This window comes from Miniopterus natalensis, chromosome 12, assembly GCF_054644295.1.
Source record: "Miniopterus natalensis isolate mMinNat1 chromosome 12, mMinNat1.hap1, whole genome shotgun sequence".
Taxonomy (NCBI): Eukaryota; Metazoa; Chordata; class Mammalia; order Chiroptera; family Miniopteridae; genus Miniopterus; species Miniopterus natalensis.
Genome location: NC_142092.1, coordinates 57134305 through 57262835, shown reverse-complemented (window position 1 = coordinate 57262835; position 128531 = coordinate 57134305). Strand labels below are relative to the sequence as shown.

The window sequence follows — 128531 nt, the reverse complement described above, 5'->3', positions numbered from 1 at the left end:
GCCCCTCGCCACGTGGAGAGGCCATGGGGAGATGTTCTGGCTGACAGCCCCAGGTGAGTCCCAGAGCTCAGCAGCATCAGCTACGGGACATGAGGCGACTCCGCCCTGCTGCTCTCTGATGACCAACCCAGGAGAGATCCCTAGCTGAACTGAGAGATAACAGCAACAACAGTAAATCATTGTTTCGTTTTAAGCTACTTGGTCTGGGAGATTGGTTAGGCCACAGTGGAGCCCAGGACAGTACGCTGTCCTAGAAACATTGGTGGACCTCTCTCCTCTGCAGCCTCGCTCATCAGGGAGTGGCCAGCAGACCAGCAGCATCGGACAACCTGGGGGCAGAACCGTGGGCCGCACCCCAGACCTACTGAACCCAAACCTGCATTTTAACGAGAGGGACAGACGTTTCACGTACACGTTCAAGTTTCAGAAGCACTGTTCTGCAGTATTTTTTAAGTACATTATTTTAATGCAATGCTTAAAAAATTCAAATAAACATAATGAAAAGGGTATAAACTTCCAGTTATAGAATAAATGTCACGGGGATGTAACGCACAGCTGGGCCACTATAGTTAATAATACTGTACTGTATATTTGAAATTTGCTAAGAGTAAATAAAGTTTTCATCACAAGAAAAAATTTGTAAAGATGTGTGGTGACAGATGTTAACTAGACTTAACTGTGGTGATCATTTGGCAATATATACATATATCGAATTGTTATGTTGCATACATAACATTGAAACGAATACAGTGTTGTTTGCCAATAAATAAAATAGGACATAAAAATACAAAGTCTGACCATACCAAGAGTCAGAGAGGATTAAAAAAAAAAAGTAACAGGCCTTAATCCTAACATACCTACCACCCAGATTTAACAGATCAAGTAGGAAGCTTATATTCTGTGCTGAACACTGTTTTAATTACTTTATAAATATTAACTCACTGAACCTTCGTTGCGGCCTCGTATGAGAGGTGCTACTGTATCATTCATCCGTGAGTTACAGATGAGGAATTCAGGGACAGAAAGATTAGGAAATTTACTCAAGGTCACAATTCATAAGCAACAGAGATGGTGTCTGAACGCAGGGCGCTGGGCTCGGGGCTAAGCGGTGCTTTTTGTAGACAAACAACACTCAGCCGCCTCCTCCTGCCCCTCCCCACCCTTCCCGGATCTTGAGCCCATCGAGTCTTCTTTGAAATCCATCCCCAGTTCCTCTGGTCCCCTCTTTTGCAGGGCACCATCCCAGCTGCTCTGGGACCCCAGCAGGCGGCTGGCCTTCAGCGTCGCGGGCTCCGCTCCTGTCCCTCCCACCGGCCCAGGCAGACCTTTCTGCAAACACTGCTCCTCCCCCGTCGCTGTCCAAACACCCCAGCGCCTGGGCTCTGCCTGGCGTCTAACCACGTCGACTTGGGCCCCAGGGCCCTTGAACTGGCCCCACCTCTGGCCTCCAACAGAACACTGATCGGGACACCATGTCACCACCCGACGGCCCGCAGCAGCCCAGTTTGCTGCCGGCTCCTCCCGCCTGGCCTGGCCCCCCGGCCGCCCGGCTCGTCCTACAGACCGCATCTCAAATCCCACCTGGCTGGGAAGCTCCCTGGACTGCGTTTAGAGTCTGAACTCCCACTCCTGAACTCAATGAACACTTAGCAGCATCCTAACATCTGCTTTCAGCTCTCTCTTTCTTCTTTTTTTTGGAGTATCTTTAATGGCCAATTACTGAATGAGGCATCTATTTTTTATCATGCTACAATGCCCATACCATAAAATTTACCATTTTAATCATGTTTAAGTACACAGTTCAGCGGCATTCACAGTGCTGTGCAACCATCACCACCATCCATTTCCAGGACTTTCTGATCTTCCCGGACTGAACCTCTGTACCCGTTAAACACGAGCTCCCCATGCCCCCTTCCTCCTGCTCCTGGGAACCTCCATGCTCCTTTCTGTCTATGAGTTTGGCCAGCCTTGCTCCCTCATGGGAGTGCGATCATACAACATTTATCCTTCTTGGTCTGGCTTAACTGAGTGTGAAGCTTTCATGGTGGCGTGTACCAGAATTTCCTTCCTTCTTGGGGATGAATAACATCCCACTGCAGGGATGGACCACGTTTTGTTAATGTGTCATCTGTGGATGGCCACGTGGGTTGTGGGCACCGCTTGGCTATTGGGAAAAGTGCTGCCATGAACATAGGTGTGCAAGTACCTGAGTCCCTGCTTTCAGTTCTTTTGTGCATGAAGCATTTAAAATTTTTCCCTCAAAGCAAATCTATGGTAAGGATTGTTAGTTCCAATGCAGAGATGAGGGAAGCAAGGGCTCAGAGAAGTGAAGTCACTTGTCCTAGGCCACATGTCTAGGGCTCTAAATGTTGTTTTTCCCAAGGGTTCTAATTTTACGAATGAACACTTTTCCTAGAACAGATGGGGATCTAACTCAGCTGGGATTCCACAATTCAATGTTCCATGTGTGATCTCTGTTAATGCTGGGAGACACGCTCTCTACCAGCATGAATCTGGATGTGAGGCCTCCGGATGAGTTAATTAGGTCTGAGCACACCCTTGCCTTGAAGAACTGAATCTGCAGCCCCTGGGAGAAACCTCTGTGGCCTAAGAGTCATTTGCCCTAGGCAGGAGGAGTTTTTGATGTAGGGTAAGTACCATGCTAGACTTAACTGGAGAAAATCAAGAAAGAATAGGCCTGGTCCCTGGGAGTATGTCTTGGTTACTGGAATTAATGCCTGTAAAACTGGCTGTTGTGCTTGACATACTACAGCAAATTCAATGTAGGTGCAATGCCCTGTTTATAGTGTAAGTTTCTCTCACTCAGGAGACAGTGGGACATGAAGATGTCAGGTGTTAGCCCCCAATAAGGCCAGCCTCTATATTTTTTTAAAGGGAATCCAAACTCGTATTTTCATGCATGGCGAACTATAAGTCTTGGTAAGTTGGGTGTCCCCCACTGAACCTCATACACAGGAAAATGGCCACTGGGTTTCCATTGGGCTTAGGAAGACCCTGTGTTAGTAAGACAGGGTGAGCAAGGTTAGTGAGACCCTGGAGCAAGGCGCTGATGGGGATTTGCTCAGGGAGTCCTCAGGGCCAGGCCAGAGGACCTGTGTGTTGGCTTTAAAAGGCCAGAGATTTCCCTTTTGGGGGCGAAAAAAAAACAGCCCTCAATTTGATGTATTTCTTTTCTTTCTTTCTTTTTTTTTAATTATAGAAAAACATTCTTGATGATGATGTCCACCTAGAATGTCACCAGAATCACCTTAATGGTCATCTAGTAAAGTTATTCATTTTATATATAAGAAAGTGGGTGCCAAAGAAGAAAAGGGACTTCTTCGAAATCACACAATTAATAGCACCCCTAGGACAGAGTCCAGGCCATGGGTCCCTTCCCACTAAAACATGGTAATTCTACAATCTCATGTTTTGCTGTTTTCAAAACCATACCCAAGAACCTAAGAGTTCAGTGATTTGGTTGATAAAGTAGTATTATGTTCTACATTTTACAAACCAAACTGTCCAAACAAAAGAGAGAGAGAAATAAACATTCTGAAATCTATGCTAGACTGAGTCCTCTGGTCTCATCCTGTCTTTCTCTTGATCTGATTTCTCTCTCTTTTTTTTTTTATGCTGCATTTTTTTTCTATAAAATGCCCCCAACACTTTTCTTTTGTCAGGAGAAAGAAAGGAGAAGGGAAAGCAGAGAGGACAGTCTTTAAAACATTCCTATTAGAAACGCTACACGATAAGTGTGAGTCTTATTATGCAGAAGAGGAAACTGAGGTTTGGTGAATTGAAAGCAATTGCCCAAGATTACCCAGCTGGCCAATGGCAGACTTGGAATTTGACTTTGGTCCTGGCTCCAAAGCCTACCTTTTTCTTGTCTGTTTGCAGAGTTGAGACAAAGATTCAAGCCTGGGCTTCTCCTCTGGACCATGTCTGCCTACTCTAGGCTCTTCCCTGCTGTCGTTTCCAATCCTAGCTGCCCATTAGAATCACTTGGAGCCACTTAATAAATGCCCCAGGCTCACCCACACCAATGAAATCAGAATCTCTGGGGTGGGGCCCGAGTATAATTATGTTTTTAAGGAAATGTCCCAAATTTTAATGTGAGGCAAGCAAGAAATGAGAACCAGAGAGCTAGAGCATGGTGCTTCCTAGGAGAATTCACAGGCTTTTTGAGAAGTTCAACTCATCCTGTAAGTGTGAGTGTATCTCAGTGAAAAATAGGCTCATTCACAGAAAAGAGAAGAGAAGAAGGGAAGAATGAAGAGAAGCTGAGATGTCCCTGAGTAACCGGTTCTTTCCCCATTAGGTTCTGTTTATTTTCTAGTGCTGGTCCAGTTTTACAACTTGCACTGACCAAACCTGGACTCTGCAATAGTTAACCAAGAGGCCTTCTGGGTAGGACTCAGCTTGCTGGAGCCCCGAAGATGCACTGGCGCTGGAGGCAGAGTGCTTTCCAGGGGACAGCCAGAGCCCACCAGGGGCTTGCGTATTGTGTCACTTCCCCCCTCTATCTGGAAACTCATGTCTGATCGGGTAATTTCACATCTGATCGCGTAATTAAGTTCCCTCAAGCAAGGAGGGGGCCCAGTTAGGCCTGGCCTCCATCGGTGAAAAGTGCTCCCACCAGAGGCAGCCCTCACTGGAACAGCCGTCCCTTCTGCTTGTTTACTTCATGGAGATCTTTACCGGACAGTTTAAGTTTGCTGCTAATGCAGTCAGTCCACTCCTTACAACAGGGACAGTGTGACAGGCACCTGGTGTAACAGAAACAATCCCAAGTCACCCCGACCTGGGTTGAATCCCAGCTCTGCGCTTCTGCTCATAGTTCCTGTCGCTCTGAGCAAGTCACTTGGTGTATCTCACCCTAATCTTCAAAGGGAGGAATCGGGGTTTTTAAGGGAATATATAATGAGCCAGGGCAGAGCTCCCCAAATGTGAGGGGCAAGTGAGCATGGCATTACGCAGCACTGAGTCACAGAGTGAGAAAGTTACTCCCATTCCGATGCTCTTTCACTCCACCTGACTATATTCGAGAGGGAGGTATATTTCTGACATCGCTCTAACCCTGCTCTTTCCTCTTTGAACGAGAGAGCTGGTTTGCCTAATTACATGTATTCTTAGGCAACTGCATACAGCTGGAAATTAATAATAATGTTGATTTATACTTATTTTGACAGTGACTTCTACGGTGCGTGCTACCTATTTAAGATAGTATTACAAAGTAATTTTTATTTTTAAGTAAATCTGAGTCAAAGAGTGGTTAAAGTAGCAAATAATGGCCCACAGGTGGTATACACACAGGACAAAACGAATGAAGGTGGTGCCCAAAAGTCAACGTTTAGGGCAAATAGAGTAGAGGTAAGGGACAGAATCTCACACTGAGTCTCTGAGTATAGTCAGGATGTAGCCGGAATTCAGGGAAACAAGAACCATACTTGTCTGTGTACTCTGGTTTGAAATAAGCTCTTCAAGAAAGGAAACTTGAGACGCACTCTGATAGTAGGGATGGTTCACACAGCCAGCAGAATTTATGTCCTGTTCAGGTTGTCCCTAAGCTGACCTAGGACCCCTGGCTTGAAAATAGGAAGTTTACTGCCCCTGTCTTTAATACTCAGGTACTTGGAAAAGAAAAAAAAAAAAGATGATACAATTATCTTAAATTTGATGAGTTTAGTTAGCATTTTTGAAAAACACACACACTAGAAACACTAGATCCCCTTGGTTGTAGATGACAAGCCTCAGGGAGAAAGATTCCTGTTCTATCAATTCTTTGAATTGTCCAACTTCCTGCAGATCATTACTCTTAGTAAGACAAGGAAGTGAACGTTAGAGAATATTACTATTCTATGACCACACGGCCTCAGGAGACTGATAAAAGACTCAGGCTTGGGAGGGGAGAGAAGACCACATTTAAATTTAAGTACACATGGGATTTGCCTTTTGTGTTTTTCCTAAGAAGAAATGTGAAACCCCCAGAACTATTCAACTGTTGATTACAAAGTTTTTGTTTATTTTTTCAAGAAGCACATGATACCACAAAGTTCTAAAAACATTACATTGGTCATTTTACCTAAGAAACATAGAGTAGAATAATCTACACATTGTGCATTATTGTGGAAAAAGGATTTTTTCCTCTTGTGTTTTAAGTGATCTCACCGGCCTGTGATAATCTATCATTATACAAGTTATGTGGGTTCTTCTGTTAAAAAGCAAAAGCACCAGATTCTGATATTGGCTTTCTGCTTGCAACTTGTTTGAAATTTAAAATGCTTCTTTCATCTTCACACCCAAACACAGTGCCAAGCTTAATTCCTCCAAGGGAGTTGAGGAGCCCTCATCTCTGGTTCTGGCTCCACTATTATCTTGTTATGGATAAGTCTCATCTCCACCTTGGACTCCTTTAACCCCGCCATAAAATGAGTGGATTATGGTAGGTTAGGGGTAACACACTCAAATGCAAACAGGGGCCAGGCAGGTGATATAAACACAGGAAGCTGGCCAGGAGTAAGACAACAGGAACTGGTGGTGGCGAATGCAGAATATGCTCCTCTCAAGGGGCAGCCACCATCAGCTCCAGGCACTTAGCCAGGAAAGCAGGCCCATTGTTGACAGAACCTCTGAAATGTCAAGAGAAGCTAGAAATCCACACTTTTAGCATGAGCATTCTCTTAATTTATTATTATTGACAACAAATTAAACATGATTTTTGAAACACTATACAGGAAAACGTAGCATAACCGCAGGCCAGACTCAGCCTGTAGATAATTGTTTTGTGACCTCTGCACTAACGATCTCTGAGATCTTGTAGCCTTACTTCTAAAGAGCAAATATTTGCTTTTGTGTGTTGCCCACTGAGAAAAGCAGGAGAGGAGCTGGGCTATTGGGGGGGGGGGGGGGGGGGGGGGCAGAATGTGGTCTGTTGGTGGCTGCAGAAAGGTGATATAGCCTAAATTAAAAGACCCTTGCACAATGCCATAGGGCACTGTCCCTCTTAGCTGTGATGACAGGGGCAAAATAATACTACTATTAACAACAATAGCAACCAAGCCACTTTTGCTCATTCAGAGATGGGTGTGCCACTCCCAGGCTTAACAGAGCTGCTTGGGCAATTTTGTTAAGTCTTTTTTGTGAATGAGGAAGGAAACACTATCAAGCAGAAAAACAGGATTCCTAAACAACAGATAAGAGAACAAAGGGTGAGTTCACCCTCTGCTTCTCCTTTGGGAAGTGCTGCAGAGACACCTCCCACCCTCCAGAGGGCAGTGTTATTACAGAACATTTGCTTGAGCAGGAAAAGATGCAAAATAAGAACTAGTGTATTTTGTCTTTTTTTTGCACAGATGGTTCCATTACCCAACTCTTTCTGTATCCAGTCTAAGTTGCATCCCCACACCACTTTCATGACACAGAGCCTTCTGTGTGGAAGGAAGTAAAGAAAGCTGAGCTGGAAACTTGTTCCCCAATTTTTAGCTTTGCTACATTGGGCAAGGTACTATTTCTATAACTGAGTTTCCTCATGTATAAAGAAGAAGAATAGCAACGTCAACCTCATAGGGTTGCTGCAGGATGAAAGGAAATCCTACCCACCCAGTTCTGCATTGGTAGGCCTGAACTATATGCCCTTCCAAAGTTCTTATTTTCTCATCTAAATTCCTCCTGCTAGAATTAGATTTCATCTGGTAAGCTTTTGCCTTCCGTGATGGCAAATGAAACCTGGAATTGAATTATTAGGTTGAATTATATGAAACTGTCAACACTATTGGGCTATATTAAGGCAATTTCATATGATTCAATATAATACAAAAGCAGTTGCCAACCCAAGGGAGGAAAAAGCAGCCTCCCTCTTTATACTGGTTCTGAAACACACCCGAACAATCTATAATCTTTACATTTGGGAAAGTTGACACCTTTGGTAGAGGGGCAGACACTTTCTCATCACAAGTAAACTAACATTTGCTACCCACCCACTTCCAGCTTACACAGTGCTTTGCATAAATATAATTTCCTTGAACTCCACAACAACACTGGGGATGGATGTGAGCACAGGACTTTGTATAGGCTACTTGATGTGTTACTGTTGGTACACCCTAGAGTTGTGGGATGTGTAATGCGCTAACCTAGTTCTAGTCTACATGTCCACACAATGAAGAATATTTCAGTTAACAAAGAGAATAATTAAAGAAAGCTCTGCCACTCACTGTATAGGATGGGTCAGACAAAGCCTAGCTCCACAAACACTTGGACTAGATGCTTAGAAGCCTAGAGACTGCCAGTCTGGTACCCCCAGCACTTCTGACAAAGACAAGATGCCCTTGCGCTTCCTCAGCTTTCTAATGGTTGAAACTCTTGCTAATATCAGCTTGGTAGTTTGAGCAGTCCATAAGGCACCATTCAAGTTTCAACCATTAAAGTTCCCTTCCATGCATAAAGACATTAAAAAAAAAAATCCACCATGGAGCCCGAACACATAAGAACTCCCCAAATGATTTCATTTACTACATATCCTCAGAGGCAACAACTTTCTGTGACATTTTTACAGGTATTTCACATCTGCCCTTTGTCCATTCTTTCATGCAATAACTTTTATTTTAATTTATTTTTAAAAAATATATCTTTATTGATTTCAGAGAGAGGAAGGAAGAGGGAGAGAGAGATAGAAACATCAATGATGAGAGAGTCATTGATCGGCTGCCTCCTGCACTCCCCCGACTGGGGATGGAGCCCGCAACCCGGGCATGTGGCCTGACCAGGAATCAAACCACGATCTCCTGGATCCTAGGCCAACATGCAACCACTGAGCCATGCCCAGCTGGGCTGCAATAACTTTTAAACTTTTTATTGACTACCTACAATGTGCCAGGCCCCGTTGGAGGCCAGGGGTGAGCAAACTACAAGCCTAAAGGCCAAATCCAGCCCAAAGGCTGTTGTAGTAAATACATTTTATTGGAACACAGCCACAGTCATTCATGTACGCATAGTGCATGGCTCCTTTCTGGCAGAGCCGAGTAGCTGTGACAGAAATCTGGCCCACGAAGCCTCAAATCTGTACTATCTGGCCATTCACAGAAAACCTTTGCTGACCCTCTTCTAGGTAAAGAAGCAATGAAGTCCCAGGTGTGTTCAGATGCCCGTTTAGAAAACCGCGCTGGATGGACGCTCACCACGTAAGCTAAGTGGCAGCCTGCGTTTCACCCATGGGACACCTGAGGGCTTGCAAGGAATAAGAAAAGAGACGACAGGTGTGGAGAGAGATGTGTAAGAGCAGGTGAGAGAGAGGAGGTGCTGGGGATGGGATTAGTTAGTGTGGAAACCAGCGGGAACAGGCAGGCCACAGGGACTCCCACTGGGGAACACCCAAGCCCATGGACCGACCAGGTTCCGCATGGATCAGAATCACCTGGAGACATTATTAAAAATGCTGGTTACCGGGCCTCAACCTAGGAATCTGCATCTGAGTTTCCCCATCCTCAGCAGCACCCCCAGGTGATTCTGAAGCGCGGTCAAGTTTATCAGTGTTTAGTGTCAGTGAGCAGTGGAAGGCGCTCCCCGGGGCCTGGCGCCCACTCGTGGCAGGTGAGAAGGCAAAGAACCGGGGCACAGACACAGAGGTCGATGCAGTGAAAGGCAGTTTATTGTCTATTAACACTGTACAGAGGAACAGAGAGAAGCTACAAGTATAGCATCGGCTGTTGCTGGCAGTGTTATTTCTAACGTCGGTGGTTGTTGTGTTTTCCATCCGAAGGAAACAGAACAGTCAAAGTACACTTCAGGTTACAAAGTACAGCAGCTAGCCCGGCAAGTCTAACTCAGAGAAAGCACGACAGGCCCCACCCCGCCCCCCAGCCAACCACAGAATGGATGTATTTACAGAGACATCGCTCGCCCCAAGTGAGCCGCTACGCTGCAAATTCCAACAACCTACATTCGCGGAGGAGCTGCATCACACACAACATTTTCTCGAACCCCTGTATGATTTCAACTCGGCTAAGTCAGGAGATGGAGAGGGGGAAAGAATGTTCCAGTATCCCACAAAGGATAGGACTCTTTCCACTTGCAGGGTAGGACATCACCAAATTGGAGTTGGAGCCACACACAGCATAGTTCAGATCGGGCATTGCCAGGTGGCCTCGTCATAGATAAAGATCTGTCATTGCAAACCCAAGGGGCTGGATGGCTCCCTGCTCTGCCCACCTCATCTTGGAACCGAGAGGTCCCCGGAGTAATAAGAAACTAGAGTAAACTGGCTCTCCCGTAGCACCTGCAGGCAGTTGCATAGTTTTTGCATTTTTGGAAATTGTCTCCATGACACATGTTCACAGCTGGGCTTCAGTGGAGCCCGTTGGAGGGATTCTAGTGATGAAGGAATGAAAATGATTTGCGTGGGAATCGGAGAGGTTATTTTTCTTGAAACGGAAAGTGTTTATGACCTTGCCTTGTTGGAAAAGGATCTTGGTCTTTTAGGGGAGTAAAAAGAGGGCCCATCCCGGGAAAGGACGCCGCCTGGGAAGAGAGTCCTACAGGAGTGCTGAGCAGATTGAGGCTTGTCCCGCCCTGTCAGCCAGAGGAACAGGCGTGGGGGAAGATCTTCATGAAGCTGAGTGTGATTATGATGGGAACTCAGGAATTTGGCAGAAAATTGGGGAGGTATCCAAGAACTCTAAAAATTCAGAATCCTCTTTATGGATGGATAAAGACAGTTCTTTCTCATCTCTACTTAACTCTGAAAATATGATGCAGCCCCATTAATATTTACAAGGCCAATAATGCCTGGTAGGCTTTATATTGTTATATTATACACATTTATGTATAGACTAAGAGCCAGGTGCTTCTGACTCACCTTTCACACATATCAATCAAATGCACCGTCAAGAGTGGTCCCTTAACCTCAAGTGTAGCAACTACTCCTTAAATATGTGAAAGAGCTAGACTTTGATAATTGCTGGGTTTGGCTTACATTTAAAATAAATATCTCCTTCCAAAAGATCATTATATATTATTATTAAAGATGGAGCCCAGATGGCTCTGTGAAGCCATACAATAGTTTCTCTAATGACAGTTATAGAAAGTTTGGTCTTACAACCTAGGCCTGTTTGGAAAAACTGGACTTTGTGCAGTGGTGGTGCAAGGGCAGGTCACAGGCCTTTGCTCATGTTCCCCAAGGTCTGGGCTAGTGCTACAGAACTCACCAGAAAGTTACCTAAATGGAATGGAGAAATAACTCAGTCAATCAAGGGTGTCTTCAAACTCAAGCTTCAGAATGCTTACGGGTTTCATTATAAAAATATTTTTCCTTAAAAAAATACATAAATGTAAAATATTCCATTTCTATAGCCACTCCTTACTCCCACCCGTATCAGGCTGCTTGTCTCAGACTAAAATGAATGGGCACACCCCTCAGTAACGACCCAATCACACTACTGGAGTCCACCTCTTCTGCTTTTTCAAAGCTGTGCCAATTATGCTGAAAAATATGCTCCCAGACCCAGAGGGGGGGTCCACAGGTACACCCCCTTCCAAGCGGGAAGGACCGCAGGTCATGTGGCTCGCCCCAGGAATGTGAGAGTGAAATGGCAGGCCCAGCTGAGAACACAGAACGGGTTTGGTGGGTAGACGGGCCAAGGCAATGCCCAAGCTATGCCCACTTTATTTCCCCGGGTCAGACCTGCAAGGTTCTGCCTCAAGGCTCCTGGGATGAAATTCACGGCCCTGAAGAGGGCTGGGCAGGGGTGGCAAGAGAATGTTGTGTTCACACAGCTTTGGAATACACCTGTGTTTTTCAAAAGGACAGAAAAGAGGAACATAAACCGCGATGCTAAGGCAAACTTTCCAATGGCACATCAGAACTCTCTCTCTCTTTTTTTTGTCATTCATTTTGTTAACAGCACAAGGCAGGTACATTCTGTAAACATATATACCATACAGTACATGAACCATAGGACAATACAGAGAAAGCCACCCTGTAATTCTTTTCTTTCTGTATTTCTGCTCTTTCACTCTGGGAGGACTGCCTGAAGTCTAGGGAGAATTTTGCGGCTAGTGAGATAGATTTTTCTTTTGATAGGAATGCAGTGACTTGCAAAAAAGAGCCCCAGGTGATCAGTAAGAGGCAGTATGGGGAGAAGATGACCATTCACACCTCAACCTGTAGAAACTTAGAAAACAGTCACAAATATAAAAAAGTCATTAATTTCAGAAAACATGTTTTCCTTCTTTGTAAAAGAGAGCGTTGAAAAATTGTTGGTTTTTTTTTTTTTTTTTTACAAAAGTTAAGGCTGTCCAGATCTTAGCTGCAGAAAGTCTGTGGTCCCCCAAAATTACGCGTTTATATTTTCACATTGAAAGCAGGTTTTTTTGCGCTACAGTTCTGGCCTTCTTAAGTTAGACGAGTGGAGAGGGAAGCGGAGGCCTATTTAAGTCATATAAAAATTAAGGGTGGGGGGCAAGGCCGGCCTACGGGTTCCCCAGTGAAACTGCCCTTTGAAACTTTCTGGATGTAATCTTTATTCTACCCCTTTCTACAATCAAATCATCAGTGTTTTGGTTTTTGTTAGATTGGGAACTCTATTACAGAGTTTGCTGAAGCTATGAAAATACAGACACATAGCTGCATTGTGCTCCTCAGGAAAGACTAATTTTTCTTTTTCCCTAGAAAATGCGGGAAAACTTTCTTGGTAAGACCAGAAGAGGGCTACACAATGGTCAGCTGGCAGCAGGACTCAAAGACCCCGTCTCGCTCATGACTTCGAGCTGTTCTGTGCTCCAGGCGGTGACTCCACGCACCTGCCGGTGGCATCGCCCAGCAGGACACAGGGCCCTTCTGGTTCTATCCTAGTCAGTGGGCTTCTACACACCTGGCTCAGTAAATTGAGGGGCTCCTAAAAGATTGCATATTTGCAATGTTTCTGATACTTATGTCTTAGCGATGCTGAGAATTTGTGGTTTCAATAACAAATGTGCATATTGCAAAAATACAACATAAAATTGCTCGCCTCGGAGTGTGTTGTCAACAAAGCAACATCGAGGGAGATGAGACTATTCCCACAAGGAATGGGGTCTTCAGTGACTAAACTCCACAGGGATCTAGTGACAAAGAGAGGCAGCTGGGCTTCTAGATTTAAGTAAGAACAAAAAATGTCCTCTGGATATATTTTGTCTACGTTCATCTGTGGTGTTTTTTGTTTTGTTTTTTAAATAAAGTATATATATTACTTTTTGTTATCATTTTTTTTTGGAATATATCTATTGATTTCAGAGAGAGAAAGGGAGAGGGGGAAAAAGAGGGAGAATAACATCAATGATGACAGAGTCATTGATCGGCTGCCTCCTGCACACCCCCTGCCAGGGATCGAGCCCGCAACCGCGGCATGCGTCCCAACCGGGAATCGAACCGCGATCTCCCGGATCACAGGTCGATGCTCAACCGCGGAGCCATGCCGGCCGGGCTCTGGTGTATTTTTTTAATTGAATTTATTGGGGTGACACTGGTTAATAAAATTATATAGGTTTCAGGTGTACAATTCTATACTCCGTCACCTGTATGTTGTATTGTGTGTTCACAACCCCAAGTCAAGTCTCCTAGTGTTCATCTGTGTTTTCAATTCACAGGGTTAATGCTTTATAAAAAGGAAGCACTGGGCCCGGCCAGGAGGGGCTCCGTGGTTGAGTGTTGACCCATGAACCATGAGGTCATGGTTCGGTTCCCGGCCAGGGCATGTGCTTGATCCCCGGTAGGGGGCCTGTTGATGACTCTCTCTCATCATTGATGTTTCTCTCTCTCCCTCTCCCTTCCTCTCTCTGAAATCAATAAAAACATGTTTTTTTAAAAAATGAAGTACTGGTTTAGTGGTTCAGTGTTTGCCTCTATCACCATAACCCTCCTCCCCTTCTGCTACTTGTTCGTTCTTTGGAATTAAATAAATGGTCATTGCCAAGGGTGTTCTGTGGCTCTTTGAAATGAAATTCCACAGAAGTGAAGAGAAACAAGCTGTTTTCACACTTGGCCTCAATGTTTTGCCCCAGAGATATTATAACTCTAGACATATAGTTTCTCTCTTTTTATAAAAACTCGACCCTACCCAAAGTAAAATATTCTACTTGCATGTAGGAAAAACACATGTATTACCAGGAGTAAGATGGAATAAGTGGGGTTTGAAGCAGATACATGTCTATCAACATTTCAGAAAGAAGTCGAATGAAATAAACACTAGAAGTTGTTTTGAGTTTCCTGAAAGTCTTTGACTAAGTGTAGGTTGCTCCGGACACTGAAGGAAACTATGTTTTGGGTTTGGCCAGAAGGGAATTCCCTAGCCCCTTGTCTTCTCTACTCCCAGCATTAAGTGACATCACTGGGCATTGTCAAATCACTGTTAGAGCCGACTAATTTTTGCTTATATCAAGAATTAATATACTGATGAGTAAAAGAGGTACAAGTTAAAAAAAAAAATCCCCGTAGTTTGTCCTATTACACATCAAACCAAAAAAAAAAAGAAAAAGTCAAGGATATACAAGTCATCAAGATTTTTCAGGCTATATAAGGCTAAGCTTACCATTTTAACCCTTAAAGGGTCTTCAAGCCACCGAAAACCTATTTATAAACAAATAAAATATCCTTTCTCTCTCTCTTGCTTGTCTTTCCATTTAAAAGGGAACTAATTATATGATTTTAAGAGAAAGTCCAACCAACCATTAGTTCAAAAAAGACTATGGTTTTGCAGCTTCATTACTGATGCTCTGATTAGTCTGCTGATGTAAGTCTGCACACACGGCACGCCAGTAACAGCAGGGGAGGCAGGTGTTCACACGCACAGCTCGACATTTTCATCACGAAGGGGAGCTACTTGCTGCCGGTGGGACTGTAGGTCTCCTCCCGTAAAAGTACCAGCTGAGCCCGACTCCCCCATTGTAGCAGGGACATGACACAAAGGGTGCAAAGACAGGTGCCGTGTCCGAACGCACCTGCATTCACTGTGGCCACAAATCATCGTACTAAAAGCACATCTTACTTTAGAAACCATTAGATGATCAGCTTTATAGTAAAAGTATAGAGAGCACGCTAATTCGTATGAACGGCTAATCCCTATAGTAACAATTGGTGAGTGAGAGTGCAGGTTATCACTGGTCGCTCAGGTCTTCGGTACAGTGCTGGAGTGGGGGCCGCAGGTCAGCTTCCTCGTGAGAAACGGGTTCACTTCTGGGAGGAAGGGCGGGCCCCACAGGGAGGTCTGTCCTAGGAGACCCATTCAGGTTATCAGCCAGCAAGCCCAAGGCTTCTGAGTTCCACCCTTCCACTCATTAACTGTGCTTGGAAAAAACTCATAGTGACTGGTTTTAATCCCCAAGGGAATAAAAAGAAAAGAAAAGAAAGATAAGCTATGGTAAACTTTCAGTGTTTTCTTTCTTAAATAAATTATTAAAATAACAGATTGTCCCAAACATTGAAACTGGTTTTTTTTTCTTCTCTATGTAAATAGGTTTATCTGGCATGTCATTTTATTCAACATTTAAATAATGCTGTAGTGGCCATTTACTGAGGAGCAGGAAAACCAGGTATTAGTTCTAGGTAACAGAACAGGTTTATTCAATTGCAGCTGCTTTAGTGAACCTGAGATTTAGAGATAATTCCCTCAACTGCTCAAAACCAAGCCATGGATGAAATCGTCTTAGAAAGCAAACTTAGCTCCTTTATGTTTCCCTTCTTTCACTTATTATGTTTACATATTGGTGATAAAATGCCTCACTCTGTGCTCATTAAAGTGTAATTATCAGAGAAAAATTAACCTTGAACAATAAAAAGTATTTTTTCTTTTTGATTAGAATACATATAATTTCAAGCCACGAAATTAAAAATACTAATAGATTTAGCACTGAGAAAGCTATTTAGGGCAAATTTAGTTGGTTCTGCAGTCAAATTCTCTCAAGGCTACCTTATTTTTTTTCTCATCTACTTTTTACAGAAGTTAGACTTGATACGGTATGTCTTACTGTGTGTTTTTAGAAACTATGTTCTATAAAACACAGACAATTTTGCCAGTGAGTTGCAACAATGCTATTAACATTCGGGCAAGTAACTTAAAGTTAAGTTATCTCTGTTACTAAAATCAGTTAAAATGTTACATCTTTATTTCATTACTATATGATTATGCTATTAAATTGCTTCCCTTTGGTTTTACTCTGTGTGTGGCTATTTGCTTTGGGGGAGTGTTAAGAATTTATTTAAAGAATTGCTCACTGTGTTCTAGATAAAAACTATTCTTTGATGTTCTGAAATCTCCAGAAGGTTAAGAAACGTGCTTTAAGAAGCTCAGCTATGTGCCACTCAATCCAATCAGTGTTTGTGGAATGAACTTAAGCACCTACTGTTGAGAATCTCAGACAGGTCTTTCTTAACCTTTTACTTTTTTTTCTTTTTCTTTTTACATTTTAAAATTTATTTTGAGAGGTGGATAAACCTACATGCTGACGTTATGGGAAACATTCTCTTTCTCGTGGGGACAGAAAGAAAAGAGTCCAGAAGTAAGGCTCTGTAATCAACTGGGCAGGTGAGATGAATAGGAAATTCAGTTACAGCACCATCCACAATGTAGTGGGAGAACCAGAGCCCCCACTGTAGGTCAGAAATACTGTTCTAGAAATATGGTCACTGCAGAGATACGCCCCAAAATGATCCCTTCGTTGAAAAGAGATGAACATGATCAGAAAATATCCGTGAAAAAGAAAACAATATAAAAATTTACGCTGTTTCGAGAGAACAGAAGCAAGGCTCGTGGACTTGCCTAAGTTTGGAGATCACTACCAATGCTGAAAACAAGGTTTGTTTCACGTCCTTAGAAAATTAAAAAAAATGGTGCTTCTTATATAAAGGGTCCACCAGTTAAGCCATGAATGAGGGACAGCTGCTGCTGGGCAGGTTGGGGAAATCAGTCCCTACGTTCCTGCTGTGACAAGCCCTGGGTCCTTTCCTTTTACATCAGCTTCGTTTCAGGTGTAACAGAAGGAAAGCCAGAGATGCACAATACTGAAATCTGGAAGCTTACGTAAGGCAGCAGAAAGCATCACCCTAGATGGCACAGACTAAGGAAGGTCCACTTTGGGCTACGCTAGCAACCGGCTAGAGCCAACAGCGCTTTGCCACACATGATATAATAAAAGCAAAGATCCACAGCAAGGGAGGCGAGGGAGACACCAGCGACGTGGCGACGTGTGAGTACAGCATAGGAACACGCTACGAAACGAGAGCCCGGGGCCACTGCGTTCGGTTCCAGGCAAGTGGATTAAGGCTACTAGAGAACTCGCTGCCGTGGAGAGTCCGTTCCGATCGAGCAGTAAGGAACCGGTTCACTCTTGAAGACACAAGGAAAGGTTGAGAGGAAGAGCAAGTTCTTGGAAAGAATGGAGCACACACATGCACGTTGTCTCTGAGGGGAGGGAACTGGAGAAAAATGAAAGCGGGGGGCGGGGGTGGGGGGGTAAGAGAGATCAGAGCAATCCCACTGCAAGGCAGGCAGGTGCTGGCTTCCAGTTCACAGTATTGCAGCTAGTGGTACAGTGAGGTCTACGGAAGTGGTGGGGGGCCCAGAGGCCGCCCGAAGAAAGGGGGAGAAAGGAGTGGTCACATGACAACACAGCATTGACAGCGCTTTTTCTTTTGGGTACCTGGGGCTGGCTCTGTGGCCAGGCTCTCTTCCTTCCCTTCTGGGGACGAGGGCTCTGTGGTGTCTGAGATCGGCCTCCCAGACACGAGCTCGGCTGCGTTCCCGTCAATAGTGGATACGTCCGTCACGGTCTTCTCCCTCAAGGACTTCTCGTCGTCTTCGTCAATGAGGACCAGTTCGGCCTTGATGGTTTCGTCATAGCCTAGCACCTTTTTAGTCTCCTCTTCGTCCTCGATGTTTTGGTAGCCCATGAAAATCATGGTGACGGGCTGATCCAGGTTTGCCTGCGGCCCTTCAGTGCTGGGCGCTTGGGCCCGCTGCCCTGGGTTCCCGGGAGAGGGATCTTTCCTAGACTTATGGACCATTTCTAACTTGGCCTCTTTGCAGAGCACGTGGTCCTTAGGGTGGCTGAGGCTCCCATCTGCAAGCACAATCCTTTCTGCCACGGGCCCTCCTCTTAGGCTTGATTGTCCAGCCTTCTGAATAAGCTCTTCTACATCCTTGGAGCTTAATCTGTGCACTCCGTTTTCTACTATGGTGCCTCCCGAGCGCACCTCATACACTACTTTGGTACCATCCTCATAGACTTTGACTCCTCTCTGGTGGACCCCCTCTGGGCCAATGGTGGATGTAGAGAGAATCTTGGTCTCTCCTGTTTGTTTGTCTTTCTCCACATTAATTTCCATGGCGTACACAGCTTGAATGAAAACAAGAGAAAGGAAGTGCATGTTACAACAAAAAAAGCCAGTGAATGGTTAATTGCCAAACAGACAAAAAAAAGGTTTGGTGCCCTGTCTAGTCTAACTGCCAAGCATCTCGAGTGTTAGAGTGAGTGCACAGTGTGGACAGAGGGGTTACGTATGTGTTTAACACAGCAGCTTAATGCACTGGGAAGGCAGGTGTGCAGTTACTGTATCTCATTGGCTCTTACACTTACTTCTAAGGAAGATCTGCTGCTATACTGCCACAAGCAACTGTTTGGATCCAATGTAGCGAATTGCAGGGAGGCCGGCAACATGCAAGTTTACCCTGATTGACAGCTTACCCTAGCTTATAGACAGTTTTAAAGCCCTTGGTTAAGATGTATCCTAGTTCCAAAATCTTGTATCGTTTTAAACTCTTTCCTCAAGTGTTCTACTCCTTCTGAATTTCCCTTCACTGTTAAGGGAGAATACGTAAAGGTTTTTGCAGGTGGGACATGGCTGTCCTCCACTACACTATAAAGTAGGATTATTTGCAAAACTGAAAACTACCAAAGTAGTCAGACGATACACTCTGTGAGTACTTCAGACGCTTAGCTAGGTTTCTCAAACAAGAATCAGAAAGAGAACAGGATGGAGGCCGCGTCATCCCACGACACTGGAATTCGAGGTAGGGGATCACAGAAGGCGCCTCTTTCTTCTTGCATGTGCCCAGAGCCAAGTCCTCGGGATTCTGCCCCACGCCACCTTTCTCATCTGTCACCTCTTTTTGTTCCACTGCCACTACTCAATCTGAGACACGATTTCCTCTTCCCCAGGTTATTGCAAGAACTTCCTCTCTGGTCTTCCTGCTCTGGTCTCACCTTCTCCAACTCATCCCAAATCCACCACGGCCAGTTCAGGGTTCCTAAGGACCAGCTCTTTCCTGTCCTATAGTGTCTTGTGATATTCCATCCTTTCAAATCTGTTATCTCCGAAGCACACGTTCCAAATGTGAGGAAACTGGGCAGTAGACCCATAGAGACAGTTCTCCCCAGGTACCCTTTCCCTGGATGACCCATGGATACATCAACTTCTCTGCACCTTCTCTCCAAGCTCCTCTAGAGTCTCGGTGATAAATGATACCAGTACCACCTAGTCTCTCAAGCAAGAAGGCTCAGAATTGCACCCAATTTTTTTGCCCTTCTCTTCCTAATTATCTATTAGCCAAACAATTGTTGAGAGTAACTAATTGCATTTCAGATGTATTCCCCTGCATCTCCTCACCACTGCCTGCACCACCACTGCCCTAGGCCAGACCCTCCTCTGCTCTCTGCACAATTGCTTTGTTTCCCACCTTACCTGCCACTTATCTCTTCTCATGGCCAGAGGGCCAGAGGTAGCCTGAGGCTTGTTTGTGTGGCCAGAGGAGCATGGAAGAGTTTTTATATTTTTAGAAGATGGTAAAAAGGAAAAAAAAGGAAGGAAGGAAGGAAGGGAGGGAGGGAGGGAGGGAGGGAGGGAGGGAGGGAGGGAGGGAGGGAGGAAGGAAGGAAGGAAGGAAGGAAGGAAGGAAGGAAGGAAGGAAGGAAGGAAGGAAGGAAGGAAGGAAGGAAGGAAGGAAGGGGGGAAGGGGGGGAAGGAAGGGGGAAGGAAAAAATATCAAAGAACATGTGATAGAGATCATATGTAGTCCACAAAGTCTGAAATATTTGCGATCTGGCCATTTACAGAAAAAGCCTGCTGACTCCTGCTAGCCTATGCTTCATCCTGCCCACAGTTACCTTACTCATAAACCCTCTGTTGGTTTCTATGTCTGTATAGGATAAACACCAAACTCCTTAACTAGGCACACAATTCCCTGAGAAATTTGTCTGCAACCTTCCTTTCTAGGCTTGACCTGCAGCCCCTCTCACTCCAAGAACACTCTGGCCATAACAGACTCCTTCCCATTCCCAGGACACTCCACATCATTCCATGACCGCTGTCCTCTGCCTGGACTGCCTTTTCACTCTCATGTTCTATTGTTCTCTTTCCCTCTAGCACAACCAAATAACACCACCTCACACCTAAACATGTCCTGCTTTTGTTAAGAGTCCCTTCTCTGGAAATGTTCTTCTTTTGAGTTTCTGTGCATCCAAATGGGACTTGTCCATCCATGTCCAGGTCAATGGCCCCCTCTTCCATAAGCTGTCTTAGATCTTCCCATCCCTAAGTCATCCCTCTCTTAAGATTCTTTGAACACATCTTCTAAACCTCTCTGAAGGCACACTTTCATTACACTTCCACGCAGGAGTATAATTATTTGTGGGAATGTTTGATTAGCTCCACAGGCTTTTAAGATCTTTGAAGGCCAGTTTTTTGCCTGACCTCTTTCTATGACTGCCCCCCCCCCCCAGCACCTACCTTACAGTCTTTTGTACAGAAGGGACCCGAGGTACATACCTGCGAAGCAAATGCTGCTAATTGAAAAGCCTAATTTGCTTGTCTTAATCTAGCCACAGGTACTTGGTATAATATGACACCAATGAAAAGGTACACACAGTAATTAATGTTTGAACTGGTTTAAAAAAACCAGCAATGGTATTGTTCCATCTGCTTGTGTGATAAGATACAATCTGTTCATGGTTGACACCTAACTAAAAAGATTCTGAAGCGAAATCCAACGCTTGATTTTCATCGTGTCCATTTTGAAAGTTTCACAGTTCAGCACAAACATCTCGGAGTTTCCTTAAGTGATATAATGGGAGGCCAACCAATATTTGTCGTGGAGGTTACACAGGCTCACACAATGACGGTGACATGAGGAGAAATATTTGTGTTATTTCCTGATTTTCCACAAAATGTGTCATCAGAAAAACAGGATGAGCATTAATATTTTGCATGGGCTCCAAAAAGTCAGTTCTTTAAATATCACGTTTATATTAAAAACCACACTTTTGTGTTAAAATATTATATCTTATCACTATAAACACACTCATGGGACAGATTTATAAATAAGAAAGGTAATAATGATTATTAGTTGTAGGTACAATGTTTAATTATCTCCCACACATCCAGCAATATTCGAACACAATGACACCTTTACCTGCAATCGATACAGAGTATGGAATAGAATATTTCTGTTTTATGGGCATTATGATATCAGATGGATATTATATGGATATATAAATGATTAACATGGGAATCTTTATTAGAGATGCCCCTCTCCCTCTGCCCGCCAATGAGAATGCTGTTATTGTTGGTCCACCTTCCCCTTCACCACCCTAACCCTCAACCTCATTTTGTCTTTGCCTGTTCCTAGAATTTGAGACTGGACAGAAAGGAGGGACGATGAGATGTTCTTTGCTAGAAGGATTAAGTAGATCCACACAATGAAGAGTTGAGAAAGCCTGGCTGGGCATGGCTCAGCGGTTGAGCATCGACCTAGGATCCAGGTGATCGGGGTTTGATTCCTGGTCAGGGCACATGCCCGGGTTGTGGGCTCACTCAATGACTCTTTCATCATTGATGTTTCTATCTCTCTCTCCCTCTCCTTTCCTCTCTCTGAAATCAATAAAGATATATTTAAAAAAAAAAAAAAAGTTGAGAAAGCAGGAGTTCTGTGGGAGACAGAACCAAAGCTGTGTGGGATACAGATAGAGAAGGAATATTGTGTGGTGTTAGGTGGTACTTTGGAGACAGTGATAAGTGGAGGGAAGAAAAGGAAATATGAGAAATATGTCTGGGTGGAGATAGGCATTGGATTCCTTTTAATATCCTTCCAGAAAAACAGGTAAAGAACAGAGTTCCTGTTTGTTTGTTTGTTTATTTGTTTGTTTTTATGCTTGTGATTTTAAGCTGTAATCTGTTAAATGTGATGTGGCTCTGGACCTGAACCCCATGCCACATGGTTTCATTAGGGTTACACATGACTATTTATATTTACACGTTGTACTCTGTTCTTCCAATATTTCTAGAATATGAGGGCAGAACATTTTAAGACATTTTTTGTTATTATACAATAAACCTAGATAGATTATGCCAGCAAATACAACATCATCTGTATCCCCCCCCCCCGCCCCCGCTCCAGCTAAAACATAAAGGCCTCAAAGCATCCACAGATGTGTAGCAGGTTTCTCCGGGGTTAGAACTCACATTCCGTTCTACGTTCCTTCTGTTGCTAGTAAGGTGAACACTGAGATGCTCTGGCTTAACACAGGGCAACACTGAGACTTCAGAGGGACACACAGGAGAATGTTATCAGACATTCAGAAACCACACAGGAGGCACCGACTTTACGTTGTTTATGAATAAGCAGTTATATTTTGCTCCAGTTCTTGGCCGATAATAATATTTCCAATGTGAACTAGGGTGGGTATGAAGCAGGAGGAAAACAAGTTTTAAGTTCAGCACGTTGTCTCTGACGCACGCCCACAACTGTAAAACTCGCCTTTTACTGCTGCGCAGGAGTGCACACCAAGGACCTCTCGCTTACCGGGCCCTCATCTCTAACCGCAAAGGAGACTCTCCACCCACCCTTCTCTCCCCGGCCACAGGGACACTGCAGGCTGCGCAGTCACGAGGCTCCCGTGCTCATCTCATCGAAGACTAATGAGGAGCGGGTGCTGCTCAGGGAAGAAGACTTTCTGGGGAGCCCCTAAAAGAGATTTTGAAAGAGCCCCATGGACATAAAGGTATTTGAAGAAAAGCTGTCTGAAAATTCCTGGAGGAAGGATCTGGAGATAGAGCAGAAATAAAGGATACGGTGAGATGGGGGTTTCAGAGACAAGATGCTGAGGTCTAGAAGTGTGTTCTTATAAATGAAAATCTAATGATTGATTTCCAAACATGGCATACTGATGACAAGATTGGAGTATATGAAGCATTTTTGCTACTCCTTCCAATAACCCCATAAGACGGGAGTAACATGTTCATTTTGTTCACGAAAACGTATGAACAGAAGTAGCTCGTTTCGGCAGCGGGATGTGAATGAATGACCGAGCTGGCGCTTTGACTCGGGCCTGGCGGTTAGGTTCTTACTCCCCCATAGCGCTCTGGTCAATGAGGAGAAGCACTTGGAGGAAGCAGAAACGCTGGAAAGGGGGGTGACAGTCCCAGTCTCAGGGCCCTGAAAGCAGCCCGGTGTGGGCTGGAGCAGGAGGCCCCTGGGGAAGACACCTGCCTCAAAACCAGGGTGTCTTTAGGGAGAGGTGAGGAGCTATCGTGCCTGGCGTGCTGCAGCACCCAAAAATATGTTCTGAGGAGCGGAGAATGCTTGTTTCCAGTTCAGACTTATTCCCCTGCTCTGTGACTGTCTCAGGCCGTTACTTTCAGCTTCAGCAAAAAGAGGGCAGCTGTAAGGGCTATAAGGAGCCCAGGGAGAGGAAACAAGGCCAGGTGACCCGGCAAGGGGAAGGGGAACCTGATTCCTATTCAGAACCAAGCCAAGAGCACACAGAGCAAGGCGCCGCATTCGGTAGGGGCGGGCAGGTCAGTCGCTGCTGAAGCCTTGGACTCGGGCCCCCTCGGTTCCCTTCCTCTGACTCACTGCGCACAGTGGGAGGAGGTACAGGCTCAGCGTCCGCGTGTGAAGTCCAAAATGACACCCCCACTGTGGTTAGTCAGTAAGATGGGGGTGTCACTTTTTGTGTTTTCACGGTGAAGGTATTCAGCTTTGATATTCTGTGGTGCCGTGAACAGCCTCATGCCTGTGAGTCAGTGATGCGTCAAGCAGACAGTCAGAGCATGGCCGTCGCCCAGGAGTGAGGTCACCCCAATACGATGAACACACAGTAGCTCGCGTCATGTCGGGAATGCGAAAGGAAGCAACGCACATGCTTGGCTTATTGAATGAACATACATATACATGCAGTTGTGTCCCTTGGGGCATATACATATATGTTCACACCTTCTCTTGAGGCTGGGAATATAAAATGGACTATTGTGATATGTCAGTAACAATGAAAAGGAGGAAATTAACTCCAAGTAGATTCTCCCTCTCACCCCAGAGAGCAATCCCTAACTTCAAAAGCCAGTAATTAACGATTTCTTTGAATAATTGTTTTCCCAGGGCACCTTAGTATTTGCAAAAAGAAGTCGGCAAATATGTGATGTTGATGGATAACAAAAGCAAAAGCCTCTTTCTCATATCTGATTTTGGTTCCTTTTTTTTTTTTGTCAAGAAGGGTAGTTCTCAGTGTGAAAAGTGCTGGCAGGAATATTGTTAAGGGAGACGTGGAGACTGGAAAATAAGGGAGCGCCCAGGATTATAAACGCTCTCACTGCTAGGCCCCAGTTCCCCTACTGATGAATTTGTCTCAAGGAGCTTATACACCCCAAAGGTGCTAGAGGCAGACACTCAAAGTTCTGGTTTGCAAAAATGAGGAGGGAATTCCATAAACTACATAGAAGTGAGCTTGACATCCTGGGGGCTAAACTCAAAGAGTAGAGACCCCCACGAGCCAGCACAGTCCACCAGGCAGACGCTCTGCAGATGAATCTCATTTTCATTTTGTTCAAGGTCCCTGGACAGATTTGGCAAGTGCGAGAGATGCAGCACATCTGGATCATCAAGTCCCTTATATTCATGTGGACAAGACAGAAACATGTGCCTTGGGTGTTAGGACACGTGCAGGGACTGGTTACTTGTTGAACGATCCGGCCTCACAGGTGCCGACTTAGGGTTCCCACGGGCCAGGGAACCCCTAACGGTGAGCTTGCAGGCCTCTGACTTCGGGTCCAACTCCGCAACGTTTTTATCAGAGAAATGATGAAACACAATGAAGGCTTGCCTTTCAGATTTGAGTTCAGAAGGAAAGTGAGGCTAGGAGGTGCCACAATCACAAGCCATAAAGATGTCGACACGGCCTTACATCGCTCCCCTCCTGCCTCATGAGGGCCGATCTAACTGGAAGGAATTTAACAGTCACGTCTAATCCACAAAGGTGCATAGCTCATCCTTACTTTTGCCTTTTGAGATTAAGAAACAAAGACTTTGGCAGGTTCTTCTGCGCGTGAGCAGGCGAAGCAGTGTGTGCACCACGGTGGGGAAGAAACGTGTGTTTCACCTGAGATGATTCTGGAACAGTGGCCACGTCGGGGAAAGGAAAAGAGGCTGAGAGGCGGCACATGCGAAATGACTCTGAGGCTGAGCTTTAGAGCCTGGAGCGGAGCCAAAGGGTCTGCGGGCCCAGGCCCTGCCCTGCGGGGCGGCCGCGCCCTCCCAGAGCATGCGGGCAGCTCCGAGCACCTCAGCCAGGTGAGGGACAGGGCTGGTGGGGGGGTCTCCGGGCAATCTCATCACCTCGGGACCAGCTAAAGAGACTGGGGCTGTGGGCATAAGGGGGTGTAAAGTAAGGATTTGGGAAAGACAGGAAGTGATGGTCATTTTCAAGTCCTTGCAGGGAAATCAGAACTTAGGTTTGTTCTGAGTGGCTGCTGGGGCAGGATAAGAACCAGTGTGGGGGAGAAGAGGGCAGACAAATGACAGCTCCATCAGACGAAGGACTTTCCCACAGTCAGAACCAATTACAGACAGAAGGGGCCACCGGAGGGACACGGGGCTCCAGCCACAGTGCAGTGTGACCACAGTCTGAGGACCTCTTCGTGGGGCTACTATGCCCCGGCTTCCACGTTTGAGTAAGACTGGAATAGATGCCTCTTAATTCTGAAAAGCGATGATGCCAAATATATTCTTATTTATTCAGCATCCTAAACCTGCCAAACTGCAACCGACCAGAACGTTTGACATAATACTGAGTAATGACAAATGACATTTACAAAAATGGCCCTAAGTTTGTGCCCATCTCCAAAAGGACGTTCCTAAAGCAAGATGGAAGATACCTAGGAAAGTTCTAGTGGTGAGTGCCATTCGTTGGCACGCCATCCACGCTCTGTGTAGGCATCACCAAAGACAATGAACCTGACCACTCCACTCCCAAGCCAGTCTGGACAAAGGAGCTCACCACGGCCAATGCGAGTCCTCCCACAACTCGGCTCACACACATTTCCACAGCAGACGCATTTTAATAATCAGTCCTTTAATAAACAAAAGTGCATGTAAACGTATTTTTTAAAAGACTCTGATCACATAATACTTTTTAAAAAGTGCATTTGCTCTTTGGGTCACTATGGGTTTTTTGTGTTTTGTTTTTGTTTTCTGTATGTGTGTCTTTTCTGCCTCCCCCACCCTCACTCAGGGCCCTGGGTCACTATTTTATGTAGTACCTGTAAATGTGAAGGATGCTAGGCTGTGACGGTGTGTGTACTCCTACACACACAGCACTACAATCACACCAACACACCACTCTTGAATTGAATACTCCTTGACCAACATGATGCAAATCTTGTTTATGTCTCTTAAAGATTAGTTTTTACTGCCCCCACCCCCTCCACGAGCTGATCCTTTTAGTTGGATCCCACTGCACATCCTGTGAGGTGCAGGAACCCGTGGAAAGGGGCTGGAGAGCTTTTTACCCACAACTTGGAAACTATCAACACCCAAGTCTCCAATAACAAGCAGGAAGGAATGTGACTTTTGAACAGTAATTTCCTGAGTTGATCTCAGAAGGGCACCTTGGAGCTTAAGACACGGCCAGTGAGTCCCTTGTAGCACAGCTACGGGCTGCAAGTTCTGGTTTATCCACCCTGTAGCTGCCCCGGGAAACGTGGGCCGGACCTGGGCTTCACCAGACACCAACCACTTCTGGTGCCACCCAGCCCTGGAACTCTGCGCTTCTGTACACAATGTGCTGAGATGTTTACAGACAAATCCAGTAGGCATTTAAACTTAATCAGTGCATAGGACAAATAGATCAATACTTATTTGCTGGTTCCTTTTACTTCTGAATTAAAACAAGGAGGAATTATTTGCTTCATAAAATATTCAGGTTGGTCCATATAAAAGATTTCCTCTGGCTTAAAAGTCCATGATTGTTTTGTTTCATATCAGGTGTCATTACGTGATTTATTTTCAACATAAACATACCTAGATCATGGAAAGCATAATCTGACATCATATTTGAATTCACCCACATTGTCACTAACTGTGAACCCTGGCAACGCACTTTTTCATTTAACCCCTGACACTCGGGGTATTTTCTGCACAGAGCAAACAGATTGATAGAGAGGGTCATTGTCAAGCCCTTCCATTTTGATTTCTGAGGCCCATTCGTACCGAACAGAGCAAAGCGTGGCTCTCTCTACACTCATACTCATGAATGTATTAGTCCCCAAAATCCAAGACGGAAACAAACATTAACAAGAAACATAAGTTCTTTAAATTGCTACATTTCCCTGTAAATATACCACAGTAGCTAAGAAATAACTCTAGAAATGGGAAGACTTGGGGATATAAGTTCACAATACACAAACAGCTCCTTCCCAAAGGAATCCGGCAACATACTCGTATGCTTCGAAAATACTTTCCACCCAGCTCCCACCACAGCTCCTGTGAGTCTGTGTATCCCAATGTGGAAACTAAAAACCCCAGCTGTGGAGGCAGAGCAGATTCCTGTTGAGAATGACAGATATAAAGACCACAAACACAAGAGACAGACACCTCTGATGCGGGGGGGAAACACTCTAACCTCACTACTGTCTCCCGCTCGCCCTCAGTCAGTGACCGGGGCCCAGGCCCTGCCCAGCGCCCCACTGTCAATTCTGTCTGAGGCCGGGCTGAGGCAGGGCCCTCTACGTAAGAATACCTGGGCAACCCTCATTAGCAAGGTGCGGAGAAACGCAAGCCCCGTGGCCGGTCCTGGCATCGAAACCAAGCAGCTCCCAGGACTTACCAGCGGCTCTGCTGGTCCCGTCCTGCCCGGGTGGCGGCTCTGCTGTTCGAGAATAGAGGATTGGCAGGTCGGGGAGCTGGGAGGAAATGCAGTTTACTGCATCTGGTAGCAGAGAACAGGGAATACAATTAGGCACAGTGTCGGGAGGCCCAGGGGGTGCACTGCCGAGGCAGCAGCTTGTCTGCCCTACATAGTGGAGCCCCGAGGCGGGCCTGGGCGAGGGTCAGGGTGAACAAAGGGAAGCGCTTGCCCGGCGGCAGGCATTCAGCAGAGTAGCTGAGGCAGGAGGGATCCTGGCCAGGGAGCTCACGCCCAGGACTGCTCATGTATTAAGAGATTCATCGGAAAGCTCTAGATTCTAAGAGAACAAAGAGTTCAGAACAGGGAATGAGATGAGCCAGGGAGAGCCATTATCAGCTTGGAGGGATCAAGCAAATATGGGGCATCAAAGTAGAAATGTGCATTAAACAGTACTGGAAAATAGGTTTGGGGCTCATTTCCTGACCTGAAAACACAGTTTTATGTGACTGATTCATTCAGAAGACCCATTTTGTACACATTTTAAAAAAATTCTAGAATTGATTCCATGATTTCAAGATTTCAATTGGTGTTTCAGCAAGAAAATCCTAAGATTTCAAATAGCAGCACCTAGTGAGCTCACCATTAGCTCAGTTGCAGACAGTGGTGCAGAAGGGGGAGACCAGCTCAGTTTGGGAAAAGACCTTGGTGAGCCCATTCAGGGAGGTGAGAACCTGGAGGGCATGAGCCTCAGCAGGGTGCCCAAGTGTCAGAGGAGAGGAGGAAGCCACTGGGGTGGGACAAGGAGGAGAATCTGTGTGTGTCCCAGAGAGAAATGGAAAAGCCAAGACATGGAACATTCTAGAAAGGTGGGCTCTATGTGATGTGATTTCTTCCTGTGTCATAACCATGTCCCAGACCCTGGAATATCAATCACTTAACAATAATTACATCTAACTGCTTATTGCATATCTCTACTGAACATCCCACGATCACCTCGAACTCAACATGTCCAAAATGAACTCTTATCTTCATGCATCTGCCGCTTCCCCCGGATTCTGTATCTCGACTCACTGGAACCACAATTTAACTGGGGTTCTGGGCAGCACCCTTCACTTCCCCTCCCAGTGTCCAACCAGTGCCCTAGCCTCTACCACCTCCACATCTCTGACGTCTGTCCCATCCTCTGTGTCCCTGCCGATACTACCTTAGTGCTTATTTCTCAGCTTCCCCAGGAGGCAGCTCCCTGCCAGATGTGAGTGGGTGATGGAGTTATCTTTGCCCAGTGGTCACTGGCTGTAAGCTGAGGCCTACAGCTCTTAGAGGGCTGAGGCTACATGGCTTCCACTAAGAGAGAAGGGAGTGGCAAGAAGTGGGGCATAAGAAGGAAATAGGGCAGACCCCTCAATCTATCATTAAGTAGTAAACCCTAAGGTTATGCAGCCGTAAGGTGTCTATAGACCAACACAAGGAATAGCACGCGGGGCCTCCAAAGCACGCGTGGGAAAATGTCTTCATGTGGCCTGTCAGCACACCGCCCTCTTCCTGCCCCAGTCGGGGTGGTCCATCATTACTCTTCCCATGGTCGGAGCAAGTGGTGAGTTATCAGAGAGCAGAGATTTAAGATGAGTGCTTCTCACTGATTCCAGCATTGCTAAGGTAGTTAACGTGGCTACAAAGAACATACACAGCCAAAGCTAGAGAAACAAAGTTGATGAAAAGTCTCCTGAAAATGTGAATTCTGGGCAACCTGAAGACACACTGAGTTTTCCCAACAACTGGTATGGAAGTTTTGATGTGGGGATGGCCCCAGGCCACCAAGGACTGGGATGGGATGGAGACCTGAGATCAGTGTCATACAGGGTTTCACACCAGCCCCTCTGTGGGTAAAGAACAGAACTAGCACTAGAAACATATTGTACATAATTTATAGTGACCCAAGACACCGCCCCTATTTAAGGCAGTAAAAACCACCCACCCAATTGATGAAGATGCCGCCATATAACAGGTGTGCAGATGAGGGGAGGGAGGAAGTGAGCGGGGTTCAGAATGTGTATGCCAGGAAATTCTACTCATGATTGGAATACATTGCTCTTGGCTGCCAGGGCCACCACGTGATCAGAAGCCACTGGTGGTCCAGCAGAACAAGACCTTCATCTCCTCTGATGCACATAGAGTGACAGGCACAGGGTACCTGAAGTGGGGTCATGACCCACATGCACACCAGCAGCCGTCTCCTTGGCACCTCATTCAGCTCAGGCTGCTTTTGCTAATTCTCTGCGGCCTCTCGTACTGTTAGTTACATAGTCCTAGTCGGCCCTGGATTCTGTAACCAGTGTGTTTCAGAGGTTGGCTATTTTTATTAAGGTATTATTAGTCTATAATAACTTGGTGCTAGTTCTTAAGTAACACGGTGGATTGACTCTAAGAGGGTCTTGGCAACTCTGAAGTCCAAGGGGCAATGGAAATTAAGGAGTGAAAAAAGAATCAGGCATTTCAGTTGCTTTGCTGGACAGGCCCCAGTTTTTACCCTCAGGCCATGGAGTGACCGAAACACTGACCACATTCTTGGAAGGATGTGTTTCCCCCTTCAGACTTCCTTCTTCACAAGTAGACGTGATGTGATGAAAAAACTTCCCCCGCCACCCCCCTAACCAAGGTATAACCAGAGATGGCGAGTTAATAATCCAGGGTGACAGGCAAGGCCACAGAAACTTTTCCCTGGCCATGTATTGGGATCTTTAAGACTCCTGCATCCTCTGAACTCTGAGGTCACCCATCCTGTCAAAAAGCGACGGAGGACAGGGTCATAAAGGCAGTTTCTCTGCAGGCTCTCCGCAGTTATGACCAGGTGTCTCACAGCCTCTATGAACTGCTTGAGTGAACAGAGGAAAATAGTGGGAAGTAAGTAATGCAGGAGGGAATGAGAGAAGTTCAGAGTGAAAACGAAAGGGACAGTGGCAAGAGTTTATAATGAGGCTTCATTTTCGCTTCTTAACGTGTCATGGAAAACCTGGGTCTTTGTGCCCTGCACAGACTCCCAGGGACGTGACATGCAGGCTCCTCCCCGTCCCTAATCTGAGAGAGAGTTCCAGGAAAGGTCCTGGCTTAAAGAGAGAGAGAAAGTGAAGGCATGAAAGGTCAGTATGCACCCTTCTGGTATGTGGCTGGCTGGGGGTCAATGTCCCAAACCCCATCCCAGCCCCACACTCACTGCACTATTGCTGGCCATGTACACTGCCTCAGGTCTCCCCCGAACAAGGGAACTGCCCCTCCAATTCCCCCAGACAGGCAAGGCCATGTCCTCAGACCACGCTCCACCTCCAAAGCACAGAAAAAGAGCTCTGATTTGGTCATACCCTAGAGAAGGTTCTAGAACTGTCACAGGCACTCCTCCTAGAGTCCTTGCTGGCTCAACCCTGACCTATCTCTGCCACATGCACTGGGAGCATGAGGTGTAATTCAATCCCTTCCCAAAGATCACCTGGCCAGCCCAAACCCAGGTACTCTGCCTTTTACTTGCTGGGGAGAAAAACAAAAACACAATGCTTTCCCTCCTTCCCGCCACCCCCCCCCCCCCCCCCCGAAGCCAGAATTAGCCTTAATGCAAGTATCTTGGCTCATCCAGAAAAATACATCACCCATCCCTGCATTTTTAAATCTTTTCCCATGTATTTCCAGATGACGTTGGAAAAACACTGATGTCAACTCCTATTCTGGCTCCTGGCTCTCTTCCTAGTTTAGAGGTTGGCTTTATAAGAAGCAGGTGAGCAGATGGGACCTGGTCCTTCTGACAAGTCCAACATTTCGAAGCAGGTCTAGCTGAGGGCCAGAGTGAAAGTGGGAATCGGGTGGTTTTCCTGAGTTCGTAGCTAAGTTTGGGGGAGCAAGGTGAGGAATGCGAGGCACACAATCCCAAGTTCATTCCCATGGCCCTAGGTAAGGATAGTGGAGGGCAGGGGCAAGGCAGGGAAGCCACAGCAGGAGTGAGGGCCCCTCCTGCCGGGTGGGGGCCCTGCTCCCTCACCTCACATGCTCCTGGCCAACTGTGCCCCCCAGGGAGGAAAGCCTCCCTGGAAGGCTGCAGAAACTGTGGTTTCCCGAATCAAAGAAAAACCAGAGCCTAGAAAGCTTTCCTAGACACCAGGTAGTGGCCTTCTGATGGGTGTCTGGCCTGGAGACCTAACCACGGGCACAAATGAGCTCCTTCCTGCCTGAGGTCTGGTCCTGATGTTAATACTCTCTGCTGAGCATCTTTCAAGAAACGTCCAAGCAGTGACCTCCGGGGAATGAACGGGAAGGAGAAGAGCCAGGCCAACTATATGAGACTAGAAACAGCGAGTGGAGAGACAGCCCTTGAAGAAGAGAGGCCAAGAAGGCCCGAGATGCGGGCCGTGGGCCTCCTCGGTGCCCCGCGGGCTCTTTCTTTCTGTTGCCCTGACAAACCAACACACCACGTCTCCTGTGAGCCTGTGTTCATGAGACTAAGCTGACCGGGTGGAAACATTCATGTACAGACGGGGCAGAGAGCGTTACACTTACCTCCATCCGTGTTGGAGAAGCTCTGTGGAAACAAAAGCAGGGCAGACCGTTACTACATCTGCAAGGAGATAGTCCCTCTTTCATCTAACCTGTCTCTCTCCCCCCGCCCACCTCCAGATTTTGGCTTTGATGGGCAAACCCAATGCTCTCTGTTCTGGGAAAATTGTTTGGGATCCTGAAATTTAAGGGACAGGTTTACCATCCTCACCTTCTACCGAATTTCTCCCAGTGGAGATTTCTTTTGATTATCCAGCAGCTACCCTTGGTTATGTTGGAGAAGTGATATCAGAGAATCAGATCAGAAAACTGGTTTGTTTAGACTGCTTTCCTATGGCCAAGGGGTACCTGAGGGAACAGGAGTTACTGAATGGAGAGAAGGTCCTGAGATAGTCAGAGCCTACTGGCTTTCTGGATTCTCTCCTCTTTGCTACATGGTACTATTTTTGCATCCAGTAAAATTTCATGGATCTACACTTCGTTTTTCGAATTCATGTCCATTTGATATTTTTTATATATATATATAAAGGAAATATTTAAATTAAAGCCACAGGAGCATGTTTCATCTGCTTAAATAAGAATTGTTTTTAGGATGCTAGAGTCCAATGGAAGATTGGTTTCTCAGGCACTAGACAAAGAGTTTGGGCAGTAGGTCGATGGGGTTAATGGAATGACTCTCCCTGCCTCCCCAGCAGGCCAGGTGATGCCAGCAGACAGGTCACTCTTGGCTTCAGAGATGGCACTGTCCTCACACACCTGTCCCTCGTTTCCAGGGCATGTGGCTCAGCCTTCTCCTCATCAATACCAACTGGCCTATTCTCCAACTGGCCTTTTCTCCAGTTGGCACCATTTTGCTGGTGCTCACTTCCCCATGGGTGTAGTTTAGAGAAATCACATTGTTTCCTTCACCTTCTGAAAGTCCTTGAAGGATTTTTCCGTCTCTTTTAGTTTCTCTAGGATGATTTGCTCTTTGGCGGATATCTGGGACTCTTCACTTTCTAGTGCTTGTATTTCCTGCTCCAGCCTGGAAAACACACAAACAGAGGATGGGTCACTTTACTGTCCTGCCACCCCAGGGCCCGAGGGCAGCTCCTTCCTGTGGGGTGACTTCCTGCCCGGCTCCGTTTTACTTTATGCTGAGGTCGCAGGCCAAGGTTTTACATTACAGAGCATCCTGTGTTTTCAGTGTTGCCACTGAGCAGACCCTGGTCAAAGGACAACCACCCAGAGCTGCTGCCGCTAGTTCACCGCCACCACTTTGCAATATGCTCAACGGGCATGTTCTTCATGGAGACAGATCTTTTTACATAGCAGAGGACATACTACCTGAAGGCAAACAGCTTCATGTTCTCCTGGCTATCTCGGAGTAACTGCTTGTCTACCAGGTTGGCCAAAGGGCGAAGAGCCAATCTTCCTCAAAGGAAATATGTTACCAAGAAATGGCAGGTGGCCAGTACCCTTGAGAGCCTGCTGTCGTCTGCCTCTACTATCCAAAAGAGAGGAGATGAATTGGACCGACGCAATAGCCCCTACTCTTCTGGAACTTTCCTCAGTTTTCATAGCCATCCTATATGTATTTCCCGAAAGGAAAATTTCAGCACAGCCTGGAGACTCTGGGACTATTCCAGAACAGCAGTGACAGTTATGATTTGGGGGAGGTTTCAGTAGCTGAATTTTTTCATTGAAATAATAGTAATAAATTAACTTTTACTGAGCACTAATTCGGTGCCAGGAACTGAGCTAAGAATTCACATGCCTTATTTTACCTTCCTGACGCCCTGTAAGTAAGGAATGCCCATTTTACAGATGAGATCATTAAGGCTTGACAAGGGATTAGTTTACTGTTGCAGAGCCTCAAAGCTAGGATTCAAGCCAGGATGTCTAACTCTAGATCCTGCTCCTAACACTGTGCTAAACTCTTACCATACGGGCTCTAGAGTATTCCCCATATCCCTGCCTTGTTAAACACTGAGTATGTTGGCATATTAGGGTGGCACTGTTATGCAGCAATGCCTTTGGGGTTATGAAGGGGTGGACGTCCCCTGCCGAAAGGACTGTAGACTATTGTGCTTCCTGAATTATTTGCTCTGAATTTATTTGTTCACTCATTCATTCAATTTTGCTTCTGGTCTCTTCCCCATCTGCCATACTAGAAGCTTTGCTGCAGGGTCCGTGTCTGCCTCTATTAGCCCTCTCCTTCCACCTTCTAACCTGCTGCCGTGGAGAGGCCAAGCCAAGTCTGTGAGACTCAGGCCTAAAGCGAAGAGTTCAGAGTGAGGTCTTCTGAGGTGAGGAACACCAAGGTACAAGCACAGAGTTATTTAGGGGTGCACTGCACCCCCTGAGGCCTTTTCTGTTTCCTTCCTGGGCATCAGAAAATAGCCTCTGGATGGATGAGACTTTGTAGCAATTACTCTGGGTTATGCAGACAAGCTCTATGCACAATCGCAGCCCCTCCAAATGAATGCAGTTTCAGATATGTTCATTTCACTCACAGTAAAAGTGGAAGTCCTCACAATTACTTAGAAGGCCCTAGTACTGGGAGGCTAGTACCTACATGGCCTCCACTCTTACCAACAGGCCTCTCTCACTTACACTTTAGTCAAACAAAGCTACTCCTTGCACTCCCATCTGTACCCCTCACGTTCCCCTCCTCTGAGAAACCCATCTCAGAGCCCAACCATTCTTAAAGCCTCTGCTCTTATACCACCCACCCCAGGAGGCTTTCACAGATTCACCCCCAGAAAATAACATCACCTCCTCTGAGTATTTATTAGCATTTTATTTTAGCTTATCAGAGGTCTTATCAAATCTACTATGTTAGAGCAGTGGTTCTCAACTGAGGTGATTTTTTTTGTCCCCTAGGAGATATTTGGCAATGTCTGGAGACACTTTGATTGTCCATAATTCAAAGAGAGTAGAGTTGGTGTTACTGGCATCTAGTGGGTGGAGGTCAGGGATGCTGCTAAATATCCAGCAATACATGGGACAGTAGGACAGCCCCCACAACAAAGAATTATCTAGCCCCAAATATCAATAGTGCTGAGGTTTAGTAACTCTAGTAACTCTAGGTGTTGGAGCATCTATAAATTATTAATTTTCCCTACTAGGTTATAAATTCTTCATGGAGAGGGCACACATGCTCAACACAAGTATGTTGAACCAATGAAAGTGAACAAAGTTGCAAAAAGCTGTGGTTCAACTGAGGTGAGATCTTCAAGATTTCTCAAACCAGGGTGAATTCTAGCTCTGGGCTAGAAGCTTCTGGGAAATATTGGAGGATAGTCCAGGCCAGGGGGGTTCTGTGCAGATTTCATTTTGCATCTCAACAGACAGACACCTCAGCAAGTATTTAGGATGTGGGTAGAGTCAACTACTCTCAAACATATTCTCTCCTTTCCTCCTTCACCCCCACGGGAGGAGTACGTCCCTGACCCACTGATGTTGCTCTTGGCCACGTGATCTGCTTTGGCTTCATGGTGTGTAGAGATACTGCCCTGCCCCTTGACTGCTTTAGTTCACGGGGTGGTAGCAGGCACAACACAAGCAGAGGCTTGAATGTGTTTGTCTGATCGGGCAGCATCAAATTGCTGCTCCTGGTAACTGCTGTCCCTTCAGCCAGGGCCACTGAAAGAACACGTGGGGAGTAGACCAGAGCCCAAGCCAGAGTCAGGAGCCATGCCCAGGCAGACCTGCACCTTAAATTAGAGCTGCTCTGCTGAGCCCAGCCTAGATCAGCAAACACCCAGTCTATCCACAGAAGTATGAACAAGAATAAGTGATTTTTGTTTTAAACCACTGAGTTTGACAGTAGTTGGTCATAAAGTACTATTGTGACAACAGCTAAATGATACAGCTCAAATAGTAATGTATTAATAAGAATATATATTATATATGTGTATAATATGATATATATGTATCCTAATTATATATAGGTATACAGATATATAGATATATATATAGATATACTAATAATACCTGAAGATAAAACATTAGAAAAAATATAAGCTACCTTTGCCTCACTTCCCCCAAGCCTCAGAGAAACATGGGAGGATACAGGTCACCCCTTCATGAGGATTAAGACTGAGAAAATAGCCCTGGCCGAGTGGCTCAGTTGGTTGGAGCGTTGTCCCGTGCACCAAAAGGTGGTGGGTTCGATTCCCAGTCAGGGCACATGCCCAGGTTGTGGGCTCGATCCCCGGTAGGGAACATGCAGGAGGCAACTGATCGACATTTCTCTCTCTCTCTCCATTCCTCTCTTTAAAAATCAATAGAAAAAAAAGATTGAGAAAATAGGAAAATATCTGTAGTAATTGTCTCTGGGTAATGGAATATTGGGTGATTTTAATTTTGTTCAACATGTTCCCAATTTTTTTTAAAAAAAATGTATTCTTTAAGCAGAATAAAAACAATTAATCGCTTTTAAAAATGCCCCCTTGGCCTGGTGCGGATAAGGCAGCGTTTCACAGGCTGTGGCCCGGGAAAGCAGCCAGGGCCTCCACTGCTCATGTCAAGTGAGGAGTTAAACGGTGCACTCCAACATGGATTTGCAGGCAGTTCAATCAATATTTACATAGCTTGTTTGGCTTGACTTGGAGGTGGGCACTAGAGGTTCTACAATAAACAAGATCGAGTCAAAAGTGGCTGACTTTAAAAAAAAAAAAAAAAGGCTGGCTCCAAGTCAGTTGCTCTCCCAGTGAAGTAGCCCCAAGTGGTTAAGAATCCGCTGTGACCTGAAGCTCACTGGCTGGCCGACTGTCTCCGCAGCCTGCCCCTGGCCTATGGGTTTCAGGGCTCTCAGCTATATAGTTCAAACGCTGAAGATTTGGGTCATGATAGTGGGTAACTGAGAAGGAGAGAGAGAAAAAAAGCAACGAAACTAGACTTTTGAGATAAGAACAACTGAGTTTCACCCAAAGGAAATGAACGAGGGAAATCGACAGCATATGTAAGTCTAAGCAACTCAGACCAAGTGGCAGATTTCTCTACAAATGCACATGTGGGCTTAGGTCAGGTCCCAAGGGTGCTGGATGGCCCAGGCTGCTATTTTTCTTTGGGAAACCTGAGTCCTTGGGCCTGAGGAGCATCCCAAGAAACAGTGTTATGGGTTAATAAGAGTGATCCCGGCCAAGCTAGAAATGCCACTGTTTTGTAGTTTCATGCCTGAAATCTAATGCAGTCTTCCCTGGAGGCGCCAAGTAGGATATTGCCGAGCTAAAAATAAAGAATGGTCAGGAAGTGTAATTTATACACAAGGTTAGTCGAGGCTCTTTAGGCTGAGACAGGTGCACATAACAGCCTCCGACCGGCTTGCTCAGTTTCTTCTGAGTGCAAAGCAGACTGTAATAGGTGGTCAGGAAAGGTGACACACTGCAGCTGGGTAGGTTTAATTTACTGGAGATGAAGTAGAAATCATGGTCGGATGGGCTTATAAAGTCTACCTAACCCCCACAGACCTTCCGCACAGGAAACACAAAGAATCTATGTGCATCGATCATTCTCATTTCAAAATCCATTTATGCATTCATCCATCCAACTTTTTGCAAACACCTGTCTCTACCAGGCACTGCGCTGAGCATCAGGGACAGAGAGCTAAGTCAGCCACAGTGTCTGCACATGAGCGCTCTCGGTCAAGTGAGGACATAAATTATAAACACATAAATTATATTACAACCCAAAATGGCCATCATAAAGGAAAGAACAATATGTTGTGGAAGTGTCAGCTCTGCCTGGGAATGTGGCGGGACTCCAACTGAGTGGCCTGCCCAGTATCTATTCTCGCCTTCCTCCGTGCTAACAGAAGCCTTATTTTGTTGGGGGTGGCCACGCTCTCAGCTGAAAATGAGCCCATCCCAGCTCCCCTTGCGGAGAAGGGTGGCCACAGGACAGCTCTGACCAATGAGATGTAAGTAAAAACTGTTGGGGGACACTCCTGGGAAAGCTCCTTAGAGGAGGAGGGTTGGCCTCAATGGCATCTGCCCTTTGTTCTTTCCCTTCTTCCTGCCTGCGGGGACCTGGCGAGAGAGTGACTATTAGTTTCCGATTGCTGCTATAATAACAGCCACAAACGTATGGCTTACAGCAATACAAACTTACTACCTTACATTTCTGTGGGTCGGAAGTCTGACATGGGCATCACCAGACTAAAATCAAGCAGTTGGAAGAGCTGTGTTCCCTCCTGAAGGCTCTTGGGGAGAATCTGTTTCCTTGTTTTTCCAGCTCCCAGGGGCCACCCACATTCCTTGCCGCATGGCCCCTTTCTCCATCTTCAAAGCCAGCAACGATGCCTCTCTGACCGTTCTTCCCCAGTCCCATCTCCCTCTGACTCTCTTCTGTTGCCTGCCTTTTCCACTTTGAATAATCCTTCTGATTTGGGCCGATCCAGATAATCCAGGACAATAATCTATTTCGAAGTCAGCTATTTGGAGACCTTAATTCCATCTGTAACTTGAATTCCCCTCTGCCAGGATTCACGGCTTTCTGGGGATCAGAATGTAGACATCTTTGGGAGCCCATAACTTTGCCTACCATAGGGAGTATGAGGCCAGAGGTGGAGCCGTGAGCTTGTGTCCACAGGGGCAAGAATATACCAAGGGTGGCTGAGTGTGCAGGAAGACGGGAACTGCCTGGGTTCAGGAGGGCATCCTGCAGTGACTGCACCAGCTCTGGATTGTTGGCTCCAGACTTCTTGTTATGAATTTAAGCCACTGTTGTGATCACAGCTGAATGCAATTTCCAACTGATACAGGGCGGTGAGAAGAACTTGACTGAGTAGGTGAGATGTTAGCTGGGCCTTGAAGGATGCATTTACCAGGTGGAAAAGAGAAAATGTGCCAGGCAGAGGAGACAGCATGGGCCCAGGCCCAGACTATCATATGTCCCTACTCTCACCCAGGGGCATGTGGTCTTGCACGGACTTTTCAGTCCTGCATACCTGGCCTTCGAGGCCCTGCTGAACTGTACTCCACCCAACAGCTACCCTACCTCTGCTTGGAATCCTCCATGCATGTGAAACTCACCACCTCACAAGGCATCCCATTCCCTCTCTGAGCAGCACTGACCATCAGAATGCTTGCTTGCAGATTTAGGCCAAGTTCACTCCCCTGTAGCTTTTACTGATCATCTGAGTTCTAGCCCTTGGGAAAGGTCAAGTTTAGCAAACACCATGGCCTGTAGGAGCTCCATTCTGGGAAATGGGAAAACCCAGGGTGAATGGAACTTACTACCCAGTGGGGAGCACTGGGGATGTGAATTGGGGCCCAGGACTGGGGTGGGGGAGGGGACAGAGTGGAAAAGGAAAGGGGTGGGGTGATCAAGAGGAGGGGGGACTTCCAGCTTCCTCATGAAGTGAGCTCAGCACCGACGAAAAGCTGAGGCCAGAGGAGCAGTAAAGGAACGTTCACAAACTCCTCAGCACCTTAAATGTATTCGGAGCAAGCTCTGAGCAAGACCAGTCCATTCCTGACAATGGAGTGAGCCTTTACAACTGTCCTAGGCTTACACAGGACAACTGTGAAGAGCACGAACTCTGCCTCTCCCCTGACGTGTGCCCGAGCTTCCATAAGCCCTCCCAGGATAAAAGGAGGTACCAGCAGACTGGCCAGAGGTGCTGAGCTCCGGCCTGTTCTCTTCTCTTGAACTGTAATTTCATAGTTGAGCAGCCCAGTGGGGGGCCTGAGTGGCCAACCAGCCAAAACAAGAGCTCAGGGAGGAAGGTTTGCTGCTCCGAGGAGACGAGAGCTGCCCACATCCTTACGTATCCAGCACAAAGGAAAACGGAACAGACCACTAGCTGTTCACCAATTTCCCTCCTCCCCTTCTTTCATAGCGACACAATCCCCAAGGTGTAGCTAGGCATATGGCCACACGTTTCTCAGCATCTTCTGCAGCCAGGCTGGCCAAAGGGATACAAGTGAAAGCATGGTAGGCAGCTTCTAGGACCTTCTTTAGATCTTTCTTCTTCAGCCCTTCTTTCATCTTTCTACCTGAAATGCACCAGAGTACAGGTGGGGCTCTACCTGCCATCTTGGGCTCTGAGGACAAAGACAGGAGAGGGATAAGCTGGAAGAAGCCTGGGTCCCAGAAGAATTCCCAGAGCACAGCCACCGGGCAGCTCTTGACTGTCTACCTGTGGACTTTCACTGCAGGGAGAAATGAACACCTTGCTGAAGCCACTGTCACTGGGGGTCTCTGTTACGTGCATCTATATCTAATCCTAAGTAATGCAAGACATTTGCCACGTGTTGTTGAATTCTGAATGAACGCTCTTAGAAATGTGCTGAGTTATGATAAGGGGCCCTAGCTAATCACATCCCAGAGCCTCAGTAATGACTCAGCAGCAGCAGAAGGAAAAAAACAGCAATTGCAAAGTTTGGAATTCAATACTGCTCATCAACTCTTGTAAATAGGGCTCCACCGGAGGTGCGCTGCACCCCCACCCCACCTCACACCCCTGCCCCATCCCAAGCCTTAGCAGGCAAGCTCCTTATCTTTGCACAAAGCCAATCATCCCTGTCTTGGCATCTCTTTCCTGTGCTGTGACTGTGATGTTTGTGTCAACCTGACTCTCAGGGCCTTTGCCAGCTAAATTAACATCAGAAAGAGCCAAGATTTGGCTGTCTACATACTTTAATACCTGTCCAGCTTTGCAGTGCATGAGCTAATCACCCCTATGCACAAGATTTAATACGGAGCTCACCCATGACACTGAAGTTCCAGTTATATGGTGGGAGCCAAAGACACATTACATGTGGTTCAGAAGTGAGTGTGGTGACAGAGGCTCAGGTGGCATTAGCTGTTCATTTTGCCTGCCCAGAAACCCCACCACTTCCATTTTGGGAACAAAATCTAGCTCCTTTACCTCGAAACAATCTGGAGTTCCTTGTGGATTTGGTGAAACTGTTGATCAGAGGACCCCCATCCCTGGCCAAGGAGTGGAAATGTAACTAACCTAGGCTGACTGAACTCTGGCTCAGTGATCCACCTCTTGAGAGGGGTGATCCAAGCATGGAGAGTACTTGTGGGTGAGCCAGTCCCACAGCAGGGCCCTGGAGCTGTCCCAGTAGCTCCTGCTACCTGGGTCCCCAATTCTCCCCAAGACCTCATTCCCTGACCCCTCCTTGCATTATTTGAGCATTTAACCTTCTCTTTCTGTCTTAATATCTCTGTTTCTATATTCCAAGTACAGCATTTGGGAAGAATAATGTTTGTTTTCACACAAATAGAAGCTACTGAATTCCCTTTCCATATTTCGGGAAGATAGTGCATTTGTTTCTATGGCACTTCCAAAATATTTTTCATTTGTAACTCAGCTCGCAAGGAAACAGCTTCCTTTTATTTAGATGAGTGTATCTGGAATCACTGCAGATTGTTTGGTATCTTATTGTGAGAAAAGGTTAATGGCCCTTAAATAAACAGAGGATTTCCACTTCTTCTTAGGAAAGAATAGGACCTTCCTTGGCTGCAAGGTGTCAGTGGAAACTCAAGCTCATTTCATTTATTTTCTACGTCATCACTGACAGAGATATGGCAGAGAAGAGAACGGTCCTGTTAGATGGGCCCGGTACAGAAACAGGGTACGGAGACTCACCAGGGCAGGAAGCCTCAGATGCCTAGCAAGGGGAGAAACTGGGAAAACACGAACTTTGTCCCTAGGGAATCTACCCTCTCCCAGCATATCCCTGGTCATGCAGTTTAGACCCCTGAGCATTTCCTCCCTAAAGATAACATCTAGGCCTCAGTTGTGTTTCAGCTCCAGGCCCAGATAAGCAGTAAAACCGGACAAGTGGCTGCCTCAGGACCAGCTGCATTGACTAATGACCCCCTGCCCTGACACTGGCCAATCAGTGGAGACACAACCCTGGAAGGGCACACCTGGAAAGCTAATGAATATTCTATTGAGACCCTCCCCTGAGACCTCCCCTCAGATTTCCATCTGCAAAAAAGAGATATATAGGCTCAGGACAATGGACCCAGGGCTGGCTCCCCACCAGGGGAGACACCAGCACCATCTTCAACCCCCTTCTTCTCTCGAGGGGGACTCCATGAGATTTGCAACCAGGTCTCCAAGGCTCCCAAACCTGTCTCCAAGGCCCCTTCTCTCTCTGACTTCTCAGTGAGCCAAAGCAGCCCACCCTGTTGCTTCTATGCTCTGCCTTGTTTCACTGTCCCAAGTATATTTTTCTGCCATCCTGGACCCAATGTCCCTTTACCAATACCCTTTGGCTCAGGGCTGTGTAGCCCTTCCCTTTGGATACCCCATCCCCTATTCTCTTTCCTTAAATAAATTCAACTTTTCTTTAACACCTTCTGAGATGGCTATTTAGCCAACCCGAGCACCACCGACCTTACCCTTTCAGGTCCCTTTCAGAATTCCTAAAACATAGCTCATATCCTTTCCCTTGTCTCCACCACCTCTTTCCCGAATTTCATCAAACTGCTCAGGCTGGAAGTTCACACCCTCCATGCTCTGCTCTAACCCCGTCCCAGCCCTACACCTTCCCCTGTGTTCCAGCCAAAACAGATTGCTCATGCTCTGCGAGAAAGCGGGGAATGACTGCCCACTCCCAGCTCCATCTGCTGAAAATACACCTAGCAAAAAAGACCAAGCCCAGCGCTGTCTCATCAGTAAAATGTGTTCCTTAAGCCCCCTCCTTCCAAATCCCCACAGCATCTTCAGCCCTCTTAGGTACCCGGGATACCCCGCCTGGTATCTGAGTGTTAAAAATGTGCTTTTCCTCCCCAGCCCATACTACTCTTCTCCCAAGTATAGATTTACTGAGAGATAGGCTACATTTTATTTTATCACTGTACCTCATATTCCTCCCTGTACATATTTGTTGAAAGAATGAAAAGCAAGGTGAAGCAAGAACATACTTTTAAAGGATTGTATAGTGAGCTTGGAAGTAGTGATACTAAGTATAACTTTTTAAATCTTGGTTTGGTTTTGCTAGTTTCCCTCAAAATATACTAAGTTATGTATTTCTTGAGAAAAAGCAACAACATAGATATTAGATCGATTTATATCTTTATCTAAATATACAGCTGGGACATGGTGGCACTTCTCATTAGTAATGTAATGTTGGTTCAAATTTAATCCCAAATATATATGAACAAAACTTTCTCTCTCCATAAGTGCTGCGTAGCCCATGGCAACCAGCCTCTCTCTCCTTCCCGGGCATATTTATTCCACCTGGAATCGTGTGGCTCTTGCCCTCAGAATCCGGGCAGTGACTGCTGCCACAGGAAACCATTTCCAAGCTCACGCTGCGCATTGATTCCCTGAGTGTGGTTCTTGTTTCAGTCTGTTTCATCAGAAATAAAGAGTTCTGATTACACAAAAGTGAGATGATCCCCTTTCAGACAGTGCGCTTCTCAGAAGTTTAAACCCTTTCCGAGAAATGCCTCTTTTTCCAGGAGGAGAGAAAGTCTCATCCAGTCTTCTCACCTCCGGCGTGACTCAGAGCCTCCAGCTGTGCACCTGACCCTGGGCAGGCTCCTCGGGGGTGGCGCTCTACCAATTCCCCCTCTCCCCTGTAGCTTCAGCCTTTCTCCAAGATGCCTCTTTCCCTTGAATCCATTAAAAAAAATCAATTCTCTCACACTAAAAATAGGCGAACTTCGCTTAAACCTGCATCCTGTTCAAGCGGCTGCTGAATCTCTCTTCCAGATTTCCCCAGCGGCGCTCGCCTCCTGCTGTCTCAACACCCTCACATCCCGACCACCCTCTGGGGTACCCCACTCTGCCTTCTGCCCGCCACTCTGCCGTATGTAGTCGTGTTAAAGCCCACACCCGCCAAGGCCAACGGGGACTCTTCAGTGGGAGTCTATCGACTTCATTGTTAAAAACATTGCCGGCTGCCGCCCCTCCCCTTTGGAGCCCATGACACCGTATCCTCTGCATGGGTTTCTCTTCTAGTGTTTCATCCAATGCTCATTTGGTTGATTCACTGTTCTTCTTGCTCCACATTTTATCCCTGGCTAATCGTGCCCAGCCTTGGGCTTTAATTCCCGCCTACGTGCTGACATCTACCCAACCTGCATCTCCGATTTCTTCCCTGAACTCCAGCTTCTGTATACAACTGTATTTTCAGTGTCTCCACCTGGATGCTCCCCAGCTATTTCAAACCCAACAGGTGCAACACCGAACTCACCTTTCTGCACAAAGCTGTTCCTCCCTCTGGCATTCTTTAGCTCGGTTTTTGACACCATCACCAAGCCATTCTACTTAAGATGAAAATGTGGTTGTCACCTTCCCCTCTCACTTGCCCCTCTCTGAGGATCACCACACACGTATCAGCCACCCATTCCTGCCCATTTGCACCACAGATTTCTTCTGTATCTCTTCCTCTGCAGCCCTGCATGACTCTCTCCTTTGTTCTCCTAAATGCCTGCAACCTTCTAATCAATGGCTTGCTCGGCCTCTCTCCAGACTCACCACCCTCAAATCCAGATTGAGCCTAGAAAGACCACAATTGCACTCCCCTGCTGAAAACCCCTCGCAGATTCTATGCTTTAAACTCCTTCATGTGACACACTTCCAGCCTCTCGTTCACCTCCAGGAACAATGGGCTCCTTGTAGGTCTCTGCACACAGAGGGCTCTTTCTTGCCTCAGTGCCTTTGCTCATACCTCCCCCTCTGCCTGGATTGTCCTGGTTCTCTCTCTTTCCCTTCTCCTGAGTAACTATTACTCATTTCACCTGACCTCGTGTGTGTGTGTGTGTGTGTGTAATGCACTTTTCCCATTCACTCTGGGGCTCACCTAAAGACAACCACAGGTGCAGGATACACAGAGACTGGCCAGAGTGATGGACAGTCTCGGCATCTGCTTCATTTCACCCTATGATTCTCTTCTGAGTTCGTCTCTTCATGCAGGAAGCATTGGGCTTTTGTAATTGACTGTGAAAACTGTTTATGTGGCGAATTCCCTCTCCCAAATCCCTGTTTACTCACTGTTTGTGCCTAAATCCAGCACTCTGTGATAGCTTTCCTGCTGAGTTCGACTTTCCCATTAGCCTGTGTGTGTGTGTGCGTGTGTGCGTGTGTGCACTCACATCCACACAGCTTCAGCCACAGCTCTGATAGATGTCCACATCAGGGATAACATTTTTGCCTATAGTCCACATTGGAGGTTACTCTGGGGAGACTGATGGAGCATTCAAGATACTTGAGTTAGTATCTTAATGAGCCATTCATCCAAAAAAAAAAAAAATCATCTAATGTCCAACAGTCACAGTGGTAAAAATAGCTAATACTTATTGAGCATTTACCACTAGACAGTCTGCTAAATGGTTTGTAAACATTATTCAGTCTCTGAAATCTGCATAGTAACTGCTACTATAATCCAACAGGATAGATGTCAGACCTGAGGCTGAGAGAGTTCAGTGTCTTGTGACCCAGCAGCCGCAAGAGAGAGAGCTGGGATTTAAACCCAGGTTTGCCTGCTGCTGGAACCTAGGACATTAGACTGCCCTGCGCTGCCTCCTTCCAAGAGCAAATGAAACCGCTCCAACTTCAAAGTTTTCAGTACTTCCTCTTTCCAGTATAGAATTTTCTTGTCCAATATTTGGATCAAATATTGCGGCTCTGGTTGAGGCATGAGCAGACCGGGAGGCCCTCCCACCCTCCCACAGCATCCTTACCTCAGTTCAGCCTCTGCACAGAACTAAATGTGGTTTGGAAGCCACTGCTCTGTGAGAGCAGAAGAGCATCTGGTGTATTACTTTGGTTCCCACTGCGCCTACAGGACTGATTTGTACATAGCCAGTGCTCAAGCCACGGGAATGCGGTTCCGAAAGGGAGCATCCCCCACCTGCTGCTACCACCTGGGCTTCCATGAGCTGCCCAGACAGGCCACCAAAGGATAACAGCCCCTCTGGCCTTTTAGCCCTCGGGGGGAGGGGCGAATGCTATCTCTCTGGTAACAGCTCAACTGTGCCTGAATTAGACGCTCAGAAGGAGGCTGGCCTGGGGAGCTATGGCATCTGGTTGTTCCTAAATGGACCTTCTTCTTAGTTTTTTTTTTTTCTTATCAGGTTTTCCATGCATGACATGACCAGGGGACAGCTCCTCCTCAGTGGAGAAATTTGTCATCCCACTGGGATAATCCCAAAGTTATTCTAAGAGTTCCTGCTCAGAACAAATCAAGCCAATCAGGAAGGTCCTCCACGAGGGCTGTGCCCGCAGATCGTTTCCCGCTGGGAGGTTTCCTGCAATTGTTCCCCCGAGTGTTTTCAGAGACGCGGCTACCGTGCCCCGCCCCTTCCCCTCAGGAGCCCGGGGCTGCAATCAGAGCTTGGGGTCCAGGCACACTCCTAGGCTCACAGCTCAGGCACCTGGCTGGGAGAAACGGGCCTGCAATGGACCTAGGGGTGGTTCCTGGCCCAGCTGGCTAGAGTAAAAGCCACGGCGTTTGGGTCTCTTGGGCCTTGGAAGAGAGGTTTGAAATATGCTGGATCATTCATTCATTGTTTGTCAAGCATGTGTTGAGCTAATACAGTAATAGCTGCCCAGTCTCTATTTTTGGGAAAGTCATCTGATGGACAAGGCAGGTGTATAAACAATTACAAAACCGCTCGAGCTGGAAGTCCACAATGCTGTGGGAAAGCAAAGACCAGCAGTTAACTCTGCTTAGGGAGTGGGCAGGGCAGGCTTTTAGGGGCTTAGAACCTTTCAGCAGGATCTTGAAGGCTGAGAAAAGGAATATCAAGGCAGAGAGGGGTTTGGGGCCCCCTCAAAGGGCTGAGGTTCGAGTGAGTGAGTGAGCACCTCCGAGGGACTGGGTTAAGGTCTGTGAATAATGCGAAGAAAGGGATGGGGAGGGGAGGGCCCAGGACGGGATGGCTCTTGAAAGACACAGTGAGTTTAGATTTGATCCTGAAGGCAACAGGAAACTTGTAAGTTTCTTGTTTGTCTGCCTGTCTGTTTGTTTGTTTTCAGGGAGAGATTAGGTGACCCTTGTTCTAGAAAGACCACACTGGCAGCTGCACAGGGAATAAACGTAGAAGAGTTGCAGCAGGAAAGCATGAAGATCAATCGGAGCTGTCCAGGCCCGAGACGAGGAGTCTGTCCTTGGCATGGACCAGATTTGTTGTTGAAATAGTACAGGCGCCTCAGGATGGGTGGTCTCACTCAGAGGCATGGTATGTTTTTCTGTGAACGAGTGAAGGATCACAAGCCTCCCGGGCACATAGGAGAGTTTTCAGATTCCCACAAAACCCAAATGATCCCAATAATAATAACAGCAGACACTTGTGTAATGCTTTAGAGCTGACAAAGTCCTTTCACAGCAATTAGGGATTGGTTTCTTTTTCCTGTGCTACAGATAAGAAAATTGAGAGGAAGGAAGAAAGAGAAGTCAGAATCTAAATATCTTTTCTGCCGCACACAATCTGATTTCTGCCGAGCCTCTCCTGATTGTTTTGACCAGTAGGAGGCAGCAGGGGGCCGTGCAAACCAGCAGCATCAAGAGGCCCAGCAGCCTGCTACCTACTGGCTGAAATCCTGGGTAAGCGCTCACTTTTCCTAGTCTCTGTTTCCTTGTCTATATGCTGGTTATAATGATGTTTATGGAAGAACTAATTCAAAGCTATGGAGATTGAGTCAATATTTAAAATATCTCAGAACACGGCCTGCCATGGCACAAGCACTATTTAAAGTGTTTGTTCTTCCTTTCTCTTCTAATGTTTTAAAAATTGAATTTAAAGACTATTATGTTAAACACTGCATGCACTGTACTGCTTTACAAGGCAAACCAAAACATACTTTTTCATAGAATAAATTCAAATGCAGCTTCTTAATCATGTGCTTTGTGGCCCATAAGATTTAAGAACACCCATAGATGTTTATGTTAAACAAATTATCCAGAAGTGTGAATAAGTCCTATCATTTGAATGCTTAAAGGAAAATTAAAGAATTGATTAGTGGCTTCAAGAATGATGGAAGAGCCCAGCCAGCGTGGCTCAGTGGTTGAGCATCGACCTATGAACCAGGAGGTCATGGTTCAATTCTCAGTCACGGCACATTCAGGTTGCTGGTTGGATCCCCAGTAGGCAGCCAATCAATGATTCTTTCTCATCATTGATGTTTCTATCTCTCTCTCTCTCTCCCTTCTTCTCTCTGAAATCAATTTAAAAAAACATATTTAAACAAACAAACAAAGAATGATGGAAGATTGTATGTGTGTTTGTGTGTGTGTGTACATATTGAAAGAAAATCCGGAAAATCGAATTCAAGTTTTCAATGCGGGCGAGGCTTATGTGTCCGTGGGGGGCCATCTAGTGGCAGGTACAGTCATATTCCACTAACTGAGATAGTATGTCTGGGAATTTAGGTAAAGCATCTGGGAGGAAATTGCTGTCGTTCTGCAGATTTGGTGCCATGTGGTTAATTCAGAAGACAAAGCTCAGTATATCAACACTGAAACGCCAATGGCATAGTAAGTGACTGCGGAGAGACAGGCCCTGCTATGAGGCTGTGGGTACGTCTATGCTGAGGGCTCGCTAAGGAGCTGCTGAGTACCTAACTAAGCTCATAGATGTGCTCCACCTTTAAATGAATCGAACTCAACAGAATCAGCACGTATTGAAGAATTCCAGGATAGAGTATCTCACCTGCCTACATGCAGGGCTTCCTGGGGGATCCAGCTCCTTTACTGCATTAAGATGACGGTTTACAATGCAGCCTTTTAGGGACCCAGTGCAACGTAAAATGACAGGCTGAACTGACTTCATAAGGAAAGAATGCTACTGTTCTGATCACCTCCCCTCAGGGCTCTGCCTCTGGCTAGAGAGAAACAAGATCCTTAGACGACAAGCTCTCTGATGCTGTCAGAAGAGAAAGACAAATGGGTACTAACAGGAGCAGGGAAGCCATTGTGTACTAGGCGTGGCTTAGACACTTTACGTATATTATTAACTCAAGTTAGCCTCACAACAGCCAAAGGAAATACATATTATCAACTCCATTTTACAGATGGTTACATAGCTTGCCCAAGATCCCATAAAGTTAATGAGGTGCAGAGCTGAGATTTTAGACCAAGGTTGGTTGATGCTGGAAGAACATAATCTTTTCACTGCATCTGTAATAAGTCCCTGCTCAGCCTTTTGGAACCCTGGGGGAGGAAGAACCCCCAATTCATGGCAGAACTATTCAGGCCCAAGACAATACTGAAATTTAAAAAACAGCAACAAAGACACAGCTGAGCAGGTCTAGAACTCGGTCCAAGGTTGACAGTTTTCTTTCACAGTGCAGCACTGCCTCCCCCTGGGAACTCTCTCCAGAGCCCTCGACAACCTCTGCCTGACGTTTTCTCTGGCCCAGGCCAGATCTTGGGATTCTGGAGTGATCTGTCTTATCTGCGCTCTCGTGTCCTGATCCATCCTCTGTTGGTAGACTGTCTTCCTCTATCTTCCCAATTCAACTTAAACTGGCCACCTGCCCAGCTGGTTCCCAGCCTACCCTTGACTCCTCTACCTCCTGCTTTCTCTGTATGTACCACTGAATCAGCATCCTAGCTTCACCACCGGGTTTATTACAACTCCCCTGTGCTGAAACTTTTCATCACTCTCCATGGCCTCTAGGATAACTTCTAAGTCCTTCAGCTTGGCATTCGAAGCTCTCTATGATCTAGTTCCAACCTGCTATTCTAGCCCTTTCTCCAGGGCTGCTCCTATAGTTATGTCTGTGATTATCCTGTGCTCAGAGAGACTGCAGGTCCTGTGCAGAAGGACCATCCCATGGCTGCATGTCCGGACCATCGCTCACTCTGTGAGAGCAGCGATTGACTGTTTACTGTCCTTGGTTCCATGCTTTCCCTCCCTTCCCTGGGAGAGACAACATACCAGACAGTGACAGCATCCAAAAGGAGCCAGGCCCCTTCAGCTGTTTACAGTCGGTGGCTGAGCTGTGATGAGCCAAATGCGCTTGGTCAAGACAGAGCAGCGTCCATGACAACCAGTTGACATTGCCAGCGTAGCTCCATTCCAACACCCATGTGGCCACAGTCTCCTAAATGATTGCGTCATCCAGTGAGAAATGTCCAGTGCTAGCACCGGGATCCAACTTGAAGCTGACGGGGCCAAGGCCTCACTGAGGTCAAGGAAGGGCCCCCGTTTTCCAGTCTGGTTCTAATGATATCCATGTGCACTGGCTCCATCTCAGTGACAGCCATTCAGCTCACATCCCAGCACAGCCTTCAGAGTGCATTTCCTGTGATCCTAGAATTTCCTTCTAATTCACTCAGGCACATTAAACTTGACTTAGTTTTTTGTTGTTGTTTTGGAAGTAGAACCATCACTGCTTTAAAAGATTCAGTCATTAAAGTTCTGCGTTGGGACCACAACGTGCTGCCTGAGGTCAAAGCTAACTCTCTCTCTTGGTGGTAAGAAATAATTCTTGGAAGGGGACCTTCTGATATCAAATGATGGGAATCATGAGCAATGAGAACGTAAGTCCAGGAGCTTCAGATCTCTGACTACCCAAAGTCAAGGGACTTTGAAGAGCTGTCTCCCATTATAACTGAGAGGATAATAGGTCTCTTCAGGGTACTGACTGTGCCATTTTCATCTCTGCATCTCTAACCTAGCTCGGTCTCCCCCAGCAGGGACTGTGTCCCGAGAAAGCCACGCTTCCTCCCTGCCAGACTCTGTTGACAGTGTCGTGGCCATGACGGTGCTGGCCAAAGGAAAAGCCAATCAGCTGTAGGATCTCCCCTCCCTTCTTTAAAAACAGGAGGAACAGGCATCCCTCAGAAATGCTGGAAGTTAGTCCCACGTGAAGGCAGAAGGCTGAACAGGCCAATGGCTCGTGGATGATTTTCTAACCATGGAGAGTCTTACAGAATGAAGAGCCAAGTTTTACTTCTGCTTTCCCAGACCAAGACATCTCCCTGGGTCTCCTCTTGTCACCTGACAAAAATTCTCAGCATGTCCCCGGGGACAGTGGTCTTATTCTTGTCCCTATTTACAGATTCAGCGGGGACATTAACTGATTTTCTCAAGATCAAAACCAAGATATGTGTCTGTGTGGCTAATACTAAAATGTCAGAGTTTTAAGAGTCCTGTCCTTACAGCAGATTACCTCATATGGGAGGCCCGAGTTATTTATGAAACAGCTGCTCCCAAGGAAACCGTATCATTCTAGGGCTTTCACTTGCAGTTTGTGATTCCTTGTCAGGGGCTGAGATTGCTTTTGCATTAGCTACAGGGAAAGAACAGCAGCTCTGAAAGGGCACTGGGGACCCGGGTTTAGGGCCAGAAAGACGTTGGCTGGCTGGGTCATTCAGACAGCCCTGGGGTCTGTCCCAGCCTCAGGTTCTTCACCTTTAAGGTGAGAAGGGTGGGACAGGACTTAGGCTAAAGACTCTCCAAGGTGTGTTTTTTTAGATATAAAGATGAATGGTGCAAAAGATGGCAATGACAATATTTAAACACATAGGCAGAAAGGGGATCTTGAGGCACATACTCTTTGCTGTTTGGTTTGCAGCAGGCTTCTCAACTCTCTGTGGGGAGGACTGGGGTTTGCTCCCAACCCACCGCAGACTAGCACTTGTCTTGTACTAGTACTTGTACTAGGACTCGTGTCATGACACATGCCACTCACCACTGGATGCGACAACACCCAAACTGGTCTATTCAATGAGACAGGTCCAATGATCACCCGATGGGTCGCCATGGTTTGTCAAATTGTCATTAAAGTTTCCAAACACCTTACTGGCAACTTCTGTTCTCATCTCGTCATAGCTGGTAATACACAGTTCCTGACCTGAGACAGTCCAGGGCCGTGCTCTGACTAGCACTGGGGTTAGCCGTTTTCCTCTAACAGGGCATCCCTCAGACAACTAGATGGGTTTTTAAAATAAGGAACTGGAAAGTACACAGTTACTTAAAAGACATAATCTTCTCCCTGGCCAGTGTGGCTCAGTGCTTAGAGCATCAGCCCGTGCCCGAAGGGTTGCAGGTTCGATCCCCAACCCAGTCAGGGCATGTGCGGGAGGCAACCAATTGATGTGTCTCTCTCACATCAATGTTTCTCTCTCTCTTCCCCCCCCATAAATATCAATGGAAAAAAATATCCTTGGGTGAAGATTAACAAAAAATAAGAAATAAAAATAAGGGGAATAGGATATAGGTAAACCCCTCCTGATAAACTTGCCCCAAACCTGCGCCTCCTGTTGCTGTGCACCGCTCGCCTCTCCCCTGCCTGGAATCCCCACTGTTAGGGCCCACACCTGGGGGGAGAGATTCAAACACTCCTTGAGGATGTGATGACAGAAGTTGCTTCTAGTGTGGGGGACACGAGGGCCGCTTCTTCTAGTGTCCTAGTGATGGCGGTGTCAAGTCGGCCTGCCCAAGCGTGTCCGCTCCCCGGCACAGCCTGTTTGGGGCCTCCTGGTCACCAAAGCCACCAGCCTTGACTGTAAGAACTTGATGCTGTAAGACCGCCAGCTGTCCTCGCTGGGAAGGACCCGAGAGACCGCCCACTGCCTTCAGAAAGCCCAACTGTGAAGACTGTTCAGGAAAATATCAACACGGCCCTTGATGTTTTCAGTCCACCAAGAATACAAAGGGGTTGGAAGTGACCACATTACAAGCTACAGGGGAAGAAAAATACTATTTTCACAGCTTTTTGCAGAGGGCAAACCTGAGGGATGGCAATTGGGGGCCAAAAAGCCCGGGACCAGCTGCCAAGACAGTTGACTTTTGCACAATTCCTTCAATTACAGCAATTACTCCACGGGCTGGAAAATGTAAGTGTTCTCCAAAGGTGGCTCTTACATGGCCTCGGTGTGTGGATGGAAGTCTCCCGCTGTTTTCATAGTTCTGGGCACTTCAAACCCAATTTACCTGACCAGTAATGAGGCAATTACAGTGAGTGAGGCAAGGAGCTTGGGAAACCTCTGGCAGCGGCTCTTCTACTGCTGCCCCGAAGAACCACAAGCGCAATGTGGGCTCGCTCGAGAGCCCTGTCAGAGTGCTCCCTCCCTTGCCTGCCTCAGTTTCCCAAGCTGACCACGGGCCAAGGGCATCCAGACCTCAGGGGCTGTCAACAGTGACTTTTCTGTGTGGCCCCAGGAGGGCGGCAGGCTAGGGACCACAGAGCGGGTGGAAACTGCAGAGAACATAACTCTCATCCCAAAGGAGAATCCTTTATAATGGTGAGAGCTGTTCCAGTGGGGACTTGGGTGTTACTTTGAGAGGAAGTGAGCTCCCTGTTAACTTCGGCCTTCGGGAAGAGACCGTTTATTGACTCCCACTCACTGGGCTTATTGCAAATTCGAGTGTTTACCTGGACAGCACCTCAGTTATGCATCCTCTAAGATGTCACGGTTTTAGGGGCTGCCGTAAAATCACTGCCTGTGCAAAATCAGTGCAGCGTTGGAGGCAACCAATCCTTTTAAACTCAGAACTGACGTTAAGGGCTCAGTGCTTAAGAGAAGCCTCATATTTTCAAGTAAGTGAAAGGCTTTATGTCAGTCTGTACCGAGAATCATTATTATCTTCATAAATCTTTTTAGGATTCTATATTCTGAATCTACTTGATGGGTTATTTTATCTTAGTATCAACACTTGTAACTCCAGGCTTTAGTGCAGTGGTTCTCAGTTGGGGGCTATTTCTCCCCAGGGGACATTTAGCAGTGCTTGGTCATGTTTTTGATTGTCTTGACTAGGGGTTGGGGAGGGAGTGGTGCTACTGGCGTCTACTGGGTAGAGGTCGGGGATGCTGCTAAATATCCTGAAAAGCACAGGACAGCCCCCACAGTAAAGAATTATCTAGCCCCAAATGTCAATAGTGATGCTACTGAGAAACCTTGTTCTAGAAAGATGGAGGGAAAACAATAACAGTAGCAATACTTGTACTTGCTGACAACCTTTTGTACTTGGCACTTCACAAATTCCATGATCTCTACACGTTACCACAACTCCTCATTGTGAACCCCAGTGTACAGGTGAGGAAACTCAGTCCAGAGAGGTTATATGGTTTGTCTAAGGTCAAACAACTCATAGATGCAGAACTAGGACTCTGACCAAGGTCAAACTCTAAGGTCCAGGTTCCTGATCAGCACGCTATGCTGGGATCCCTTTACATAATCACACACTGTTTCCAACAGGGATGTAGGCTGTACACATACAGCCAAGAAAGTGGGCTCAGGAGCAAAGGGCTCCAGAGAGACAAAGGAAAGAAGCCTCAAGTGGGGCCTGTGCTTCCTGAAGGGACCTGAAGGGGGCAGCCTCACCAGTCACCATGACCGCTCCCAGTGGGTCCGGCCCAGCCCCTTGCACACATGCTACACTGCTTCCCCGAGGAGCACTTGTGGGGGCAGAGGAGGGGGGAGCATGTTACCTGCCCATTCACCCGCACCATGAGGTGAACCTCAGTGTCATTTCACTGACTATCACAGGCCTCAGGCATTTGTAGCTTAAAAGAACAACTTGCGTTGAGATTTTTGACCATGTGCTTTGGAGTTAGGCAGAGCTGAGTTCAAGTACTCACTCTTTCACTTATTAATGGGGTCATTTTAGGCAGCACGTTACTTTACCTCCAAGCCTCAGTTCCAACTGTCTTATGGGCATCATCACAATCGCTGCTACTTCATGGAGTATTATGATGAAATGAGAAAATTAATGAATTAATGGGGGCGGAAAGCCAGGTCAGTAACCAGATCAGAGTAAGAGACCAATAAATATTGGATGATATAGTGATATCACTATATAGTTTATAGTGTATATAGTTTTATTTTGGTGAAACAAAGACAATGGGGCAGGAGAACAGGGCTGGATCGCCGAATGTGGCTGTGTGGGGTGGGGCACAGGCTGGGAGGGCACAGATGTGGAATGCCAATGTGGAGTGCTCCACTCCCTGCTGAGAAAGAACAGTGCATCCTGGAGTCAAAAATAGCGAGTAGGAAGAACACAATAAATCCCAAGCAAGTGTCCGTTGCGATTCCAATGAACATTTCTGTGGTTGCCTTTTCTAAAACAGTTATTCATGGGTGGCTGTCTTCTTGGTTGCCAAAATCCCATAATACAGCACACACAGGCTTATGCCTGATTTCGCCGGTCTTCTGCTCTGAGACTTAAGAATGTGGAAAATTAAGTGAATCCTGGTATCCATCAGAGACCAACAGAGGCCACTCAGAATCTTAAATCAGAAAAGGAAATGAACCAGTCTACTTGCATCTTGAATTTTCTTTTTAAAAGTTGCCCTCTCTGGCTTTGCAGCCGAGACTTCAATATTTTATTCAATGGATATCTGATGTGATACATTTTAGAACTGACAGCTGTTCAGATGAATCAGTCACCTCTGTGATGAGTCAGTTATACAAGGGCTTTTGTTTCCTGAGAACTTAACCTCTTTCCCCCATTCTGGCCTGCCTCTAAAACCACTTCCTTCCACAATAATGACATTTCTCTGCACAGGTATATTTGTTCAGAGACGGGATCTCTAGCCAGCCTCTTAAATGAGAGGATCTGAGAATACCAGAGCTGGAAGATCCTGAGAAAATTGTCACTGAAGAGATGAGAAAACCAGCGAGAATGAGACACTCGCCCAAAGTCACATAGCAAATTTTTAGCAGAGCTAGAATTAACATCCTGGCTTTGTGACAGCTCATTCCATTTCCATTCACTACTCCACAAGGTTTCTCAACTTAGCTGGGGTAATCCAAGGCAGGAAGCAAATTTTCCCCATATTTCTCACTAATCAAAGGAAGTTAGGAATACTGTATTTCAAACACTTGAATAAACCTTGATGACATTAGAAAGAGAATCTGAGGTGGGAAAATCACAATGCAAATGACAGGGCTTGTTGATTGGAGCAGACATGAAGTAGACAGGGCTAGTGTGGATCCAACTGCCGAAAATCTCCAAAAGCATCAATGTGAGACTCCCGTGCGGCCCCCAGGGACCCATCACGTACAGTGAGGGTGTGGACAATGGTTGACAATGGGCCCAAGCCAGAAACCATCCTTTGGGCTTTCTCAGTATGGTACTCCAATGGGAAATAAAGCATACAGAAGACGTGGCATTCCAACTTTTTAAAAAAGAAAAATTTTTAAAGAAATCTGTGTACAGATTTTGCTTTCAACAATTCTGACTTTTTAAAGTCTGTTTTACTTCTGGACTTTAGAAAACCAGGAATGTAATCAATAGACTGTACCATCCTGACATTGCCCCAGGAAAAGTTGTGCAAAAGAATGACAGCCTATTTATCCATTGTAATGACCAGCTCTCTTCTTCCTTTCCTGCCACCTTGATGTCATCACTTCAAAGCTATAGTGCTCTCAATTTCAATCAGAAATCTTTGAAAAAACTTTCTGATCTCTGGTAAAATAGCCAGCTTTCCTGACCTGTATAATTTTTAGTCTGGTTAACCAAGGGTGTTTCTAATCAAGTTCAAATGGAAGCCTGGCTCCACCGTGGGGCCTATGACAGAGGACCTGAGCTCTTTGCTTGATAGATAGCTCTATTCCCACCTACAGGAGTCCCAAAGCAGGTTTCAGATTTCCTTGACTCAAAGCACTAAGGCTTAGAATCAGCCTAAAATCAAGGGCCAGGGCTGTCCTTCTTTATCTGTTTGTGTGAAATCAATTTTCTTATACACTATTTACTTCTCACTTCCCTTGAGGGCGTCTTGGTATTAAAACGGGATTTCATTTTATGATCTATTCCTTTTTCCATTTACAGCAATTGTTCTTGAAACTGACCATGCAAAAGTATTACCTGGAGCATTCTTTAAAACAACATAAATTACAGGGCTCCTCTCTTGGGTAACCGAATCCAAATTTCCTGGAATGAGGCCTGAGAGTCTATATTTATAAAAAGCTTCCCAGATGATTGTACCAGGATTTATAGTCTAGTTACATATTTCCTTCCTTCCTTCCTTCCTTCCTTCCTTCCTTCCTTCCTTCCTTCCTTCCTTCCTTCCTTCCTTCCTTCCTTCCTTCCTTCCTCCCTCCCTCCCTCCCTCCCTCCCTCCCTTCCTCCCTCCCTCCTTGTGAGCTGGCCTCCAGATCTAAGCACTGCATATAACAGTTTGGGAAGAGAGACAACACTCTCATTTCCAAACTACTAACAATTCGCAATTCACATTTTGGAAGAAAACATGTCTATAAACCTGAAACTTCTTGTCTAGCTACTGGCACTATAAAGAATTTTGGAATTCTTCTCCTTGAAGATGTCTAGGGAGATAGACATACGTCTAATTCTCATGCCTTAAGCCTTCATCATATTCAGAATGGCCCAGACTTAAAAAATTAAGATGTGGCCTACATCCTATGTACACTTGAAGTTCTGAGTTAGGTTGCTATTATCTTTTCTTGTTCTAAACGAAATGACCCAAATTTCCCTTAGTCTCTCTTTGTAGGCACCCTTCCTGTTCTCTGAGTACTGTTCTCTGTTGCTCTTCTGGCTCTTCTTATTACTCTTGGTTCCCCAACAGGGACTAAAATACCTTCAGGGCACAACTGTACTAATATGCTTTATAGTTTGAAAAGAATTCATATATCTCTAGGAGAATCTAGTTTGTTGCTGGGGAGGGACTTAGACTAGTGGACTGAAATCTACAGATCTACAGATTACTGTTTTGCTTCCAAGTTTCCATTAGATTTCTTTATTTAACGGTTTAGCTGCAGCTAATCTGTAGATGGTCTCCAGATTCTTATTACATAAAGATCAGATTCTGAATTTGATCTCTAAGTGCACAACACTGCCCCACCCCAAACCTGAACCACAGGTCTTGCTGTGAACAGACTGCCCAGGCCACCTGGTCCCTAGGATTTTTCCGAGTTGGACTGGAGAGTAAACTCCCAGGCCTGCTCTCCCAGGCAGGGGTCCCCCGATGCATGGTGCGCCCAGCCTCGATTCTTTGGTGCAGTACGTAGCCATAGAGCATCTACTTGGCGCCAGACCCATCTGTTGTGATTATGTTAAACCAGTAAGAAAGGGACAGGAAAATGACTGTCCCTTTTAACAAGATAAAGAGATCCTGTATGGTGTCAACTGTCACTGTAGCAGAAAGAACCATGGACTTGTCACTTTGAGACTTAAAACCAAACCTCCTATGAAACCATTTCTCAGCACTGCCTTTTCCTCTCCAATGTATTGTCAGTATGTCCAGTAACCCTTGGCTCCCTCATCTTGTCTAAGATGCTGTGAGCTGAGCCACTTCCGAGCTACTACATCCTGCCCCTCACCTTTCTATTCTCTGGGTTTCTAAGAGGAAGCCCTTTCCTTTCCTGGGGTCCTGGAGGGTCTTCACCTCACATGCCTATGTCAGCATTTACAGAATTAAAATTTTCTTCTTCCAATACCACACACACACACACACACACACACACACACAAATGGGTGGGGCAAAAGTAGGTTTACAGTTGTGAGTACTCAAAACACAGAGTTTATTCTTGTACTCTTTCTTGTTAATTACTGAATTGTTTTTCCATACTAACAACTGTAAACCTGCTTTTGTCCACTCCTGTATATAGCAAAGTTTAGCCAAGCTGCTCTGAGAGTTCTTTAAAGGACATTAGGGCCCCCCAAAAACAGGGACATAGGCCCCAGGGCTTTTCCCCTTTGGTAACATTCCTGGAGTCCCCTAGGTACTCTCACAATCTTCATTCACTCTTGGGTATAAATGGCTGGTAGCAAGTTAGCAATCACTCTTTGTATTTTACAAGAGCTCATAACCTCAGGGGAAAGAGAGGAAGGGCTCCAGGGTGAGATTTCAGGCAGAATTCGGTGGGACAGGGTGGAGGGGGAGAGTTGGTTCTAAGGCAGCTACACTCACCACCTCCCACCACCACCTCATATATCTGGTCTGGTGTCCTGGGACCTGTCGTGGTTACTGTTCCCACGTTGGAACCTACATGTTGCTCCTGTGTGAGCCCGGCCAGCCCCTGGAAGGTCACTTATCTCCCAGACCGGAACGTTCAGAACCTGACTGAGGACCGTAAAGGAAGCAACTCACCCTCTGAGCAGTGAAAGTCGGCAATACGAAGTTATTTCTGGAGCACAGGCAGACACCTACAGGGGGGTCCCCATGCAGCACCCCTGCACCCTTCCTTTCAATCCCCAGACCCTTGGTCACAATTTTCCCAGGTCACATTGATCAAACGTAGCAAACTGAAAACAGTCCCACTGTGTAGCAGCAGTGACAGCTAACAGCCTGGGCCAAAGGAGCAGAGAGACGAAAGCTGATAGGAAAAGTCAAAAAGGGGCGTTTAGTGAAGGGCCAAGGGGCTTACCACACCCTCTCTGGTCCCTGGAGATGTCACTGAATTGTCTTACAGCCCGGCACAGTAATTCTCACTGAGACTATAGTTCTGAATTCTCCAGGTCGTTTAAACGGTGTCAGTGTAGCCTGGTTTGGAAGGTGATTCTCAGTCGCGGGGAAAGGGCGGCTGCGCTGAGCACGCCCCCTCCAGGGCAGCCGTGTCACTGCACCGCGAAACCGCCACCTGGGGGCCCTGGGCGGGAAGCCACCTACCTCTGAATGTTGTCTTCCAGCTGTTTCACTCGGAACTCCTCCTCCTCAGACTGCCGCCTCCGGGCCTCCTCCTCCTCGGCGGTCCCGGCAGGCACCCCCTGCAGCAGCCACTTCTCCCGGAGGAGTTTGGACTGTGGGAGAGAGACAAGAGAACAGGCCGGATGGCACCTTTCGGCCGCGGCCCTGCCTGGCTGCGCCCCCTGCAGCCTCCCTCCCGCCCAGCCCCCGGAGGGGGGTTTACGTCTACATTTGCTATTGCAAAACATTTCGAAAGTGTGCAGAAAAACAGAAGGCCCTGCAGAATGAATGCCCATCTAACCTCCTTTAGATTTAACAGTCATGAACAGTTGGCCATGCTTTCTCACATATATTTTTCACCAAAGCATTATAAAGTAAATAACAACCATCATGCTATTTCACGCATACGTATTTCAGTACGAATTTCTTTTTTTTTTTTTGATAATCCTCACCCGAGGACATGCTTAGAGAGAAGAAGGGAAAGCGAGAGAAACATCAATGTGAGACAGAAACATCGAGAAGTCGCGTTCCATTCAATCCCCAACTGGGGATCAAACCCGCAACCCAGGCTCGTGCCCTGACCAGGAATGCAACTGGCGACCTCTCGGTGTACGCGACAATGCTCAGCCGACTGAGCCACACCGGCTGGGCCAGTATGAATTTCTTTTTAAAAAATGACATATTTTTATGCAACTACAGTTGCATTATAAAATTTCCTAAGGTCACCTAATAGTCTATCTAAAAGTCTTCTTTATAAAAGATTAATCTATACCATGCCTCTTCTTAAAAACTCTTCCACGACTCCTACCTGTCCTCAGCAGTGGTCTCCTAATGGCATTCAAATCATGCGCCCACTCTGTGCCAGGGCCCTGATATACTATGGAGTGAAATGAAAAGTTTTTGTGTTTCAGGTCCGTTGTTGGGAAGGAGTGATTACTGATTTGAGAAGGGAAATGAAAATAGCTCAAGAAAAAGGCATGTTGAAACTCCCTAAAATAAAGAGCAAGATGAAGAAAGTAGGTAAAATAGTTTTTAATTTGGGTTTCTATTACATAGACCCTAGATGGCAGGTGGCAGCTACTGGATGTCTGCAGAGGCTGGACCCTGGGCACCATGGCAGAGTGTTCCTGTAGACAGATGGATGGTAATAGAAATGGGCCACTGTGAAGACTCATGGCCACATCTGCCAGAAGCAGGGTACGTGGCCATTTCTTCCCAGCAGCAACAGGAGTACAGCACTGAGTTCCTTGGCTCCCTGACAGCACCTCTATCAGAATCTTACTTAACCTCCTGAGGCAGGGCGAGCAAGATGAAAGGAAAGGGAGCTCTCAATGACTAAGAGCCAGGCCGTGCATGGCTCAGAGCCAATTAAATGTCATTTGCAGAAATGAGAGCGTGGGATATGTCTCTAAGATTGTGGGCACAAAACTCATGCTCACTGCAGTTTCCTTTCTGTTGCTCTTATGAGCAAAAGATGCGCAATTCCATAGACTCTCGTTTTTACATGGGATTCAGGGCTTCTTATTATGAACCCATAAGATGATAAATTACAGTTCACCAGTGGTTCTGATTCACCAGCCCACTAAGAAAGTCCAGCAGCCATTCAGCACCGGGGAGACCCTGCCGGATGCACACAGGCAAGTCCTGCTGGCTGGAAATCCCGCACTTGCAGAAGGACCTTCTGTTAGCAATGCTGCACCACTGTGGTGTCCAGGTAGCCATGGTTTTCTCTGGTGTTCTTCTTGCTTTTTAATGATAAACCATTGTTGGTGGAGATCTGTTTGCTTATTCTTAGAGTACACAGAGAAGCATATTTATAGCACTTCACCTGTAGCTTTCCATTAATTAGAGACAGGAGTCTGTCCATATGTAAGGCATTCCTAACTACTACTAAAGGGACTGTTGGCAGGAACCGACGACCCCTCACTCCAGCATGCTTAAATAGTGACACATCCATCATTCACTGGCAACACACTGCCTGCAAATGTACTATATGTAAATAGTTTGCAACTTCTGCCAAGGAAAGTATACAAAAGTATTTAAAAATTTACAGCGCATTTAAAAATAGTATAAAATTATGTGTAAAAACTCACAGCGTAATTTGTTTACTTTGCTGCTCTCACTTATGAGCTGAATTGTGCCCCATCCCCACACTCACATGTTGAAGTCCTAACCCCTACTACCTCAGAATGTAACTGTATTTGGAAATAGGGCCTCTAAGGTTAAAGGAGATCATTGGGATATGCCCTAACCCAATAGGACTGGTGTCCTTACAAGAAGAGGGATTAGGAGACAGACATGCACAGAAAGAAGACCATGTAAAGACACCTGAGGAAGAGAGCCATCTACAAGCCGAGGAGAGAGGCCTGAGAAGAACCAAACCCTGCTGACACCTTGACCTTGGACCTCAGCCTCCAGATGTATGAGAAAATAAATTTCTGTTTAAGCCACCAAGTCTATGGTATTTATTATGACAGCCCTCGCAACTACTACACTCTCCAAGGCTTTATCTCTTTCCATTGTAAAATGGGAATGGGTGGGATAAATTGGCTGGGTGTCCTAACTGGACTCCAGAAGGAAAAAAAATTCAGAAGCACTGTTTTCCACTCAAGCCACTCAAAATTCCCCACACAGATCATGCTCACACACAACAAGAGGCCGTGTGGAACAGTAATTAACAGCCTGGATTCTGGAGCCATTCTGCCCACTTATTAGCTGTGTGGTCTTGGCCAGACTCTTTAGCCTCACTGAGCCCCAGTTTCCCCATCTGTGAAACGGGCATGACAACAGAGCCCATCCCAGGTTTGTTGGAAGGATTAAATGAGTTCATACACTGAAAGTTCTGGGCCCACACTCCGCACTAGAGAAATGTTTATTACTGTTGTTCATCTGGCTCCCTTGGCCTCTCCCACTTTCACCAGAGAAAGAGCAGGTGAGATGCCACCCGAGAAGCCTTCTTCCACTCGGCGGCTGGGTCAGTGGCTCTGCTCTGTTTCCGTTGGCAGAGAACATGCTCGAGAGCACGTCCCTACTGTCCTCAAATTATTTCTTCTTAGCTCTTCCCCCCGTTAGACTCCCAGCTCCTCAAAGGCTGGGACTGGTCCTTAGTCACCTTTGCATCTTCTTGTCCCATGTACCCCAGGTCCAGAGATGAAGTGAGTAAACGGGTGAACTGGAAAATTCTCTATTTTCTTTCCCTCTAATCACTTGGGGGCAAGGTGTCACACTTTCGGAGTGCTTCCTGTGCTAAAATGTTTGACAGTGACCTGGTTCAACCCGTAGAAGGTAAAAACCTTATTAGGATACGGGGAGACGGATATGCTGGCAACCTCGGGCCTGCTGTGTGGACCTTTCTGGAAAGGCAGCCAAAGGCAGTTCCGGTTTTCCCTGCCCAGCCAGGGCTTCTTGAAATGCAAGAGAGGGCTGCCCTTGGGGATGTTGTCTTCTCTCTTCCACCACGGGCAGGGTCTAACTCCCTCGCTCTGGCTGAGTTAGCCCCCCGTCAGTCAGTGCCTGTGACGAAAGCAGCCTGGTGACCATGATCACGGGAGGCCCATGTGCCCCCGGATCTGTCTCTTCTCTGGATATGGCAGTGACATCCCCAAAACACCCCCAGCAGCTGCAGCCAGGAAGAGAGGGTTTAACAGAACTAGACGGCAGGCAGCGTCTCGGGGAAGTGTGTTGCACAAAGGTGATCCGACAGGGCAAAACCGAAAAGCAGAGCTGGTTTCCCACTGGCTCCGAAGTCAGGGGAAGCCACCATGTCAAGTGCATTGGCCTCCCAGGCTTCCTGAACCCGCCCGGGTCCTCTCGCGCTGCGTGTGAGGGCCGACCGCGTGGGAAAGGTCTCCGAGCGCTTGGACATGTGGGCGGAGGCCTGAGATACTGCACCGTGCACCCTGATCACGCACACCCACCAGAAGGCCCGCTCCCCTCTGTTCCAGCTCTAACCGGCTGCCCGCGTGTCTCAGGATTAAGTGGCAAGCAGAGCTCAGCAGAAGTGATAACTGAAAGTGAAAACAATTTGCCCTTTTTGTGCAAATAACACACATAAAAAATGTATCATAGCCCACGGGTGCTAAGAACTTTCAAAACTTCACAGATGCTGCCCTGGCCGGGTGGCTCAGTTGGCTGGGCATCGTCCGTACACCAGAAAGGTCGCAGGTTCGATTCCCGATCAGGGCACTTACCTAGCTTGTGGGTTCAGTCCCCGTTGGGGTACGTACAAGAGGCAACCAATTGACATTTCTCCCTCTCTCCCCCTCTTTCTCTCTCTCTCTCTGCCCCTCTTTCTCCTTTCCTCTCTCTATGACATATGCTTGGGTGAGGATTGAAAAACAAGAAACAAACTTTGCATTTGTCAAGTGGATGCGACTGTGAAGGGTCAAGACAAGGAAGGAGCAGAGAGCTGGCGGTAAAGAGACGGAGCCTTGCCCGAGGCTCCCGGAAAGCAGGGCGGGGAGCAGGCCTGGAGTAAGTCTGGTCCTTACTCCAGGGGCCCATCCAGCTTTGTAAAACAAGAAGGGGACAGGGCCTCTCAGAGGGCAGCACGCGTCTGGAGCAGCAGGAGAGCTCGCTGACAGTCTCCAGGGCCCCACTCCAGAGACGCTACTGCTGTAAGTCCAGGGCAGGGCCCGGGAATCTGAATTTTAACAAGCTCCCAGGTGAGGCTGCTGTTGACGCTGCTGGTCTGGGGACCATAATTTGAGTAGCACTGCATGAGGGCCTGTGACTATCCAAATGCTTGAAGAATGCACAAGCTCTCCCGCTGGCTAGCCGGACACAGTAACCCCAAAAGGAGCCCCTCATGCTCCCCCATCTCGGGCGCAGCAGTGCCCGCCTCCCGTCCATTCCCTACGTGATAGAAAGGATGAGACATAAAGGTCCCTTTACGCTGCAGACCCTGGCTGTCTGTTCAATATTTTAAAATTTGACATTGGCCTTTCACACACACTAATAATCAAGAAAAGTCTAAAATTAGTGATAAAGGCTCGTAATAGAGAGACACACTATAATATCTTTGCAGCAAGGCTCCTGATACCTTCAGGCTATTCAGCAAATGACCTTGGTGGGTTGACAATAACTATTTCACAGGGTCGCAATTCAGTCTTTGACTTTTTTTTTCCCATTCCGTCTTCTTGAAAGAAAAAGCTGTGATTTAAAAAATATGATGACAATTTTCATAGCTTGGATTCGAGGAAAACTCTAGTCAGGGTCCCCTGCTCATGAATAAGTAATTCAAAGGCAGCTTATGTCGTGAAGAGGCGGTATTAGCAATTTATTCTGACAGTGCTGACTCTGTCACACAAACCTTTATAAATGTGACAGTCCCAGAGGAACTCATGTGGCAATACGTACTGTGCTGGGACCTTGAACTGACCAATAAAATAGACAAATCTCTGGCAATTCAACCAAGAGGCAAAGGCAATATTACGTTCGGTCTGCTCTGGTAGAATACAACAGTTGATTTATTTTTTTAAACTCACATTATCACAAGCCACATAATAAAAACAATAAAAAATAAATAATTGTTTCCAGGGAGTAAGAAGCCAAGACAATTTTTCAAGAGAAGAGGAAGAGCTTTTGCCTTATGACATATTCTAACATATTAAAAACCTCGAGGGAGTGAAGGAGGTGGTGTTGGCACCAGGATGGCAGATGAATGGACGAAAAGAAGCCACAAATGGTGGGCCTGAGGATAAGTGAAAAATATGTGTGTAATCAAGAAGACTTTTAAATCAGTGAGGGAAAGAATGAATTAATCGATAAATCGTGTAGAGACAACTGGCTCCCCATCAGTAAAAAGTAAAGTTATTCCTACCTCATACCTTATAGGAAAATAAATTCTAGCTGGATTAAAACTATTGAAAGAATCGCCATACAGGTAAGTGTCTGAAATGGAGATATTCATTCCAAGGATAACATCAAAACCAGAAATCATAATGTTAAAAGAACGTCAGGTGGGATTCCATAAAATTATAAAGTTTTGTATGAAAATTTGAAAGAGCCCATTCACAAAAATTTTTAAAAGAGGTCGAGATCAATGTATTTTAGATACAAATATTAATATAATTTCACTTTACTCATGGACTGATGAGGCATGTGAACAAAGGTATATATCTTAATCTATAAAACTATATTGGGGGAAAAGTATAGAAGGATATACCATGTGAGTTATATCTAGGTGGTGAGTATGTTCATATGTTTTTTTCTTTATCTTTTCCTGTACTTTTAAATCACACTTTTGCAGGGATTATATATTCCTTCCTTTTTTAATCAGCAAAAAATAATACAGCTATTAAAACTGCTTACTGGTCTCATATGTGAGCATTTTTTGGAAATTGTTACATCACACATATTAGATACTAAATACAGCTAAGGATCTTGGAAAGAGAAATCTGAGTTTAATTTGTCCAGGACTTCAAAGAACCTGGCAGTTTCCTAATCACTGGGGTGTGGCAGCTAATATATCAGCATTTCATTCTTTGGTCCCTCGCTGCATTATAGCTTTTGTTCATTTTCCATATATAAAGTCATGATATTCTATTTTGTGGAGTTACTCATGGCATAGCCCTAAATATTATAATTAGCAAGTGTATTAATCAATCATGTGAATATCAAAACTACTGTCTTGCATTCTATTTATCTGCTTTGACACGAGATCAGTGAATCTGCTAAATTATTCACATCTCATTGCATGAGGATGTATCCATGGACTATTTGGTCATGAGAATTATAACTTAATAAATATGAAATCTAATTCTATTGCTTTTCTATTTAATTTAACTTTGCATTGAGAATATTTATTTCCTAGGGAACATGTAGGATTCTGTAAACTGATGATATAAATATTAATTACTGATATATTTCCTAATATTTTCTACTTCAAGGAATGACTAGTAATTACTGTGATATGCCTCCACATGGTCTAAATTTCTGGAGTCCATGAACATGTACTTAAAGAGTCATGTGATGGTGATGATGGTAAACACATGTGATGATGGTGGTTGGCATCAGACAAATTACTCAAAAGAAAACATTTCATTTGAAAAAACAGTGTCCAGGAGAAAGCAAGGTTATGGAGGCAGACAGCCCTGGGGTTGAACCCGGGCACCCACAATTACAGTCTCTAAGCTTGGGAGAAAATTACTTGGTCTCACAAATTAGTTTCCTTGCCTAGAAGACAGGGAGAGTAGTATCAGCTTTGTGGTCATTAATGAGGGGACACATTTAAAGTCCCAAGCAAGTAACAGGCACTCGGGGGGAAAAAAGACTATTATTGAGAGTGGACAAGGCAATGACAAGCCTGCTGCTGCCAGCAGGAAGCTGGCTGAGTCTCCACCAAGAGGCTCACAGAGCATCCGTAACCTCAATGAATTTACTACCATGTGGGAGGGAGGCTGCCAAGCTCGAAGTGGAATGATAGCGGGGAAGGTGACTCACGCTATTCAAGTTCAGTCAACAGGTAACTGATTTGAAGCAGAACATACTCCTTTCTGGTGCCTGAAGTGATCATCTCTCAGTCAGGCATCACCTTCCTTGTATTAAAATAACTCAGCTATCTGGGGGAGGCTGGAGTCAGAACAAAGAGAGGTAGAGTCATGAGGGAGGTTTCACCCGAGTCATGGGGAGGCCGAATGACTCTCCTCGCCTAACAGCAGACCCCACCTCACACTGTATGGAAACCCGGTACCTCCCAGGGCCGGGTCTCTCTCCAGAGTAGTACCCGATACCCCACCTTTGGCACCTCTGGGCTTCCCTTTTTCATTGTTCAAGGCTAGCGATCCACCCTCATTCTGTCTACACGGGTCTTCCCCAGAGAGAGAAAATTATAATACACCGGTCTCCACTTATTAAATTACCATCACTTCCAGTCCTTTCTCCCCCAGATTATGGCACGATCACCATGGTGAATGTCCTAGGCGTTTCCTTAGATAGCCAGAGAAAATGAGAATTTTACCAAGATAACCGTTAAGAACTATCTGAGTCCCTTGTTTCCAAGTCTTGGAGGAATCTCACTGCTTGCCCATGTAATAGTCATTTTTACTGTTGTTTCTGTTGATTGGGTGGATGGATGGATGGATGGATGGATGGATGGATGGATGGATGGATGGATGGATGGAAACAAGGATGGATGGATATGTGGAGGGTGGGGGACGAGGGAGGGAGGGATGAGGGGTGAAGGAAAATGGAAAGGTGGAATATGAACAGGCTGTTGTAGCACTGCACTGACATCAGTCGTCAATGGGTCCTTGGTGTCTCATTTGGCACCAGAATGAGAAGAAGCTGGACGAAAGCAACTTGACCTTCTCACGGGTGCTTATTGCCTGACGTCTGATGGAAGGAAGGGAAAGGCAGAGGATCGCACTGACCTCGGAAAGGAGAGAGGCTGTCTGGTCAAAGCAGCCGCTCATCCTTCAGTCCCCTTGTTAACAAGTTCACCTTCAACTAGGAATTCACCGAGATTTGAGTACATTGTGCTCTTTGTAAGGAGTGAGTTGACCTGTACGCTGGGCCGGAGACCCAGCTCTGTCCTGATTGACCTTGAACAGTTCACCTGGTTTTATTAAATGTTTCTCAGCTCCCCTGTCTGCGAGGATAGGACACTAACTTTAGCCCTCAGTCCTCCCACAGGAATGTTCTAAGGAAAGAGCAATGGCATATGGGACACACTGCGAGCTCCTGCAAAGAAAGGCCATAAATGGATTTACACGAGGAGCAGAGAGAAAGGGCAATATTCTCAGTATCCTGCTGCGGTCCCTCCCTTTAAGCGCATCCCTCTGCTTAAAGTTAATGGCAACGTAAACACGCTAAGCAGATCTGGGTCACGTTGCTATTTGAAATCAGCGGCCAGCTTGCCGAGGATTTACATTTTGAGGACTCATTTAGCACTGTGCTGTCTTCCAGAGGAGAATGGGAAATGCCACCATAAAGGTCCCCCTTGCTCAAAAAAATTCAAATAGCCCAGAGCCAGCAGGGCCCAGCAAGGCAGCCCCACCTTCCCCACCAGCCCTGGAGCCGCAGTTCTGCACGTGCGAGGTCACTGCCGCTGGCGGGGAGCGGGGTCCGCCTGGGAAAGCCGGGGAGCCCGGCAGGCCGGCAGCCGCTCCCGAGGGCCCCTGGAAGGTGCTCAGGCTTATCCCTGCGCCTGCAGGAAGCAATGTTCCGCAACCAGCGGAGCTGTGTGACAGTGACAGAGCTTTCTGCTGGGCTGTAATCAATTACGGTGCTTAAGTGCATGATGTTTTCAAGAAAAATAAATAAATAAACAGCTTGTGCTCCCTCCCCATCCCCGCCCCGCTCTTTAACTCCATGCTTTGGAGACCCAACCAGGTCAACTCATTTAAAGGCTGTCTTTTTGACCAACTGCTTGTTCTCACAGAACACTTTCAAAATTGGTAAAGTAGAGAAAAAAAAAAAAATGAATAGGAAAACCGCAGGGCTGCTTCATCTCACTGCTTTCACCACCCCCCCTTTTCTCCATAGCAAAAAGGAAAGTTGCTAATATATTTTTTTTTAATTTTAAAAAGGAGCATTATGTTAACTATATCTATGGGAACCTGGGAACACACACACGCGGCACCTGTGCACGGGAGACACAGCCCCGGACACTCCCTCGCCCACCGTGTGGAAATTCTCTTCCAGTTTCTATATATAACCACCACATTCACATGCACGCCCCCACCCCCAAACCTGTCCACACGCTCGCTATAATCTCACGCCCGCAGCCCCTGGAACGCTGCAACAATGCCCTGAATTGGAGAAATTCCCAAGAAAAGCCCAGGGCCGGTTTCCCGGCTGCAGGAAGAGCCAGCGCAGCGCGGCAGCCTCTCGCCGGCCCTGCCCAGCTCCCGCAGGGTGAGCCGCGTCTCGTCCTGGCAGAGGCCCCGGGCCGCGTCGCGCTTACCTTGCAGTGCTGCAGCAGCAGGATCTGCTCGTCCAGCTCCTGTCGCTTGCCTTCTATTTCAGTCTGCCTCTTTCTTTTTTCCTTGAAAATAAAGAGAGAGAGGCTGTCAGAGCGGGTGGGTGGTGGCTGCGGGAATTTTGAGGCAGGAAGCAGCAGCAGCGCACATCTGCACAGACACTTGCAGAGATGCCGGGCACACACGCAGTGTCACCTGCCCCTCCGTCTCTGGGTGTGTTGCAAACAGCAGCATTCTCCTAACATGTCTGCTGTGGGCTTGGTGAGTGGGAGCAATTCTCCTCCCTCAGCCAGGCTGCAACAATTTAATCCAGAAGAAAAGGAGGTTTCTGCACACACACACACACACACACACCCCGCAGCATGTTCTGTGCAGTGTTAATTTGGAGACAAAGAATAAAAATGTCTCCATCGAAAACACAGAAGCTGCAAATAGGATAGAATAAAACAGTGGGAATTCTAGGGTACAGTTCTTTCATGGAAATCCTATACACAAATAATACAAGGTAATTTCAAATTTTGTAGGACAAGTCACCCAGTTGGACAGAACAAATGATGCAAACTAGATGGGTGATCTTTATAAACTAGCTGTGTTGGGGGTCGTTTCATGTGGGTGGGGCTTGCTGAGGTTCTGGTAAATATGAACTCTGGGGTTGGTCTGCCTGCATCCAACTCCCAGCTCTACCACTTGCTACCCATAGGACCTCTGGTAAGTTCTTTTACCTCCTGGGTCTAAGTCTTCTCTTGCATAAAGAGGAGACAATAACTGCACCCAAACTATATGGTTGGGGGCAGATATTAAATGAAATAATACATATAAAGGACCTAGAGCAATGCCTGGCACACAGTAAACACTCAATAAATGTTACTTGCTATTATTCTTATTGCCACGTACCATTTCTAGGTAATGCCTAGAAATTGGTTTTAAAGGGATATATTTCCCTTATATTCACAGCATAACCTCTCTACTGGAGTGCACACTTACACTTTTCTTCTCCATACTTTGCAATAAACATCATATGACTGGGTATTTATCCAAAGAAACCCGAAACACTAATTCGAAAAGACATATGCATTCCTATGTTCATTGCAGCATTATTTATAACAGCTAAGATATAGGCACAACCTAAGTGTCCATTGATAGACAAATGGGTAGAGAAGAGATAGTAGTACATATATATACACAATGGAATATTACTCAGCCACAAAAAAGAATAAAACCCTGCCATTTGCAACAACACAGACGGACCTAGAGGGTATTATGCTAAGTAAAGTAAGTCAGACAGACAAAGACAAATACCATATGATTTCACTTATATGTGGAATCTAACGAACAAAATAAACAAACAGAAACAAACTCACAGCTACAGAGAACACTTGATGGTTGCCAGATTGGGGGGGGGGGGTAGGAGGAGTGGGTGAAAAAGGGAAAGGGGTTAAGCTGTGCAAATTGCCAGTTCTAAAAACAATGAGGTAAAGTACAGCACAGGGAATATAGTCAATGATATCGGAACAACTATGTATGGTGTCAGATGGGTACTAGACGTATCAGAGTGATCACTTCATAAGTTATATAAAGGCCTAATCACGATGTTGTACACTTGAAACTAATATAGTATTGTATGTCAACTCTAATTGAAAAATAAAAATTATTTAAAAATAAACATCATACAAATGTGGCATAAGGCTTCCCCTTATGCCAGCTTATTTGTTCAATGTTTTCCTTCCAAAGTGCACAGGGTAGGGTTTACTGAGACACCTACTGCATGAATTATCCTACCTTACTCACATATGCAGGGAGCAGCTTGTTAGACCAGACATAACGGCATTTTACAATACAACAGCCAACTCCTGGAGAAGGCAGTAATACAGAAAGCTGGCTGCTGTCCTCTGGGTTAGCAGAAGCTTTTATTTTATGCAGTTGCTATGTTTCTGGGGATGTGCTCACACTGCTGCTATTCAAATCCACATAGTAATATTTCATGTTATAACCAAGTTCTTCTGTGCAATGTACAGACCTTAAGAAATATCTCATAATATTTCTGGGACATGACATCCAAGTCAGGGACATAACCTCCTTGCCAAAGTGAGCCCGAGAATGTTTTAGAAACTTACCCCTTACCAAAGAACTCCAGTTAATGGCGCATCACTGATTCTGTTTAATCCCAGAGTATGCCCAAGAACATACAATATAAGACAATAGATGGGAAAAGTGAGGCTCAGTGAGGATAGTCCAGCTATCCAGCAACTCGGAGTTACCACACAAAAAAGCAAGGGCCTCCAGAGCCAGCCACCATCTCTACAGCCTAGGATTTCTCAAGAGCAGGTTTACTGGACTTTATCATCCATTCCCATCGACTATCAAGATAGGAATGGTACAGGCCCAAGATATAGCCTGTCAAGGAATACAGGATGCTGGTGACTCAGATGTTAACTGAGCGCTGTGTGTTTGCTATAGACTGAATATTTGTATCCTGCCCAAAATTCATATGTTTGAAACCTAAACCCCAATGTGATGGTATTAGGAGGTGGGGCCTTTGGGAAGTGATTAGGGCATGCCATGGAGCTCTCATGAATGGGATTAGTGCCCTTCTAAAAGAGACCACAGAGAGCTCTTTTTGTCCCTTCCTCCATGTGGGGGCACAGCAAAAAGACACCATCTATGAACCGGGAAGCCAGCCCAAAACAGACACTGAATCTGCTGGCGCCTTGATCTTGGACTTCCCAGCCTCCAGATCTGTGAGAAATAAATAGCATAGCCACCCAGTCTATGCTATTTTGTTATAGAAGCCTGAATAGACTAAGTGTTCTGATTACACTACTGTCATTTGCTGGTCATATGCAAACCTTTCCTAGGCTATCCCACCTCTGTGCCTGTGCTCGTAGAGAAAGTCGTCATTCCACAGTTGGCCCCATCATATTGGTGAACCATGCCTTCCACAGAAGAAATATTACCAGATGTTTTGGGCAGTGAATCTTTACATGCTAGAGCAGTAGACTCAATGATGGTCACTGGGAATAGATACAATCACGAAAAATGCAGGTTTAAGTTAGTTCTTTAAGAATGGATACAAATCAGGTAGATACAGATTAATGGACAGTGCATTCCAGGCAAAGACAACTATGTGAGCAAGGGCAGAAATGTACTTCATATTCCAGGGACAGTGAGCAGGGAAATATAACTGGGGTGCAGGGCTTGCCTGTAGGAGTAGAGACCAATGATTCAAAAGACTGGCCAGGACTAGAACACCGAGGGCCTTGGATGTCAGGCCAAGAAGTTGGGGTTTTAGTGTATGGACAATGGAATGTCATCATAGGGTTCTAAGCAAGAGAGTGATGTAATGAAATGGCATTTTCTTTTTTTTTTCTTTTTTTAATATATCTTTATTGATTTCAGAGAGAGGAAAGGAGAGGGAGAGAGAGAGACAGAAACATCAATGATGAAAGAGTCATTGATCAAGCCCACAACCTGGCCATGTGCCCTGACCGGGAATCGAACCCTGATCGCCTGGATCCTAGGTCGACACTCAACTGCTGAGCCACACCCGGCCAGGCGAAATGGCATTTTAGAAACATTAATCTGGCACTGGTGTGTAGGACAGATTAATAGGAGTTGGAATACTTTTTCTTTAAAGGGCCAAATAGTAAACATTTTAGGTTTTCTGGGAAATATAGCCTCTATTGCAACTTCTCAACTGCAGTGAGAAAGCCCCACAACCAGCTTCCAACTGTTCGTATCCAGCCCTTCAGACTCAACCCTTGTAGTCATCACCCCAGCCATCCCTCCTGCCTTACTCTCACATCCGTTCCTTCTGTGTTCCTCATCTTAGTGATGACTACTCAAGTCAGGAATCTTAGTTGTCGCCGGAACTCCACTTTCTGGAAAGATCAAGTCCTTTGATTCTGTTTGTCATTTTCCACATCTTCTGCTTCCCCACCATACCCTTTATTACTACCCCAATACTCTCTCCTTCATCTCCCCGCCTGCGCATGCAGGCTAGTCTACATCAGTATCTCTAACACTCTGTAGCAGTTAGCTGCTTATACCCCATTTCCACCTGGATTACTGCAGTGGTTTCTCACTAGTCTCCCTGCTTCTGGGTCTAGGCTCTGAGCAAGTCACCTTCCACATTGCTGTCATATATTCTAAAATATCCAAACTTTGTCTAAAATACCAGAATGTCTCCCATTGCCTACAGTGAAAAGAGCGAATTCCTTAGCCTAGCCAATGAGGCTCTTCTCTATCTCACAGCTTCGTCCCGAGCCCTGACACCCCCTAACCATATGCTCCAACCTCAACAAACCATTTGTAGTTTCCTAATCTACAAGGCTGGCTCATGCCTTCTTGGTTTTGTTTGTTTGTGTGATTTAAAAAAAAATAAAAACTGATTTCAGAGAGACGAAGGGAGAGAGAGATAGAAACATCAATGATGAGAGAGTCATTGATTGGCTGCCTCCTGCACACCCCGCACTGGGGATTGAGCCACATGCCAGCCATGTGCCCTGACCAGGAATCGAACCGAGATCTCCTGGATCATAGGTCGACGCTCAACCGCTGAGCCACGCCAGCCAGGCTGCCTTCTTGGTTCTGCTCTTACTGCTTCCTCTGACAAAAATGGATTTCCCTCACTGCTTCATCTCACATAAAATTAGTTTTCTTTCACAACATAGCTTAAATATCAATGAAGCTAGACTGATCATCTGTCCAGTCTCCCTTCTCTCGGAGAACTCACCTACCCTCACTGTCAATGGCACGGTGGGAAGCCAGCCATAGTCACATACAGCCGAGCTCATCCCTGCCACCAGGACTTGCGTGTGACACAGGTTAGGCCAATCATACTCACTGCAGTACAGATTGGTCTATGGGGTGACTAAATGACCCAAGCAGGACCAACACGAGACAGTTCTAGGGAAAGACACATGAATACTGGGAGAGAATAGCTCCCCTTCCACTGAGGATAAGCTGAGATGATGTACATCTGAATGGCAATTTCCCCCAAACACACTGAAGCAAGGCATCCATGTTGGAGAAAGGTCAACATGCAGAGAAAAGCAGAGCTGAAAGTCAGAGAAAGAAGGACCCTAAAGACATTGTTTGAGTCCTAGATCTAGTTATGCGTCAAGCCAAAACCACCTCTGGGCTTCCTAAATTATACACACTAATAAATCTCCCTTGAGTGTTGCTTCTGTCACTTGCAACTCAAAGAGTCCTGGCAAATACAGCAACCCCTTCTGCTCCTCCAAAGAGAACGCATCACTCTCTCCTCGTGTCCCCTCATAGGCTATGGATCTTTCTACACCAGCACCTTGAGCACTTCAGCACTTTATACACCGAACTGTTTGCACATATTCTTGCTCTTCCAAGCTATGGGCTCCCTGAGGACGAGAACCTTGGCCGATGCATCTCTAAAGCCTAGAGTGTTGCATGTTGAAGAAGGTGACAGACAGGAAAGTCCCTCCAGAAAGTCCCTCTGACTGGGATACTTGCTCTCCTCCGCTCACGTTTCTGCTTGTCCGTACCCCTCACTCAAGCGCATTACGTCCATGAGTGTGCACTCACGATTTCAATGGCAGTAAAATATATCACTGGAAACACATGAGCCGTCAGTCTACAAAGCCAGGAGTGTCTTTCTGCGGAAGACATTAGCCCATACGGAATGGACCGTGATTGCTACGCATATAAGAAAACTGCTGAAGCTGATTCTGAGAAAGAAACATGGAAAACGCATCCTGGGGAGGAGATCTGGGGGAAGTGGAAATTCCAGAGAAAACGTAATGAGCTGACAGTAGCAAACCGTGCAGGGAAAATGTGCCTCGAGAGACATCTGAAATGAAGTAATCTCAGTCCATTAGGAAGATTTCCAGACCCCTCCACTCTCTGGGAGGCCTAGCGAGTCACTTTCGCTGCCTTTCTGTAAGTTATATGTTTTCCTGGCAAGTGTTTTCTGGAAGTATTGCGACACCGCGAAGCTGCAAACTTAGTGCAGTAGGGAGCCTGAGCAGAGAGTGGAGCTCACTGGTCAAAGGTGGTTAGTTTGATGGGATGGCAAGTGTTACAAGTCGTCAAGAAGCCACTGATCATTTTTAACATCTTGGTGTATTTCCTTCTAGTATTCCTGTGAATGTGGCTACCGATGCGTTTTCTCTTTTACAAAAATTGTTATTATACATTTATGTGTGCACTGATTTTAAATTTATTCAACATTTTTTGTATCATTAAATATTATTTAAAAACAAACAGAAAAACTGGCTAAGAAGCCTATGTCCACCGTGTGCACATCAGGCAGAAACCCTCTTCTCTCCTGCGGGCTCTGCTGCAACCCAGGCACAGGAAAATGCAAGGGGGGGGCGGGGAGGGGTCCCAGCTGCATCTGTGAGGAGCCTGGAGAAAGAGGCCAGGGCAGGGAGAAGCAGAGATACAGTGTTTCCTTTCCTCTGCGAGGCCCATTCTGACTTGAGCTGGTCCCTAGAGCCCCAGGGCACAGCAGTGGGAAGGAACCAGAAGACCTTCTCAGGCACTGTTGCCATCAAAATACCCCAGCATTTAGAAGAAAAGGGAAAAAAATGAAAATATGTTAAAATTTGAATGTTGCCATCTTCCCTCCAGCTATGGCTAGAGAGAAAGAATTTTGCTTTGACACCTCCCATTGTGAGCTAAAGGGAGCTCTGTGTCATTCCCCCTCATGCAGGCCAGCTGGTTCCTTGACTTTCACAACGCAGAATCAGAGAAAGGGGCAGAGTGCTGAAAATCTGCACGAGCCAGACTGTTTTAAATAGCCTGTGCTTGGAAAGGGCAAGGGGGCTATGGCAGAGGGGGCGGGGGGAGCAAAGATTGAGAAAAGGAGAGACAGGATGGAGAAGAGAGAACCAAAAGGACTCGGGACAGTTCTGAGGCTTAAGAGTTTAAAAATAAAGGACTGGGAATATTAAGACCAGAAAATCTGGGAGAGAGAACTTAAGATGTTTCATTGTGGCCTCTAAAATGAATCCCCTCTGCCGTTCTCCAAGAGTCCAGCAAGGATACTGGGCTTTTGCCTTCTAGACTACGTTTCTTTGAGCATGACTTCATGCTGAAACTGGATCACTAGGGTACCAGGTTTTACATAGGTTGCTCTAAGAAGTAAGGTGACATTCTGAGAATTAAATTATGGAAAATCAACCTGCAGATGGGGACACAACGAGCTTTTCCTATTAAGGAATCAGAATGTGATCTCAGCCATGGTTGGATTATAATTACCTTTTTCATGCTGCTGCAGAACCAATGCTATTTAAATATCCGAGGAAAGAAAAGGGCAGTGGTCTGTCTGGAACCTGAGAAGCCGAGTGATCAACCATAAAATGATCAAGGAGGTGCCCACTCGGCCTTGCCCAATTGCCTGTCCAGCTAACTTGAACACTGAGTTTGCTTGGCGGACACATCGTTACTAGAGACCGGTTATCTGATCTCAGTGGCATTAGATATTAAAATTCTCTCCTGGCTCTGACTTCAAGGTCACCCACCAGTCATGATTCTAATTATATTCCGACTTCCCAAGTTGTTAGTTAAATGGAGAGATAATACTTTTTAAGCCCCCTGCAATGTCCATCCAACTGTAAGCGAATAAAATGCCACTCGGGTTTGCCGATGAGGACATTGAGAGCTAAGGGGGTTTGTGATTTTCTGATCCCACAAAACTGAGGAGCAGAACCTGCAGTCAGCTTAAAAGGCTTGATCGAAAGGACAAGTAAACTAGATTTCCTATCATCACACTGTTCGTCCTAGTCATTCACCCATTCAACCCACATCACCACCATGTGAAGTAGAGAATTCCACGGTTCTGTTCATTCCTCATTGCAGCATTTCCATTTAGGGAACTTCTCTTTGATTCAACTGGTTACTTGGCCTTGAACTTACCATCTATTAGTAAAAGAGGGAACTGCCTGCTTTGTTTGTTTGTAACAAATGATAAAGTCAAGAGAAAGAATTTTAAACAGGAAAAAAAGACATTGATTAGTTCAGATTCGCTACTGGGTTTTGAAAGAATCCTTTAATACTTAAAATTTTAAGAAACATCATAGTTCAGGTGCAAAGTTGTTAATAATTACATGGAACTGTTACCATAGCTAGCCTATTAGCAACAACTCTGATGCCTGACACAGTAGAGTTTCAGTTTAAGGTCTTCTGTAGATACTTTATGGTCCATATGGTTTATAGCTTAGATCTATATTTAAGGTCTACCCACAGTGTTCCTCTTTAAATAATTGTTTAACCATATAGCTATATTTTTGCTTTAACGTTCATGACATCAAATTCTTTGCTGGGCAACTTTCTCTGAAGGCCAAGAAGGACAGTGGTTTGATATAGGCCTAATGAGAAAGTGAGACCTGTTCCTTCATTATCATATTGATAACCCACTGTGGTGACAAAGGTGAGCTGTACAGGTCAATGATACAGAGCTCTGAGGAAGCCCCACATGCCAGAAACAATACAGTTAAGTTCACCTGCAGAACCTCCTATCGCCACTCTAAACCTACTGCATAATTCCCACCATGAAGCCACAGGAACATTGAACTAGGAGTCAGGAGACCTGGCTTCACGTAGAAGTTCTGCCACTAACCCCTGGGTGACTTAGACAAGCCCCTTGTTGTTCCTGGGCCGTAGGTTCCCCACGTGTGAAATGGGGTTGGGCCAGCTTCACGCTAAGATCCCCCAGTTCTTAGAAGAACTGTTACTTCTTGTTTTAGACGGTCGCAAATGCACTTACTCGTCTACAAGCGATGTGGCACCAGCGGACACTTACATAGCACTTACTATGTGTGCCAGGCAAGGTTCTGGTTTAATCTTTCCAACGACCCACAAAGTTAGGGCCTATCCCTATCCCCATTTTACAGAGGAGAAAACTGAGGCGCATGGAGATAAAGAGCTAAGGTCAGATGGCTAGTAAGTGTCAGACAAAATCGGAACCCAGCACAAACATGGAAATAGAAATGTCTTAAGGTGCTACTGTGAACTTGAAAGGAAGTACAACAAAAATGGAAACCAGCACATCTCCTCATGGAGTCCAAATACCCATCAGGTGTTTCTTTGGACCTGGTATGAAGTTTTGAGTTTAGGATTTCAACGAGGTAACTGCAATTTACTCCTGGAAACAAAGTTCTGTTCTGCAGTGGTTGAACCTAAAAATATCAACGATGGTGGTGGTAAAAAAAATGACAATAATAATAATAATGGCAACTAAGTTTCTTGACTACTAGCTATGTGTCAGGCACTATTCTAAGGATTCCTCCTCCATTTTTAATTTAATCTCAGGATGCTTCAAGGTAGGTACCTTTAACATCCCTGATTTTATGGATGAGACTAGCTAAGGCTTGGTGAGGGTGAGTAAACATGTTCAAGGTCCTGAGCCAGGGAGCAGCAAAGCAGGGGCTGCAATCCAGACAGCCTGGCTCCAGAGCACTTTATCATGAACAGAGACATGTTTCGGCTACTAACATTTGTTTAGCTGAACTCCACAAGGGACCCATGAAACGTAGTGCCCTGCCACCTTCACGCGTGCCAAAACCTTCACAGAACAAATGAGATGTTGAAAATGCAAAACACTCTGATGTCAAACCCTCGGCCCCCAAACAGAAGGCCTCTTACAAAACCTGGGAGCGTTTCCCAATCTCAAGCAGAAAGAGGCCGAGCCTGGGTTGAAGCTTTCGGCAATGCCTGGTGAACCGATGCATTTATTTATTTCAGTCTCTGTGCGAGGCATGTCCAGGGGATCGAATGATCTCATGAGGAGAGCCCATGCGAAATATTTCTCTCCCACTTGGACTTTTCATCCGAGAGGGATGACTGCAAATGAGGGGGCAGCTTGGAACACTCTCCACTTACTATGTTGGGCTCATGAGTGGAGAACTCTAAACCCGGGGCTTCTAGATCTCAGAATGTATCTCCCCAAAATTAGGTGCCAGGAAGAGGGAGGGGCAGAGGAATCCACGGCAGTGTGAGGGTCCAATCCCAGGAAGACCTGCAAGGCCTGGAGGAAATGTCGATGGGCAGGAGGCAGGAATGGACACTGTGTGGGCCTCACATGAGCGGCTCTCCCACGGGCTCCTTGCCGGTCTCAGAGCAGCAGCCCACGGAACAGCAGAGGGCCTGGGTGTAACTGGACAGAGCAGTGATCGTTGGAAAGACAAAGCAAAAGAGTGCACCAGCATAGAAAGAGAACATGATGTGGGCATTGTGTGACTGCAAAGGAAGGCAAACTCCAAGAAATCAGCGTAATTCCAAACAGAAATGGACACGCCTTTTCTGACTTCTGCCAATCATGTTTTTGTTTGTTTCCTTGATGCCAATATGTGGTGAATATCTGTATCTATATCTATGTATCAATGTCTACCAGAAAGGTATAAAGAAGGAAATACAAATAAATAGTCCAGATAAATACAGCATTTAAATAAATATAAATCAAACTAATAAGCACACAGGGTAAGAAAATTCAAACAATACACAAGAGTAAAAGGAACAGCTTTTCACCCTTCACCCCACCCCATCAATTCCTTTAGGTTTTGCATGTATCCTACATAGGAAAAAATATAAATATACCAACATATATGCATGGAGATCTTTTATTCTTTACATGAAAGGGATTATACCATGTACTTCCTGCTTTTCAGCTCACTCTCTTCTCACTTAGTGATGTATCTCTGAGATTTTTCTGTCCCAGCACATGGAGTCCCACCTCCTCTGTAACTGCTGCCTGGTAGCTCACAGATGTACCTTAATTTATTTTGGAGCCTGCTGCTGAAAGATTATTTAGCTGGTTCCCAGTGTTTTATTTGCTGTTATAAATGAAGCTGCAATGAATCTTCCTCTATATACACATTAGATGTACTTCCGTCACTACACCCATAGGTAAATTTCCAGCAATAAACCGCCAAGTCGAAGGATTTGAACATTTAAAACTTTAATAGGGCCAAATTGTCCTCCCCCAAAACATCTTCTCTGTGTTTTAAATTATTGAAATCTGAGTTAAAAATAAGACTCCAGCAACTAATAAGAGTTTTGACAGATTTCCCCTTATTAGCCATATCCTAAGTGACCCAGGGGGATTTTAAATGAGAGAAAATATCTACCACTTTGTTAATAACTGTGAGCTATTCTTAAAACATACTCAGGTAATTACTGTTACTCAGGTTAAAAAATGATGGTTTGCTACCTTATGAACAAAAGGGTATTTTAACTCCATCAGTTTCCTAGGAGGAATCGAATTTGCACCTCTCTTCCTTGTACTGTTAACGTTAGAATTAGTCACATTGCCAAGTTGTGCCCATTCGTCCATCATGAAAGAGTGCTTATGCCTTCTCCAGCGGCTGTCATTCCACATGACATAAAGTACAAAACTTTCCACCTCCCAAACTAATGTCTAGGTGGACTCAGGTAATGTGAAAAATGGAAACGTGAGAAAATGCAGTGATTCATTTTAGGATCAGAAATGACTTTAAAAACAGAAAGCATAGAAAGAAACCACAAAGTAAAAAACTGATAAACTTCATTAGATAAAACTTAAAACTTTGTGTGTTTTTTATGGTGCCAACTAAACACACAACAACTCAAAGACAAGTGCAGATCAGGGAAAAAGTATTTGCCAATGAATATGTCAAAAGCCTAAGACCTTAAGAAAATAGAGAGTTCTTACAAAACAATATAATTTGTAAATAAATATACCAACATTTAAATATAGAAAAAAGAACAAAATATAGGGGAAATGTTCAACATTATTAATAATCAAAGAAATGCACTGAGATGTCATTTCCATCTATGATGTGTGGTTCCCCCCCCACACACACACACAGTATATTTTAAAATATCATGTGTTCTGTATTGGGGAGGGTGTGAGAAAAAAGAGCCTCTCTTTTGTCTCTGTCAGAATTATACATCAGAACCACCTTTCTGGAAGGCTATTTCAAATGTTTTTATTGAGTATATCATAAAGAACTTATCCAGAAAAAATTATCTTTGTTATGTTCAAAGATTTTTGTAAAGAATATCCAATACAGAGATATATGCAATACACACAGAAATTCAAACAGCCAATGACTGGCTAAATAAGGTGGCACCTTAGGAACCATCCAATGACTTCCCTTTTCACTTGGAATAAAATCAAAGCAAGCCCATCCATGATCCATTGCCTTTCTTTCTCTTGGCCTCATCTCAACCTCTCCCCCCCACTCCCACTCCAGCCACACTGCCTTTAACCAGAGATCTGCCGTGGGAGAGGCTCGGAGGGCAGGCAGGTGGGGACTCACGCTAAGTCTGGCTCAGAATATAGAGGTATTTCACTTTCCTTTGCCCAATATGTGTGTGTGTATTTTCCTCGGGAACCCTCCTGAGTTATGGCTGCACTCTGGGGCAGGATTCTAGATTTCTACTAGTACCATGTAATTGGTACCCTGATCTAACTATTTCTAGCATCTGGCTTCCAGTCTCATCCAGTTCTTCACATGCATGAGCCAGCTGGATGCCTCCACACCTTGTCCTTAACTCTCCCTACACTCAGCAACCCTAGATGACCATTAAGATCACCTGAGGAACGTTCAAAAGTACCAAGCCCAGGCCCCACCTCCAGAGACTTTGGTCTCATTGGTCTGGGCACTGGAGGCTGTAAATGCCCGCAGGTAGCCTGAACGCCAGCCAAGGTGGAAAATCGTTGCTGGGCATGTGGTGGTCTCATGGTCCAGGCTGATAAACATTTCCTGCTGCTTAAGCTGGTTTGAGCTCTTTCTTCATTGGTGTGAAATAAGCTATTTGGTTAAATTTTGTTAGAAGACGGCACTGAGTCAGTTACTTTGCTAGGTTAGCAGTAAAGTCTTACTCTCCTGGCTCTTCCAAGTCTGGGTTTCAGCCACAGGTTGATGGGGATTTGGATATAAAGTCTTGTAGGGCTTGTACCGAGCATTTGGCTGCTAGGAGTGAACGCTGCTTTTTCCCCATAGTATTTATCGCCCTTACCAGCTGCTGTCTCACTTCTCTTTCCCTCCTGGGAGACCCCCTCTCTATGATTAGGTTAGATTACTATTTCCCACCCTAGGACATGGGTGTTAGCCATGGGGGCCAAGGTGGGGGTTGAATATGGAATCACAGAAAATACCTCAAGTGCAGGTGAAGCTGAATCTGGCTTTGATCTAAGGCACACAAGTTTTGTGCTTTAAAAAGCTGTTTAAGTGCCTCATTGCTGCACTAAATTTCAAAATTCAGGAAGACAATAGTTAAGAAAAAGATCATCTCTGAGAAAGGGTTTCCTCTATGCAGCCTCCAGCAAGAACACCTATGAGTGCTGAGAAAGAGCCATAGAGGGACCTGAGTGGGTCCTCAACCAGCTTTGACTCACAGGCAATGGATTTCATGGATCCCTCCAAAGCCTCACAGGGCTCCCTCTGAGGTCTCATTGGAGACTGATGACACCCTGAGACAAGGAGAGAAAATCAGTTCTAGTGAGGGCCTGTGAGACCCACAGATCTCTCTGAACTGGCTCAGCCTCCTGGGGCTCACCCCACACACAGTGAGCAAGGGGACCTGTTCCACCCCTCTCCTTTATCCTGGCACTTCCCATGGTCCTATCAGCACTTCTTTCAGGCAAGATCTTGATCAGGGTGAAGACTGAAGAACCCGTGCTGATCTATGGTAAAGGTCTAAGTTAACGAAAAGTCTTTCTAAAAAGTGCAAGAAAGGGAAATCAGAAAGTTGGCAAATGGCATCCCTAGTATTACAGGCATCTACTTCTCATTTGCATTCTTGACATGGGAAAGCAACCAACTTGCAAAAGGAAAGCACTATCCAAGAAACAAACAAAATTGCACTAAGTGATGCCAAATAGTTATTTTTAATGGGGAAGGTATCTGTCTGCAAATCCCCAGCTGGATACCTTCTGAAATGTCTGCTCATTTTGAGATGTCTGCCTTCCTAAAGTGTTATTTAACTTACGCCAGCCCAGAGGGGCCCTGCACTCGATTTCTGGAAGATTCCTGCCTTCAAGCAGAAGACTGAAAGTGCCATAGGTGATACCTAAACCTGGGGCTTCGTGTTTGTTAGGGAACAAAGGGCTTCGTGAAAACTCTGAGGGATCTCTCTCTCCCTGTCTTTCCTCCCTCTCCCTCTCTTTTTTTATAAGAAGTCCATGTTCTATCCTATATCCTATAGCCTCTACCCTCTAGTGTGGGGGTTGGCAAACCTGATCTGTAAAGAAACACAGTAAATAATTTTGGCTTCACAATCTCTGTCTCAAGGACTCACCTCTGCCCTTGCAACACAAAAACAACTGCAGACAATACTTGAGCAAATGGGGGTGGCTGTGCCCCATCTGGCCCGCGGGCTGTAGTCTGCAGACCCCCGACTATACCACAGCATCACGACTCAGTGACAGAGGGGAAGGGGCCGAGAAGTACAGACTGGCAGTTACAAAACAGTCACGGGGATGTAAAGTACAGCCCAGGGAATAGAGTCAATAATATTGGTGCCAGGTGGGTACTGGAAATACCGAGGGGAACACTTTGGAAAGTATATGCTTGTCTAACCACCATGCTGTACACCTGAAACTAATATAAAATAATACTGAGTGTAAACTGTAATTGAAAAATTAAATTTAAAAAAAAAAGGAAGAAGGACTCCACCTCCTGAGACATGCTACTGACACAGGCTCCAGTGGAGTGTTGGCGGTGGTGGTGCTGGGTGGGCACGCGTGGGTTCGTCTGGGAAGAACACAGGCGGAAACACTAAGTCTCATGAGCCTTGAGTTGGCACAGACCCTATTTCCTAGAGGGAAGGAGAAGGGGAAGGCGAAGCGGGGAGATTCTCACTGAGTGTCGCATGCACCCGGCACATCAGATGTGATTTAGGGGTCACAACGCCAAGAAAAAGGTTGCGTTGTCCCCACTTTGTGGAGGAAGGAACTAAGGCCCAGACAGATGGGTGGAGTGCCAAGGCATAGAGGGGGGAAGGCGGCACTGGTGTTTGAATCCAGCTCCGTCGGGCTCTGAGCCGGGCTTTCCCCCCATGCCAAGGCTTTCCTATGAGGGGGGCCCAGGCCTGGCGCCTTCTCCCTTCTAACACCCGCGTCCTACATTACAAAGCTTGGGGAGGGCCGGCCCACAGAGGAGACTCAGACAAGAAAGAACCACATGGCCTGAGATTTCTCATACGACGCTGAACCTTCACCAAGGTGGCTGCCCACCCTCAAGGGCCTTTTAGAAAGACCTGAGTAGCAGCCGTGACACCCATCTGTCACTTCTCTTCCTCTAGAGGCAGGTCCCTATCATGGTAGGCCCTAATCTGGGTGCCAGGAGCTTCCCTCCTGGCCTGAATCTGGGGACATGCCCCTTCCACCCTGGACTCCTCCTTTGCTTCTCTAGCCAACCTCCGCTCCCATTTCTGTGCAGGACCTCAGAGAGATCGGGGGAGAGGGAGGACCTGCTGTCCCCTGAGCTGCCACTCTCTCCTTCCCATTCTTCAGATCTCAGCTCGAAGGTCGCCACCCCGATCCACCCAACCCACAGTAATCACCCCGTCCCTACGTGCAGCCCTCCCTACCACGTTAATGGGTTCCCTGTATTTTCTTCCCAGGTTATTACCAGAACCTGAAACTGCCCAGTTTATACGTTAACTGGTTTGTATCAGTCCCCTCTCTTTAGGACGGAACTCCCCGAGTCAGAGACCTGGTTGTCCTGATTACAGCCTGAATGCCTAAAATGGTGTCTGGTGCGTGGCAGACAATAAATAAATGAGTGAGTGAGTGAGTGAGTGAACACTTACCCACACCCAGTAAGTTCTGTTTCCAGCAAAGACACCAGCCCACTGAAGCCTGAGCACATAGGATTCTGCATGATCGCAAAAAGCATTTAGGTGAGTGGGTTTTCTTCCTCCCCTTGGGACTGTGCAGCAGGAGCCACCCAGAAAACACTGACTACACACTTCTCCTGCTCACTCGGGCCTCTAGCAATTACACCGAGAGGCAGGGCGAAATTAACACAGTCTAACCCATAAACCCTGAAAATCCCTGAACCTAGTTAATGAGCAATTTTTAGCAAGTCAAGCACTTTCTGTGGCCGCCTCAAGCCATCTGGGAAAGCAACTGCTCTCTCCTAAACCGTGGGGTGTCTTCACTCCAGCCCTACGCCACTGCCCAGGAGACAGCCATTAGCTAAACGACCAACTATTCTCTTGGCATCGACACAACACATGGTAACAAACAAAGCCAGAGTCTGTGGCCAGCAGCTCCTAGACTTGCCTTTTAGATCAGTGCTCCAGGGGACCTCTTTGTTTCCTTTTGGGAGCACCACGAAGGGATAAAGCAGAGGGATCCTCAAATGTACCTGCTAAAAGGAGGCAGGTGGAAACGGCCTTGCCTGAGAGGAGCATTTAAGGTGTAAACTGATCATTCTGAAATCCACCCTCCATCTCCATGCTGGACCTCAGGAAGCCCTCCTACCAACGCACACAACCTTCCTGACATTTGACACTGCGAGATAAGACTACTGCCTGTGACAAAGGGTTTCCCCGCCAAGGTGAGGGTGTGTCGCCTGTGGGTGGCGTGGGCTTCCCTCTCGCCTGCAGCCCGGTGAAGTCCCAGGTGGGGTTGGATGCCCGGCTGCCTGGATCATGCAGCAGGCGGGCTGGCGGCGGTCGGTACACAGCACCACGCAGGGTGGGCTTCAAAGCCTTAGCCCGTGTACAACCACACGCAGGCACCAGTGCAGGTACGTGTGGCCAGGAACATACGCACAGCAGGTTGGCTTTTCCATTTTTAGATACACTTTTTGTTTATAATAATTTTAGGTATATAAAGATGTTGCAAAGATAGTGCGGAAAATCAGCATATAACCTTTACCCACCCGGCTTCCCCTAATGTTAACATCTTGCAGAACCATGTGCTTTTGTCAAAACTAAGACGTGAACATTGATACGATGCTATTAACTAAACTATAGTCTCCTTGGATTTTACTATTTTTTTTCCACTAATGTCCCTTCTGTATTCCAAAATCTAATCCAGGAGACCACATGGCATTTAGGGTGTTTCTGTTTAACGATTTAGGGTGGTACCTCCCCTCAGTTCCTTACAAAACGGGTTTTAGAAATAGAGTAAATGGCTCTGGGGCCAATGAGACACTCGGATTCCTCCCTTCCATCTTTAGTTTACTTTCCTTTAGTAAAATCACTGAAGCTCGCTGAGTCTCAGTTTGCTAATGTGTAAATGAAGCCAGTAGCAGAACTCGCTTCACGTGACTGCTATGAACATTAAATTAACTAATCCTAGAAAAGGGCTTAGCCAAGGGCTGGGCACACTAGCGCTCAGTAAGCGGTAGCTACTGTAATCCACTCTAGGCAATAAGAGGGGCAACTGTACCCCATGTTCAGATTCACCGATAAACGGTCAGAAGCCAGTTTGAGGACTAGACCCCAAATCTAAAAAAATGTAGTTTTCGTGGACAACCAACCAAAGAGTTGGGTGTGGTTCTTGGGGCAGGAACTACAGGTTTGAATCTTGGCTGTCTGGTGGTTGGATTCCAGGGCTGTGACAACTGAGCAGTGGTGACAGAAGAGGGCCACTAACCGGCAGCCAGCTGTCCTCATTCTGGCTCCGACGCGTCTGCCGCTCAGCCTGGACGCCTGGAACAGGCCACGCCGAGGGTAGTGGCCAGTTAGCTACAGATGCGCCTCATCCCAGAAATCAAACCAACCCCTCTTTCCATCAGCAAGTTTTGCTTAAGTACCTCGACTCCACTCCAAGGGGAAAGAGACTGGAATCAACATTTATCCAGCGTGTCCTGTGTGCCAGGCCCTGCACAGATATTATACACAGTGGCCTTCAGTTATTTTTCACATGCCTTTATCTGTAAAATATTTTGAGTACATACGATCTATGTATATACAAATAATAGATAAGCGTGATATACACGCCGCACTGAGCTGCCCTGTGTGCGTTACAGGACACGCACATAGGGGCGATTAAAGCAGATAATCTGTAGATGAAACAAGCAATATGTTGAATCAATTAAAAATTAATAAGTGCTAAGGAGAGTAGATGTAAATCTTTAGTTCAAAGAGTCTTCTCGATAATTGTAAACTTCTTAGAGCCAACTTCTTACCAGATATGATGAGCCTTTGCTTTTACATCTTACTGAAGCTGATTAAAAACAACAACAAACTCCTTTCCCAGAGAAGTGTTAGCTCTGCCGTTGTTTGGTTTGCGCGGACCCTTTTAGTATCGGCTTTTAACTCGTGGTTTCTGTGTAAAAACCGTTTCAAGCCACATCTTCGGTTTGGAGGGTTTGCTAAGTTTAAAGTAGATGCTGTGCCCTGTGAGCCCACGCCACATTGCCCTAAAACACCAAGTGCTGACCAGAGGGGGGCCAGAGCTGCCCTCTCCAGTTCTGCAAGTTCCCTCTTTTCTCTGAGGACATGCCCAGCATAGGGGACTGCCAGGGTTGATCCATATGTTAAATACTAGTAAAGCTTAATTTCTTATTAAGTACAAAAGAAATAGAAATGCTAAATTTTCTACCCATATCCCCATGGAATGGCCTGTATACCCCCAGGGGCATTCGTCTCTCTTTCGATTCCATTGTCTCATTGCTCTGAATGGCCCCAGCAGCCCTGTCAGGTGGGTGGATAAAGTCGCCTGTTTCACATATGAATGGGAAACGGAGGCCCAGAGAATCTGTGCTTGTCTCAGGTCATCCAGTGGGTGAATTTCAAAGTGGGGTTTAAACCCAGGTCTCTTTTTCTTTCACCCTCTCCTTCTGTCCCTCCACCTCTGCCAATGTGTCACCTCTCCTCTTCTCACCTGCTGGGCTGCTGACATTAAATGCCAGCTCGCAAGTGGCCACAGTCTGAGCAGTGGAAGCAGACAGACAGACAACACGTAAGGGCTAAGCAATCTAAGCAGAGACCCCTCTTAACATTAAGTAGAAAGTGTTTGTGTAAGAAGTGCTGCTCACTTTTGAAGAATTTGAGACTTGGGGGAATCAGACTGAATCCTAAAATGAATAGTAAGAGATTAATCTAGCCTGGAACAGCGGTCCAGGGTCCTAGCTCTGGCTTTGGACAGCCTGATTGTGAATCCCAGCTCTCCCCTTCCCGGCTGTCCAACCTGGCAGCCGAGCCTCAGTTTCCCCAACCATAGAAGGCTAAAAACATCGCCTGGTATGAGGATTGAACAGGTCCTTCTTAGCATGCAATACAGTGGCTGGTAACACTCAGTGAACAGAAGCTGTCACCCCACGTGGTGACCCCAGGCAGAATTACGACAGTCGGGGCTCGGGCCAGCCACTTTCCACTCCAAGACCCCCAGCACCTCACAGCACAAAGGGTCAGCCTCAGCCTCTCTACAGCTTTACACTGTTAGGCAGGAAAGGGATTAATCCAGCCCTGGAGACTGAAGACAGAAAGTTCCAAAGAGCTAATTACTGACTTCAACTGAGCCCCTGGTGCGAGATTTACATCCCAGTACATGCTGATTGTAAATCCTCATATTTACTTACTAAGGCCACTCTGCTAAGACCCTCGTCTGCACATCACCAGGAAGAAATAAAACTATTTTCCTTTATAGAAAAAATATAAGCGTGATCCCAACTGGGTTTTTCCCTGTTACAAAATGGCTCTTCTTGCCCGTTGATTGATTTAGGTTAACTCATTTGCTTGTTAAAATATATACATTTCATACACTGTCAAACAACAGTTCTAAGAAAGTAGGGCCCTGGAGGATAGCTGGTCACTTAAGGAGGGAGCAGAGCTATAGGCTGAGTGAGAAAGGGCTGCACTGGACAGAGGCCCTGTACCCGGGGAGCATCAACCCACCAGGGGCATTTAGAAATGTATGGTGGCATTCGTTTTTCTAGATTGTCACAATGGCTGGGGGCACAGTTGGCATTTAGTGTTGGGAAGATGGAGATGCTAAATCCCCTGTGATGTGTAGGGCAGCCCCACACGATGAATACTTGTCCCAACTTGTATACCAATAACTCCCGGAATGAGTCATGCTTGGAACATTCCTTGCTACTCAGGTCTTCAAACCATGTTAGCCACAGACCAGAAGCTGACCTGTGGGCAGGCCTCGGGGGCCAGGGGGGCCGGGGCCAGCTCTTCTTTCACCATCATGGTGAGCGCTGTCATTACACATGGAAGCCCTCCTGCCGGGTCTCCTCCACTGGGCTGTGAGCTCCCCGTCAGCTCCCTCCATGCTGAATCCGTCTGGGTAAGCTCCAGGCCCACTGTGGTGCCTACCATATAGTACGTGCTTGGTAAATGGCTCGAAACTTGATTTGAAAAGGTGAGTCCATTTGTCTTTAGTGGAATGGGCTGGTTTGTGAATAGAGAGCACCTGCCCCAAGGACACAGGTGCTACAGGGATGGAAGGAACCCAAGGGCTTAGGGCTTAGATATCAAAGTGCCATAGACTAACCTCGTGCATCAAAATGCAAGTTGCCCTCCCAGGGATGGGGCTCAGATGTAGACAAACTCTTAGCATTTGAGAATCACAACAAAACTGTTCCAATCATCTGTGACTGCAGAGTGGTTTTGTTGGAATAAAGGAACTTTTAGTCTTGTGAGAGCTCTCAGTCACTACTGCCGAGGGGTTTTCTGGATCAGAAATCTGTTTCTGTGAAAGTCTTTTAAGATGTCTCTGGGTTTTTCCACTGAGGCATGGAAATTAAATTAGAAATTAGATTTCTAGGGACATTTTTCTTAACTGTAAAACAACGTTTCTTTTGAAAGTGGCATCGGCTTCGGGTCATTGTTAGGCAGGAAAGAGGGATTAATGCAGCCCTGGAGACAGAAGAAGGAAATTTCCAAAGAGCTAATTACTGGCTTCAGCTGAGCCCCGAGTGCGAGCCCAGCACTGTGCTAGGTACTGACACAGACGTCTCATTCACTCCTCACACAGTGTCCTTGGGAAGTGGGCATGGTGACCACCAGCCCCATTTTACAGGGTGAAACTTTAAGTAGCTCAGCCACATTCACACACTGGTGACTGAACCGGGATTCAAACCCAGTCAGTGACACTTGCAGAACCTCGAGCCTGGAGCACTTCTGGCCCCTTCTATGCAGCCAAAACCGCCCCACAGAAGCACATTCTGCACTGGTCCCCACGAGAGGGCCGGGGTCTCGCTTCTGTACGCACCGAGTCCCTTCCACTTGCTCAGCCCTGCCCCTTAACGAGGCTCTCCCTTACCTCTGTGTCTGAGTGGAAGTGGAGTGTTGGGATTGGAATGAAATAGAAAGCATCTGTCGGTATCCCCCCCAAAGGAAATATTTACACCCTGGATGGTTGGTTGGCTTCCAGTCTGTGACTTTAAAATTTGTAAGGCTCTACTGCTTGAAAATAATTGGCTTTTTAAATTTCACTGACAGCTCAAGCCACCCCAAACGAGAATGTGTTAGATCATTTTCTCTACCAAGAACAAAAAAAGACTAATTCTGCAACCAAAAAGATAGAGTTTTCTACTGACTTAGGCAGTTAGCTGGCTCATCAGAGCAAAGCACAATAAAGCTCAGTATTTTCCAATGATTCTCAAGAAATGCCGGGCATATCAATTGTAAACTGCTAAGAGGGTTTGCATCACTTTATGCTTTATTCTGTTCCTCTAACTGCGTCAGTCACTACTTTTGAGGTAAGTCCAGAAAGAAGCCCATTGTCTACAGGCCTGCAAACAGCTCGCAGAAGATTCGATAGTCAACCTCCCTGGAGGAACTGGCTCTGCTAGGAATGTGTTTTTATTGTGATTTTTAAAAGTTATCCAGCTTCATTTAATATGTACCCACACAATGTGACCAATGGTAACATAAGTGTCCAATAGTTGCCTATACTACTTGTCAAGAATCACTCCAAACCATCAGGCAGCTTCATGAAGGAGGCATGCTCTCTGGACCCTGGGTGGAGAGTTCTTACCTGTCAGTGCCCTGATATGAAGCAGAATTCAGCCACAGAGAAGCACACATTGCTATGGGCTGGAGATGGGTGGGGAAGGAGTCCTTATGTGGGAGAGAACACATGCCCTGTCTGTAAGTGGGTGTGCATGTGTGTACATGTGCATGAGCATCCCTCTGTGTATGTGTGCATGAGCACCCCTCTGAGCACATGTGCATGAGACCTCCTCTGTGTACATGTGCACCAGCACTCCGTGTAGGTGGTGGGGAGGGATCACAGTTGTCCATGGAAAGAAATGACTGCACTGCAAACCCCTACTGAGCACCTCACCTCCAACAAGATGGCTCCTAATTCCAAAAGCAAGTTTTCTTGCCAAGGCTCTGAGCACCCAAAAGGCCCACAGTCCACTCACTCTCCTAACACTCACCCCTAAGCCTGATGTCCCACCCCAATCTGGGGCAGCATCAGGTGTCTCCATCAGCCTTTGCCCTTCACCAATTTCAAGAGTCTGTAGTGAGCAAAGTATAGATGTTGGGTCAAAACAGGCCTGGGCTCCAGTCTAGATCTTGTCATCCCTGACTCTGTGACCTTCAGTGGTCCCTGAGCTTTAGCATCTCTGGTAAAAAGGAGGGAGTTGTTCCTTCCACGGGGATGGTCATGAGTATTAAGCACAGCACTCGGTGTATAGCAGATATGGGAAACCAAGCACCCTCTTCTCTCCTCCCCCTCTCCCTCAGGGCCATTCTATTATCCCAACTCAGGTTTAGATCCATTGGCTGGAAGTGTTCAGTGAAATTAAATAAGCACACTCCATTCTCCTTAGTGAACAGAACCTTTGCTTGGCTGATATCCTTCCCTTTTTCTTAACAGTTCCTTTCTCTCTCCAGCTGAGACAGAAAAGGTAGGCATGAAAAGGCTTCCCTCAACCCAAGCTGGCAGCTGGACCAAGATCAGGATCCTAGGCCCCTAAGTGTTTTCTTGATCTGACACCAGCACCAGCCCTTGATTCAGTGAACTGGCCAGGCCCTCCCTTACCCTCCCTCCAGCCCCCAAACATGCACACACAACAAGTTCACAAAGACTGCCAACTCCAAAGTCTATCTGGACAACGACTATTGTGTCTCTAAGGAAGTCACATTCAGTTTCTAGTCAGTATATAAGGAGAAAAAATCATCTATAATCAAAATTGCTCTTGAGAATCCCTTAAAATGCCCATCAAGTACCGAACAGCAGTGTCCCGCACGAGTCCAACACAGTCACCTCTTCCTCCAGCTGTGAACCAGGTCATCACGTCTTTGTTTGACCACCAGATACAGAAAGCTGGCTTGTGCTTTTGGGGCCATGAAGCATAAAAAACATTTCTGCATCTTTCAACACTCAAATCATAAGATGCCATTAGAGACCTCAGCTAAGTCGCCCGCCTCCCGCCTCACGGTCGCCTGGCGCACATGCCCACGGAGAGTCACTCGCTCACATGACCCAAAGAGGCCCCTGCTCTTCCTTCTCTGGACCTTGTCTTCCAGTTTTTTGTTTGTTTGCCTAACTGGACTCACTTATGTACATGTTTATATGATCAAATTCTAAATCAAGGTTTATTTCGTACTGACCCTTTTCATTAAAAATTAACAGCTGATTGATGGGTTCATTGTCCAAAGTGAAAAAAATGACCAAGAAAAACTGGTATCTCAGTCCTGAGACCTTCATGAAAGACACTGCATTGCATGGGCACAGGGCAAATGGTGCTCTGGACAGGACACAGGCTGTGGAGCCCCGATGGAGATGGGAGAGAGAGAAGGGCGCAGGATAGATGGAAAATTGTGAAACAGAAGGCCTCAGTGTGTGCAAAAGGGCACACTTCGTACTTTTTCACCCCAAAATTTCACGGCAGGTGGAGAACTTAGAAACCTCAGTGTTTATCTTCTGTCCACAGTGAGCAGGACAGTCCCAAGATTCCTTGAATTACATTTGCCACACGTCCTACTATGTGCTGTGCTCTTTGCTTCACAGTGCTGGAGACACAGAGATGAAAAGGTCACTCTTCCAGTCCTCAAGACACTCACAATCTAATAGAGGAAAGTAGGTAAAGAAACATTAAATGCACTAAATGCTGTGGATCTAACGTGATGCACTTGGATGGGATGCAAAGGATGGATTCTTGGAAGAGGGTGGCCATCGGGCGTTACAGGGGAGCTGCTACGACAGGTTCTGTGCTCCTAGACCAACGGAGAAGTGAGGTGGGCATCCCACGGAGAGAACAAATATAGGCTGTCCCAAAAAAAGTGTATACACTTTGAATAATTATAAAGATGGTTTATTAAAATACATTTCATTTTCAAAATTGAGCTATCAGCTGTTAAGGTGTGTATACATTTTGGGGACACCCTGTATTCCTATCATCTTTGGCTTTCCCTTCATTCACCCTTTTCTTCCAATTCTTACCTAATTAGTTCAGAGAAATTTTGTTCCCTATCTCCCCTTGTGCAAGGGAAAGAATATCCAAATAATGTGAACACAAGTAATTATAACCATGTAAAAAAAGTGTTTTCCAGTGTAATTATGCACAATAAAGTACCAGTGTCATTATCTCCTAAACTCTTGAGAGAGCCAAGAATCCCTTTGAGAATCTCTGAGAGACCTCATCTGACCCCATTCAGTGCCTTGGATTGGACACACTTTTCCTCAAACACCAACATTCATGATAAAAAAAAAAAACCAAATACAACTGTATTTTAAATTCAATTTTAGAGCTCTGTTTTATATCATTGCCAGATTTGTAAGGCTTGTTTTTTCCTAAATTCTTTGGAAATGTGCACTAATTTGGCTACATTGTATGTTAAACTGATGATTGTGGCTGGGCTTGGGAAGGTATTTTTACACTTAAATAGTAAGTCATTTATCATCTTGGAGCACTACCCCTGTGTAGGCTGGCAACTCCTATAGTAATACTAAAACCTTTTTTTACTTAAAAAAGACATCATTGCCCTGGCTGGGTAGCTCAGTTGGCTAGAGTGTCATCCCGATATGCCAAGGTTGTGGGTTCAATCTCTGGTCAGGGCACATATAAGAATCAACCAATGAATGCATAAATGAGTGGAACAACACATTGATGTCTGTCTCTCTGTCTCTGTCTCTGTCTCTGTCTGTCTCTCTCTCCCTTCCTCTCTCTCTCTAAAATCAATAAACAAAAAATATATATCATTAACAGCAATAATAAGAAAAGAAAAACATACAACAATATGTCCGAGAGAGCCTACCTTAAATTTTGTATTTTAAATGTAGACAGAGTGGTTAACTATCTTTGTAGGTGAAAGCTATGTAAATACTTCCAGACTCGTATTACGGCCCAAATGTGTGCGTACATCTGCCTAACATTCTGAATGACCTCACGGCTCTATTCAGTAGAAATGAAAACCAAAGAGAGGTTGGTAAAAACTGAAAACCATGTCACTATCAAAGCAATTTGAGGAGACTTAACAAAGGGATTTATCGGGAGGGAGTATTAGAGCCCTAAAGATAGAAAGGGTCAAATATGCCCTTTGAACGGTCCCACTGTCTTAGCTCTTTAAACCCCAGCCAAGACAGGGGAAAGAGAAAGTGACAATAGCAGAGGTTATGATGACAGAAGCCGAGATGACCAGACACACTCATCATCATCATCATCTTAGGAAACGGGCTGGCATCTCCATTCCGCAGACCACTTCTGAGCTTCCCTTGATTTATCGCAGCGGAGGGGGTGCCAGTCCTCCATCAGGAGGCGGTACCATGGTGGAGCAGCCTGACTGTGGGCAAGTTCTTGGGATCGTCAGCCACGGGCCCCACACTGCAGTTTCCACTGCGGTCAGACAGCGAAACTGGAACACCCGTTCCTTCTCCTACAATACGGCCTTTCACACCATTGACAGCTGCCTCGGTGACTCCCAATTTAAGCAAGAAGAGAAAGCTCAGCCAGGGTAAGCACGGGTCCAAGGTCCCAGAGTTATCAAGTGGTGGAACCATGACTGGAAACGAAGTCTTCTGGCTCAGGCCCGGGGGTGCCCCCAGAACCTCCACACAAACCCTGTGAATCCTGCAGGTCAAGTCAGAGCCGCGTCCTCTCACACGGGTTCCGGGCAGGGCCCACCTGACGATCTCTAGTGAGATGTGCCGCCACCAAAGGGATTTGAACGTGTGGGTTACAGCGTCGACCCAGGCATACTAGATACCTTTGGGCATGTCTGTCCCACTCAACGTGTGTCCCCTTTCTCTAGAAGTTACCCACGTTCAGACGAGTGACCTCCAGGAGCCACTGGAACAACAGGACCCTGGCGCTGCCACTCCCGGTTGGCAAGGAGTCTCTGTGATGTGGCCAATAAACTTAGAAACTGCGGGGCAGCCATATCTGATTGATCGCATGCAGCAGAAAAGCAGAGGAAACTGTGTGAAAAAAGAGATATGGGGGGGAGAAGGGAAGGGGAAAATGGGAAGGGAAGAGAGATGGGATGAGTGGACAAAGAAGATGGGCAGAGAGGTGAAGGAGAGAAAGGAGTCCAGCGACCTTCTGCTTCCCAGCTTTGACGGTCTCCTTAGGCCCAGTCACACCTCTGTTTCTGATTCCGTAAGATGCCCTGTGTCCTCGTAACAAGCCCCCCTTCTTCCCTGAGCCAGCTCAGCGTGGTCTCTGTCCCTGAGAACCCCAGGCTTCTGGCTAATACATTTCTCATGTAACATGCAATGGTGAGTCTCGTATTATCTTACCCTTCAAATCTGATTAGCTGCCCGCGCAGAGGGTAAGCAAGAGAAGGGCACCCAGGTCTAGAAGGAAAAACGTTAACTTATGAAAAACAATTTTTTCATTTAAAAAAATGCCCTTGGTTACAACATGCCTACGATACGCAGTGGAATCTGAGGCATTTTCTTTTTGGACACGAGAAGATCTGTTTACAAAGGTACCTAACAGAACAGGCCCCCCGTCTGGTGGGGAAACGACCAGGGAGGAGACACGGATAGAGCAGGGCTGGAGGCCCTGGGCAGGCGCCCACAGCCCTTTCCTAAGCAGCAAACACGGGAGCATCATGAGCAGGTCCTTGGGGTCATCCAACACCCAACAGCTATTGCAGAATGTCTTTTCTAGTAGATTATGAAGCCCTCAAGGTCAGACACCACGCCTTCTTCACCACCACACCCCCACCACCTAGCCCAGGGTCTGGCACAGAGCAGGTACTTAATACCTGTCGAGGGAGTGCATGGATGGGTGGATGCGCAGCGCTCTCCGGGAGGTGCCCAAAGGAAATGGGTAGATCCCAGGAGCTCACCCACAAAGGCTCCGGGGGCGACGAGGGGCCCAGTCATTTCCCCAGATTATCTGAATGTTCGCTGATTTAGCCATTCAAGGACTAGTATCCAGCACCTGCTCTGCAGACCAAGATGTCAGGTGGCCCCTGCTTGGGGCTGTGCCCGGCCCCACCTAGCAGCTCACCAGGCAGCCACGCCATTGGCAGTGACAGGAATTGGAAGTGGTATCCATGCCCACTGCAGTGACAGGGGAGCACTTTAAAAATAATTTGGTGTTGAGAAGAGGGAAGTAGACTGACTTCTTAGATTGAAATCGGGATGCTGGGTTACATCTAAGTGTTTCTGGGGTAGATGGGAGCTCAGCCGGGACAAACTTCAGGCAGCAAACAAGTAAATGAGCTCCAGCCTGCTGCACGAACTGGATTGTCCAGGCAGCTCCCACAGCTGCCCCTGGATAGAATATTCCAGCAATGAACACCAGGTCTGCAAAGCCACTGGTAGATGCTGTTCAAACTGCCGTTCAGAGGAAAAGGCCAGGGCCCCTTTCTCCGGTCACTCCACGAATTCCCCCAAAGCCAACAACTGAAGGAGACTTGAGGTTTCCCATGTTCCCCATGTCTTGGGCATAAGATCTGCCTCAAAGCCAGAGTTCAAACAGTCAAGGAGCAGCTAGTATCTCCAGCATCTTTGGTGAGTCCCCTCCACTGACTGAGTGGAGATAGTGCTTTCCTGAATAAAAAATATTGCAGTAAGATAGCAACTGCTTTTAAGTTCCCAGGAGACGCTGAGGTTGGTTGGCCCTTAATGATTTCACCGCCCTTACCTAGGGGCAGAAGAGCAGTTGAGACAGCCCTAAAGCATCACAATCCACCAGCACATTAAAACCGAGGCGACAAGCATCCCACCTCTGGAGCACCCCAAACAGACACACACAAGGAGATTTCCCCCCACTGTCCTCCTTGGAAAAAGTCTTTAGGTTAAAAGGTCCGATGAGACTGAGAATTTCGGTGACCATCGAAACTGATACGTCGGTTTGTTTATTCCCAGGTGGTGTAAAATAACTTTTAAAATGTAGATTCCAAAGAGGTTTAAAATGGACTAATTTAAATTTTTTAATTGCACAAGTGATATATGAACACAACTTTGATATTTAAAAATTCTTATTAATACAGAAAAGACCCAAGTTCCTTCTCTCCACCCTCTATAAAACTCCTAGCCCTTTATGTATTTAGGTAAAGTGTGTGTATGTATATGGATGTTTTTCATGTCAGAACATATAGGTCTACTTTACTATTTAGACGGCTGAGCATATATTTTCCTTTTTTCCTATTGCATTGTCCCATTTTTTAATTATTGCAAGCAATGCTAAAAATATTTTCTAATTCAGTTTTTTTTGGGCATCTGCTCTAACTTCAATTTTAATGTTTTTTTTAAAAGGCTTATTTTTTTGAGGATTGGAGGTCTCACAATGTCAAACAAATGAGGACAGTTTATTCTAACTCAAAGTGGCTGATCTCTCTATATATGCGATGCCATGGAAAATGAAAAGAGCTCACCTCCACCAGCTTAATATATACAATGCACACACATATAAAATCAGTCCGTGGGGGCGGGGGGCAGTTGGCAGAGTGCCCCGGGGATGTACTTTACCATAGCGCCCTGTTGACCTGAGGAGGCCAGGGGTGTCCATGATAAGCTAGACAACGTGAATGGAGACACAAGATCAGATCGACCAAACCAAAATCTCAGTTCCTACACTGAGTACCTAGAAAAGAGTCCTTGCTCCTCCCAAGCCTCCCCCACAAACAGCTAACGAGACTTTATGGAAACTTGGCAAGTGCTTCTGGAATCAATTTGGGTCTTTCAACTTCATTGCTTTTTTTCCCTCATTTCTCATCTGGATTATACAAATGTGAAAGCCTTTTTAAGAGTCCCTTTAAAGTAAATTTTTGAATGCATTATGTCTTGAAAAAATTTAATTACAACTGAGTAACTTAGAATTAAAGAGTATTGGATTTAACATTGCAATCCAATGTTGGTTCACCACTTACTGATATCACTCTTAAATAATTTCTCCTGTACAATGCCCTGCAGGAGTTTTCACCTTTGGAGGGGAGCGTCAAATATTTCAGCAGGACTGATGCATCTGTTCACCACTCACTTCTAAAACAGGATGCAATTATTCTGAATGTGGTACTCTGCGAAGGATCTTTCTAACTGACAGATGCCCTCCTAAGTAATGCTTAGTTTCTCTCTGACTGGTCACTAAAATGAATCTGTAAAGTAAATGGTCATTTCTATGACAACTGGATGTTCCAAGTGCACTACCGAATTTAGACTCATCTGAAGAGCTGGGAAGGGGAAATTTGTGCCACAGAGAACATACAAGCTCATATTCAAATGCACAGTAGGACAAAAGTATACAGTCTACTAAAAAGCATAGTATGTCTAGCCCTGGCCAGTGTGGTTCATTGGTGGGGCATTATCCCGCGTGCAGAAGGGTTGCTGGTTTGATTCCCCATCAGGGGATATGCCTGGGTTGCTGGCTCAGACCCGGGTGGGGGCCCTGCAGGAGGCGCTGATTGATGTTTCTCTCTCACATCAATGTTTCTCTCTCCCTCTCTCTTCCTGTCTGAAAGTAAATTAATAAATAAAATAAAAAGCATAATATGTCTACTGAGTGAAAAACTTACTAAGTGTGAATGATGCTACCAGGCCTGTCAATGCAAGTGCTTATTTGTACCTAAGCCTTATTTTGCAAGTAAGATGAAATAAAGTGTCAAAGCCATACATGCCTCAGCATTTTTGAGGTTTCTCTGAAAAGTGCCATAAATTTAGGAGGTGGTGTGGTTCGTCAAAAGTGTCCATAGTTTTTCACCTTTTAATTATAGATACAGAAAAAAACACCATAAAAATCAATGTTTAGTTAAATAAATTCCCAGTTAAAAATAAACAGGACTTGCCAACCACTTCCAGAAGCCTCTGCATGTGCCCCGTCTCAATTTCAACCCCTTTCCCTTCACTCAAAAATAACCACAACTTAGCTTCCATGTTATTAATTCCCCATAGCTCCTGTAGTTATAATATGCTGTGGTTCAGTTATTACTTTCACCATTAAAATACTGTGTAGCAAATTAAAATTTTTGAAAGGATTATTGATACCTTTCTGTTTTACTGCTATCCACATTTAATAAATACATTCACTAATGTATTTGCTAGTATCTTGCATCTTTCCAGAGAAGAAAAAAAAAAGGGTGTATTTTTTAATGTGTGGGGTGGAACACATGCTAAGAAATTGCCTCCACTAGGTGGCACTACATTCTCTAATGTTCTCCAATAGCTGGGGAGACAGTTTAACATAGCTGGGGAATCAATGCATTTCTATGAATGAAGTTACAGATGAACACACGGGAAGTCCACTGAATGACTTTTTTACCTTGCTACGTATCACAAAGAAGATCCCTGTCTTAAATCCAATACCCAAAGGTGCCCAGAAGTCCCAGTGAGTGGCCTGCTCAGCAAGAGTGAACCTGTATTTCAACAACTACTTTTCCACTAACAACCAAAGTCCATGAAATCGAGGAAGGGGGGATGGGGGCAAGAACATTTGGAACAGACAAAAGGGCCCTGTTTCCAAGTCTAAATGAAATACAGCTGGTTTACAGCTGTGCTACCTTACTCACTGTAAGTCAAGTTGCAAAACAGAATGAAACTTTCAGTGGTTGCCACTATGATTTTCAAGGTTTCTGAGCATCCCCATGGGCTCTGAGGTGATCAATTATTTGCTTTCTGGATTCCCTTTTTCGACCCATCTACACTCTTCAACTCATCAGAGGGGCAAATTTCCACTATAAATTGACACAATATCATAGGTATATCATCTACTTTCCCCCCAGTGTTTATTTTTTGCTTTTGTTTTTCAGATTTAAAAAAATCTGAGTAATAGAACTATGAACTCTTTAATTATAGAGGTTTGAGGGGGATTTTCTTAGGTTAAATTTGCTACTTTTGTGATTCACAGCTATTTACATTTTTCTGGCCTGATAAATCACCGTCTAACAGGCAGGTTCGGAAGCCAAGCATGTATTAGAGACAGCAGGACCTCATGCATATGCATGGAGTATTTCTAGCTCAAAAGTGTCCTCAGATCAGACCAAAAGGCCAGCAACTGTACCCAAGTGTCAACGAAAAGTGCCAGCTGGAATGTTTTCACATTTTAAGTGTCCACTGCTGTCTAAATTTTAACCTTGGATTTATAAGATTCGCTTGATTGATTAAAGGAGTTTTGTGGTACATGTTGTTTTAGTCTTATCATTTTTTTGTACCTGAGACTTATTCCTTAAAATGAAAACTCTCTGATTTAGAAAATTCAATCGAGGTTAAAAAAAATCTGAAAAAAAGCTGAGAATAGGATAGACTCTTTTTTTTAAAGTATTAGTACCACCTCCAGGCAAACTGGCAGCCATCAGTTCAGCTTTGGATTCAGCGAAAGGTACAGAATAGTTTTAAAAATATGAGCTTTTAAACCAAACTGCATCAGAATCAGGAAGTGAGTTTGGCATTTTTTTTACTCCTTAATGTTATTTCCAGACCATGATTCCTCTGCTCTCTTGGAAAAAGTCTTGTTTGTTCCCTTATTCTATCTGCCCTCATCTCAGTCACCAGCTGATCTGGTCACTTCCTCATAGCCACTGATGACTTCATTCCTTGGCTCCCAGAATCCGTATCAAATCCCACCATCATCCTGGGTGACCTCAGCGTTTGTGGCGTGACTCTTCCAACAGTTGTTCCCAGAGTTCCCTGACAATCTCATCTCAGATACCCTTGATCTCCTCTCTCCTCAACCACCCCTCCCCAGGGCTGAAATCTGGCCTCCTTACCAAAGATGAAATGATCAGGCAGAGAGGCCCAGATTCCAATCACACCCTCTCATCCTTCCCTCTCTCACTGGCTTGTCTTCACCACACTTGCTCTTGAATCTTTGCAAGCCCTCCCACCTCCAACTTCCTTAATTTTCTCCCTACCCAGCATAGCTACTCTGTCTTCCGCTTCATCTCTTTTCAGGTAAGCCCATGCGAACAATCATTTCTCACCACTATCTTCTTATATTCTCAATGACCTTGCCTCCGCATCCTTTGGCTATCCCCACCTGGCAAAGTCCCAAATCAGGGTTAAGCGCCCATTCTGGTTTCCCAAGACTGAACACCCATGTAGGGCGTCACACCCCGCTGGCGAAAATCATACCACTGTGCAGGAGAATGCCACACAAATCTAGGGCCTTCAACCTCAGGTGGGCTCTCAACATCCAGGAATCTGTACGTGCTGTCAACTCTCTAGCTTCAGTAGAAGATACATCCTCCCAGCAAAAGCCCATGCTCAGCACAAGTAGGAACTCAATATATTATTTTCTGTTTGTGCATAAGAGGCTATACCACTGCCTTGAATTCCATATTCTCAAGACCTCTCATTGACACAATGCCAGCAGTGATCCTTCCATTCATCTGGAGCTTTCACCTCTTTTTCTAGCTTCAACTAGTTCGTTCACTTCTTTAGAAAAAATCCACACAAATCCTATGCCCTCTCTAGCTAGTCTAACTTCTTTTTTTTTTTTTATCACAAGAGAGGAAAAAAAGAGGAAAAGACTTCATTAAATATCCCCACTTCCTTTCATCTCAACTCTTTACCCCACCACTCTGCTTAACAAAGCTTCTTCCATTCCACCAGTGACCTTCCCATTGGAATGTTCAATTGTGTCATTTCAGAAACCGTGTTACTGCCTGTCAACAGCATTCAACATCACACATGACTTTCTTCTTGGAAAGTTAGTTCATCTTCACCCACCACTCTCCTGTGCCTGCCCCGATTTCCCTCCTAACTCTGTGGCCACTCCCATCCCTTAAATGAGAGTCACAGATTGGCATTATTTTCTACATTTTCTCTCTGGGTAGCTTCAGTCACTCCTATGGATGGAGTTACTGTTATAGGCATGTTTTTAAAGTCCCCACACCAGATCTCCTTCCTGAGTTCTACATCTGTGTGTCCATTTGCCAGGCATCTCACATGTGTGTCCCAAAGGCACCATGATCTCAACAGATCCAAAGAAAACTCATCCCCTTCCCCCCCAAAATGTTCCTCTTCCTGTACTCCCTACTCTGATGAATCACACCATCAACTCGTCCACTTATCTATACTAGATGTCTGGCTATTACCTTTACTTCTCCATACCTCTCACACCTTATTCAACCAATTCCAAGATCCGTCAATTCAACCTCATAACCATCACAGCCATGCCTACTTCAGCATCTACACAGCTACGTTCCTACTTTGGCCCATCACTAATTCATGATTGGATCAGTGAAAACACCTCTGAGTGGCCTCCCTGCCCATGCCCTCTTTCTCTCAACTCAAATTCCTTTCTATGCCATAGTGGAATATTTTTTCAAAAGTGCATATCCAATTAGATGTCTCCTTGAGAGCCCACCGTTACCCAAAGGATAAAATCCAAACCCCTTACCTAGCAAAAACCTGATCCTCTTTTCCTTTATCGTTCCTTACTATTCCAATCTCGTGCCCTCCCATCAGGTTACAGGGAAATGCTTGTGAAGCAATACAGTTGTGGGTTTTGGTGTCAGATAGACATGTGTTAAAAATCTTATCAGTTTGGGACCATGACAAGCCATCTTGTGGTGACCATGGCTGACTGCTATCAGTTGGGCTACACTACTTTGTAGGCCCAACATAGGACAGACGAGAAAAGTTTGGCTCCTGGTTCTTCCCAGGAGTTCACAGGCCTCTTAGAAAGCCCAGGATGCCCTGGAATAGTGCCCACAGCCCCCGGGACCATTCTGATTGGACTCATACCCTACAGTGCAGACAGAGAACAACCATCCATGTCTCTAGGTCAGGACCAGCTTTCTCGAGCTCCCAGGTCAGGGCCCATAACAAGCCCTCTCCTTATACCATTTCTCAACCCTACATCCTTAAAGGGAGGCAGAAAATGGGGAAAAAACTGACCTCACAGTGTGAGACATTAAAAAGCAGCAGCTTCCGCAATGAGCCAAGCCTTTACTAAGAGAACGATGCAACCAGACGCCGTTATGGATTGCTGGCACTGGGACTGAAATCTGACCATTTATTCAATAGATGTGATTTACACATCTCACCCCCATTCATCAGAGCAAGCTGAAAGATGGGTGATCTTTTAATGCTGTGAAGATCCCTTAGCTCTGAACAAATCAAGCCTTGGTAGCCACATGGTGGTTTTTCTTTCACTTCCTATAGGAAAACTTCTGAGGAAATCTGGGTCACTGATGGCCTACTACTGAATTTCCAGCAATGACCAATTTCTGACTTGGCTTTATCTGATCTGCTCTGGAAAATGTGTGCAGCTGCAATGGGCAGTCCTGTTAAATTGTGCAGACCTGCAATCATTTTTTAAAAGAGCACTCAACCATCAAAGATTTTATTTGGTCTGCCTAGGCTGCTGACCTCACTTCATTTTGCAAGGCCAGGGCCTCTGTAGCCTCTGTATCCCAACTGACTGCTGAAGCCTTCCAGCTGCATCTTGTATCGCATTTTCCCAAGTGCTTCCATGTCACCTCTCTCATGCTACTGAGAGGACAGTTACTGCAATTTCCATATCAAACAGGAGGAGACACAAACATAAGATCATGTGGTCAGACCTTGACTCTGCTGGATTAAAGTCAGGACTCATGCCCGGTAGAGGCACCCCACCTTACGACACTAACATGTCACATGCATGTGCCCCAGGCAAGAACGAAGTCGGCGAGGCCAAGAGGAAGGCCCGTGGTTTCCTTTCACCATGTCCTGATTTATGTTAAACATGGACCATAGGGCCATGGGCAAATAAACATGGGTTTTGCCACGGATGAAATAAATAAATGGTGTGCTGGTATCAGGCCCTCCATCTGCGCTGGGGAAGGAGAGCAGATGTTCCTCGTTAGCCCCTCCTGCTTCCTCTGCCCCCTGCCTTTCCCAGATTCTGCAGCTGGATCCATCAGCCTCCCAACCCCCAGGCTCATCCTACCCAACGCCTGAGCCAGCACAGACCGTGGCGGGAAGAGTGCCCAAAGCTAGGAGGCTCACCCTGCCCTCCCTTTTGTCTGGGCTACCTTGGCTGCTTACTAGATTCCATAAGCAACCATGGCCCCAGATCCAGACCCGATGGAGATTCCATGCTGTCCCTCCTCTGTGGTTCTGTCTGGTACACTGCCTACTGCTCTGCTCCCTTTCTCAGATGGACACCCTCACTGACCCGCTAGCCTCAGCTCTTATCAGTTCTCTTGTCCTGGACCGGACAGATCCTGGCTCCAGGTGGCCAGCGGCCCTCTCCCTGTCAGCAGTCCTTGCCCCTCAGACCAGACACTCCACTGAGTTCTTTTATTGTAACCAAGACTGCTGCTCCCTTGGCCACTGGGCACCAGCTGCATATTCAAATTCAGCCCTTGGGGCTGGGCCACCTACCCCTAGTTCACATGTGGCTTTCACTCAGATCCCTCAGAGTCAGCCAACTGCATTAGGATTTATTCATAATGCCTTACATTTAGTTTCTCCCAGATATATCATGACTTGCTTTGAGAAAATACAATATAAATACCAATGGCAGCAGATAATTATTACTACTATGTAGGATATTTCATATGTAAAAATTGACTACAGATTTTTAAAACATGCATTGGAAATACGATTTAATTTACATAAAAATCCAGTTTATAAACACATAATACGCTTTTTATACTGTCTTGATACTATCACCCTTTCACTGCCCAATACCCACCTCATGCCCTCACTTTCCTCTTGGCCAGATTGTAGATGCCACAATCAATGTCTATATCCACACTCTTCCAAAAGCTCAGACCAGATGAAATCCAACACTTTGCCTATTTGTACCTGCACATAGTCTATTGAAAATGCTGGAGAAAAACAAGGGACCATGCTGTCTGATTTTGCTTTCAGTTCATGACCCCAAATCCTAGGGGGGCCTTGGAGTGATCCAGAAATCTGACTATTTCCCTAGACTAATTACTCTTGAACTGTCCTCAAACTCCCAACATTTCCTCCCCCTTCCTCACTGCCAGCAGGTGACCTGGCTCTCCATTTCACTGAGAAATCAGCACCAGTCAGAAGGGGTCACCCGCATGCTGTCATCACAAGGGTCCAGCCTACTCACGAGTCCCAGCGGCTCTACTCTCCCTCTCACATAAGGACGATCCGTTTGCGCTCACAGTGACAGCCTCGCTCCCCAACTCAAAGATGTCCTTCTAGCAACTGTCTCTCTCCTGCCTCATCAACCTGTCCATCTCTGGATCATTCTTAACAGCACTCAGACATGCTCTCATATCTCCAAAAGCAGCCTCCTTGGAGCCCACGTTACCCTTCACCTACGCCTTCCTTTCTCTTTTTCCCTTTATAGCAAAATTCCTTGAAAGAGTCAATACTCTTGCTGTCTCCTGTCCCTCTCACCTTACTCTCATGAAAATCCAGCCCATGAAACCAGAAAACCCCTTTAGTTACTATTTCTCAGGTTTTCTGGGACTCACAGCTGAATGTACTCCTAATTAATTATCTATAACCAATTAAAATTATCTTTACGAAGAGTTTGTAACAGCATAAGGAAATGTTCATGAAAGGTTTAAATGAAAAAGTTCAAAATAAAATATATATATGGAATAGTTATAATTACAACTACAAAATCTATGCAAAGAAAACCCCCAGATTTGTTTGGTGTTGAGATTATAAAAATTGTTTTCTTCTTCTTCCTTTCTTCTTAAAATATTTTTATTGATTTTTAGAGAGAGAGGAAGGAAGAGAGAGAGAAACATCAATGTGAGAGCGAAACGTGGATCAGCTGCCTCCTGCACGCCCCACCCCCCCCACCCCCGGGGATCAAGCCCATAACTGCAGCATGTGCCCTTGACCAGGACTCAAACCTACAATATTTTGGTGCCCAGGACGATGCCCAACCAACTGAGCCACAGCACCAGGGTGGCATTTTTTTCTTTTAAAATATTAAGATATTTAGTGTCAGGCCCCGTGCTAAAGCACTTTTAGATTATTTCATTCTTTTCGGTTTTTTGTACATTTCACATTTTGTTTAGAATGAAAAAATATTGAAGAAACTTAAAAACACTTTATCTTGGAAAATCTAAAGGAAAAACAATCAACCAATTATGATGTGGGTAAAACCCACGGAGGTAAACTTCGCCAGTCCTCTTTGCTCTATCAACATTACCATTCTGATTTGTCAGCTAACCAGGAAAATGTGTGCTGGAAGCAACGGAAGATTAGCGGGAAACGGACAAATTAACCTCAACTACAAAAACGTTAAATGATAACTGCTTGACTTCATTACTACTATGTAGAGAATAATAACTGTTGGAAGATGGAGGAAAAGCAACCAAGTTCTATGATTTCAGCATTAGAATGGTATCCTACTATTGGGCCTATAAATATTATTTAGGAGGAAGAAGCTATTGAAATGCAGAGTCATTCAAATCCAAACTGATATCATGGCTTGGAGTTAATTAACTGAACTCCAATTGGGTGTAAACGGAATTTAAAAATATAATCGAAATATGCAGATGACCCTCTTTCTGACCTGCTGTGACGCCACGCTGACTCTCTTATTTCCTGGATCCCATGCTCTGTTTCATGAAAGCAACTGCAGGAGGCTGTAATGCATTTTCTCCAGTGATGTGGTGACACAGACATAACGCCACCCAGGCAGGTGAAGATTTCTGCTTAACTCAGGCTAAAGCAGGAAACTTGGCTCCATCCTTCAGCCCCCTGGGGAAACAATCCAAGTGGTTTTGGCAACAGCAATGCCCACAACTCAGCCATCCAATCCAGCTGTCAGGGCCGGGCTGCGAGTTGTCTTTCTCGGGAGCTGCCTGGGAGAAGGTGGGTCTTCAAGGGTGGCCAGAAAAGCTGTTATGTGACTGTCTTTGATTTTCTTTGGATTCCAAGGGCTTGGTCTGGGACACAGCCATGGGGTTTCAAGCACCAACAAGCATATTTATGGCCACTGCCTTTGTTTAGAGATCCTTTAACCCCATTTACTGCTTTAACTCCCAAGGAGTACACATCCATCCAGTGCAGATACTAAGAACCCAAGCCGCTGTCTCCACTTCCCCTTCCTGCTGCGTTTACTAGAAGCAGGGTGAGGGGTGAGGGGTGAGGGGTGGGGGATCAGGCCTCGGGTGCCTGCTCCCTCTTGTTGGTGCTGGGTTGCTTTTATGCCTTCTGCATCCTTCCCACGCAGCTCGCAGACACACCTCAGCACTTGCATCAAGTTGTGCTGATGAGACAACTACATGGGATGTGTCTAATTGCAGAGCTTTGTGAAGCCGTCCAGGTCTCTAATCCCTGCCTGGCTAATCACCAGCATTTTAGGAGATGAATTAAAATCATCTCCAAGGTAGTCTTCTTTCAGGCTTGGATCCAAATGATTTTGAGGACTCCAGAGCTTGCACAACACACATACCCAGAAATGAGGCTCAACAAGATGGAATCAGCAAGGAGGTGGCTGCTGTTCACCAGAGGGGATCCAGGCTGGGCAACAGCATCTTGATTCCAGCTCTGTCTTGACCTCTGGCTTTAGTGCTGACTTCAGATGAGTTTTGCCCTGCTCTCATCCATCCCATTCCCAGAGCCGGGAGCCCTGACCCTAAATCCCAGGCCTACGGCCGAGGTCCTGCACCCTGCTGACAGGCCCCCAGAGGCTGACTTGAGCTTGCTTTTTTTCTTTTTTAAAGTAAAGCAAAAAAGTTTTATTTTTATTAAATGTTCCCATGTTGGCAATCCATATGTGCTACTTTCCATCCGTTTCTACTGTTCAACCCCATTTTAGCTCAGTTTTCTGGAACCATAAAGAAATCATGGGAGCTTCCACATTTCTAAGCAACACATCTGTATTACTATTTCTTGATGCCCAGTTTCAGATCGTAACCAAGGACTTCCTCCTAGGCAGGTTGCTCTCTCATTCTGCTGCATGGCTGGACCCTCGGTTCTCCCTTCACCACTGCCCTGGAGGTTCCCTTCCCCTCTCTCCGGCCTGGGCTTGCTTTTCAGGAGCTCCTTTCTCCCACTGGAACCACCAGCCCCAGTCGGTGCTGTACTTTAAGGACAGCAGGCCTGCCTACTGAGCTGACTTCTTCTGAGGAAGCAGAGTGTGCTCCCCAGGGTCTGCCCCATTCTTGGGCTTTCTTGGCTCCCCCCCCCTCCCCCCGCACCTCACAATCCTGCTGTTCTTAATCAGATTGGGCTATTTGAACATTTACTGCTATAAACAGCCCGAGTTCTTAAGGGTCATTCTCCATCTCTGACTCATCATCACGGGCGCTGACACACAAACCAATTGTCCTTCCCAAGGCTTTGGGTCCTAAAATGTCAATCTTGCCTCCAAGGCAGTTAGGATCCCCTATTAGAGAGTACAGAGTCTCTCCCAACTGCAAATGGAAAAACTGTATGGAATACTGTTTCTTACAAGTGTTTAGGAAATAAAAGATTATAAATAGATCTATAGAAATCAACAACAACAACAAATTCTCCAGAATGAAAGATGCCATTTTGAGCAAATACAAAGATAAAACTGAGGTAACAGATGAGCTTTATCTCAAGAACTAATGCTACTCAGTTGAACATAGTAGCTACCTAGAGGACTGTGTTAAGAAGGATCCTGAGGCCAAATCTGAGATGAGCAGGAAATGATTCCAAGATGAATTAGTGATACACAGGACCAAAGAGTGGCAGCACATGAGCTATTTATCTGCCAAACCCAGGGTGGTCATTTGCATGGGCTTCAGAGTGAGATCTGAGTTCAAATGTGACCTCAGCTACCTGGTCCTAGGCTAGTGTTTAACCTCCTTAAATTAACATTTCCTCACCTATTAAAACAGTGAAAATACCATACCACCCCAGAGTATCAATGTTCCCATGAAACTTTTGCAAAGCACTTACCATAATGTATATGGCACATAGTAAATGCCCAACAAACAGGACTTCTTATGATATTAGTTCTTCAGCTCTAAAGTCAGTTCTCAAATGTAAATGCCCTGACATATGCTCATCTGACACGAAGGTTTGTTTACGTTGATTCCCACCCTTGTTTCAGATCAATAAGCCCTGGGCTCGTGTGTAGGAGGCTCTTAGTAACATTCAGTTGGTGATAAATGCTAAATACAGCATTTCTTCCCCGCAGACTCTTCGCCAACAGCACATTCTGCACAGGCAGGCCATGGGGATTCTGAGTGGTTCCAGACTAAGTTCTCAGCCTTCTCTAAAAATAAGTTCACAGACTGAGTCACCCCTTTATTCCCAGGCTCCTCTGGAAGTTGAACAGGATGTCACAATGTCCAGAAATAGCCCTCACATTCCAACCCCAAATTGGCTTCCATCGCCTCTAAGGCTTTCAGCTGAAGTTAGTTAAGGTGCTGCTTCTGGGGTTCAGTATAAGGAGAATGATCTTAGCGATGTTAAAAGCTAAAGTTGATCCTTGCACGGAAGGACCAGAGAGGCCACCTCAGAAGCCCTAAGGAATGTAGCTGCACTGGCAGTGATGGGACCCTGGGTGGGCGCTCAGGGACCTAGAGCGGCTCCCTGCCTCATCTTGTCACCAGAGCAGTTTCTGATAAACCACGGGCCTGCAGTGGCTCCTGCCACCCAGGGGACCAAGTCCTGGCACAGCTGGCATCTGTGACCCAGCACCCCCTACCCTTCTAGCCTCATTTCTCAGCAACACCCAACTCCAAGTGGTTCCCTGACACTGCTCTGCTCCTTCCCAGCCCGGTGCCTTTGCCCCTGCTGCTCTTTTGGCCTAAAACTTGGAACAAAGAATACTCTCACCCTGGCCACCCTCCTCAGTCCTAGGCTACTTTCTGCCCCCTTGAGGAGGCAGAAGGGTCCGGGACTGGGCCCTTGAGTGGGGCAAGGGGATCAGTGAGCCTTTGAAACTCAGGGTGCATGGACTACACTGTGGGGAACCAGAGGAGAATGGAGGCTGACAGGGCGGGTGTGTGGGAGGTAACAGGGAGAACTAGCTCAGGGACACAGGTGATGTAGCCCTGCATGAGCACAAACGAATTACTTAGCTGAGCTTCTGTTTTCTCCTAAGTGAAATGCAGAAAATAATACTTGTTCTGCTCATTGATGCCCCAGGAAGATAATGGAAGTGAAAGAATTCTGAGAACTCTGAAAGAGCCATGAGCCCACCGGGAATGCTTTGTTCATTATTAACGGTGAGTAGGTGGACCACACAGTCAGCCCGGCTGCGGCTGAGTGGACGTTCTGAGCTCCTGTGACACAGCTTTTCCTCTCTTTTTAACTGGCTTTCAGGGGTAGGGGCTGTTTAAGCTTTCTTATCACACCTTAGTATGAAATGCTGCTCTGGGACTTTCCAGATAAAAGGCTTTGACTGCAGGCAGAGGGTTGTGGGATACTGAGGGTCATGGGTGCTAAAAGGAAGTTGAGTGTGAAAATAGGGCAGAGGTTTGAGGCATTAATGGCAAATGGCACCCACTACTTATGAGTCTCTGGGCCATTTCTCTTGGACACAATTTTTACTGCCATAGCTGGAACCAAATAGGGTGCAAATGGCCATGGCCGTGAGATACAGGTACCAGGGGCAGATTGCAGAGATCCTGTTATGGGCTGAATTATGTGCCTCTAAACAAGAGAGATTGAAGTCCTAATCCCCAGGACCTCAGGACATTACATTATTTGGAGACAGGGTCTTTAGACAGGTAATGAAATCAAAATTATGTCATTAGGGCTCCCTAACCCAATATGACTGGTGTATTTATAAAAAGAGAGAATTTGGACACAGAGACATACACACACAGAGAAGATGGTGTGAAGAGACCCAGGGGGAAGATGTCCATCTACAAGTCAAGGAGAGAGTCCCGGAGCAGATCCTTCCTCACAACCCTCAGAAAAAAACCAATTCGGCTGACACCCTGATCTCGGACTTCTAGCCTCCAGAACTGACACAATACATTTCTGTTATTCAAGCCACCCAGTGTGGCATTCTGTTATGACAGCCCGAGGAAACTAGTAGAGCCTTTATAATAATCCAGGGGAAAAGAACTGGGGAAGCCACAAGAAGCAGCTGGTCGATGTGCTCTCACATCAATGTTTCTCACCTTCTCCCTTCCTCTCTCTCTAAAAATCAATAAACTATTCTAAAAAAATTTTAATTACATTTTTTAAAATGCCTTCAAGACCTAAAGGAATGAATCCCCATGGATTCCCTAAGGAATCCCTAAAGATGAAAGCGAACACTTAAAGCAATGAATCTCTAATGCTGAAGTATGGGAAATATGTTTGGTCACACCCTTATGTTTTACTACATTAGCAGTTCTCAAAGGGTTTACTTTGTCCCCTGGGAACATTTAGCAATATCTGGAGGCATTTCTGATTGTCATGAAGGGGTACAGGGGATGCTACTGGCATCTACTGGATAGAGACCTGAGATATTGCTGAACATCTATCACACAATGCACAGGACAGCCTCTTGTGGCAAAGAATGATCTGGTCTAAAATGTCAACGGTGCCACAGTTAAGAAACTGCATGACCTGGTCAGCTTCCTGTTCTCCAAGGAGCTTCTCAGAAGTAGTCCAGGTAGAGAATACGAGGGTCAAGTGTATATAAAACCAGAAGGGTAAAGCCAGCCATTTGCAGAGTGAGCAGCCACGAGTGTCCACGCTGCTGTGCAGCCCAAGCACTGTATTCATCATTTTTTTAACCTGATTTCACAATTATGGCTCTGCTCTGTTCCACAACCTTGGGCAATTTGAAAATATTTACTAAAGCACCAAAGTCCAATTGTAAATTTCCAGGAAGACAAGAATCAAAATTGCAGCTGGCCCTTTTGAACAAGAAAGGGAATGGGGGCAGAAAGGAAACACTGGATGATTCAGAGGCCAGCACGGACTCTGCCACCACAGGCCACCAGCAGCTTGTACCTGAGGCCACGTCATTTGCAAATAAAGGCACTGGCCCTATGGGCTGCATGAGGTCACTGACCCTTGGAGAAGGGCTAACTGGTGACGAATGACGAGGTGGCCGGTCAGCCGCTCTTCACCGGCTTCCTGCTCAGACTCAGTGTGTGGGGTGTCCTCTGACTCCCACTCTGACTCTCCATCCTCAAAGTCCTCAGGGGAGCAGAAGGAGTGATTGTTCTGGCAATTTCTGGGGGGAAAGTACAATAATCTGGAGAATCAGTGGTGCTTGTCCTCTACCCTCTCAGTCCCTGTCAACAGAAAAAATGCTTTTGAATGTAATGACTCATGTTTAGATGGGCCAAGCCATTACATCTAAGAGATCAGAGTTGCTGGTTTTCTAAAAACAACCTTCAGTTGGCTTAGAGAAGAAGGCTATTCTACAAGAAAATTCTACAGCAGCAAAACTCCCACTCGAGTTCTTTAGTAAACACAAGCTTCTCATCGTGGCAGCCCTGGAAACTGAAAAGATTGTCTGAGATGTCTTATTGTTTTGACTGCCAGCAAGGAGACAACAGTTATTTCTTTAGCTAACAGACTCCTAGAGCCTCAGTGGCAAGTAAAACCATAGGAGATATGCTACCCAGAGCAAAGGTTGGCAAAGTTTTTCTATAAAGGGTCAAATAGTCAATATTTTAGGCTTTGCAGGCCATATGGTCTCTATTGGAACTACCCAACTCTGCCACGAAGCACGAAGTCAGCCACAGACAACATAGAAATGAAGGGGAATGGCTGTGTTCCAATAAAACTTTATTTGTGGACACTGAAATCTGAATTTCATATCATTTCCACATGTCATAAAATAGCCTTAAAATTTTTTTCCCAACCCTTATAGATGTAACAACCATTCATTGCTCATGGGCAATTGTTTGCCGGCCCTTGGTCTACACAGCAAATTGGAATTTCCGTTCATTCTTAATTCTGAAACTGCCATATAATATTGATTTTCCTTCTTGTCTCCTTGTGGTTCTGAGAGCACACCAGTAAAATTGATCAACTTAAAAACAAACAAACAAGACAATTAAGTCAACCACCACAGCACTCACTACCAAAATGCCCAGGCTGGGGATGGCCTGGTTGTAACTAGTGTGACTCGCAAGGCCCCATCTTGCTCCCTGTAGTGTAAGATATACGGCTTGCTGAAGGCTAGCATTCCAGTGGTATTTTTAAACTCACCCAGTGTGAACAATCTCCTTGTTTAGTCTTTGCAGTTTTATATTATCCCAAGGTTGAGCCAAGGGAAGGGGGTGGCGGGTGGCTGGGAAATGTACCAATTTCTGAAATCCAGTTGTATTCCTCCCTCGAACATGCATTTCTTCTTCTCCAGAAAGGATATGTCTAACGGTCACAAAACATTTCTTGAAAACACATTAAAGTATCGGGGAGGCACTCTAACCTCCCAATACATGTCCTGTCTTCCTACAAACACATCAAAACTTAAACTGAGTATTTTCACACTTGCCATGGAAGAGTGAAGCACAGGCCTGGAAAAGTGGGTTCTGAACGCAGCTGTGAATGCAGAATGGCTGGGAAGGGGATGAGCTTCCAGAGAAAATACAGGACATCCAGTTTAATCTGAATTTCAGATAAATGACAAATAATTTTTTAGTATAAAAGTCTGTCCTATGAAACAACTGGCATCCTCCTATTTTTAATTATTAAACGTGATGATCCTGGTAGAGAATAGTGAAAAAAAAGGAGCCAGGCTGGAGCAGAGGATATTTAGTGGGGAAAAGCAAGAATTTGTTATAGGTATGGGGGGGGTACTCATTATGAAACAGTCATCCACCAAAGACTGCGAACCCCAGTTTCCTGTTCTGGTTCACCCTCCCACCCCTAACTGTCTTCAGAATCCTTGAAGTCTGGGTGCAAGGTGGGGCCAACCAGAAGGACTTACGTTCCAGTGTTTGACACAATTTAAAACACAGCGAGCGCTTCCTCGGGGGTTCCAAGGGTGGAGGGTACTGCTCCGTGTAGTGACTGTGCTGGTGGTCACACAAATCCACATGTGTTAAAATTCACAGACGTGCATATCAAAAAGGTCACTTTTGCTCTATGTTAATGTTTGAGTGCTTTCAGCTGTTAGTTCTTACAGAGAATTCACCAGTTCATCCAGCATGCTGGGTAAGAAACTGACTGGAGCAGTCGCCCTGACTCTCATCCGAGACCATGGTTTTCTAACAGGGTCCCATCCCCATCCCAAAGGGCGCTCCATGGGCCTCCGGTGGGCCCGTCCCACCAATGCGCCCAACGTGCCCAAGCATAGCGCCACCTCACTTAGCCTCAAGCTGAAACGCTACCACCCCGCCACCCCGAGCACCACTGGCTTTACAATTAAATTTCAGAAATGCTGTGAGAGGCAGACGTGGGAAACTGGTGGCTCAGGGTGGGGGCTGGGCTGGGGGCTGGCGGTAAGGGGAAGGAATCCTGCCCACGCTGTGTTAAAATCTCATGATATTCGGTTTGGCCCACACAGTGTTTAAAACATTGTGAACATTTAAACATCAGCCGACTTCCTTCAAAAGACAGGTTTCTGGTTGTTCTGAAAAAGGAAGATGCTGGGCTTGTGTTCCCACAGAGGACCAGTCAGCTGGAGCCGAGTGCTGACTGTCCCCTGAGGAGCCCGTCCTCTCCTGGTCACCACGGTCCCCAAAGCTCAGCTGCTAAATCAACCTGGCAGGCGTGCCCATCTGGTTTCTAACGCCTAATATAAGGTGTTGAGCAGGTGCCTGGCGCGTGGGAAGCTCTCAGGAACTGGGGGGCCCTTCTCCACCCCCTTTACAAGGAGCCACAGGACGGGTCCCGTCCTTCGCTCGCTTTCTGAGCTCTGATGTGCCCGTCTGCCTACTGGGCGCTGTCTCGCGGCTGCCTCTCCACCGCTAGGCCATTCCGCTTCCAGCTCTTCTCCGGACCCAGGCTGAGAGCAGGTGGAAGGCTGGACTCGCCCAGAGGAAGGAGCAGTCACGTATCAACACAGAGAGGGGATGGGCTCTTCACTGACCTACAGTGTGTGTTGCTTGTTTGGAGGTGTTTCAGTATTTCCTTTCAGGGCCACCCATGTCACCTGTGAGCTTTAAGGGCTTTTTATTGTTTAATTGATCATTTTTCTAGCTTTACTGAGATATGGTTTACAAAAATTGTATATATTTAAGGTGTACAACATGATGTCTTGATATACATATATATTATGAAATGATTATCCCAGTCAAGCTAATCAACATATCCATCACCTCAAATAGTTACCATTTCTTTGTGTGTCACAAGAACACTTGAGATCTACTCTCTCAACTAATTTCCAGTATGTAATACATTATTATTTACTATAGTCATCATGCTGTGTGCTAGGTCTCCAGAACGTATTAATCTTATAACTGAGAGTTGTATCCTTTGCTCAATAGCTCTCCTCACCCCCCACCCCTGAGCCTCGGGCAACCACCATTCCACACTGTGTTACTGTGAACTGGACTTCTTTCTGGATTCCACATGTAAGTGAGATCATATGGTATTTGTCTTTCTGAGTCTGGCTTATTTTACTTAGCGTAACGTCTGCAAGGTAGATTCATGCTGTCACAAATGGCATATTTCCTCCTTTTTAGCGCTAAATAATATTCCATTGTAGGTATATATCACATCTTCTTTACCCATTCACCTGTCAATGGACATTTAGGGTTTTCCATATCTTAGCTACTGTGAACATAGGAGTGTAGACATCTCTCTGAGAGATTTTATTTCCTTTGGATATATACCCAGGACTAAGACTGCTGGATCATATGCTAGTTCTTTTTTTAACATCTTGAAGGACCTCCATATTGTTTCCCACTTTTCAGATGTTATATGCCTTACAGTTTTACTGGGGCAAGGACATTTTCCAACTACTTCCCATCCCATTATAGGCAGCAAGTATTACCAGCCCAAGTTAACAAGTCAGGCCACAAAAACTCAGGTAAGGAGTTAATATGCTAAATATACAAGGAACTCACACAATTTAACACCAAAAAACCCCCCAAAATCCGATTTAAACATGGACAGAGGACCTGAACAGACATTCCTCCAAAGAGCACATACACATGGCAAACAGACATATGAAAAGTTGCTCAATGTCACAAATCATCAGAGAAATGAAATTAAAACCACAATGAGATATCACTTCACACCTGTCAGAATGGCTATCATCAATAAATCAACAACAAAAATGCAGGTGTTGGCAAGGATGTGGGGAAAGGGAACCCTCATGCACCGTTAGTGGGAATGCAGACTGGTGCAGACACTGTGGAATGGAATTGCCTTGTGACCCAGTGATTCCACTTCTGGGTATTTATCTGAAGAAATTCAAAACACTAATTCAAAAAGATATATGCACCCCTATGTTCATTGCAGCATTATTTACCATAGCCCAGATAGAGAAGCAACCTAAGTGGCCATCAATAGACAAATGGATAAAGAAGACGTGGGACATACATATGTAATAGATTATTACTCAGCCTTAAGAAAATAAAATCTTACCATTTGTGACAATATGGATGGACCTAGAGGGTATTAAGCTAAGTGAAATAAGTCAGACGGAGAAAGACAAATACCATATGATTTCACTTATATGTGGAATCTAAAGAACAAAATAAACAAACAGAAACAAACTCATAGCTACAGAGAACAAATTGGGGGTCACCAGGTGGGAGGAGGACTCGGGGGCTGGGTGAAAAAAGCGAAAGGGTTAAGAAGCAGAAATTGCCAATTATTAATATAATCATGGGAATGTAAAGTACAGCATAGGGGATATGATGCCAGGTGGGTACTAGGTTTATTGAGGGGGTCACTTCGTAAGGTTTATAAATATCTAATCACTACGTCATACACCTGAATCTAATAAATGTGCTTTGTAACTGAAAAAAAAAAGAAGTAAAGGAAGGAAGAGCCAGAGTCGTTAGTGTAGTGTTTTCCAGTTTTAGCAGAGGGGAGAGAAAAAAACTAAAGACTAAAAGGTTAACAACAACACTGGATAAAATCTTAATATTCCTTTAAATATTAGCTTTTAAGATTTTAAAAGATTTAATTTCAAGGGATCGTAGCAACATCCAAAGAATAGCAATAAAATAAATTAAAAAAAAATTTTTTTTAAAGACCAACCAGGAGCCTGGGGGAAGCCACTGGATTGATTCCATGCCTCTCAGCTAAGAGACACCTGTGCTGGACCCCAGCCTATCTCTCATGTCACAGTGGGACATGCACACTGTCACAGCAGCCCAAATCCGGAAGCCCCGGGGGGTATTCGTTGGCCTCAGGGTTGTTGGCATTATCACTCAAACTCAGAGAAAGAAGATCGATCCTGCCTACCACCAAAGGGGTTAAATTTTCAAGCATGTTTTTTGCTTAAGAAGAACATTTTTTATAACCCTCAAAGTTTTAAGTTTCAGCCCTGAATTTAAAAATAAAGTGAATACTCAGATGACTGGTTATAATTTAGAAGGGGGGGATCCCACCCACCTAGAATGTAAGTAAACCCGTTTAATTCAGCAAAAAAGTGAGGGCAGGTTTTACAAATGCCTTGAAGACATTTGGTAGTGCACAGACTGTCAAGAGCCCAGAAGCCCGCAGGTAATGACATAGGCCGACCGAGGGGAAAGGATGGGCAGGAAGACGTGTCCTGACATCGGGCCCACCGCCCTGTCACCTCGGAGGAGCCTATGGCTTTTCTTTCCCCTTCCATCTTAGGCAAGGGAAAGGTACCAGGTCGCTATTCCTCTCTTCTAGCTAAGTTCATATGATGCTGTAGAAAAACTGATACTAGAGTCAAAGACTAACCCCAAAGTATTTTTAATATATGTTCAGGCTTTATGGAAATAGGGTATAGGCTTGTCTGTGTGTGTGTGTGTATTTAATAATCTCCTTTTGAAGATTTTAATTCAACATGAGACTAATGAAAAAGACTGACATAGTAATTAACCAAGGGCACATGTAGCTCCAACACGCACCACCCCACACAAGCCTCCACTCTTGCTGGCATTTCCCGTCAGAAATAGGTCTCAGCTGTGCGGGACTCGCCCAACCCCACCGCCCTCCTGCGTGAACTTTCCTCTGTGAAGTGCCCCACACTGTGCGGCCATGGCCCACAGTCCATCTATGTTTTCCTTTCTTTTTTTGTTAATTTTCACCTGAGGATATTTTTTTCCATTGATTTTTAGAGAGAGTGAAAGGGAAAAAGGGGGAGAGAGAGAGAAACATCAATGTGAGAGAGACACGTCCACTGGTTGCCTCCCACACACACCCTGACTGGGCCGAGGATCGAACCTGGGACCCAAGGACATGCCCTTGACTGGGAGTCAAACCTGCGACCCCTTGGCCGGAGGACAGACTCTCTAACCACTGAACCAAACCAGCCAGGGTCACCCATGTTTTCGTGGGCCTCACCTTGCACAGTGCGGCCTCTGTGCTATGTGTTTTAAGACAGAGAAGAGTCTGGGGGAGGCTGAATCCTTCTGAAAATGAAGAGTTGGCTCAAACAATGGATGCTACAAAACAGGGCGAGGGTGGCCCCTAGGATGTCTTTGCAGGAATAAACTCCCCTTTGGTATGCCAATGACAAGCCATGCTGGTGTGCGCCCAGGCTGGCTTGGGAGAATCAGCGGCCGTCGTTAACTGAACAACCCGCGGCTGCTGCTCAGCCCCGCACCCTGCCCACGGGACGGGCGTCTGCAGGCTGCAGAGCCTGCCACAGGCTTCACTGGCTCACCTGCCAGGGGCTTCTCCATCTACGGCGTCGTAATAAGCGTGTGTCTCTCGCAGAAGGACTCCCACTGTCCTGCGGGGTATCTGCTCTACCGCGTGGCTTCCCGTCTCAGGGAGGTGCCCGCCCCCTAGCGCCTCCCCAAGTGCATTTTGCTGCCCACAGTTTTGATCAGCCAATCCCAGGCACACCCTTCAAACAGGTATCTTTAAGTGACCAACAGACAGAAAAATTACTTTCTTTAAATAGATTAAAGCCAGTGCCCAAGACAAACCAGGACCTCCTTTTGATGTGAGAGGAACACAAGTCCACTCTCACACTGAGCTATGTTTAAGCTCTCACCAAGTAAGACTGAATTTGGACTTTTATTCCTTGTTACCGCTTCAAAATATGCACACCTCACAAACTCCTGAGCATGTCACAGCAGGCATATAGCACTTATCAAGACCCAGGCCATGATCTCCCTTTGCCACGTGCCTTCTACCTCTTCACCAGAAGATCTCAAGGTGTAGCCCCAGAACAGCAGCTGGAGCTGGGAGCAGCACCCCTGGGCACTTGTTAGAAATGCAGATTCTCAGGCCCCACCCTATACAGAATGACCCAAACACTCTGGGAGTGGGGGCCAGCAATCTGTGTTTTAAAGAGCCCTCCAGGAGATCCTAATGCACTAAAGTTTGAGAATCATTGTGTTCCACCATTTCTGGCAAAAAGTCTATGCCCAATGGCAGTTGCTCCTATTATTAGACATTCCGAGCCCAGTTGGGTGTCCTTACATTGTCCATTACCTGACACTAATAAATCAAAATCACCTCACACATCCTGGGTGATACGTGATAGGCTCAGATTTGCATACCTTGTTCTTAAAAATTCTTTTATAATAACAGGAATTTCTCAATTCAAAGTACTAATTGCCTTTTAAATTTTTCTGTTAATTTTGAGACAGCAATCACCTACCCAGATGGAAGTATTCTTAGTTACAATGTTAGTGACTGCAAGGAGCTCACTTAATATCAAAAGATAGAGCAAATATGCACTATTTTTCCAAGGATCCAAATATTTGGACACCAAACTCACAAAGCTCTGGTGAAAATGCAACCTGACATTGTAACATTATGAAAGATCTAAGGGCAGTATCCTTAGGAAATCCAAATAAGTCAGGCGTAAGGAAAGCACATTGTAAAGTTCAAGCTCTACCTACATCTGGAGGTCACAAAAGGTCAACCTGTTGACTGAAAGGAATTTTGTTGTGCCCACAGTCTCACATGGTATAAATGAACTATCGAAACTGAGAGGTGACATCTGCCTTCCAGGTCCTCACAATTTCCTACTCGGTCTGTGTCATTCATTTATGTTACATGTTGGCCCCTGCAGCCTTTTGCATTTGCAACTCCTGCCCACTATAAACAATCCTTTTTATTGTTATTACTCTCCTATGCATTGGAAATGCCCAGCAGTTACTATATTCGTCTGAAATTTCCCAGCTTGGCAAAAATGTTGCAACAAATAGACTTCATCTTTAGCTCTTGGTGTCTACTTTCCGCTTAAAAGATGCATAAGTTATGATTTGTTGATTCACTTATTATAAATAGATCACTTTTGCTAGGTGTTTTCTGTATCCTTGCTCTAAGCATTTCCCATTAAATTCTCAAATAACCTTCACAGCAGTTCCATGAGGTGGGTAAGATCATTATGCCCATCTGACAGATGAGGAAACAGAGAGACAGCAGGTCACACAGATACTAATAGAACAGCCAGGACTTGAGCCAAGGATTTTGGGCACCAGAATCCATGCTCTTCAACTTGCACTGCCAGCCCAGGGGACCGCCGTCAATGCCCACTTACTGTTTCAGTCAATGTCACACCACATGATGAGTGACTCTTACTGCCAAGCAAGTTGATAACAAAAGGGATTAGTGATAAAATGTGAGTAGTTCAAAGGATCAACAGCAGGGGTCCCAGAAGGGTTGGGTAACCCCAAAGAAATGGAGAAGTGCCTCTACTGAGCCCTGGTTTTCCTCTAAATATTGACAGATCGTGACCCACCAGCCCCCTGGTTGGCTTTTTAATGATGACTGCTATACTTCTCAGGGCACTTGCCCAAAAAGCTGCTCTTTGGCCCAAGAAGCTAAAACCTGAATTACTCAGAAGTATAAAAAAAGTGGCTAGAGAGGTACATGACCCTTGTGAATGTTTGTGCAAGGCCTGCCTATACATCCTAGACACAGCAATGACTCCAAATGGGCCCAAAGTGTCAATTACCTGCCGGGTGGCCCTACAGGCTCAGCTGAGGTGGCCCCTTCCTCAGTACCAATGTCCTGAACAATCCTTTTTTTTGGGGAGGGGGGTGCTTAACTTGGAATTTTAGAAGCAGGGCATCATCTGTGTCTCCGAGATGGAAGATAACAGATAAGAGGCCAGCATCTTCAGTTCTCCAATCCTTTGCCAGCTGCCTGCCACCAACAGGGTTTACAAGGCATGTGAGGGGATAGTCCCTTTAATATCACCATTTTTGTTACTATAGGCTTGGGTTTAAGTCTCTTAACCCTCGGAGGGATCCCTGATCAGGGAAGCAGGGCTGGGCAGGATCTCATGCAAATCCCAGCCAGGACTTTTGCCAGGTTATGCAGGCCAACCTAAGAGGCCTGGGTGAAAAACAGGCTTACTGGCCTCCTTGGCCCCTAGTTCCACACTCCAACCCTGGTACTCAAGGCTTATCACTGCAAGGCAAGAAGAGGCAATGAGAGATGAATCCAAGGAAACACAAAAAGCGTTTTTCCGCAAAGTGCAGGGCACAGCCAGCCTAGCCACCCACCTACAAGCAGACCTTCTCAACAGAAAATGGGACCAGATGGAGCCAAAGGCCTACTAACTGCACCCTTGCTGCAAAAGTTTCAAGAGTAAGAAGGGCCCAAAGTGAGACCCCAAAAGGGACAAATTCCATAGAGATATCTCCAGGCCCACATACCCCCCAAGTTCCCCCTTTCTCCTCCCCCCAGCCCCCTAGGACTCTAGCTCAGAAGGATCCTATGGCAGCCCCAGCCCCTATTAGAGCACCCGTCCAAGGCTGGGTGTGCCACTAACACAAGGAATCGAGAGTCAGGAGAGCCTGGACCTACTACGATTCCTCCACATCTCACTGTGTGAGCCTGGATACCTCTGCATGCTCAACTGTAAAGAGGACATAGTGAGACGTGTACCGAACAGCTCAGAATTAAGGTAACATGTAGGTTTTTGTAAACTGTAAAGTGCTGTACAAATGCAAAAGGTCATTTTTATTATTCCACAGAGTGGGTTCTTATTAAATGACAAAATTCCCTAAAGACCAAGTGCAGATGAGATTGGCAATCCTTTTTCAGCTCATAGGAACACACTTGTGTTGGTCCCTGGTGCTGGCCCGAGGTCTTGTCCATGTGGCTCTGAGGACTTCTGCCCAAGACCAGCTCTGTAAAATTTAGTTATCTTCACACGTGCCCAAGGAAGACTCTCTTCCTCCTGGATGTGCAGACATCACAATATCTTCCCCCAGAGTTGGTTTCCATTGAGACGCAGCAGCTTCCTCCCGAAGGGAATGTTACTCATTCAATTGAAGCTTCCATCGGGTGTTTCCATGCACAGAAACTCAGCATGGAAGACTCTCAAAATGACGTGCACCTCCTGGTCTATCTCGGGCTTTCCCAGCTCGTCCATCTGCTTCTGCCTCACCGGCGCACCCCGAGGCTGCTGGAGACAGCTGCACAGAGAGCTCGTGGGAAAATCGTGAGATGCTGCTACCACCTTGGGGCAGTTCAGGATAAGAGTCAATATGGGGCTCCAGTGCCCTGCAGTGCGGGTTCAAATCCTGGCTTTGACACTTTCTATTAATGTTGGGCTCTTCATCTATAAAACATGGATAACCTAGTTCTTCCTACCTCATCAGCTTGTTATTAGGATTAAGTGACAGAGTGCGCGTTACAATGCACGTTGGTCTTATTACTGAGCTTGTACCGTTAGCTACTGACTTAACCTGTTCATGCTCTTGGCTTTTCCTTTCTCATAATAACTGTTCCAAATAAATAATAAAGAAACTAACAACAAACAAATAAGTAAATGCCTTCTGCTAACTGGGAAGGTTATAATGTTATTTTATATTTTATTTTACCCCAGCTTCAAGACCTGCTAATATGTCTCCTCTCTGGAGAAGTGTCTACAACTCCTCAAAGTCAATGTACATGCCCCACGCGTGCTCATTTGCATCGGTGCTCCTGGCACTCTACCGTCATTGTCTGTGCTTTTCTATTTCCCCCATTAGATTATTAACAATTTAGGGTTAAAAAAAAAAAAAAAAGCATGTCACCCAGTGCCCTGGTGAATAATGTCACTAAATGGCAATTGTATAATTAGTCCCTGGAATTATCACTCATTCATTCTGCCACAGAAGCATGTTGCTGTCTTCTAAAATCAGAGACGCTGAAGCATGCAACAGACTGACAGTATAGCAGAGGGAAGGGGGGCGGAGCAGGAAGAGATTAACCGGAGAACTTATATGCATACGTGCATAGCCCAGGGACACAGACTACAGTGTGGGGAAGGCCTGTGGCGGGAGTGGGAGGAGGGTGAAGGGGGTCATTGCGGGGGGTGAGGGGGATATCTGTAAAACTTTCAACAATAAAGATAAATTTAAATAAGTAAATAATAAAAGTACAGCTTTGGGAGTGTCCCTACAGATGAAAGGAGCACCTGGGAGCAGACACAGTGGTCAAAGATGGACTTTGTGCTGTTTTTGGCAGGAAATAGAATGAGGTTCATCTTTGCTCATTGATTGGTCTCTGGACTCAACTGGAAGGGTCAGTTAAAGAGCCATAGTTTCTGGGTACTTCGTTCCCTTCACATGATCAGATGACAGGTATCCTGGGTCATAAGACCTCTCAGAACTTCTGTGTGCAAAGGGTAAAATCTTCCCTCTGGAGGTTGAAACTTGGGGACACTGACTTTTTTTCCAGGGGAAGCATCTGCAAGTGCAAGTTGAATGAATCAAGTGATGTCCTTGCGCCTGTGTCTGAAGCAGCTAGAGGGTGACACTGGGCAGAGCCCTGGGCTTCAGTGAGTGAAAGAAAAGGATAGGGGTCTATTCAGACTCTTTCCCCTTCAGACAGGTTGCCTCTGACCCCCACAGGGCAAGGCAACAGTGCATACAGGAATGGGGGGCTCGGCCTCAACACCGTCCAATGGCAACTGTATGCCAGGTACCTCACCTCCTACACCATATCTAAATCTTACAGTCGGTCCATGAGGTAGAATTCAAGGGGCCATTTTATAGATGAAGGAACTGAGGCCCAGACTAAAGACTGCCGAGACCCTGCTGAGTGGAATCCCAGTCTGCCTGCTCTGCCTCTTGAGAGGAGCCCAAGTCAGTGAAGAGGTGGGGACTGGTCCTCGACCTTGTCCTCCCCCACATTTCTAGAGACTTCAGGAGTGCTGGGCTCTGAGGACAGGCTTGTGAGTGCCTCCGGGACCCCTAAAAACTTTAAGAAGGTGGCAGAGAGAGGCAAGGTTTGCTGAATTTGGAGAGTGTGCGCTAACCCAAAGCACAACATAGAGTGAATTACTGATGTGGTCACAAGTCCCCCGCTCCCACTCCTCCTCTTTCTCCCCCCCCCCCTCTCTCACACACACACACACACACACACACAGTGCTTTCACTGTTAGAAAACCTGCACTGACAACATATATATTCATTGAGGCTGATACGTTCAAGTGAATCCTCAACACCTTCCCAGGGACATTGGACAAACTCAATTCCACAACAAAATAAGCGCGAGTATTTGTGTTTGTTCCTCTCACACACTCAAGAGAATTCTAAAAGACTGTCTAGATCTTTCTTGAAACACCACTTGGCCCCTGCTGGGATTACCCAACCCCACTTGGAAAGGGGCGGCCCCAGTGTTAGCTGCTACTGGCTCCCTGTTCAGAAAGCAGGTCCTTTCATGAAGCTCAGCTGTTCCTCGGGCATCCAGCAAGGCTGGTCGTGCAAAGGCAGAAACTGTGACAACTGTTGGAAACCTTCAGCAGCAGCCTGTGGCAGCAACTGAACTGTCTCTGGAGCAACCACTTCATGGACGGTTAAAGCAGCCTATTATTCAGTTTACATAAAACACCCACCAGCTCCATGGCACCAATAACTGAATATCTCCATTCTTATTGAGCTCACGACACACTGGCCACACTGCCTGGCCACTAACTTCAGAAACCACAAACTTCATTAACCATCAAAATACACATGCACAAAGGGAACAGGAAAGAAAAGAAAAAACAGCCCTGTTGAGTTCTGAGGACCAGAACTCAAAGATCGCTCAATAGGCAAACCACAGTATTTCAACACTGCCAACAAACTCTCTACGACAGTTAAGATTTGGAGAGTTTGATAAAGAGGGTCTCAGAGCCACAGAGACCCGATCAAATGCTTCTTTAAAAAAGAAGAGCCTGTGTGCCTTTTCCCCAATGAAGAACCTGTCCAAAGGATTTTTAAAACACTTTACTATGCTTTGCTTCCAAACCATTACACACTATTTCTCCAATAAATTTATATGTGTTTCCAGGGAACTCCTGGACCAAAAAAAAAACAACACAAAAAAAACTACTTAAGTAGAAAAATGTCTGGAGATTCCTGTATGCCAATATGTTAACAGACCTTCTCTTTTAATTGTTATTATTTCATATAGCAGCAGTAATCATTCCCTCATCTGCAAAGGAAATATATAATCCAGCTGTGGTGGCTCCAGTAAAAATACCACATCTGTGGATCATTGGCAACACTGCGGAAGCTTGCTCAAGTTCTCTCTTTCTCTCTCTCCCCCCCCCCCTTTTTTTTTTTTTTACCAAAATACACATGGGTACACTTTTCTGAAAGTGCACATAAAATTTGCCAAAACCGGTGGCTCCTTTGTATGCTAAAAATAGGTTTTTAGATGATCCACACCCATAAGAAAGAGGTCCTCTTGGAGATTATTTCCAGGACCCAGATGTCAGGAGAAATCCCCAAGCCCCTCCAGGGTGGCGGCTTGCGCCAGTGCCCTTGTCAATATCACGGAGACCGGGGAAATGAACACTCCCGGCTGGCTCCAGGGAGGAGGCTGCGCCGCGTGGCTGGCAGCGGAGCTCGCTGCTGCTTTTCCACTTAGCAGAGAAACGTTTCCGCAGAGAGCACGGCAGCCACGTTCCGGTCACTGATCCCCGGCTCTCCAGCGTATGAAGTCAGAGATATCACTGAGCACCCGGTGATAATATTCCAGGAATCACCGCCCCCCCACCCCGGTCCCTGAACCCCTCCAACCAAGCGTCTGTTCAGTCTTTCCTCAAAGCCCAGTAGCAAGCATCTTATTTCTAAGCCAATTTTCCACATTCAAATCCCCAGCCCAACTCGCGTCTGGGGGTTTCTACCTACAGACTTGCAGAAGAAAGCAGCATAGCTGAGCCCTGACAGACTTTCATCCGCCCCCCCCCCCCCCCCAAACACATGCCCCGCGGCTACTGTGCTGGAATGTCCATGGCCCAAAACACCCCAGGTCCCCTGGCATCCCAGACAATAGAGCAAGAAAATAAAATGAAAGTGGACTTACGGCTATGGCTTGCAGCCTTTCCTTGTGCAATTCTGCCTCTGCCATCCTGGAGAAGGGCACACAGGGAGGGGAAGGAAGAAAGAAACACAAACACACGCTGTAGTCACTCAAGGAAATTGATGGGCACCCCGGGGAGCTTTGCTAGAACCCCGGGAGAGACGAGGGGCGGCCGGGATCCGCTCGGGGGCTGCGGGCAGAGCTGTGCGCGCCTGGCTCGCCCGGCTGGCTGGCCCGGGCTCAGCCTCTGCCCCCGCCCGCCGGCCGCCTGGCTGCGCCCCAGCGCCGCCGCTCACTGCATCGCCCCGCACCGCCGCCGGCCGCGCTAGTCCCGGACGTGGGCCGCCGGCCGCCGCCGGGAGGGCGCGCTCGCCCCGCGCTCACTCCCCGCCCTGACGTCTCAGCACCTCGCTCCGCCCCTGGGGTGTGCGGGACCCACGGCCGTGGCCCCCCGCGGCTCTAGGCACCGTGGGGCTGTCACCGCGGGGTGGTAGTGGGGGGTCCCCAAGGCGCAGGCCGGCAGCGCGCGGGCGGGCGGGCGGGCACCTGGGGCGCGGGCGCGCAGCGAGCAGCTAGGGCGCACGGCCGGCGTGCCTGGGTGGGTGGCACGCGCTCCCTAGGGCCAGAGCAGGACGAGGGGGCGCCTCAGGAGAGCAGATGCCAGTCAAGGGGGCCTCTGGTAAAAAGGGAGGCCTGAGTACGCGCCCTTGCGGTCCAGCTGTGGCCACCGGGTGTTCTAGCCGCCTTCTAGCTCGTGCCAGACGCTTGGGCTCCACCAGGGGACATTTCCAATAGGGAAGGGCCGCCTCGCCCACATGCCTTAGATGGCCGGTCCTCAAACATCAAGGCCACCAGCCAAGCTATAGCTCAAAACAGGCCTCGGTGAGGCCAAATGTGTTTGTAAGTCCCGGGTGCTCAGCGAGGCTGCTCCAAACAACTTATT

At 46.1% G+C, this 128531-nt stretch overlaps 1 protein-coding gene across 2 annotated transcripts; it reads right to left on the bottom strand.

Annotated features, from left to right (window-relative positions):
• Positions 1-15751: 15751 nt before the first annotated feature.
• Positions 15752-127825, bottom strand: PALM2AKAP2 (PALM2 and AKAP2 fusion). Of its 2 annotated transcripts, XM_087822817.1 has the most exons (7): positions 127592-127825; positions 70083-70163; positions 60158-60288; positions 33586-33700; positions 32680-32701; positions 28120-28221; positions 15752-18363 (listed from the first exon to the last, which is right to left on the bottom strand). In XM_087822817.1, the coding sequence occupies exons 1-7, from the start codon at positions 127634-127636 to the stop codon at positions 17624-17626; spliced, it is 1236 nt and encodes a 411-aa protein (XP_087678943.1). In that variant the 5' UTR covers positions 127637-127825; the 3' UTR covers positions 15752-17623. The 2 variants fall into 2 exon arrangements, with proteins under 2 accessions (XP_087678943.1, XP_087678944.1); XM_087822818.1 differs by lacking the exon at positions 28120-28221.
• Positions 127826-128531: the final 706 nt, after the last annotated feature.

Coding starts and splice junctions, on each gene's coding strand:
- PALM2AKAP2 (XM_087822817.1), bottom strand. CDS start 127,636: ATGGCAGAGGCAGAATTGCACAAGGAAAGGCTGCAAGCCATAGCC. Junction 32,702..33,585: donor CCTTCAAGGACTTTCAGAAG/GTGAAGGAAACA, acceptor TTGTTTCCACAG/AGCTTCTCCAACACGGATGG. Junction 28,222..32,679: donor CTTCTCCAACACGGATGGAG/GTAAGTGTAACG, acceptor CTCTGCTACCAG/ATGCAGTAAACTGCATTTCC.